At 42.5% G+C, this 123,829-nt stretch overlaps 4 protein-coding genes across 9 annotated transcripts; 2 read left to right on the forward strand and 2 right to left on the reverse strand.

Moving 5' to 3' along the window:
* Positions 1-8,107: 8,107 nt before the first annotated feature.
* On the forward strand, positions 8,108-27,627 carry LOC135528553 (eukaryotic translation initiation factor 4B-like). 2 transcript variants are annotated; one of them, XM_064957710.1, is made up of 13 exons: positions 8,108-8,181; positions 10,411-10,560; positions 17,837-18,042; positions 18,414-18,530; positions 21,138-21,192; positions 21,343-21,495; positions 21,596-21,709; positions 21,808-22,002; positions 22,100-22,331; positions 22,442-22,530; positions 22,738-22,972; positions 26,597-26,631; positions 26,733-27,627. In XM_064957710.1, the coding sequence occupies exons 1-13, from the start codon at positions 8,169-8,171 to the stop codon at positions 26,750-26,752; spliced, it is 1,614 nt and encodes a 537-aa protein (XP_064813782.1). In that variant the 5' UTR covers positions 8,108-8,168; the 3' UTR covers positions 26,753-27,627. The 2 variants fall into 2 exon arrangements, with proteins under 2 accessions (XP_064813782.1, XP_064813783.1); XM_064957711.1 differs by having other exon boundaries at positions 8,126-8,181; positions 10,414-10,560.
* Positions 27,628-30,557: 2,930 nt separating this feature from the next.
* On the forward strand, positions 30,558-82,940 carry LOC135528554 (tensin-2-like). Of its 3 annotated transcripts, none has more exons than XM_064957712.1 (28): positions 30,560-31,556; positions 40,301-40,406; positions 40,713-40,750; positions 54,006-54,041; positions 54,310-54,351; positions 54,467-54,516; positions 54,978-55,161; positions 63,813-63,863; positions 63,974-64,096; positions 64,429-64,493; positions 64,741-64,824; positions 64,939-65,051; positions 65,522-65,582; positions 65,737-65,812; positions 65,971-66,100; positions 66,496-66,561; positions 66,705-66,821; positions 67,915-69,456; positions 69,593-69,755; positions 71,735-72,861; positions 72,965-73,096; positions 73,226-73,318; positions 73,662-73,739; positions 74,063-74,143; positions 78,597-78,765; positions 78,924-78,992; positions 79,428-79,457; positions 81,263-82,940. In XM_064957712.1, exons 1-28 carry the CDS (start codon positions 31,431-31,433, stop codon positions 81,402-81,404), a joined length of 5,094 nt encoding a protein of 1,697 aa, XP_064813784.1. In that variant the 5' UTR covers positions 30,560-31,430; the 3' UTR covers positions 81,405-82,940. The 3 variants fall into 3 exon arrangements, with proteins under 3 accessions (XP_064813785.1, XP_064813784.1, XP_064813786.1); XM_064957714.1 differs by lacking the exon at positions 30,560-31,556 and adding an exon at positions 33,274-35,524; XM_064957713.1 differs by lacking the exon at positions 79,428-79,457 and having other exon boundaries at positions 30,558-31,556.
* On the reverse strand, positions 74,612-78,169 carry LOC135528556 (dihydropteridine reductase-like). Its single transcript, XM_064957718.1, has 7 exons — positions 77,742-78,169; positions 77,103-77,195; positions 76,848-76,944; positions 76,624-76,764; positions 76,406-76,514; positions 76,204-76,287; positions 74,612-75,771 (listed from the first exon to the last, which is right to left on the reverse strand). Exons 1-7 carry the CDS (start codon positions 77,832-77,834, stop codon positions 75,672-75,674), a joined length of 717 nt encoding a protein of 238 aa, XP_064813790.1. The 5' UTR covers positions 77,835-78,169; the 3' UTR covers positions 74,612-75,671.
* A 7,643-nt stretch (positions 82,941-90,583) lies between the features above and the next one.
* On the reverse strand, positions 90,584-103,755 carry renbp (renin binding protein). Of its 3 annotated transcripts, XM_064957717.1 has the most exons (12): positions 103,641-103,755; positions 103,215-103,320; positions 102,958-103,033; positions 101,503-101,578; positions 96,317-96,495; positions 95,381-95,608; positions 95,160-95,241; positions 94,529-94,704; positions 92,743-92,874; positions 92,434-92,521; positions 91,912-92,016; positions 90,584-91,816 (listed from the first exon to the last, which is right to left on the reverse strand). In XM_064957717.1, the coding sequence occupies exons 2-11, from the start codon at positions 103,313-103,315 to the stop codon at positions 91,940-91,942; spliced, it is 1,215 nt and encodes a 404-aa protein (XP_064813789.1). In that variant the 5' UTR covers positions 103,316-103,320; positions 103,641-103,755; the 3' UTR covers positions 90,584-91,816; positions 91,912-91,939. The 3 variants fall into 3 exon arrangements, with proteins under 3 accessions (XP_064813789.1, XP_064813787.1, XP_064813788.1); XM_064957715.1 differs by having other exon boundaries at positions 90,584-92,016; XM_064957716.1 differs by having other exon boundaries at positions 90,584-92,016; positions 103,215-103,335.
* Positions 103,756-123,829: the final 20,074 nt, after the last annotated feature.

Consider the following 123,829-nt stretch of genomic DNA (forward strand, 5'->3'; position numbering starts at 1 on the left):
ATCACCACAAGGACAGAGGAGGAGAAGGATGAGGTTACGGCTAAAGGATAGCAAAACTGGTCGTCTAGTGCGTTGGGTACAGAGAATAAAAGGAGCAGATTTCTGGGCGTGGTAGAATAGATTCAGGGCATAATGTGCAGACAGGGGTATGGTGGGGTGCAGGTACAGTGAAGGTAAGCCCATGCACAGTGATAATAGAGGTTGCATCTCTGGACATGCTGGTTATACTGGGTGAGGTCACCGCATGTGTGGGAGGTGGGACAACGGAGGCATCTAAGGCATATACAGTGGGACTAGGGGCTCCGCAGTAAACTAAAACAATGATAATTATCCTAAACAACAGTATACAAGGCATATTGACATTTGAGAGCGACATAAAGTGAGGCATAAAGCAATCACAGGTGTTGATTGGGAGAGCTAGCTAAGTCAGCAACGGGTAAGACAACAACAGCTAATGAGCTAAGTCAACAACAACAGGTAAAATGGCGATGAATGTGCAGGGAGGGGTTGGTTAACTACACACAGGGCCTGAGTTCGGGGCGAGGGATGACAGATAAACAAAGGTAAACAAAGTAGAGGACCGTGATAAATGAACAGTCCAGCAGGCATCAGCTATGTAGCCAAGTGATCATAGGGTCCAGTGTACAGCAACAGATGAAACAGGGAAACCGCTAGGTAGTCGTTACTACGCTAGCACGCGGGAGACACGGCATTTAAAGTTAACAGGCCGGGGTAAGTAGAAGCGCCTGCTCCGTCGTCCGGCAAAGGCTGATTGAAGGCACAACCGATGGAATTACGTCCGCGGACCAGTCGTGGTGTTACAGCGGGGCGCCGTGTCGATGAAGGGACTGGGCCAGATGGCGAAAGAGGTATTGTAGTTGTGGGAATTTCGTTTGCTAGCCGGGAGATGTGCCTGGCTCAGGGCTAGCTTCGGGGCTTGGTCACTCAGTTGAAGATAGCTAGCTGTAATGATCAATGGTCCAGGGGTTTACGGCAGGAATCTGGCATTGTATTGGAGAAAAACAGTCCAAGGCTGGCAGGTATTATCCAGGCTAAAAAAAACGGCTGGTGCTTGAGCAGAGGGTAAAGGCCGCTAGCAGTGGCTAACAATGACAAAAAGGCTCGTAACTTAGCTAATTAACTGATGAAAGTTTTGGCTATAGGGTCTAAAAAAAAAATACCTGCTCCGTGTCATATTAAGTGAGGCGGGTTACCGGAAGGTATATTTAATTTAAAAATAGAAAAGAGTGATTGAAAAATAAATTGGAATATATACAAAAAAAAGACAAAAATACAGTAAACGAGGACAACAAACCACATCTGCACGGCTACGCCATCTTGGATTGGAATACAGTTGGCATTGCTGTTATGATTTTAGTTGTCCTTGATGTCCTTTGTTTTAAATGTATTATTTTTTGATATTTTTGTTTTTTTCTGGTGGTAGATCGGTCAACATGCCCTTGAATAGGGCATTGACCCTGGATGCTTCTGTGTGTCGCTCTGAATGGAAATCTGTTGGATGACTGGTATGATGTAGTTATTGAGCGGCTTCACTGCAAGTATATTGTATGTTTCGAATATTCAATAACTATTTTTTAAAAAGGCTGACTCACAGAAGACAGGACACACAGACATAACAGCAGGGCTTTCTCACACTCACACATATTATGTGCACGCAGCACAGGACAAACAGTCATAGTGAAGGAATATGAGAATGCTGCTAAGGCTTAAACCTGGACATGACAGAACAGTGTCAACTGACACGGTACGAATTCAACCGATACCATTTCAGTTGCACTTTCACTGCTCACTTAACCCTGGTGTTACGTAAGAGGACTAGACCTCCTCCCAGGGCTTCTCCGGCTAACTTTTCAAACGCCAGCTAAATGCTCTTATGAAAACAGGAAAAAGAGACTTGACAGTTTGGTAGGATCAGGATGTTTAAACCATATCTGGTCTGTTTATACAAAACATGCCCCGTGGGAACAAAACAGGTCATTTTTTTGAGCTGACATCAGGTATTTAATTAAATGCACAACAGTAACATGAACCATTGTTCCATTTTAATTTCCCCACCTATAAGAATCAGAGGATATTTGCCAATCATCAGGGCCCAGTTTTTCATAAGTTATCTGATCGGATTTCAGCAATATAATACAGCATAAACATATGAGATGAGTAAAGCAGTATGTAAACATTATTTAAACATTATTAAAGTGACTAGTGTTCCATTATTAAAATGGCCAGTGATTCCAAGTCCGTATATAGTGCAGCAGCGTCTAAGGTGCAGGGTTGTGTAACCGGCTGGAAGCCGGCTAGTGATGGGTATTTAACAGTCTGATGGCCGTGAGATAAAAGTCTCTCGGGTGCTGTAGGTGTCCTGCAGGGCAGGTAGTTTGCTCCCGGTGATGCGTTGGGCAGACTGCACCACCCTCTGGAGAGCCCTGCGGTTGCGGGTGGTGCAGGTGCCAGGCAGGGATACAGCACGACAGGATGCTCACAATTGTGCATCTGTAAAAGTTTGAGAGGGATTTTGGGGCCAAGCCAAATTTCTTGAGACTCCTCATTCTATGCATTTAATTCTATCCGATAGATGAAATCCAGATCTAATTTTTTTACATTTGGCCCCTGGATAGGGATAAGGATTTGGTCATCCAATCTGACATTTAACAATTGTGGTCAGTTGTTATATATATATATATATATATATATATATATTCAGGCTCTACTATTAATCAAAGTACCTTTATTCATATAGTATGCTCATCACTGTTTCCTTATGACAGTGTAGAAGTAGTACCACTACCTGTCCAGTAGATGAAAAGGTGTAGGCCTGTTCAAACCACTGAAAATCCTGATTCTGTGATCTTGATATTGTGGTATCTGGATCAGAATGATCCTATTAGATTATGTTTTGGGGGAAAAAATGCTAAAAACAAAAAAACAGCCAGATTAATCTGATCTGATCCTGGATCACAAAAAAGAAGAAGATGACAGAATATTCTGATCCAGATTTAATAAATGGAAAAACTGGGCTCCAGATGATGATGATGCATTATATACCATGAGGGTGATATTATGACCTTAAGTGGGCCCTACATTTTGAAGCCTGCTATGTATCTGGCACAACAGGCACATTATCTCCTGACTGTAGACATTACTGCTGAGATAACACATTCATCATCAAGACCCAGACAGGCCAGGCAGACACACCAAGAAATACTAGCTACCTTGAGCTGAGCATTGAGTTGGCTCAATGCTCATTGAGTTGGCTCTGTGCCCATCAACACAGACAGGGATGAATTCTCAAGGATTCAGATAATTAAGAGAATTGACTCAAAGCTGACAAAACTGCTAACAACAAAATAATGAAAACTGGCTGCTGTTTTGAATGGACCCAGATCACTATTCCCTCACATGGTATTGGTGAGGATATCAGCCAACAACACTCTCTCAACAAAACTTCATCATAGTGATGTCATTTTTAAGGTTCACATGTGAACATGTATGGATGGCTCCTACAAGTAGTCTTAAGACTTCAACTACTGTTCAATGTAATAAAACTTTGCTCAAAGACCCTCCTGTGCGGTAGCCTGTTGCTACAGTAGCAGCGAATGGGGAATTTATTTATTCTTTATTTAACTAGGCAAGTCAGTTAAGAACAAATCCTTATTTTCAATGACGGCCTAGGAACAGTGGGTTAACTGCCTGTTCAGGGGCAGAACGACAGATTTGTACCTTGTCAGCTCGAGGGTTTGAACTTGCAACCTACCGGTTACTAGTCCAACGCTCTAACCATTAGGCTACCCTGCCGCTTCTCTTGGGAGAGTTGGAGATAGTCCGTATCAATCATGTGTGAGCGACAAAAACAAACCCAGGACAGTAAATGGAGTCCTGTATCTTAGATTCCCAACCTAGATTCCTCTGTCTCCCCTCATCGGTGTTCATCAGTGAGGATGAGGAGAGTTAAGATTTCCATGAGCCAGGCATCTGTAAAACCTCAAGAGACTAGTTTGCCTGCCAAGAGTGACAGTGGGAGAATGGAGGGTGTCATTAAAACTGAGCTTAAATATTGTGATTAACTGCCACTCCTGCACACGCTTGAACAGTTTCAGATGGAGCGTGATCCACAGCAAACATCCAACTTAGCTCTGTAAAATCATATTCAACTCAATCACCAGGCTTTTACTCAACTCTTGTTTACAGAGCAAGGGGTGTGAAGGAACAGATCTTTACTCAATCATGTGGTTCGTCTGCACACCTTTTGCGATGTTGACAGGCCTGCCTTTTGTGGTGCACGAGCGGTGATGTTAGTGCAAATAGCAGAGTCCAATTCAGTACAGCTGCACATCCGCTGCAGTTATGGCTTTACCGACCTCCCCCAGGTTTAGTGCATCTTTCTGGCCTATCCAATGTCTTTTAACAGGTCACTGACATCTGCGATTGCATATTTTCTCAAGACAACACAAACACAGCTTGACAAGTCATAAGGATAAATTGTTTTTAACTTGACTTATCTCAATTAAATAGTACAATAAACAAATTGTGTGCTCTTCCAAACCTCTAAAAGCACTTAACTAAGTCCAGCGAATCAAGCATGGTCAGTGTGGTTCTTTCTAAAGAGACAGTGTTCAAGTCAATCTTTTGATGATGTAATGAACTTGAGCCACATTCCTTCTGCTTTCTGTGCAAAAACATATGATAAAATGATCCTGTCAATAACCACTGAATTATCTTGAGTGAACCTGGCCACGCTGTTCCCGAGGGAGATCATCTTGGATGCACAATTATGACTTGTTAAGCTTTCAGTGGAATTCATTCGTTTTGGCTATTACATGCCAATTACACATTTAGAGTGAAAGGCTCATTGCTAAAAATATTGATATTACTGATATGGCTTAATATTAAAATAACATCTGGAAACTAATAAGGTGAGACCTATAACAACTGAGCTGGTGGTGTTGCACTGTGAAGCCAATCAGCAGAACCCATGGACCGTAATAAATATCATAATATAATGTCATTGCTAAAGGGCGTCGGAACTGTGCGGAATACACATATATCTGGAGGGCTTTAGAGCAAACTGATGGTGGAGGTGAGAGCAAAATGAGACATCTGTTTTACTACCAAATCTATGGAACTGTGCACTCAATGTCCTTGAACAAGTCCAATTTGTTATTATTAATAGTTTGAGAAGTGTTCAATTGTCCATGGTACTGTATCTGTCTGTACACACAGGCAACACATTGATAGAGTACGACTAATCATAATGAGATGCTGTTGAAACATGCAAACAAAGTACTTACAGTAGTCAATTGGCAGGTGCTGTCTGTTGCTTTTCAGTGGACCAATCCAAAAACAAAAAGGACAAGAACCCACTTGCACTGACAAGAATCTAAATCCCAAAATTATTTTCCAATGAAGAATGTTCTGAAATATTTGTCTATTATCCCATCTAGCCTATTCTTTAGAAATGGTACCCACATCTTGTACACAATACAGTATACTGCTGGTAGTATACAAAAACAAATCTGTCATCAATTATCCCCTCCTCCCCCCGATCTCTCTCACACACACACACACAAAGAAACCACATTGAAAATATTTCCAGGAAGACAGGTCAGCACCATAAAAACTATCTTAAAGTACCAGGCAACACAGAGCAAAGAAGCAATGCTCCACTAGCTTAGCTCAACCAACCACTGACTGACTGGCATCCATGTCCCTGTGCTGGAACAAGGACCCTGTGATAGAAGAGAGAGCATGAGCTCGACTGACTGGTTTTCCACTCTGTCATACACCAGCAGCTTCTAGCTAAGCAACATACAATGGTGCAGTCAAACTAAATCAGCCCAATAATTAGTCGGACCTCACAATGTTGCATTGACTTATGATTTAAAAAGCAACACTCACATAGACACCCATACACAATCAGACCAGGATTTCCTGTCTTGTCATTGAGTAGAAACTCTGACGTTCACCAGTGTTTTCCACAGTAATGAGGATCAAGGCATAAACAAATACAGTACATTTGATATACTGTACACATATGTTTAAAATACTTTGGCCTTGGACAAATATCGATAAACACCCATAAAGACGTCAATAATGCAGTTTTGCAAGTGAGGGTTAAAAATGAGCTTTCCTCATTTTGTCTTCTACTACAACAGCTGTATCTTTTCACTTGACAGAAAGAAAGTACATCATGAGATATTTGTCCAGCACAACCTAATGGCCATATGTCAAACGAGCACATTAAGTCAAACAAAATTAGATAACCTTGGTCATCCATTTCTTTCATTACAAAGTCGTATCACAGTTACATTGTACTCCAAAGTCTAAAGGCTACTGTGTGGAATGCATGTGGGAGCCACTGTTTTCAAAACACTGATTGAAGTGTTTTGGAGATACTAAGTATTTCAGGCCTTGGATGCGGTGACCAAGGAAATGAGAGAGGGAGTTAAGACCGCACCTTGGCCCTAACAACTGGCTTATGTGATACTCTACACCCGCTGTCACTCACCCAACAGGCCCGGCCCTATAGCCTTTTGTGGGCCCTAGGCGAGATTTGATATTGGACATTTTAGTGCCCCCCCTCCCCATTTTGATGGCAAAGAGAAAATGTTTTATGTTAAAGTTAATTTCCTGTAATTCGACACATGTTGCTATGGGGAATAGAGAAGTTTTGCAATTTTGAAACAAATTTCATGCAATTCTACTAAGTTTGCCACGGGGCAGAGAAAACGTTGAAATGAAATTGTGATCCTTAACAAAAACATTTATCACAAAACATGTTTTATAGCCTAACTAGATGATAGGCTATAAAGGCCAGGGGGAAGTTGTGTAATTTAAAAGTAAACTCAGCGATATGATGTAGATGCAAAAAGCAAACAGCATAGTGGGGTCAATCTCCGCAACTAAGAGTGTTGAAGTGCAAGGTTCAACTTGTCCTCTGTTTAGGTGCCTTGGCTACCACGCTGTGATGATAGGCCCTGCTTTACTTAAGTTGCAAGACATTGCAAGCCAAGAAATTGCGAGATACAGCATTCCATTGCGAGATACAGCTTTTGATTGATGATAGATAGGCCTAGTGCACGGTTCTGACTGTCTGCCTAGTGGCCGACCTGCCTATACTGTGCCCCTCCCCAGCGTGTGTTTGTGTTCTCCTAGGTACAGCAACTAATCAGTCTCCTCCGTTCCAAAAATAGTGAATCTTACCAGTCTAATCTTGACACTCAGAAATGGGCGTTGACATCGGGCGGCGAATTGCAAGGATTCGAGGAATCAATTATTTTGGAGTCGACTTCACCACTACGTCATCGTTGTTAACAGAAAAAACTAATGTCAGAGAAAGGCAAGCGACAGCTGTGAAGTCTTGTATGGCAATAGTTTGAGTAGTTAATTGAGAAGGAAATGAGGTACAGTAATGGTAGTACAGGTGCAATGCTTAACCATCTGAAAGGGAAGCACCGTGAGACCAAACCGTTGCTGGCAGCAGCTGCATTGTGAATTCATGTGGGATTTCATGCTGTTTAATAATTAAGAAAAATTTTCAATTTGTCACATCCCTACCCTGGGCACATGCCCTGTGTGCCTGGTCGGTATTCAGCCATGATTACCAGAAGTTTAGATCGCTGGCTAGACTAATTTACCAATCTTAATTGTTAGCTGACATGGCTAATTGAGTGACTGACATAACAAGAGAATGTCTGCTGATGCACAGCCACATTTTTAAATTGCACCTTGTGTGTTCTACTATTCTAACCCTCAACAGCAAATTGCACCTTGTGTGTTCTACTATTCTAACCCTCAACAGTAAGCGGAGACCCCACTGAGTTCCTAAAACAGAGATTTGTAAAAAAGTATTAGAACTTTTTGGTCGGGGGCCAGGGGCCCTAAGCGACCATCATATTAGTGTCATCGTGCAATGGAATTAACACAGTGAACATGCGTACAAAATGTTAAATTGGACAACAGATCCCCTTCTCATGATTTAATTTTGAGAACCTCGCTTCAATTCCGTTATCTAGGCTTACACCTCCCCCCAGTGGTGATAGTGACCTACATCATTGCAATGCAGCCCTGTAGGTGGACACGTTGCGAAACATGCACGCGGAAACTTGCGTGCCCACGTCTCCGGGATCCAGGGCAGGCTGTCGATCTCCAACATGGCGGCGTTAGGTGAGGATTATGTTAGCTAAATTCTGCATGGGCCGGGTGTGGCAAGCATGGAGATATGCATTGAGTAGCATCGACTAAACATTTTAGAAAGGGATGGACTCACCTTTTGAAATACATACTTTCTCCGGGTGTTTCAGAATTGCGTGCTCTGTGTCAGGGCTGTATCACGATCGACGCTGCAGGGTGGGAGTGGGCATGGGACCGAGTAAACATCGCACTTAGTTTTTTTCCCCTCCAGGAAGAGGATCTGGTCATAGACCACAGGAATGACCATGCGTCTTCATATATATTATTTGTTTGAGACAGCGATAGTTGCTACTGTGCCGACAGTGCGTTATCTGCTGGGTTTTGGAGGTAGTTAGTTACCTGTAGACGCTTGACATCTACACTATATATACCGAAGTATGCGGACACACCTTCAAATTAGTGGATTCGGCTATTTTAGCCACACCCGTTGCTGACAGGTGTATAACATCGCGCTCACAGCCATGCATTCTCCATAGACATTGGTAGTAGAATGGTCTTACTGGAGAGCTCAGTGACTTCAAGCATAGCACTGTCATAGAATGCCACCTTGCCAAAAAAGTCAGTTTGTCAAATGTCTGCCCTGCTAGAGCTGCTCCGGTCAACAGTAAGTGTCGTTATGGTGAAGGGGAAACGTCTAGGAGCAACAATGGCTCAACCGCAAAGTGGTAGGCCACAGAAGCTCACAGAACGGGACCGCCGAGTGCTGAAGCACGTAGCGCAATTTCTTTTGTCTGTCCTTCGTTGCAACACTCACAACCAAATTTCAAACTGTCTCTGGAAGCAACGTCAGAACAAGAACTGTTCTTCGGGAGCTTCATGAAATGGGTTTCCATGGCCAAAATTACCATGCGTAATGCCAAGCATCGTCTGGAGTTGCGTAAAGCTCGCCGCCATAGGACTGGAAACGCGTTCTCTGGAGTGATAAATCATGCTGCACCATCTGGCAGAGAACACTACCTGCCCGAATGCATAGTGCCAACTGTAAAGTTTGGTGGATGAGGAGTAATGGTCTGGTGCTGTTTTTCATGGTTCGGGTTAGGCCCCTTAGTTCCAGTGACGTTAAATATTAACGCTACAGCAAACAATGACATTCTAGACGATTCTGTGCTTCCAACTTTGTGGCAACAGTTTGGGGAAGGCCCTTCCTGTTTCAGTATGCCCCTGTGCACAAATCGAGGTCCATACAGAAATTGTTTGTTGAGATTGGTGTGGAAGAAGTTGACTGGCCTGCACAGAGCCCTGACCTGAACCCCACCGAACACCTTTGGGATGAATTGGAAAGCCGACTGCGAGCCAGGCCTAATCTCCCAATATCGGTACCCGACTTCACTGATGCTCTTGTGGCTGAATGGAAGCAAGTCCCAGCAGCAATGTTCCAACATCTAGTGGAAAGCCTTCCCAGAAGAGTGGAGGCTGTTATAGCAACAAGGGGGGGGATCAACTCCATGTTAATGCTCATGATTTTGGAATGAGATGTTCAACGAGTAGGTGTACACATACATTTGGTCATGTAGTATATGTAAACAAGAGAGTTGACAGCTGACCTACGTTGACAGTATCTTGGGCATGCACAGTAGACCAGGGTGAGCATGTTTTGTGGGTTGTGTCAACATCTGATGGAGGAGGGGAAGGGGATGTCGGTATGGTAAATCAAATGGGGACCCTTGTGTATCATGGCCTCATTTCATGCCATTGTGAGCTCTCTGCAAGTCTGTAAAGGGAACATCCACACAGCACTGAAATGGTCTGACTGTGAACCATATGGCCGGCTTGGAATGACCCTTAAAAATCAGGGAAATGTTAGTCTTGCAGGCTTATAATTTTTCCTTCACTGACTCACTACTAAGGGACCGTCATTGACCCAGTGCAACATCCCCAAACACTTTTGCCTGATTCACACTATAGGCATAAAAGCAAGCCGGCTTGGTTACGCAGCCACCGTTGTTGCTGGAATCATATTGGAAAGGACAATGTGACTGTGAAAATAAAATATCCAAGCCAGCACAGTAAGGTTTTGGTTCGGCCCTTTGGTATGAATCAGGCAATTGAACCAGGAGGAGTGTGCATATATGATGCATTAGGTCTATGTTGGTCTGTTAGGCTATGAAGCAGGCACTCTGATAGCAGTAGTACAATTTTCCCATCACAGTCTTGTCAGAGAGCTGTTTGACCATGATGGTAAATGTTTCCCTCTACTCACAGCAGCTAAGAAGAAGGGGAATAAGAAGGTGAAGACCCTATCTCTGACTGACTTCCTTGCTGATGACAAGGGGGGCAATGCTCCCACAAGTTACGCTCCCACCAAGCCCGCTAGCAGCTGGGCAGACGAGACCGATGACCTGGAAACAGAGGGTGAGATACTTCAGAAAAATAAACAATCACCATACATATTTTCTCCTATTTAGGCCTATATGTTGAGTGTTTATTCAACCAGGATAATGTTGGCTACTGTAATTCGTTTAGGCCCAATCCTGTTTTGTGATATTCACTTCTGCTGTCAGTGCACCTGTGTTTGGTATTCATAGTCAACGTGTCAACAGCTGCTGACACATCTTGTTAGGATCCGTACATACAGTACCTAGCAGGGTGACCTTAGAGGCAATTTGCAGTTCAAACAACAACAAAAGGGACACCCTGCACTGTTTTGTTAAATAGCTACGGGATGGGGCTGGATAAATGTAACCACTCTTAAATTCATAGACTGCTATGGATGCAAGGACTCATCATCCATGAGATCAAAATTATAGATCAAATCAAATTGTATGTCACATGCTCTGAATACAACAGTGAAATGATTACTTACATGCCCTTAACCAACAATTGCAGTTTTAAGAAAAAAAAGTGTTAATTGAAAAATAGCAGCAGTTAAAACAACAATAGCGAGGCTATATACAGGGGGTATCAGTACAGAGTCAATGAGCAGGGACACCATTTAATTGAGGTAATAGGTACACTACTGTTCAAAAGTTTGGGGTCTCTTATAAATGCCTTTGTTTTCCATGAAAACATACATGAAATTAGTTGCAAAAGGATAGGAAATATAGTCAAGACAATGACAAGGTCATAAAATGATTTTTAATTTAAATAATAATTGTGTCCTTCAAACTTTGCTTTCGTCAGAGTCCTCCATTTACAGCAATTACAGCCTTGCAGACCTTTGGCATTCTACAGTGGCTTGTGAAAATATTCACCCCCCCCTTGGCATTTTCCTATTTTGTTGCCTTTACAATCTGGAATTAAAATTGATTTTGGGGGGTTTGTATCATTTGATTTACACAGCATGCCTACCACATTGAAGATGCTGCAAGTCCTTTGGGGTATGTCTCTATTAAGCTTGGCACATCTAGCCACTGGGATTTTTGCCCATTATTCAAGGCAAAATTGTTCCAGCTCCTTAAGTTGGACAGGTTCCGCTGGTGTACAGCAATCTTTAAATCATACTACAGATTCTCAATTGGATTGAGGTCTGGGCTTTGACTAGGCCATTCCAAGGCATTTAAATGTCTCTCCTTAAACCACAAGTGTTGTTTTAGCACGATGCTTAGGGTCATTGTCCTGCTGGAAGGCGAACCTCCGGTCCTAGTCTCAAATCTCTGGAAGACTGAAACAGGTTTCCCTCAAGAATTTCCCTGTATTTAGCACCATCCATCATTCCTTCAATTCTGACCAGTTTCCCAGTCCCTGCCGATGGAAAAACATCCCCACAACATGATGCTGCTGGGTTGATGAGAGGTGTTGGGTTTGCACCAGACATAGCGTTTTCCTTGATGGCCAAAACGCTACATTTTTGTCTCATCTGACCAGAGTACCTTCTGCCATATGTTTGGGGAGTCTCCCACATGCCTTTTGGCAAACACCACTCTCCCGCAGGGTAGCCTAGTGGTTAGAGTGTTGGACTAGTAACCGGAAGGTTGCAAGTTCAAATCCCCGAGCTGACAAGGTACAAATCTGTCGTTCTGCCCCTGAACAGGCAGTTAACCCACCGTTCCTAGGCCGTCATTGAAAATAAGAATTTGTTCTTAACGGACTTGCCAAGTAAAATATATATATATATATTTTTAAGCCCAGCTCTGTGGCCTGTACAGTGGTCCTATGGACAGATACTCCAATCTCTGCTGTGGAGCTTTGCAGCTCCTTCAGGGTTATCTTTGGTCTCTTTGTTGCCTCTGATTAATGCCCTCCTTGCCTGGTCCATGAGTTTTGGTGGGTGGCGTTATTCTTTCCATTTTTTTATAATGGATTTAGTGGTCCTCTGTGGGATGTTCACAGGTTTGGATATTTTTTTATAAACCAACACTTGTCTGTACTTATCCACAACTTTGTGCCTGACCTGTTTGGAGAACTCCTTGGTCTTCATGGTGTTGCAGACTCTGGGGCTTTTCAGAACAGGTGTGTATATATACTGAGATCATGTGACACTTAGATTGCACACAGGTGGACTTTATTTAACTAATTATGTGACTTCTGAAGGTAATCGGTTGAACCAGATTTTATTTAGGGGCTTCATAGCAAAGAGGGTGAGTACATATGCATGCACCACTTTTCCATTTAAAAAAATAATTAAACAAATTGAAACATTATTTTTTTAAATTTCACTTCACCAATTTACATGATATCCAAATAAAAATCCATTTCAATTACAGGTCAATTAATTACATTTCAATTGCAACAAAATAGGAAAAATGCCAAGGGGGATGAGTACTTTTGCAAGGCACTGTAGTTGTCAATTTGAGGTAATCTAAAGAGATTTCACCCCATGCTTCCTGAAGCACCACCCACAAGTTGGATTGACTTGATGGGCACTTCTTACATACCATACGATCAAGCTACTCCCACAACAGCTCAATAGGGTTGAGATCCGGTGACTGTGCTGGCCACTACATTATAGACAGAATACCAGCTGATTGCTTCTTCCCTAAATAGTTCTTGCATAGTTTGGAGCTGTGCTTTGGGTCATTGTCATGTTGTAGGAGGAAATTGGCTCCAATTAAGCGCCATCCACAGGGTATGGCATTGCGTTGCAAAATGGAGTGATAGCCTTCCTTTTTCAAGTTCCCTTTTACCCTGTACAAATATCCCACTTTGCCACCACCAAAGCATTTCAGACCATCACATTGCCTCCACCATGCTTGACAGATGGCTAGCTTTGAGTCTAGACAGTGTTTACAATGGAGTAAAATAAACTTGGGGTTCTGGTCGGGTATGATAGTTGAACTAAGCTCATGAGGCATTTATACATTATATTCTTTAATTAAGAATCAATGGGTATATATGTGGACACCACTTCAAATTAGTGTATTTGGCTATTTCAGCCACACCTGTTGCTGACCGGTGTATAAAATCTAGCACACCGCCATGCAATTGCCATAGACAAACATTGACAGTAGAATGGCCCGTACTGAAGAGCTCAGTGACTTTTAACGTGGCACCGTCATAGGATTCTACCTTTCCAACAGTCAGTTTGTAAAAATCTGCCCTGCTAGAGCTGTCCCGGTCAACTGTAAGTGCTGTTTTTGTGAAGTGGAAGTGTATAGGAGCCTTGTCTAGGAGCTGCCACACAAGCTCACAGAACTAGAATGCCGTTTGCTGAAGTGCATAGCACGTACAAATTATCTGTCCTCGGTTGCAACACTCACTACCGAGTTCCAAACTGCCTCTGGAAGCAACGCCAGCACAGAACTGTTCTTCAGGAGCTTCATGAAATGGGTTTCCATGGCCTAGCAGCCGCACCATGCACGATGCCAAATGTCGGCTTGCGTGGTGTAAAACTCACCGCCATGGCAGCCAATCAGTCTGTCCATTTGTCTGATTCTTGAGATCAGGGTTTTTATGTATTAATGACCCTGATCCTGTTTACAGAAGCAAACACTTTTGATGTGAAGGTGGATGCTTGTATATAACTATTTTTAGTTCTGTCTTTTTGACGAAATGTACTTTTTGAGAAGGCTTTTTTTTTTCCTGCCTCTGGCCGCTCGTAAACTGTAGCCTACACCATTTTGGAGTTGGAGCCTGCCGAGTTAGGAGCGTCTGTCTGCACGCTAGGCCTGCTACGCGAGCGCAGGTGCGCACTGAAGGCTAGGATAGGAGAAGCGGTTGCCAGATTGGAAAATCTGATGCACTTTGGGAAAATCTACGTTGTTCTGACAACATCTACTGGTTGTTGCACACCTGTGCTGAAAGAGCTATGAAAACCGGCATTATGTATCTGTTACTGTACTTGCTCTCTACTTAATGACATCCTGGATTAAATAGGATGAATGATCAATGGGTGAGTGACGAGACCATCATGTCAATACCACCAGGTTCTCTCTCTGCTATTGCATTTGTACACGTTTTTTATTTTTTAGAAAGGATTGGATGAGTAAAGGAGGACTGGTTGCAATTTATGTGAAATCCAAGTTTAACACTTGAAATTCTGTCGATTACCAAACCCAAACATTTGGAATTTCTTTGGGTTAAAGTGAACGTTTACAAGGACTCCCACATCTCTGTACTCGGCTGCTACAGACTGCCCTCGGCTTCGGGAGATGCAAGTAACTCTCTTTCTGATGTCCTACACAAGCTAAATGACTCTGAATTCATTCTTTTAGGAGGTTTGAACTTTTGAACTGGGACATGATTACATCTGCATCGGACTCTTTTAAAGAACTGTGTGACTCTCTGAATCTCGATCAATTAATCAATGCGCCTACAAGACCGAGTCCCAGAGCACCTAACAAATTAACGCTATTGGACATTCTTCTAACGAATACCCCTCACAAATACACATCGACTGGGATATTCTGTAATGATGTCAGTGATCACCGTGCAATTGCTAGTGTTAGAAACACAAAAATGACCAAAGCCAAACCCCGTTATATTTTACAAGACATTTTAGACAGTTTGATGAGCAAGCGTTCTTACATGATCTGTACCATAATATTGACAGAGGGATAAGCACACCCCTGTGAAGACATTTAGAATCAGTGATTTTCAGATAACTTAGCAGAATTAATTAGAAAGAGAAATGTATCTTGGGCTCAAGCTAGACATGCGTATGCTCCTGTTGACTGGGCCTCCTTCAGTGCACTAAGAAATAAATGCACAGGATTGATCAGGAAGTCCAAAACAGATTTCTATCTAAATGTTGTCACAGAGAACCTAAACAACCCTACCAAGTTCTGGAAGCTAATCAAATCAGTGTCAGGTTCTAATGTCTCCTCTGGCCTACCTGACCATTTAATTATGGACTCTAATGAAGTAAAGGATAAAGCCAATAGTGTAGGGGTTTTTAACAAGCACTTCATATCTGCTGGTTCTGTTTTTGATAATGGTGGGGCACAGGCCTCTAATGTAAGCTCTGTTACAGTAAACTATGATATAGGCCCTCGTGAACCATTTTAACTTTGAGCCTGTTTCTTATGCTGAGGTCTATAAAGCATTAAAGGCAATAGAGACTAAAAGGTCTGCAGGTCCAAACCACCTGGATCCCTACCTCTTAAAGATAGCAGCTGTGGTTCACATGTTCAACTTGAGTCTCTTGACTAATTCCATACCCAACATTTGTAAATCAGTTTATGTCTTCCCCTTGCTAAAGGGTGGAGATCCCTCAGGTGCTAATATATATTGTCCTATTTCCAAACTCCCTATCTTGGCCAAAGTCTATGAATCCCTTGTGAACATTTTCTTTTTTTTTTTTGTTTTTTTTTTGCATTTTAATTGAAAATAACATACTGAGCAGGGTTCAGTCTGGCTTTAGACCGGGACATAGACCACAGCTGCAGCTATAGCAGTGAAAATTACATCATAAATGCACTTGATAAAAAGCAACATTGTGCTGCTCTGTTTTTGATTTATCAGGCATTTGATTCAGTTGACCATGAATTGTTGGTAGCTAGACTCAGTAACAGTGGTCTCAGTGAAGAGACAGAACTCAATGTGTATATACTGACAATCGAAAGTCTAGCTTTCTTGCCATTAATAGAGGTGTGCCTCAGGGTTTTGCATTAGCTCATGTGTTCTCAATTTTATTAATGATTTGGGAAATGGGATGCAACCAGCAAAGTTACATCTATGTGCAGATGATACAGTCATATATTCATTTGCTGCTTCTCTGGTTCAGGCAGTTGAAGAGCTCCAGACTGCTTTTCAGTCACTGCAGGCCTCCCTTTATGGTCTCAAGTTGGTTGAATGTACAAAAAACTAAATTCATGACCTTTACCAGAGCTCACACTCAGCCAGAGAAGGTTAGTAATTGTCACATCTGGTGGCTTATCCATTGAAAAAGTGTCATCCTACACATACCTAGGTATATAGTTGGATGACAAGTTGTCCTTTAAAGTTCATATGAATGATCTTTGTAATAAGGCCTGCTTCCCACTTATGGCTAGAAAGAACCTTGTTCATGCCACTTTTCTCTCTGTAATTGATTATGGTGACTTGTTTTAAATGCATGCAGCCTCCTCCATTTTACAGAGACTGGACTCTGTTTATCATGCATCCTTGTGCTTTATTACAAATGTCAAGTCACTCATCCACCATTGCACATTGTACCAAATGATAGGTTGGACTTCACTTTATATGTGCAAGAAGCTACATTTGCATGTGTTCATCTACAAAGCCCTTTTTTGTAAACTCCCACTTTACCTCTAGTCTGGTCTCCTTCACCACCGGTCTGCTAGGTGGGTGCTACTTAAAGTCCCCAGGATATATACAGTATTAGGCGAGACTGCCTTCTCGTCTTGAGCAGACTATGGAATAGTCTACAATCCATGCTTCATCTAGATATGTTAGTACCCCTGAATTAATTTAAAATATTGATGGGAGATTCTGTTACAGAGGAGTGTAAAATGCTTTTTTTAGGCTGGATCATGTTTTAATTGTATGTATTGATTGTTGCTGCTGCCTTAGCCAAGTCTCCCTTGAAAAAGAGTCTCTGGGTCTCAATGGGACTTTCCTGGTTAAATAAAGGTAGAAGAGCAGTGCTAACAGGTTCTCTGGAGTTATGAATTTACGCTTCACCATCTGGTAATTCAAATGATGAATCTGGATTTGGCTGATGCCAGGAGAACACTACCTGCCCGAATGCGTAGTGCCAACTGTAAAGTTTGGTGGAGGAGGAATATTTGTCTGGGACTGTTTTTCATGGTTCGGCCTAGGCCCCTTAGTTCCAGTGAAAGGAAATCTTGACTTTACAACATACAATGACGTTGTAGACGATTCTGTGCTTCCAACTTTGTGGCAACAGTTTGGGGAAGGCCTTTTCCTGTTTCAGCATGACAATGCCCCCGTGCACAAAGTGAGGTCTATACAGAAATTGTTTGTCGAGATTGGTGTGGAAGAAGTTGACTGGCCTGCACACCGCCCTTACCTCAACTCCATCGAAAACCTTTGGGATGAATTGAAATGCCGACTGCGAGCCAGGCCTAATCGCCCAACATCGGTGCCCGACCTCACTAATGCGCTTTGTGGCTGAATGGAAGAAAGTCCCCGCAGCAATGTTCCAACATCTAGTGGAAAGCCTTCCCAGTAGAGTGGAGGCTGTTATAGCAACAAGGGGGGGGACCCAACCACATAATTAAAATTCCAAAAATAGATTGACCCTTTAACCGCCAATCTCTCTCAATTCTCTCCTGTCTCCTTCGTCCAGTGTCCACCTCCTGGCATACAGAGGAGGATATGTACAGGGCCCCGGCCATCGACCGCTCCATCCTGCCCACAGCACCCCGTTCAGCACGGGAGCCAAATGTTGACCGCTCCCGTATCCCACGTGGTCCCCCTTACACCGCCTTCCTGGGCAACTTGCCCTACGACGTCACTGAGGACTCAATCAAGGACTTCTTCAGGGGTGTGGGGGTAAGTGCACTACGAATGTAAAAACATGAAACCGTATGTAAAATGTATACACGCGTGACTGTAATTCGCTTTGGACAAAATAATCTGCTAAATGCCACATTGTTTTATATTATTATATTATAATGCCCTCAAATTCAAGTCTGGACCTCGAAACCAGTTCCACTGCTCTTTTTCATTATTTCCCTAGAGTCAGGGACTGATTTAGACCAGGGACACCAGGTGGTAATTAATGATCAGGTAGAACAGAAAACCAACAGTAGTCTGGACCTCGTAGGGTAAGATTTGAATACCCCTTTTATAAAGTATTTGTCAAGTTGCTGCTAGTATTTGTTCATCCAAACCCAGACATATCTCTTTCTCCCTCTGTGTAGATCAGTGCAGTGCGTCTTCCTAGAGAGCCCAGTAACCCAGAGAGGCTGAAGGGTTTTGGCTATGCTGAGTTTGATGATGTGGAATCCCTCCTGAGTGCCTTGAGTCTAAACGAAGAGGTGAGTCAATTTTACAAAGTGAGCTACAAGGGAAAAAGTCAGTGGAAACACCATTCTCACCATTCATAGGTTTAGCCACTAGATGGCATCCATTTGTTTTTTAAAGGCCCAGTGCATTCAAAAAACATTTTTTTTTCTGTGTTTTATATATATTTCCACACTGGGGTTGGAATAATATTGTGAAAATTCTGATAATGCCTTTCTACTGTAAGAGCTGTTTGAAAAGACTGCCGGTAATGTCGGCCTGTTTTGGTGGGATGGAGTTTTGTCCTGCCTGGTGACGCCACCAAGTTGTAAATTAGTTAATAGGCCAATAAGAGAGTTCCAAACCTCTGCCAATAACAGCTAGATTTTAATTTTCCCCTCCCCCTTAGACCATTCCCAGACAGTCCTTGCAAAGAGCAATTTCTCAAGCAAGAATTTTGCTATCTTAAAAAATAACTGATATTGGCCCAAGATGGAAGGAATGTTGAAACATAATTAACTAAATTACAGTTAACGAAAACGAATGCTTAATCCATTATAAACTAATGTATAGAATTTATTATACAAGTGACAAGTCACAAGTTCTACAGCACAACGGCAAAGTCATGTCTTAAGTGTAAAACTAACCTTTTTATGCCTGTAAAGTACATGTTGGATAAAACATTTCACTACAGGCCTGATGGAAACAGAACATTTGTTGATAAACTTTACAAATGTCGATAAAGTATGCTAGACAAGGAGGCATCTTTTCCTTTCTATAAAATGAATTATGCGAGAAATGTCGGTGGATAGCTTTCATGGGCAAATATTGATATATATATATACTGAACAAATATAGAAATGCAACATTTTCAATGATTTTACTGCGTTACAGTTTGTATAAGGAAATCAGTCAATTTAAATAAATGAATTAGGCCCTAATCTATGGATTTCACAATTTGGCAGGGGCAAAGGCATTTGGGACCCAGGCCCACCCACTGGTAAGCCAGGCTCAGCCAATCCGAAGGAGTTTTTCCTCACAAAAGGTCTTTATTACAGACCGAAACACTCCACTTATCCAGCGTGCCAGTGGCCATTGAAAGTGAGCAATTTCCCACTGAAGTCGGTTACGATGCCAAACTGCAGTCAAGTCAAGACCCTGGTGAGGGCAACGAGCATGCAGATGAGCTTCACTGAGATTTATTCTGACAAATTATTGGATTGTGCAAATCCACAGTTTCATCGGCTGTCCAGGTGGCTAGTCTCAGACAATCCTGTAGGTGAAGAAGCCGGATGTGGAAGTCCTGGGCTGGCATGGTTACATGTGATCGGCAGTTGTGAGGCCAGTTGGACGTATTGCTAGCTCTGAAGGACGCTCCTGCAGTCAGCATGCCAATTGCACGTGCCCTCAGCTTGAGACATCTGTGGCATTGTGTTGTATGACACAACTGCACATTTGAGAGTGGCCTTTTATTGTTCCCAGCACCTGTGTAATGATCATGCTGTTTAATCAGCTTCTTGATATGCCACACCTGTCAGGGGGATGGATTATCTGGGAATGAATAAATGCTCACTAACAGGGATGCAAACAAATTTGTGCACAAAATTTGAGAGAAATGTGTTTTTTGTGTGAATGGAACATTTCTGGCATAATTTCTGTTCATGAAACATGGGACCAACACTTTACATGTTGCGTTTTTATATTTTTGTTCAGTATAATAACCATCATATCGACGTAGACTTGTAGTCACGCAATGACCTGTTGTGTGGTACTCCCACTACGATTCATCGGGAAAGCATGGAGTTTTAGGCTACAGATGAATACATTTGTGATGAACTTCACAGGGTGGTGAAAGTGCAAGGTGATGAGCTTGATGCACCTTTCCCATAAATATCGAGGGTCTTCTTCCAGTGACAGGATGACCGATGCTTGACTGCTGTTTGACAACAACAAAAAGATTCTCGCTCTTATCCATAATTATCTCATCATGTAGACTAGACTACCTGCACAGCCTAACTACACTACGTCTATTGTTTGCTAGAGCGCACGTGCCAAGACCAAAGCAGGCCAAACTATCGGTAGAGTGGAAAATGCGAAGGACACACTGATTTTTATTCGGTACATGAAAATGTAACCGAAAAAGTCATTTTTGTGTGCGCTACATCATCACGCACAGCTGTTTTTAATATGCAACCAGTCCGTTTGGGGTGCCAGATGGGTTGGATGATACTTTTCTCATCAATCATCTTGAAAAAACGTATACTTAACTGGAAAATCAACCAATCTTCCATCGTTAACACAATGAAACGGTCAAATGCTTTATTATCTAAATTCTGAAAGTGTGCGGGCGATGGAGAGAAACTAAACAGTGCAGTTTGAGGCCATGTGTCGGAGAGTGATGTGGGCGCAAAGATGGGGGTGTGAGCAGGGGGGATCTGGGCAGGTGTGACGCTATCGTTTGTATGTGTACGTTTTGTCATGTAGGAAATAGATATATATACTTTTTTTATTCTCTTTGCTAAGCTATTTTGTTTTATTTTTAATTGAAAACAAATCACAGTAAGGTACCTACCCAGAAAGGATTTGATATTGAGATAAAACAGCTGCATTAGACCTTTAATGTTTACTCTTTCTCCATGCAGAACTTGGGAAATAGAAGAATCCGTGTGGACATTGCAGACCAGTCTAATGACAAAGGTGTGTATCTTATCTTGAAGCTACAGTACTACCATACACATTTTTGCAGCTGTGCATTCTACATACACTTTCGCAGTTCAGATGAACTTGATTAAGCATTAGAAGAGTTTTGTCTCCACTTCCTTTCTGACTCGTCTGTGTCTCTCTTAGGGAGGGATAATCACTCCATGGGTGGCCGGGACAGGGACCGGGGGGGAGACTTTGGACCAGACAAGACAGACTGTGATGACTGGAGGGCACCTCGGCCCAGTGGAGGAGAAAGTGACGACGGGCCGCCTCGGAGAGACGACGCCTTTGGAGACCGTGAGTACAGTACAGGTCAGAAACCTCATGTCCTCTATGTGGGGTAGATTGACCCCCTAATAAACCCCCCTGCCCCCTCTCTGTCTGCCGTTTGCTGCAGGGTCACGGGACCGCTACGAGTCAGACAGGCCCAGAGGAGATGATCGCTACGGAGGGGGCCAGGACAGGTTCAGGGATCGCTATGATGACCGGGATCGCAGAGATGACAGAGGAGGTCAGTTGGAATGCCTGGTCTTACACCAGTACACCTATACACATTCAGCATTTTAGTGAGAAGGCTTACTAATATAGTATTTCTGCCGCTTCCCTCAGGTGGTTTTGGTGGTGGTGGTCGCAGGGCATTTGGCACTGGTTACAGGCGCGATGAGGGAGGACAGGATAGCTACCGGCAGGATAGCTACCGGTCGGATAGCTACCGACGGGATGACTACAGGGTTAGTGGGGATCGTTATGGTGACCGTGGTAGTGATCGATACGAGAGACGGGAGGAAAGCCGGGATGACAGAGGTGAGAAAGTTTATTAAAATACATTATCTCATTCTTCATGTGCACCGGCCCAGTGAAACCTGTACTGTACCAGGGTGTACTTTTTGGCCATTCTTAGGTGCTGTCGAGAGGCCCAAGTTGATCCTGAAGCCCCGTAGCGTACCCAAAGAGGTGGAGCAGAGCAACACCCCGTTTGCCCCCTCAGGCAGGGCTGCCTCGATCTTCGGCGGGGCTAAGCCAGTGGACACGGCCGCCAAGGAGAGAGAGGTCGAGGAGAGGCTGAAGAGGGAACAGGAGAAACTGCAGCGACAGCTAGAGGACAGGATCCCAGACCGCAAGCCCAGAGAGAGGTATGTTACGAAGGGCAGAAGAGCATAGGCTAAAATGAGGAAATGGAGTAAGGAATAAACTTCATGTATAGGATGTTGTCCTTGACTCATTGATCCTGGTCATCCCTCAGGCACCCCAGCTGGCGCAGTGAGGACCAACCTGCAGAACGCTCTCGGACTGGCAGCGAGTCTTCCCAACCAGGCAGCCAGTCTGGCAGAGGTGAGAATTTGACTGGCTATGATGGGTAATGCAGTCAGCCGTTATATCAGTACTGTAGTCGCTGAGATGTCTTTGGAGGGTAATGTTGTGATTTCAGCTGACTTTTTGGGAGGGTTGGTCTAAAATAATAGAATACACATTTCCTGTTGGACATTTGTGGATGTTGGACAATAAAGTCCTATTTTCTTCTTCCTGTCCCATTGCCAGCCTCCAAGCGCAGGGAGAGTGAGCGCTCGGTGGACAGTGGTCGTGAAGAGGAGCCCTCCTCCCCTGTGACCCTGCCCCCTCCCAGACTGGATGGGCAGCCCCTGAAGGTGGTGTTTGCCCCGCCCCCCAAGGAGAACGCCTGGGCCAAGAGGACCACCCCCTTTGGGGGCTCCAGTGAGGGCTCGGCTGGGCAACCTGTTGCCCCCAGCAGTGACACAGCCCCACAACTCACCAGGTTAGAGGTCATCCCATAGATGGTCACCCCACCCTACAATCCACATGCCCCTAACACCTACAGTGGTTCCTCAATTAAAAGTTTTGAGATTATGCCGCAGGACATTGAGGTAATTTCTGGATTTGTATGTTACCCTGCGTCACTGCTTCATATGCTCCAGACCAGGCAGTGTTAGAGCGCTGATTATGCTTTTGGGTACATTGTAAAATGTTGGTCCCATGGCACTAATGTGTGTCTACCTGAGTGAATGCTGTCAATGAATGGGCAATATGACCAAATAAATTCTTCACAGAGTTCAAGTAACAGACACATCTCAACATCAACTGATCAGAGGAGACTGTGTGAATCAGGCCTTCATGGTTGAATTGCTGCAAAGAAATCACTACCAAAGTACTCCAATAATAAGAAGACTTTCTTTGGCCAAGAACTACGAGCAATGGACATTAGACCGGTAGAAATCTGTCCTTAGTTCTGGGGTACAAATTGAAGATTTTTGTTTCCAACCTCTGTGTCTTTGTGAGATGCAGAGTAGGTGAACGGATGATCTCCGCATGTCTGGTTCCCTCCGAGAAGCATGGAGGAGGAGGTGTGATGGTGTATTAGTGCTTTGCTGGTGACACTGTACGTGATTTATTTAGAATTCATGGCACACTTAACCAGCGTGGCTACCACAGCATTCTGCAACGATACGCCATCCCATCTGGTTGCGCTTAGTGGGACTATCATTTGTTTTTCAACAGGACAATGACCCAAAACACACCTCCAGGCTGTGTAAGGGCTATTTGACCAAGAAGGAGAGTGATGTCGTGCTGCATCAAATGACCTGGCCTCCACAATCACCCGACCTCAACCCAATTGAGATGGTTCGGGATGAGTTGGACCACAGAGTGAAGGAAAAGCAGCCAACAAGTGCTCAACATATGTTGGAACTCCTTCAAGACTGTTGCAAAAGCATTCCTCATGAAGCTGGTAAAAAAGGAAGAACAACCCTTGAATGAGTAGTTGTGTCCAAACTTTTGACTGGTACTGTATATTGAAGTAGTAATTGAGAGAGAGCCCTTTGGAGATTAGGGGGAAATTATCAGACCAAATGTGAGGACACTTCACCTGACACAAGACTAAAGTTATAAATGTGTCAATATCACAGACCTGATTTGCCCGAACGAAAAATGCACCAACACCCAACAAATATGTAAATGTATTATTACCCACATAATAATCCAATCAACCTTATAATTGGCAATGATTTATATATTTCCAAAAGAAAGACTCGTATCCATATACAATATTTGTTCAGCATCTTTGTTTTCATTAAATAAAATTATGATAGACTCAGATGTTTGTTTCAGCTACATTTTAGTCTTCCCCCCCCCCCAGCTCCATGACCACGGGTAAAATGATTAATGTATTTGTTGCGTTGTTGTATCGTCAGTTTCTCAAGCAAATTCGTCTTGATGCCCTTCACCAGTTCATCTTTGCTTGTAGGCTTGACAGAGTTTACAGATTGTTTTCAGTTGATGCCAATCAAGTTTTGATCAGGTTTAAATCAGGAGACCTACATTAACATATGTTTAGATATTCTGTAGGCCTACCATAGGCGAGGTGAGTCTCACTAGTGTTGAGTAATGTGCTGTGAAAAAGTGTTTTAGGTCTACTTACTCTGCTGGCGTCTTGACCCAGATTATTACACAACAAATACAATAATCATTCACAAACAAATGATAATCAATCCCATTATAGTCTGTTCTAACAAAAAAGGTTTTGAAGTCTTTAGTATAGTCAAGATTAAAAACAGTTGAATGAATTCCTGAATTCAGTTGCTTTAGCCGACCAACCATGTTGCGGTTGATTTATTGTTGAATTATTCAAGGCTCCTTTCTCTTCTCTTTGCTGGTTTTTTTAAGAACTTGATGGTAATAGCCTAATAAACTTTACATTAACTTGAATCATCTCTCTTCATTTTACCCACAAGAAAAATCACTAATAGTCTAGTATAGTCCCATGTAAGCTCAGCTGGTAGGGCATAGCGCTTGCAACGCCAGGATTGAGGGTTCGATTCCCATGAGGGACAAGTATGATGAAAAAAAAAGTATGAAAACGTATGCAATCACTACTAGAAGTCATGTCTGGGGCATCAGGTAGCCTAGTGGTTGGAGCATTGGGCTAGTAACTGAAAGGTTGCTAAATCAACTTTGACATGCATCATCCAAACAGCGGCTGAAGGGAAAATGCGATCTAATGCCAAAGTCTCGGCAACTTCTTGCCAATGTAGCCTAGTGGTTAGAGCGTTGGACTAGTAACCCCGAGCTGACAAGGTACAAATCTGTCGTTCTGCCCCTGAACAGGCAGTTAACCCACTGTTCCCAGGCCGTCATTGAAAATAAGAATGTGTTCTTAACTGACTTGCCTGGTTAAATAAAGGTAAAATTTAAAAAAAAAAAAATTAAAATGTTCAAACGCTCTCCATACTACATCGGCCTGATGTATCATGTATACATCATGTATACATCGGGCAGATGTACCAGTCAAAAGTTTGGACACACCTACTTATTCTAGTGTTTTTTTTTTATCTTTACTATTTTTACTATTTTCTACATTGTAGATTAATAGTGAAGACTAAATTAAGACATAACACATATATAGAATCATGTAGTAACCAAAAAGTGTTAAATAAATATATTTTAGATTCTTCGAAGTAGTCACCATTTGCTTTGACAGCTCTTGGCATTCTCTCAACCAGCTTCACCTGAAATACTTTTCCAAAAGTATTGGATTTCCCACATATGCTGAGCAATAGTTGGCCGCTTTTCCTTCACTCTGCGGTCCAACCCATCCCAAATCATCTCAATTGGGCTGAGGTCGGGTGATTGTGGAGGCCAGGTCATCTGACGCTTTACTCATTTCATATGTATATACTGTATTCTATTCTACTGTATTTAGTCTATACCACTGACATTTCTCATCCTAATATTTATATATTCCTTAATTCTGTTCTTTTACTTTTAGGTTGTGTGTACTGTTGTGAATTGTTAGATATTACTGCACTATTGAAACAAGTCCAAATCAATTTAATATACCCAATCACAAAGAAATCCATTAATATTTTGTTTAGGAAGGTCATAAAAAAACATGAAACTAAGACAATTTATTTTAAAAGAACAGAATAGCGTGTTTTAAGATGTGTTTCTCTGTGCTATAGTATGGTTGCTTCATGTCAACAAAATTAATTAACTTGCTATGCTTTTTAAGGTGAAATATAGCAATCAAAACCTCTGGCCTGCGTTGACCTCTGTAGGATTATTTGAGAAAGTAAGCAAGCACCAATGAGCTTCATGAAGACGCCCTTAAAGATGCCCTCTGGTGGTTTCAACAAGCATTAACGGCAACAAAGTCTGACAGTGAAATACTATGACTCATGCACTGTAACATGCTGTACCATACCGCAGCATTCTGCAAGCTGTGCTGCAGTATGATCCAACTTTTAAATGAGGACCCACTGTATGAACAGGGATGCCCTACCCTGTTTGATATTCTAGCAATGCACCTAACTGAGGAGAGTTTAATCAACCAAGCAGTACATTTCTCCATGGACATATTCCATTGACATGTGTATTTTTTTTTCAGCTCCTCAAACTTAGCTGATGAGGCAAATAAAAAAGGTAAAGATTGGTTGCTGACACTGAATTTACTGCTATATTGAGATTTTAGCAATGTTCAGACTTTTCAATTAAACTCATACTTTTTCCGCAATTCTGTTCAGAGGTCGAGTTCAGCGAATAAGTACAGTATGCAGCCTTGCTATAATGAACGCAGATCCACATGACAATATGGAGAACAATGCAGACAGAGGTGGAATGAAAGAAGTGAAGATGTTTGATGCCAAAAGAGTGAGATCTCTGCTCTGCACCACAACCTGGCTGGAGCAGCACTACAGCTCCCTTCCTGCTAACCTGCTTCAATAGAAACCCACCCCACAGTGCTGACTGGCTGCACCATCAGGACTGTACCTAAACATAGAGAAATAATGACTGGTTTTAAGTAAAAGAGACTGGAGGTTGAAGTTTTAATCATTATAACAATTTTGAAAGGTGGGGTTGAGAAAACATGTATTGCTACGGGCGTCGTCGCCACCCACCACCAGTCTAAATGCTGGACTATGTAAGCTGTCTGAGCTCTGTAAGCCTGGTTATGCTAATGATGGAGCGCCTGTGTCCAAGAGGTACAGACAAGAGTTTTAATAAAAGAAAACAGACAGTCTCCTTATTTTAGGGGGCTTTGCTGACATACCTTAACTTCTTTTTGACTATGAGGGAAGCAATGTTTGTGTTCCTCTGATCATCATGTATAGCAGTCATTAGCTGCTTCTTTCCAGGGTCTTTCCCAATACACCGTCAATGGCTTCTTGCTTCCTTCACAGAAAGGAACTGCTTCCTTGTCTCATCCGGACCTGCCTGGAGGTCAATGCCAAGGCAACCATGTCATGGAAAATCATATGAGCTGTGTGATAAATGTTTTGGAGGCATGCTCTTCACTCACTCTTATCCATGTGCCAAGTGTTGACTGGCATTTAATGCAGAGGATGTTTCAGCATTGTCGTATGTAACCCCACTATCACATGTAACTGAAGGAGATCTCATTAAATGTTTCTGGATGTTTCTGTTTCTCTATCTGTTACGTGCATGACTGTAGAACCAGACTCTTACGATTCTTTAAGCCATGGGGAATGTCAAGTCACCCTTAACTCACTATGGGGAGCTTTTAAGAGTGGGAGAGCTTGATATAAGGATTTTTTTATGTAGATATACCCCAAGGGTAATGGTACGCCACTGCTAAATTATGCCGTTTTGATTGTCGAATCTAACCCCTCATTACCCACCTTAAAACAATATTCACCCAGATTTCGGTTTCTAGGTGTATTTTTGTCACATTTTAGGTTCACTTCAAACAGATGAAAATTTGATATTTATCTTGTAATATCCTGTCTATACAAACCACCTCTTTCTTCACATCCCTGACCTGTGTGACCCTCAGGTTGTGACCTCTAACTTTGTGTGACAGGACTCATTAAGCACAGCATATTTTGGGTGGGTTCTCTGCTTCGGAACGCTGATAGTAAACAGGCATTTCTGTGTAATTTTGAGGGGGGGAGAGAGAGCAGGGAACAAGACTCAGTGTGTCTGAGGAGTAATACTGTAGCCTGAAGCTGGTCCAGCTGCATGTGCTCCGAGTCACTGTTAAACTCTTGACATTTTCCCAGCATCTTTTCCTGCTTGTCTCCCATATGGTCTATTCCTGGATACCAAGGCAGGCGCCTCCGCCCCCAGGGGAAGTCTAGATGTCCTATCCTGGGAGGGAGAGACAAAGACCCTGGCTGTGTTCAGTCAAGGTTAAGGGGGGTCAGTAATGGGAAATGTGTGGAACAGTGCCTCAGATCTGAATTCAAGGTTGAATTAAAGGAATTTTACAAGGTAATACCCTCACCACAGTTGAACTTTCTTCCCAAAAGCAGCTTTTATTGGTCACTTTTGAATGTGAATCTATTAAATTTCCTACCTAACCGCCTATTATTTGTCATTCTCATACATTGTTATAAAAATGTTTTTTAAACTACTATTAATAGTATCCTCAATATCATGAAGATGGTTCCTATTTGGCACATTTCCATCACATCGCTTGTTCTGTACCTGTTTCCTCCTCTGTTTTCCATAACTACAACCTTTTGCCACTACTACGTTTCATATCTGGCCTTTGTATCGGGTCAAATAATATATTTTTTTAAATGTCACAAGTTACCTACTGACAACAATTCCCAATCCTAACATGAGGATTGATTGATATTTGGTCCTTTACTTCCTGGCTTGCTAACTCCTAGACACTATAGGGATAGTTCACCCAAATGACGTATTGCTTTCCTTACCCCGTAAGCAGTCCATGCTTTGGTTGTTTTACTTTTTAGGATTTTGTGGCACAAATCCAACATAAGTCAATGGTACCTTTGGTATATTAGCATTTTTGCACGTTATATCCAAATCATCTATTGTATATGTAACGTGAATGACACAATCAATTTTTAGATACTTTAGGATGATTTGGACATGTCATTTTGTCATTTGGGTGAACTATCCCTTTAAATATAGCCAGCTTTCACTTAGCCTTTTTTCCAGGAGCAACATCCCTAAAGGGAAGATGTTGGTATGTACTTGAATATACAGCACTTAATTTTGGTTACTTTCCCTTTTTGTCTTGTGGTCTGTGATATGGCCCATCTTTTGTTCTTTCCTGTTTATGGATTATGCCCACACTTGGCACAAATCTGTCCTTGGTCAAACTGATTTTTTTTTTTAGGTTTACCATATGCAGACAACTATGTTCTATTTGAGTTCATGCTATTGTGTGTTTGGATGTAGAAAGACAAAGTGGTAGGCTAAAGGAGGGTGATCCTTAACACTGATAAATCATTTGAAAAATACTAGCTTTGAGAATGTGGCTCATTCATTTACATCGTTAAAACAATTCACAAAGACAACCGGTGTAAAATATAGTGTTTATTAATATATCATATATGTACATTGTAGTGTAATAAATCTTTATCACAGAAATCTGTGATGTTGATTTGCAACATTTGAAATTTGAAAAGGAGCATAAAAGTAGACATAACGAAACAAATTGACATTAATTTATTGTACAAATGTTGCAATGGCTTTCTCAATCTCCAGCCTCAAACTTCATTGAAAATCTATTGTTTGAATTGAAGAGGGCAAGTCCATAGGCGCAGATATCATGGAAAGTATTTTTTTTTAAATAGGGGTGTCAATAATTTTGACACCTATCTTTTTTAGATTGTTTATTATTACTTGTTAATAAATACAAATATTGAGCAATTGTATTAGTATAAAGTAATAGAATTTCCCCCTTTTTTTGCATACAATATACTATAGCTCAGTATTTGTATTATGTATCTCATATAGTCTTTTTTGCTCATCTTTATGAAGTGTGACAATTTTGGTTGTGACTATCTTTCTCACTCTCCTCGCACTTTCTCAGGGTTTCTCTCATCTCATATTTGGTCTCTATGATCTCTGTCTGTCGTCTCTGTCATATTTTTTCAATGTATAGAAACCCATGGTGAGTGGTTTTTTTAGTATGGTTATATGTCACTGTGTCTGGTATGCTTTGATAACTAGTACTGTCTGGAAGCCCAACTACAGATCCTCAGTTTCATCCAAACCCTCTCCCTGTGATCAGTCTACTTCACACAGGACCTTAGTAAGTTGATTAAAAGGAGTAAATTGTACTGTAGTTAAAGCAGGAGGGGTTCCGTTGTAAACACACAAACGGGGATCTGGAAACAGACACAACTGGAGGGGTGGAAAGAGAGGGTTAGGGAAAGAGAGTTGGGGTGAATACCTGCAAGGGCCGTCTGGAGGGAGCAACACATTTACAACAACAAGACATAGCCTGGCCTGCTGTTTTCAGTCTACCGATGTAGGAGGGGAAAGAGAAAGAGAGGAAAAAGGGGTTGGAGTAAGGGAGTGAGAGACTGGGTTTGGAGGCACATCAAGAATTTGCCTTTTTAAGGGGTACGGTCTCCAAGTCCTGCGAGTTCACATGCAGCAGCCAAAACACTGAACAGGATAAACAAAGAACACCGAAAAGACAGGAAAAAACAAAGCAAGAATAATACTAATGTTATTCTCACTCTAGTATAAAGGGCCTCTTTTGGGAGTAGTAGCAAAGTGTGAGAATGGGTAAGAGTAAGTGAACTTTGTCTACTCTAAGGTCTAGACAATATGATAGAGGTTTAGAGTAGATGGATGGCCATAGCAGCACTTCTGACCACTTCAACTCTGCTGGAGGTATTTGGAATTAATGTTGCAAGTTCCACGTTTGTAAGTAGCATAGGGAGAGGAGTCTGCCTCCACGCTAAGAGGTCTGTGTCTTTTAGAGCATCTAAACTGCAACTATTGTGGTTTTGTTGCTTTGTGAACCCATTTCTAGACAATACATGCAATGTCTGGCAAAATGACTGTGTATGTGTGAGCAGGAAACAGAGACGATTTCAGAGAGAGTGAGGGAGAAACAGAGCGGTATTGTATATGCGTATGAGAGAAGAGAGTTAGAGGGAAAGAGAGGGTAACCATTTGTGCCTGGGAGAGAGGGAACGAAGGAGAGAGACCATATATGTACTGTATGTCTATATGTGAGTATTTGAAATGGGGGGATGCATATGTCTGTGTGAGACAGAAGGAGAGGAGGGAGAGAACGTATATCCTCTGGCCCTTGGCGAGTGTGCGTGAGGCTGAATGGGAGCCAGGAAAAGGGGAAGGGCCTCGTGTCCGCTGACAAAAACAACTGCCTGAGAGTACGCAGGAAAACAGTGTCTGGTAGAGTATAGGGAGCAGGGGACAGAGAAAGAGAGGACAGGAGAGAAAGAGAGCACCAGGGCCCACATCTCTATATGGGTTGCGCCCTGAGTGCGGAGCCTTGCTGTGGGGAGGAAGTGGAGCCTGTGCCCTTAGTGAGAGGGTCACTGAAGCGCCGAGGTCCAGAGAGATCCTACAGCGTCAAGATGAAGCTGACCAAGGTGAGTGTCTGGGTGGGCTTGTCTAGGGGTCACAGCTGGTCCAATACAAAAGAGCTGTATTTTAGGAAACCTTGCACATCATGCATGATATACTCATACATTTGAGTGCATGGTTTTGGTCTGTGTATATTAGTGTGCTTGTTTCTTTGAGTTGTGTCTGGTGTCTGTGCCCATGTTTGAGTGCAGGGTTTGAATTACTCGGGGCTATAGAGGGATGGCTACCCCCATAAAAAATCATGGCCCCCTCATCAGAATGGAAATTGTCAAAGAAAGAGACGTCGGGCACCCCCAAGAGTCTGTATAATTGGAACCCTGTTTGGGTACATGAGTGTTATTGTAAGTCTCCATGGTTACAGCACATGCTGTGGTGCGTGGGAATGCTTAGCCCCCCGGGACAACGTCAGTCTATTGCATCTAACTGACCCGTCAGTATGGGTGTGGTCAAAAGAGATCATCCTCTTTTCATGCTCTCAAGCTATTCATTTAAATTATTATTTAACTATCACAGAGCTGATGTACAGCATTGGTGGCCTATGTGGAATTTATTTCATTTTGACTGGTTTGGCTGCAGCTGTGAATGTCAAAAATGCTCCATGAACAGATAAGTATGGAAGAGATATCATTGACTTCTTAATAAATACACTTCACAACAGTGTCCTTCTGGCCTATGCCTGTTTTCCTGTTGCTAGAATGGCAATGCTTTTTATTGGGTGCCAAAGGCAAGGTGGTGGTTATACTGGTGATTGTTTTTAAGCCTCACAAGTTATGTGCTATGAGTCATGATGCGTCACAGCTTTGTTATACTGCTGGCTACAGTACATCCTATGAGTGGGCTGGCTGTGTTATCTTAGAGAAGCTCCATTAATGGCTTATAGTATTAAATTACTTGGCAACCAAAAGAAAAACACAATTTGCTGTCGCCGAATGCACAACAGGGATCAAAGCCAGAGGTGTAATTTCTGCGATTGAATCTATCGTGATATGATACTCACTCTTTCAAAGCCTATCTTGATCACCAGAGAACATTGTGATATTGGCTTATGATCCCCTCACCCTAAGCCAGAGCCGGGCAGCTCTCCATCTCTTGAATGTGAAGATAGAGTACAACAACACTGTAGTGACTTGATTGGAATAGATGACTAGATATTCCTCTTGTTCCACCTGTTACAGCTGTAACACACAACGGTTCTGCAGGCTCAGATTACTCATCCCTTCAAAGGTCAAAAGAAAATGGTTTGAAGTCCTTAAAGAACCAACAACGCTTTAAACTGGCACTGCCTTGCAGCGACCATATTCCACAGGCATTTTCTACACACCCAACACAGAAAAGAGCATTGGAGGATCAAGGGTAAAAATAGCCTCTACGAACCATAATGCCCACTCGGACACAGACACAAATACACACCGTTCCACTGGCACACATAACCACAAACTCACTCACATGGAAACTCACTCACTTCCTGTTATCTGTGGTCAAACTTTAGTCAAACCCCAGGGAATCTTGGACTAGACATGACTCCTCTGGTTTAGAACAAAACTGTTACCAGTACTTGAGGAATGTTTATGTGTGTGGGGCAGCGTATGAGATGAAAGTAGAGAAATGGGAAAAGGAAATGTCTTTCCTTTCTCCAAAACCTGCCACCCCAATAAATCCCAGACCCACCCATTTAAATAACAGAACCTCTGAAGATAATATTGTATGCAAAAGAGTGTTTTGAAAGAGTAGGAAATGTTTTGGGAATGAGCTGGAATTTGGCAGGGAGAGTAGGGAGGGCACATAAAGTAAGTGGGATATGATTCAGCATTGTATTACTCTCATGGAAAATGAATGTAAATATTCCCAAGATAAATACAACCCCAAAGAGACCCTAGCTTTGTTTACTCTCGTGCGTATGTATTCATAGTCTCTCTTTCTCTTTCTGTCTGTACAGCTGTACCTTATCAACATTTGGCTTAGCGCTGTCTTACACAATCAAGCAATACAGCTCCCCCCTTCACTCCCTTTCCCCCCACCCCATTTCCTCTTGGCCAATGTTCCCACTCTCAAAACCTTTTTCATTTACCTCCATGTTGCTCCATGCATTTCCCCTATTCCCCAAAGTGTGATATCCTTTGTATTTAGAGAACTTAAGCTAAAAGCAGTATTTAATTTTAGAGGTATCATTCTATATGTTCAGTACTGATGAGGATCAGTGAGGCTCATTCGGACTTAGTTTCTCAGTATCTCTGCACAGTTAAAGTTGTAATGATGGGAGGCAGTTCTGCCTGATTTGCTCCGACACAGGCTTATTCGACCCCCTATTTGAGGTTCAAAAGCTGTTGCTCCCCCCTCTCTATTGTAGTTGTCTCTGTCCATATATCCTTCTTTGTAAATAACTACACATGTCCATCCGCAGGTTAGCGTTTTTCATCGTGAATCTTCCTCGGGAGGCAGCTCTGCAGAGTGGTCACTTGCTGGCACATTTTGAAAGTCATAAAATCTGATTTGAAACCTAACCTTAACCACGGTGCTGACCCAAATGCCTATCCCTAACATATTTTTGTTTTCATGAATGTTTACAATTTTGCAGCTGCTATCTAAGGGGAAATCTCTCAGTTCTGCCTCCAGGACAAGACATCAACCTGTTGTCCATCCATGTCTATGTGTATTTGAGGATGTGACAATAAAATTTGTTCTAGGGCCAATTCAACAGCTGTAATCAAATCCCCAACCCTACCCTCCTCTCCAAGTCCCAGACTCCAAGCATCTTGTCAGCTTGAGGAAGTACCCCTGTATTTTGTTAAACTCTCCTGTGGCCTTCCTGCCCCTCCCTCCCCCTCTCCTCCACTCCTCTCCAATAGAATAAAGCTACAGACAAATAAACGTCCCTGGTCCCTCCGTTTTCACATGAGCCGGAAATTCCATGGCGCTTAGGCCTTTTTTACGGCTGGACTGAATTACCCTATGTGTTGTTCTGGGATTCCTGTGAGTTACACTCAAATGATGTAGTAGTTAGATAAACGTAGGTCCCGAATGCAGATATACTCAGTCATTATAGTCATGTTTCTAATAATGTATTTACTCTCCTATTTAGGAATAGTCCTAAATCCTGTCAAGGTCACAGATTATTGGTATTTATCACTATTTTCTTGAGCATTATGGCATTTAATAGTTTCATCTTGGCTTCTAGTTGGCTGGGTAGAAATATCTACATAATGCTTCCATATATCCCATCCTCTCAGATCAACAGAGGTGTCTGGGGAATACGGGCTAGGAGTTGATTTGGAACTCACCAGACCACCTCTGGATTGTGTGAAAATGTGCTACGCCACAGAACTGACGCACTTGCACACTACCTGTTGCACCTCTCTCTTCCCCCCACGTGGTGTAGCTCTTGTGCTATTGGTAACATGACACAAGTTTAGCCCACCATTATTATGTCAATGTCTAATCTTGCAACCTGTGTGCATGCGTTAAAACGTGTGTGTGTGTGCGTGCCTGTGTGCGAGAGAGAGAAAGAGAGAGAGTCAGAGAGGGCTACAAAACCACACAAAGTGCCTTTTGGTGGGATTGTGTCTGGAGAGTCTTTACAAGTTTGGATATATAATTGTCTACCACAATTATACATAAACAACCATAACAGTTTAGAAAATTCGTGATGGTTAACATGCAATGTTAGGACCATTTTGACTTGCCCCCAGAAAATACATATCTAATTCCCAATCCTGGGGAAATTTCTTCACTCTCCCCTCCCAGATCTGACCAATCACAGAGTGGAATTCCAGTCATTCAATTCCACAATAGCCTTTCCTTTAATGGCTCCACCCACAGCGACAGAGCAGAGGGGGACTAAAAGAAACAAGGCAACCTTTAGTTGCAAACTATGTTTTGAGGACTTTTTGGAGATGTAAGAGAACTTTTGAACTAAAAAGTCTAACTCGGATCTATGCCTGGAGGCGTAGATTTAAAGGAAAAAGAAATGAATAAGGTAAGAAAATAATGGGAAATTATTATTGAAATGCATTTTTATTGCAGGACTAGTATTACATCGTACTACTTATGGTCAATCAAATAATGCAAATTCGTGAGGGAATCAAAGTGTTACATTGAGGTGTGGGGGACTGTGCAAGCATCCTCTTTGACAGTTTTCATCCCATTAATTTGCGCACGCTGCGCTTGCCATCTCCCTCGAAATGTTGTCATGTTGTCATGTTGACATCAATAGCTCTCTTGTCCAATGTTCCAGTGCTGTTAGTTTTTTTTTATAAACAATTATCTGTTTCTGTAAATGTTTTTGCGCGGTTAGATTAGTGGATTAAGTCATCTTTCCAAACTCGCTTGTTCTTTGACAGTACACCATAGTCGAAAGTTACACAGCAGCACATCGGACAGGGTTATTTGTCCGACTGAATGAGATATTCGAGACTCTTCCACAGGGTAATCATCCTCTGGTAAACTATACTCAATTGAAATGATAAAGTACTAATATTGTCGTTTTACTATGTGATTAATATCCTCGCCTTAGTGGAGTCTATTTGCCCAATTACAGTATAATCCGATGTCATAGCAGGCTAATTGTGAAGTATTCTTGCAGGTCTGATACAGAAAGCCTAAAAGGAAAGTGGTTAAAGGATCATATGACTCCATGCGCACCCCTCCCCTCCCGTCACACTCCTCCCCTCCCATCCCCAATGTGTTCTGTGTTCATTACTGCGTCATAGCAATTTCCCAATCCTTTACCATTATTATGATTTTGTGAAAGTGTATTTTGATCTCCTTAGGTGTGTGTGTTTGCGGGTGTGTGAACTTAATGACGAATGTCAATTTGAATAACCAGGTGGTGATGGTAAACCAGGCAGTTTGTGTGTGTGTGTGTGTGTGTGTGTGTGTGTGTGTGTGTGTGTGTGTGTGTGTGTGTGTGTGTGTGTGTGTGTGTGTGTGTGTGCTTTCTTGCATGTGTTGTGTACAGTGTGTGTGTGTGTGAGGGGGAGATGTGGATGTGTGCTTTAATCTCCTCCAATATCATATTCCCATGTCAAAAGTTTCTTCCCTAGGGTCTGAACATAATAACATGAGGGAAACCACAGTGGATAGGTAACACGATAACATTGTCCAATCTTTCCTTTGCCAGTGATAACCGTGTTACTGCTAATAGACTGGCGCTGCTGTGTACTGCAGTGACCCGAGCATGTCATTTATCAGTTGATAGATAGGGCCCACTCCAGCAGCAGTGTTGTGGTTCAGACTCTGAGGGAGAAAGGAGCAGAGACACAGTAGAACCAGCCCAAGTCTCATCATAGGATTACCTATCTAGGATCAGTTTTGCATTTTAGATCAAAATGAATAAGAATACAACGGAAAGGGGGGACCTGATCCTATATCAGCAGTCCTACTCTGAGAGATATGAATACGGCCCCTGAACAACAGGATCAGGATTGGGAATGTGAGAGGAGAGGACCCTAGCCAGCGACAGCAGCATTGTGGCTGACCACCAGAGGTTAAAACAGTGAGGAGGGCTACACAGGAAGTGTGTCATGGCGCAGCGCTGACCTCACCACTGGAACAAGCTGTCTCTGTTCCCTCCGCTGCCTGTCCCACCCTTTTGAGACACACTGGCCTTCTGTGGAGGAAAGGACGGAGGCTGCACAGAGAACACACACACACACACGTGTACACACACAAACACGTACACACGCGTGCACATAAACACATGCACACACATTCAAACACACACACACACACATCCACATCTTTAGACTTTCTATTAAGGGAAGGGGAATACAAAGAGAACACACACACAATTATGCACACACACACACTTGATCTCCATCTGTGACACACTGGCTTTAAATCGAGGGAGGGGGACTGTACTGCAGACCCACACATATACACAAACAACCCCTGTAACAATATGAGTCACAAAGACTCATAGTGGAGAGAAGATGGCATATTACAAATGTTATTATGCTACCGTAATAATTTTACCAGATGGCACATAAAGTATGATGCTCTTGCACTGAACAGTGAACACTCTAAGCTGCTCTGCAGCTCTTCTCCTTCAACTCTTCTCCCTCAAGCTGCTGGTGACCCTCATCTAGCCAGTGCGCCACAACATCAGAGGAGTTGACATTCAGGTCCAAATACAGCTTCAGTTGTTTAGATATTGGAGTCTAAAGGGAAACCCAAGAGAAGACCTACCCTTATAGAGTATCTCTATAGTCCAGCTGCCTCGGGCCCCTGGCCTCGCTTTAGCCTGGGGTCAGTGGGTCCAGTCCGGTAGAGAGAGTGCCACACAATAACCATCATTGTGTAAACTAAATATCAAGCTATTTTTGGAGGGGAAGAGGGAGTCAGAGCATCCAGGGGGTCTGTAGGGATGGATGTGTGTAGCATCTGTGTGTATGGGTTGGCTCCTCCCTTCAATCACGCTTCTGTTCTGGGGGCTTCTGGTAGACAGGGAGAAGGAAAGGGAGGGATTTATTTTCAAAAAGCAGTTCTTTGACTAAGGAACTTCTGGTTTTCTGAGCTGGACGACATAAAAACAAGAGAACAGAACCCTTTTGTGTGCTGAACTGCTGTTGATGCCTGGGGGATGATGGGGGGTGGGGGAAGGGGGGCTGTCCCAGAGCAGACGGGAGACACAGGGACTTGGCGATAAAGGTTGTCCCATTACACTGACTGACTACACAAACAGTCAGGTTTGTGAGGTAGCAACTCACTGGTGTGCACTTGAAGGGTGTTTTTAAGAGAGGAGGGGTTGTAACAGAGAACTGTCTGCAATTTTTTTTAACCCAGAGTCTGAAGTTCTATTTGGGCGGCTAACGAGGTAAGATGTTATGCATGCCCATTTTAGACATACTTTGCCATGAAGGTGAATGGGATATATAGCCTGTTGGTGAACATTGCGAACTTGTAATAATAAATAATGTTTGTGTAAATAAAGTACAGTATGAGGAGAATGTTAGCATGTTTTTAAACAAATATGTAAACCAATGGCTGGAGAGCGAAAGATCATGAAAACCACAGACAAACTTTGTAAAGACGGAGGGAAAACCAAGATATTTGGTTTGAATCAACTCAACCAGTCTACGTTTTCAAGTTGCTGTGTACACTTTGAAAAAGGGGGTTTCGGCTGGCCCCATAGGATAACCCTTGGTTATAGATACAACCCTTTTTAGTTACAGGTAAAAAAAACTTTTGGGTAGAACCCTCTGTGGAAAAAGTTCTGCATGGAACCCACAAGGGTTCTACCTGGAACCAAAAAGCAAATAGGTTCTACATAGCACCTTTTTTACTAAGAGTGTAGCAGTTTCACTCGATACCTTTATCTTTTCTCCCCATCTCTCTTTCCATCCATCCTGTCCTCACAGCTCTCATTTGGCAGCTGATTATCCAAAGAGAGCCAATCATTCCTTTTATGTCATACAGAAATATCCATGAGACACATGTCTCACATGGGGGACATTTTCATTTGTTACACCTAATTGTTATTGTAAAGCCCCAAGTGTTTACCAACTGTGGCCGGCTGCTTGTGCTTATGTCAGTATCGAGGTCCGTGTTCAGTATTGCACAATGTTGTGAAGTGTTCTCAATGACTGGAAATGCCTCTCTGACAAGTAAAGTAAGGAGTCATGTCAGCTCTTTATCTCTGCAACATTCAGTCCATTGCACCTTTTCTGAACGCATCCCAGGGTATGCAGGCGCTGCAGTCCGTCCGTCTGTTTCTCTGTCTGTCTGCCAGAGTGATCGGTCTGTAATGCAGAGTGATCGTGTCTTTAGCAAAGATGTTGTGAAACCATGCCCAGTATGTGTGAAACTGCTTACAATATTTTACTCACACACAACAGTAGTCTTGCGGTGAAGTTCATTTTAATTTTAATTTAAAGTCTCTATTTAAACTTTGTTCCCGGTCCACTCCATGGCTGCAGACAGGTAGAAAGTTTCAGAGACAGTTGTTTAGTGTCATGCCTGGTATGCTTGGGGTCAGTGGTGAGGTGGGGCCATGGGTGGGCAGGGAAAGGGGGAGGGGGGGTGCCAGCCCTGGGTGTCCACACAGTTGCGTAGTGAACATGGTAAGCACAGTCTCCTGCCAGCTGTCCAAATAGTGCCCAGTCGTAGCGGGAGAGGAGAATGGAAGAGTGTGCAAACAGCCCCTTTACTGAAGAGGAAAAGCACACACTGCCGTAACAAAGGTTCATTATATGTTTCAGTTTGATTTCCGGACCAATGAAAACAGACAGGCTTTGAGGCAGTAGATAGATTGTACTGTACACACACGAACATGGACACATGGCCATGCATGGACACTTCTGAGGGCTTACATTAACTGGTGGATTTGCCCTCTATATCTGAGTGGGTGTTTCTATGCCTTCATTTTTTCCACAAACATTCTCCATCCTTTCTTTCCTTTGTTCACGACATAGGGAGAGAGAGTGTGTAAATGTGTGTCTGTGTGTAAGAGCAGAGCAACCATTTGTTTACATTGGCTTAGTTACCATGCCATGAAACGTGTAACTCCCATCCGCCTGCAGTCTCATGTTCAACGCCAATTTCATGTTGTGAAACAAAGTAGGATCATGGGCGTGTTACTAGAAGATTACCTCCGTTATAGGATCAACCATCCAGAGGTTCTGGAGCAGAAATAAGGATCAGCAACACCTGACTGCAAAACTCCTTTCACTCAAACATGCCAACAACCTGCTAGTGTGTGTGCTACTCCCTAAGTACTGATTTTCTGAATGTGTGTATATCTGTGTGTTGACAGACGGGCAAGGAAGAGCCCCATGTCTTCAAGGAGAAGACCTTTAGGAAGAGGCGTCAGTGTGGGGTGTGTCGTCAGAGTGTGGACAGCACAGGGTCCTTCTGTCGAGGTGAGTGTCTCTCTCTTTCTCTGTCTTTCTCAGACTCTCTCTCTCCCACTTCTCTCCCTCTCTCACCACCCTCTTCCATGGAGGATCCTGTTCAGCTGGCACTCCTGTCAGCTCTAGCTAGCTGTCTCTCTCAGAGCCAACATCCTCCAGACTGTAAGCTGATTATTGTCTAGGGAGCTAGGCTCAGTTAGATCATGTGTTTAACAATGCTACATCAAATACACAAAATTAACCTGGATGATGGAAGCTGACTAATTGCTCCATTCTCTGTCTCCCTTTGTTCCATTCTCATCCTTCTCTCTCCAGTGTGTAAAACAGCCACTCACAAGAAATGCGAGGCAAAGGTAAGACTCCAAACTGATTCACTCCTGCGTAACTTGCCCAACTCTGGAATTGTCCTCCCTGTCCCTACCCTATGAGCTAGATGCCACCTCTGAGTTGAGCTGCAGCGGGTTAAGGAAGGCTACAGTTTCTTTCCACTGATGTGAAGGCTTCACTGTTCCATTCCCAGAACGGGGACCGGCCGCACCCAAGCCCCACGCTGCTCCATGTGAAAGGGTCATTGATGGAGGAGTGAATGCCAACTTTGGCCTGGGGCAGGGAGAGACTTGGTAGACTGTGGCGGCGGGCGCCATGCATTATGGAAGAAAGCATGTGGCAGAGATTGCCTTCCAATCTTCGTAGCATCTTTTCCATCTGATGAGAGAGCATTAGAAGATAAAAGTAGAAAATAGAAGATAAAAGTGGAAAGTAGCAAATCAATAAAAGTCCAAAGCCGGTTGTTTTTTCAATATAATTTTCATATTTGATGATTTCTATCTAGGAATGGGCACAAACTCGTCTGCAGTAGACCTGGAATAGTCTTGTCATGTGGATTGTAAAGGTCTGGCTGTTTCCTCAAATTAATGCTTTTCGTCAGAGGGATATTATTTCCACATTGTTGTGTTGTTTGTGGCCCGGATGTGTTTGGGTTTGGAGATGATAGCTGCTTAGCTGAGGCTGACCTGTTGACTGGGGGTGGTCGGTGCCCAGGCAGCGATAGACATCGGTCCTGCCCAGGAAGGGAGAGGCCAGGCCAGCCTCCGGGGGCATGGCCATCTCAACTGTTATCTGGCCTTAAGAGCCAGCGCTGAGGGCTAAAGGGGCTCGCCCATGAAAGCTTGGGATTCAGGAAGCTCTGATCGAAGGAAGCTGCCTGGGGTTTTATTGAAACCACATACAGAAGAGCAAACACAAACCCCAAATACACATGGTACAACATCCGTCTGGCCCTGAGGGTTTTATAAGTTATTGTCCACGAGAATCTGTCTGATTTCAATAAAAAAGACCAGCCTCTGTGTTATGCTAGTGTAATAACCTTAGCTTTATCACAGTCATTGAGAATGAAAGAGAGTGCGAGAGATTGACAGATGGTCAGGTCAGTGTCAGGCAAGGGCCAATTTCCACAAAGCATGTCCCAACCTGTCCATATACAGATGTACGATCTTAAATTAAGCCAGTTTGCTACAGCAGGAAAACAATCCTGCAGCAAGGAAATGTGAATTATTATGGGTATTATAATTCATGGAAATAGTTTGAGGTGTTGATACATTTTTTGTTAGGGCAAATCAAGTCTGACATTTTAAAGTGGAAATTACAAACTTTAGAAGCCTTTTTTAAATCTTGAATACACTACAAGTTTGCATTTCCTGCTGTGCAGAAAATTCTCAGCAACGAGTGATCAAATTAAGATCCTACATCTTTACTCTTCTTCATTATGATCTAAAAGGTCAAACTGATCCTATATCAGCACTCCTACTCTGAGAGGCTTTGTGGATAAGGCCCAGATCTGTATTATCACTTGTCACTTTGCATGATGACGAGTTTCTCACGCGACTGGCCTATCTGAGTGATGTTTTTTCTCGCCTGAATCTAGGAGTACAGGGACTCTGCGCAACTATATTCTATGTGCGGGACAAAGTTGAGGCTATGATTAAGAAGTTAGAGCTCTTCTCTATCTGCATTAACAAGGGCAACACACAGGTCTTTCCATCATTGTATGATTTGTTTTGTGTGCAAATGAAGCTTACGGACAATGTTAAATGTGATATAGCGAAGCACCGAAGTGAGTCTGGTGCACAATTACGCAGGTACTTTCCAGACACGGATGACACAAACAACTGGATTCGTTATCCCTTTCATGCCCTGCCTCCAGTCCACTTACCGATATCTGAACAAGAGAGCCTCATCAAAATTGCAACAAGCAGTTCTGTGAAAATTTGCGTGGCAAATCGCGCTGTTAAGACACTTGATGCCCTTTGCAACCATGTACCTATGTGAGAGTGGATTCTCGGCCCTCACTAGCATGAAAACTAAATACAGGCACAGACTGTGTGTGGGTAATGTTTTAAGACTGAGACTCTTTCCAATACAACCCAACACTGCAGAGTTATGAGCATCCTTTCAAGCACACCCTTCTCATTAACCTGTTTTTTTCCGATGAACAATAAGGTTTTATATGTAAGATGGTTAAATAAAGAGCACAATTAGTTATAATTATTATATTATTATTTGTGCCCTGGTCCTATAAGAGCTCTGTCACTTCCCACGAGCCGGGTTGTGACAAAAACTCACACCACTCATTCTTATGTTTAATAAATGTATCGTATAGTGTGTGTGTGGCAGGGTTACAATAATGGCAACAACAAAAAAACATTTGAGAGTGAGCTGACCCTGGTGCTAGAGGGGGTACACAGCTGGAGGTTGAATGTTTGAAAGGGTACGGGACTATAAAAAGTTTGGGAACCATTGACATAGACTGACCAAATGAATCCAGGTGAAAACAATGATCCCTTATTGATGTCACTTGTTAAATCCACTTCAATCAGTGTAGATGAAGGGGAGGAGCCAGGTTAAAGAAGGATTTTTAAGCCTTGAGACAACTGAGACATGGATTGTGTAAGTTTGCCATTCAGAGGGTAACTGGGCAAGACAAAAGATTGAAGGTCCTTTGAACAGGGTATGGTAGTAGGTGCCAGGTGCACCGGTTTGTGTCAAGAACTGCAACGCTGCTGGGTTTTTACTCGCTCAAGAGTTTCCTGTGTATCAAGAATGGTCCACCACCCAATGGACATCCAGCCAACTTGACACAACTGTTTGAAGCATTGGAGTCAAAATGGGCCACCATCCTTGTGGAACGCTTTCGACACCTTGTAGAGTCCATGCCCTGACGAATTGGGGCTTTTCTGAGGGCAAAAGGGGGGTGCAACTCAATATTAGGAAGGTGTTCCTAATGTTTGGTATACTCAGTGTGTATCTTATCACCATAGGAACACGTTTAAGGTTAACAAATAATGTGACAAATATTAGAGTGATGAAATCTTACCTGCTTCGACTGCTTTGTCAGTCCAAGAGATTTTTAACTTTGGCAGAAGGATTGCAGCAGCAATAAGTTAGGGATCTTCCTTCATTCCTCCAAAGCGCTTTCAGAGACCAGAGTGGTAGGGACATCTTGCACGATGCTTCCAGCCTCTTAAGTTTTGATGGTGTTCAAAGCCTCCACCTGCCGTCACCACAGGCCTCATCACGGTTAAGAAGGCTATTTCTGTAGGACTCAGTCTGTAAGACATAAGCACATTTTAACACCTGTTAGAATAGTCATAGTTCATGGACAATATTTTTTTAATAAATAAATTACATACATTTATATGTTATCATGGCAGATATATCTTTGCTTGTTTGATGGATCCTTGGTCCGCCTGTTTTTGCGTGCTGAGGTGAGGTTATTGTAGACCGTCATCTTTGATGGAGGATCCCTCTGAACAAAAATATTTCATCTAAGTATGCAAAATGAATGTCGCATGACCTCATGAAACACACAGAGATTGGTTTTATACAAATTAATGTAAACAAACCCATCTGCTGTTCTCTCTCACTTCACATACACACTCAATAAAATTATAATGATGTGTAGACAAAACATTACTTGTGAGAGACACTGATGAAAGAATACATCAATCATGAAGGTTAATGTAATACATTATAGGCCTACTGAAACACTCATTAAGGTGTCATGAATGGCTTCATAAAGGTGTTTTGAATGCTTATGTAAAGTTTAAGCCCCAGTCATAGTAAATATTTAATTCTGTGATATTTGGCTATTCTATGCTTTCATCATCTGAGTGATGTGGCATATCAAGAAGCTGATTAAACAGCATGTACATTACACAGGTTCAACTTGTGCTGGGCACAATAAAAGGCCTCTTTTAAATGTGCTGTTTTGTCATAGAACACAATGCCACAGATGTCTTAAGTTTTGAGGGAACATGCAATTGGCATGCTGACAGCATGAATGTCCACCAGAGCTGTTGCCAGAGAATTGAATGTTAATTTTTCTACCATAAGTCGCCTCCAACGTCGTTTTAGACAATTTGGCAACCGGCCTCACAACCGCAGACCATGTGTAACCATGCCAGCCCAGGACCTCCACATCCGACTTCTTCACCTGCGGGATCGTCTGAGACCAGCCACCTGGACAGCTGATGAAGTTGTGGATTTCCTCAACCAAAGAATGTCTGCACAAAAAAAATGTCTGCACAAAAAAAGTTTCAGTGCAGCTCATATGTGTGCTCGTCGTCCTCACCAGGGTCTTGACTTGACTGCAGTTCGCCATCGTAGCCAACTTCAGGTGGCATATACTCATCTTTGATAGCCACTGGCACGCTGGAGAAGTGTGCTCTTCACAGATGAATCGCGGTTTCAACTGTACCAGGCATATGGCAGACAGTGTGCATGGCGTCGTGTGGGTGAGCGGTTTGCTGATGTCAACGTTGTGAACATCAGCAAACATCAGAGTGCCCCACTGTGGCGGTGGGGTTATGGTATGGTCAGGAATAAGCTACGGACAACGATCACAATTGCATTTTATCGATGGCAATTTGAATGCACAGAGATACCGTGACGAGATCCTGAGGCCCATTGTCGTGCCATTTATCCACCGCCATCACCTCATGATAATGCATGGCCCCATGTCTCAAGCATCTGTACACAATTCCTGGAATCTCCCAGTTCTTCCATGGCCTGCATACTCAGCAGACATGTCACCCATAGGGCATGTTCTGGATTGACGTGTACGACAGTGTGTTCCAGTTCCCGCCAATATCCAGCAACTTGCAGAGCCATTGAAGAGGAGTGGGACAACAGGTGTCCACAGGACCCAGTCAACAACTCTATACGAAGGAGATGTGTTGTGCTGCATGAGGCAAATGGTGGTCACACCAGATACTGACTGGGTTTCTGATCCACTCCCCTACCTTTTTTTTAAGTATCTGTGACCAACAACAGATGCATATCTGTTTTCTCAGTCATGTGAAATCCATAGATTAGGACCTAATTTATTTATTTAATTTGACTGATTTCCTGAACTGTAACTCAGTAAAATCTTTGAAATTGTCGCATGTTGCGTTTATATTTTTGTTTAGTATATTAAGCCTCACAACTACGTTTTTTTTTTACAATTTTCTTGGTAGTGTACAGTAAGTAGCTAGCTAAAAGAAGAATGCAATTTGACCCATTCTATGAGACTTAGCTACAGAGTCTGGCTTTTATGTTATCCAAATTTACACAAAGTATATACAGTGGGGAGAACAAGTATTTGATACACTGCCGATTTTGCCGGTTTTCCTACTTACAAAGCATGTAGAGGTCTGTAATTTTTTATCATAGGTACACTTCAACTGTGAGAGACGGAATCTAAAACAAAAATCCAGAAAATCACATTGTATGATTTTTAAGTCATTCATTTGCATTTTATTGCATGACATAAGTATTTGATACATCAGAAAAACATAACTTAATATTTGGTACAGAAACCTTTGTTTGCAATTACAGAGATCATACGTTTTCTAATAATTGCGCCAACAGTTGTTGCCTTCTCACCAAGTCGTATGCCTATTGTCCTGTAGCCCATCCCAGCCTTGTGCAGGTCTACAATTTTATCCCTGATGTCCTTACACAGCTCTCTCGTCTTGGCCATTGTGGAGAGGTTGGAGTCTGTTTGATTGAGTGTGTGGACCGGTGTCTTTTATACAGGTAACGAGTTCAAACAGGTGCATTTAATACAGGTAATGAGTGGAGAACAGGTGGGCTTCTTAAAGAAATACTAACAGAGCTGGAATTCTTACTGGTTGGTAGGTGATCAAATACTTATGTCATGCAATAAAATGCAAATTAATTACTTAAAAATCATACAATGTGATTTTCTGGATTTTTGTTTTAGATTCCGTCTCTCACCATTGAAGTGTACCTATGATAAAACATTACAGACCTATCCATGCTTTGTAAGTAGGAAAACCTGCAAAATCGGCAGTGTATCAAATACTTGTTCTCCCCACTGTATCTAAAATTCCTAGGTCCCACTGGGCACAGCCACCACCATACGTAGTGACAATGACGTGCTAGGCACAATAACGGCTATCATCATTGGATGGTGGTTAGCCATGTAGCTAACTAGCTAAATTAGCAGCCACTTCCATCATCCTGGGTAAGCAAAGCTTGCATTGCATGATTACACTCTCCCCTCTCCTGTGCTTAAAGGAGAACTGGTCACTGAGATTAGGCCAGGGATTTTCCTCCTCTCCTTTAACACTGGGTCTGTCTGTGTCTGGATTGTCTCATCTCCTCAGTCTCCTCTGTCTTCATTGTTTTTTCACACACACCTCTTTGATAAAAAAATATATTTTCCTCTGGGGACCCATGCCAAATCAGCTTGGTTTGGCATGGGTCCCCAGATCCTCAAAAAGTTCTACAGATGCACCATCGAGAGCATCTTGACCGGTAGCATCACCGCCTGGTATGGCAACTGCTCAGCATCTGACTATAAGGCTCTACAGAGGGTAGTGCGTACGGCCCAGTACATCACTGGGGCCAAAGTTCCTGCCATCCAGGATCTATATACCAGGCGTTGTCAGAGGAAGGCCCAGAAAATTGTAAGAGACTCCAGTCACCCAGGTCAAAGACAGTTTTTTTTGCTATTGCACGGCAAGCGGTACCGGAGCACCAAGTCTAGGACCAAAAGGCTCTGTAACAGCTTCTACCTCCAAGCCATAAGACTGCTGAACAGTTAATCAAATGGCCATCGGACTATTTACATTGACACCCCTCCCCCCCTCCATTTGTTTTGTACACTGCTGTTACTCGCTGTTTATTATCTATGCATAGTCACTTCACCCCTACCTCCATGTACAAATTACCTCGACTAACCTGTACCCCCACTCATTGACTCGGTACTGGTACCCCCTGTATATAGCCTCATTATTGTTATTCTATTCTGTTACTTTTTATTATTTTTCACATGGTTTTTTGGTAAATATTTTCTTAACTCTTTCTTGAACTGCACTGTTGGTTAAGGGCTTGTAAAGTAAGCATTTCACGGTAAGGTCTACACTTGTTGTATTCGACACATGTGACAAATAATGTTTGACTTGATTTGATTGGCCTGTTTTGGCGTGATGTGTGAAATTTGATTTGATTGGTCACTTGATTGGTCACAACAACATGCGCAGTTTTATGGCTCCGCAAACTCTCCGTGCCATTATGATCTACTAGCCTATAAAATTGTGCTCTGTAACAGATTTTAAAAAGGTAGCAGAGTACAATACTTGAAAACATACTTACAGTGTAAGTAAAAGTACAGTTACTGACTTTGAAAAATACAAAAAAAGTAACTACTTGGAAAAGCAACTCAATTACAGTAACAAGAGTATTTGTAATTTGTTACTTCCACCTCTGAACAAGACCTTTGGCTGATCTTCACGTTAACCCGAAATGTCTGAGTAACCCAGCTTTAAGTCAGCTTTAAGTCACGTAGTTTCTACCATGCCTCTGGAGACATCCTAATTCACTAGCCATCTGTGAACCATTGTGCTCTCATTATGACTGAATTTACAACCTTTTACAGACAAGTGTTGCCATGAGCCTGGTGACAAACTGTCCCGTAAGTTACTGTCAATGCTCCCTTGGGAAAAACCCCTGGTCTCCTCTTCCCAGAATAAAGCATTTCCTGGAAAAGAGGGGGACTAGAAAAAAGAATCGTCTGTGTGCTTCTCCCTATGGCTTCGACTCTTGTACTTGTCTTGTGGAGTTGCGGTCATCCAACCACGACGTCAACAACCTACAGCTGGCTCATCTCTTGTCTTTCATGAGCGATCCCACATCAAAAATACATCAATAGGCCAAAACAGTGTTTAATTTCTGCTTGTTCTCTGTAGAGAGAACAGTTTCTCCTTATCTGTGAGCTGGAGTGGAACATGTGGTCCACAGGGAGCGAAGGGGGACCAGGGTTCGGGGAGGGGGTCCAGAATTAAGGGTCAGGGAATGTTGCCCATGATGAGCTACCCAATAAGGCAGGAAGAGACATTTCCGCTATTTCGGGAGGAATAGCAACCCCGCCCAGCTGGATATTGGTTGTAATTTACGGGAAATCAGTTGAAGGTGTGTGTGTGGGGGGTGGGGGGGGGGCACAGTACTGTAGATAGGAAGTGGTGGAGGGACAGCAGACAACTGTAAGAGGAAGGCCTGTAGATCCGGTTAACCTCTACTGTTTTTCTAACCCTGTCAACAACACAGAGCTGACCCAGCATCCTCTCTGCTCATCTTCTATTTCCTGTCAGACCCGAGCTCATGATAACGGAAAAAATCTTCCTGGTAATCATTACTAGGGATGTGTCACTGGTAAATAATCTTATTAAAGTCCAGTTGTTATATATTTATCTCTTAATTAGTTTATATAGAAATGTACTACAGGAAGTGTAGAATAGAAATAGAATGAATGTGTCTCATCATCGTTAGGGACGCCAACCCGTCACAGAGTCATGGTAATTGCCGGGGTAGATAGCGTGGCTTGTTGTGAATGTGGGCAGACTAGTGAGTGAGTCAGTGTGATGCTGATCAGCGTTAAAACCATAAGCGTGACAGTTGGCTTAACAGGTCTGGGACGCTGCCAGATGACCTTTGGTAGAGGGGAAATAAGCCAGGCTAATTGGCCACTGTTTTGCTCTATTCTGACTGCACAACGCTGAAGGCTGCAAAGTCTCCCTATCATCCCAAGAATGTCTTTCCACTTTCTCCTCTACAGGGCAGACCATGGTAATGTGTCTGGTGTCGTATTCAGTAGTCATTACATCCAGGTTATTTCCATTTGTAGATACATACATGCATTGATTTGTACACAGTTTATTGCTGTGTACATGGGGCAATGACTCCTTACCACAAAACATTTCTCTTAGAACTAGAGAAAGAGACATCGCCATCTGAGGAATGTATCTGTTCAGATTTCAGCAATATTAGTGTGACAGCAAAGAGACTAGCTCTAGCTAGAATGGTCAGGACAAACCCATTTTAAACAACAGAGAGAACAGGAAGGAAGAGGAAACCATTTAGACACGATATAAAAATGGCTCATGTTGGTTGGTTCACAGGGGATTTTTCCAGTGTTGATCTCTCACAATCTCGCCTTGCTGATTTTTTCGAATCTGTTTATTTACCACTGTTTATTTTTGTCCAGCATTGCTCTTTGAATACTTCTTGCACTTGGAGGAGGCGGGGGGGAGGAGGAGAGGAGGGGGGTTGTTGTGGTCACTGTTGACTCTGGCTCTATGACTGGGAGTCCCACACAGTAATTACAGATACCAAAGGGACACATGTGACCTTTGTCCTATCTGTTCTGTTCTGTACCCACCCTCAGCTGTTTGGTGAGAGAGATGGAGCGAGAGAGAGAGAGTGATAGGGAGAGAGAGATACAGAGAGATGAAGAGAAAGAGATGAGAAAAGAGGGGGGAAATGAAGGAAAAAGTAAAGAGAGGGAGAAAGAGACAAAGTAAGAGAGCGAGGAAGAGAGAACGAGAAAGAGATTAGGAAAGGAGAGAGACTGGAAGAGAGAGGAAGAAAGATAGAGAGGGAGACAAATATAATGGACAGAGTTTAAGCCAGATGGATAAAGAGATCATTCCCTACAGCAGTGTATCCCAGTCCTGGCTTTCGAGGCCCCCAACGTAAGCTGGTTTTCTCGCATGATTCAGCACACCTTGCAATGATTAAGGGGCAATAGGTCTGCTTCAGACTCCTCATACCAGCGTAGTAAAAATGATTGAATGGGGGTTGGGGATGGGGTGTTTGAATAATGAAACCTAGCTCAGAGATATACAGTCAGGTACCTCCACTGGGACTTGAACCTTTGACCTTAGTCACACCCCACTATCTTCTATATCAGGAGGGTCTATGAGAATGGACAGCTGCCTGAGGGTTTCAATCAGCTTTCAATTCTGATTGGCTTCCCTTTCATCACTGCCCTCTGATTGGCTGTCCCACAGGGGAAGCAGTTGGCTAATAAGCATCAAATATAATTGTCTTGGACAAATGCTATGTCAAGACAACAATTGGTTACAGTAAGACAAAGGACAAATACACTGAGTGTGCTTTTTCCATGACATAGATTAGACAGGTGAATCCAGGTGAACGGTATGATCCCTTATTGATGTCACTTGTTAAATCCACTTCAATCAGTGTAGATGAAGGGAAGGAGACAGGTTAAGGAGGATGTTTATGCTTTAAGACAATTGAGACATGGATTGTGTATGTTTGCCATTCAGAGGCGGAATGGGCAAGACAAAAAAATGTAACTCCCTTTGAACGGGGTATGGTAGTAGATGCCAGTGAGTGTGACAGGAACTGCAACACTGCTGTTTTTCACACGCAACAGCCAACCAACTTGACACAACTGTGGGAAACATTGGAGTCAACATGGGGGAGCATCCCAGTGGAACGCTTTCGACACCATTCCCGATGAATTGAGGCTTTTCTGAGGTGTTCCTAATGTTTTGTACACTCTTTGTGCATACCATGTCAGTGAAGTCATAGAAATGCCATTTCTGTGTGTGATATTCTCCTATGCTAATTGAAAGCTGAGAAGAACCAGATGGTTGGGGCTGGTGATTAGACAACCAGAATATTGTTGTGAAATTCCTGCCATGTGGGTTTCAATCACCACTCTATTAGACCGCAGTCTGTTTTGATATGTCATGAGGTTTTGTGACTCAATGTGGAACAGGGTTACCACAGAGTTATGGCTGATAAAAAGTGTACAAATCCAGTGAAGTTTCCATGAGTCTTAGCATGCTCATTTTCAGTTTTCAAAAACTGTTTTTGAATTCTGTTTAGTGATAGGCTTGATGGAATAAAAGAGACTGTTGAGAGACTCAACTCTTGAACAAAACATGAATCGGACTTGACAGAGAAAGGCTGAATGAATTATCATTGGGGTGGGGCAGAATCAAAGTTGATGAAGTCCAATTAGCCTCAGTTCTGCTCACTAATGATATTGTTTACATGATGTCCATTACTCCTCCCTGCCATCTCCCCTGTTATCCAGTCTATTTACCCCGTACTACACTTACAAAAACACCTTTCGGTGTCAGTGGACATGAAGCAGACCCCTTTGTTCTCTTATGCACCCTAAGATTTCCCCTATACCCACACACTCACTTACTCATACGTATAACATACCAGTAAGGCTACCTCATCATCAGTTCTCTCTCCCATAGCTAGTCTTGCATAGCACTGAAGAGATGCATTCACAGTGAGTGCATTAGCTATGGTCCCTGGCTTTAATGGATCAAGGACATTGGTTGAACCAGTGGCCCATCTAGAAGAGGCAGAGAGGGGTTAGCACCATGAGCCTTACCAGCTGGGCCTGTTTGGAGAGTGATATAGTGGGAGAGGTACATGGAGGGAGAGCGGGAGTGAGGGAGAGGGGAGGGGGAGAGCACTTGCAGGAAGCGCGTGCGTAAGTGTTGGCCCAGGAGATGGAATCTGGTGTGTTTGTTCTGGCGTAATGCTCCCCTGCTGCAGGCCCCATCGCTCGCTCTGAGAGGGGAGGACAGCAGGCCGGGGAGAGAGAGAGAGAGAGGGTGAATGCTGCTGGAGAGAGGGAAAGTTTGACAGGGAGTGAGAGGGGAAAAGAGAGGAGGGAGAGAGAACGCTGGATAGAGGGATTATTGGAGAAAGAAAATGTTACAGGGAGAGAGTCAGTTTGGAAGAGAACGAGGGAAAGAGAGGATGTGGCCGGAGAGAATTGATTAGAGGCAGAGGAGAGGGACAGTTGGACAGAAAGAGAGTGGACAGTGTGCTGTCTGGTTCACCTTCTGGCCATCAATCAATCAATCAAATGTATTTATAAAGCCCTTTTTTTACATCAGCAGATGTCACAACGTGCTGTACAGAAACCCAGCCTAAAACCCCAAACAGCAAACAATGCAATGCCATGTTGTTCTTGTGTTAGCAGTATCCTAATGCATCTTTTTAACATGGTTCTTGTTATTGTTTTCATAGTTATGTGGTCGCAGTTTCACAAGCCCAACTGGCAGTCAGGACAGAAGATAAGATCTGCTATGATTCTTAAAGAACAGAAGTATTATCCGTCATGGGGACGAATTGTTCCACTGCTTGGCAGAATAAAGCAGTGGTGGTTCCATGAACTTTAGTGTAATCAATCAGAAACAAGCTCTGTGATGTAGTCATGTGTCTCATTACAGCACATTGTCTGTTGACACCACACTGCTTAGCCTATAGCCACCTACTGTATGAGGAGGAGACGTTTGAGGCCCACACATTTTCTTAGAAATGCACACAAGCACACTAGCTATATCTGGCTCACACACACTCAAACACAAACATACTCCCACCCAAGGGGTCTGTAACTTCCCTCTGTACACAATGAGATATACAAGCCTTTGCCCTTTCCTGTGTCCAAACAAACAGGCGTAACAGGGTTAGGGAGTGGAAATGCAAGGACATACTCTTGCCCGCAGTGTGCTTGGCCTTTACGTAAGCATGACTGTGATCCTCAACCCTACCTCAAATCTACCAGTGCTTCCTTCCACTTGCTCCAGAACATAGGTCTGGGTTCACGATCTACAGAACATTGCACATGGGAAATTACATTGTGTGTGTGTGTGCCTGAGTGCGTACGAGACAGCAAATGCTGTAGTGTTGTCAAAGCAAATGTTTCTAATAAACGCTTTTCACCAGCATATTAGTTGTACTTTGTAGTGCTTTGTGTTTATATGAATCAGTGTGAATATGACCAACATGATTATGTGCACATGCTCCCTGGCTACCAACTGTGCCATTGTGTGAGTGACACCAAAATGGAGTGGGTTAGCAAGATAAATTATGCAACCTCTGGTTTTTCTCAGACCGTCCCACCAAGCACCCCCAGAGAATGTTGAGACTTGCATACCATACTTCCCTTGTCCTGGTATTTTTACTGTAATCATGTCTACATGGGATGACAGGTCTCTCGTATCTGGCTTAGATGTGTTTTTCTCTCTTTCTTTATCTGTCCGTCTGTCTGAGGGAGCATTTCCTCTGGCCCATCTTCCCCGGCCTCGCCAGCCTCACCACTCCCTTCCCTCTTTCCTGGAGAAAAATACAAGAAGAAAAAAAACAGACAGCGGAAAGCGAGACTAAGCGGATAGCCTCGGAACGTGTAATGTGTATGTTTGACTGTATGTTTTGGTTCGATCATGTTTCTCGTTGGAAAAATGGTCTGTTGTTCTGTTTCAGGTGACCACAGCATGCATCCCAGCTCCATCTGAGCTGGTAAGTTGACCCCTCTGTCTCTCACTCTTTAAATAGTCCTTCATTCCTTCACTTTATGATATAAACAACAAGCTGTAGCCATCCATAAATCTGCAGTGCAGAAAATGGCAGATGCCCCTCTTTTCCTTGGCTAGTAGAGTGGGCTTGGTTTGTTCTTGGATGAGAGTGTTGTCTAGAAGTCAGGTTGCTACAATAAGTAGTATAGGTGGGCCTTCAGGAAGGAAGCCTGTTTGTTGAATCACCATATATCTCCCCTTGTTGCCTACAGCAGCGCAGAGGGACAGCTCCATCCCGACACGTCCAACACCTGGTGAGAAGACTTTTCCAGACACATTTTTCTCACTTCCCCTCCACAAGTGAATGTTCATGCTGTTCTTCTCATGAGTGTGAGAAATGGTTCTAATTTAATTTCTCTCTGTCTTCAGGGTTCCACAAAGTCTCTGACTTACACCAAACAGAGGACCACCCTCCCCAGGTAACACAGCTCCCTATGATAACCTAATTAAATTCATTATTTAACATGACTCTCTCCGGAGGAAGAGGAGGAGAAGAAGGAAGAGGAGGATGATGAAAAGGAGGAGGTACTGTATGATTAAGAGGAGGATTTCACACTGACTCCTCCGATCTCCACCTCTTCATTCTCTTCTTCTCTTTCCCAGTCTCTTTTTATTACTCCTCCTTCATTCCCTCTTTTTATTTGTCATTCTACACCTCCTCTCATTATCCAACTACACTTCCTCCTGTTTTTCTCTCAACCCCATTTTCAAATCAGGCAACACCACATGTGGTCGCAACCCCTAGTTTGGGAAACGCTGAGTAATGTAAGGGAGGCTGCAAATGAAAGGTTTCAGTGTTTCTGTTTTAGAGCTCAATGGAGTAACACAACATCCATCTGTAAGACCACCTCATAACCCCTTGCGTTTTCCCTCTGGTCAGGAGTTTCAGTGTGGACCGTGTGATGGAAAGAGTCATGGAGGGCCACTATGACTTTGACCTGACCTACATCACTGAGAGGATCATCTCTGTGTTCTTCCCCCCTCTGCTGGATGAGCAGCGCTACCGTCTCAACCTCAAGGAGGTGACTGCCATGCTCAGGTCCAAGCACCAGGACAAGTTCCTGGTGAGTACATTATATCCTGCCGCTGTCGACATGGGCTGGGTTCAAATATCTACTCTACTATCATACCACTCCAAATTAAGGATTGTGTTGGGCATGTATTATAAGTGGTAGGCTGGTATGGATTTTGGAATGTAGCCATACACTCAGTGATGCTTTCATATGTGCTTTCATAGCCACACAGGAAAGCAACCCAGAAAAAGGTTCAAAATAGCCCACATGAACATATGTAGCCTGAGAAACAAGGTTCATGAAATCGATAACTTACTAACATCAGATAACATTCATATACTGACTATCTCAGAAACTCACTTAGACAATTCCTTTGATGATACTCTATAAAAGAGATAGGAATGCCAATGGGGGAGGTGTCCTTTATGTATTCAGAATCATATTCCTGTAAAAAAGTGGTCAAACCTTTCCTGAGCCGAGATCACTTTCTAAATCAAAATGGAGGCAGATTCTTTTTTTTAACATGACTTAAAAGCTGTAAGCCTATGCAACATTAACCTACTAAAAACAGTACTGTAGCAGTGAGGTTTGTGCAGTAGGCTCAATACATTATCACTGCATATTGGTTATTCTTGAATTGCCCTGCCATTGTTGTTCTTCTCAGACCATTTAAAAATGATATATAATCAGAATGTTAATACAGGGCATTCGGAAAGTATTCAGACCCCTTGACTTTTTCCACATTTTGTTACTTTACAGCCATAATTCTAAAATGGATTAAAATCAATTTTTTTCACTCATCAATCTACACACAATACCCCATAATGGCAAAGCAAAAACAGGTTTTTAGACATTTTTGCAAATTAACATACACTTAGGTTGGAGTCATTAAAACTTGTTTTTCAACCACTCCACAAATTTCTTGTTAACAAACTATAGTTCTGGCAAGTCGGTGAGGACATCTACTTTGTGCATGATACAAGTCATTTTTCCAACAATTGTTTAGACAAATTATTTCACTGTATCACAAATCCTGGGGGTCAGAAGTTTACATACACTAAGTTGACTGTGCCTTTAAACAGCTTGGACAATTCCTGAAAATTATGGCTTTAGAAGCTTCTGATAGGCTAATTGATGTAATTTTAGTCAATTGGAGGTGTACCTGTGGATGTATTTCAAGGCCTACCTTCAAACTCAGTGCCTCTTTGCTTGACATCATGCGAAAATCAAAAGAAATCAGCCAAGACCTCAGAAAAAAATTGTAGACCTCCATAAGTCTGGTTCATCCTTGGGAGCAATTTCCAAAGGCCTGAAGGTACTACATTCATCTGTACAAACAATAGTACGCAAGTATAAACACCATGGGACCACGCAGCTGTCTTACCACTCAGGAAGGAGACACATTCTGTCAACAAGAGATGAACGTACTTTGGTGCGAAAAGTGAAAATCAATCCCAGAACAACAACAAATGACCTTGTGAAGCTGCTGGACCTATATTGACATAACCTGAAAAGGGAAGAAGCCACTGCTCCAAAACCGCCATAAAAAAGCCAGACTATGGTTTGCAACTCCACATGGGGACAAAGATTGTACTTTTTGGAGAAATGTCCTCTGGTCTGATGAAACATAAATAGAACTGTTTGGCCATAATGACCATTGTTATGTTTGGAAGAAAAAGGGGGAGGCTTGCAAGCTGAAGAACATCATCCCAACCGTGAAGCACGGGGGTGGCAGCATCATGCTGTGTGGTTGCTTTGCTGCAGGAGGGACTGGTACACTTCACAAAATAGATGGCATCATGCATGAGGAAAGAAAATGATGTGGCTATATCGAAGCAACATCCAAGACATCCGTCAGGAAGTTAAAGCTTGATAGCAATTGGGTCTTCCAAATGGACAATGACCCCAAGCATACTTCCAAAGTTGTAGCAAAATGGCTTAAGGACAACAAAATCAAGGTATTGGAGTGGCCATCACAAGCCTTAACCTCAATCCTATAGAAAATGTGTTGGCAGAACTGAAAAAGTGTGTGCGAGCAAGAGGGCCTACAAACCTGACTCAGTTACACCAGCTCTGTCAGGAGGAATGGGCCAAAATTCACCCAACTTATTGTGGGACGCTTGTGGAAGGCTACCTGAAATGTTTCACCCAAGTTAAACAATTTAAAGGCAATGCTACCAAATACTAATTGAGTGTATGTAAACTTCTGACCCACTGGGAATGTGATGAAAGAAATAAAAACTGAAATAAAAAAATTCTCTCTAATCTTATTCTGACATTTCACATTCTTAAAATACAGTGGTGATCCTAACTGAATTCTTACTAGGATTAAATGTCAGGAATTGTGAAAAACTGAGTTTAAATGTAGTTGGCTAAGGTGTATGTAAACTTCCAACTTCAACTGTATATATAACAGAAACTTTAAAAAATGTAGAAAAATATTTACATAAGTATTCAGACCCTATACTCAGTATTTTATTGAAGCACCTTTGGCTGCGATTACAGACTTGAGTCTTCTTGGGTATGATGCTACAAGCTTGGCAAACCTGTATTTGGAGAGTTTCTCCCATTCTTCTCTGCAGATCCTCTCAAGCTCTTTCAGGTTATAGGGGAGCATCGCTGCACAGCTATTTTCAGGTCTCTCCAGAGATGTTCGATCGGGTTCAAGTCTGGGCTCTGGCTGGGACACTCAAGGACATTCAGAGACTTGTCCCGAAGCCACCTCTGCGTTGTCTTGGCTGTGTGCTTAGGGTCGTTGTCCTGTTGGAAGGTGAACCGTTACCCCAGTCTGAGGTCCATAGCACTCTGGAGCAGGTTTTCATCAAGGCTCTCTGTACTTTGCTCCGTTCATCTTTCCCTCTATCCTGATTAGTCTCCCATTCCCTGCCGCTGAAAAACATCCCATAGCATGATGCTGCCACCACCATGCTTTATCGTAGGGATAGTGTCAGGTTTCCTCCAGATGTGATGCTTGGCATTCAGGACAAAGGGTTCAATCTTGGTTTCATCAGACCAGAGAATCTTATTTCTCATGGTCTGAGAGTCCTTCAGGTGCCTTTTGGCAAATGGGCTGTCATGTGTATTTTACTGAGGAGCGGCCCTTCTCCCCCAATTGCTCAATTTGGCCGGGCGGCCAGCTCTAGGAAGAGTCTTGGCGGTTCCAAACTTCTTTCATTTAAGAATGATGGAGGCCACTGTGTTCTTGGGGACCTGCAATGCTGCAGAAATGTTTTGGTACCCTTCCCCAGATCTGTGCCTCGACAAAATACTGTCTCTGAGCTTTACGGACAATTCCTTCAACCTCATGGCTTGATTTTTTGCTCTGACATGAACTGTTTAACTGTGGGACCTCATATATACAGATCATGTCCAATCAATTGAATTTACCAGATGTGGACTCCAATAAAGTTGTAGAAACATCTCAAGCATGATCAATAGAAATAGGATACACATGAGCTCAGTTTTGAGTATCATAGCAAAGGGTCTGAATGCTTATGTAAATAAAGTATTTTCTGTTTGTTTTTTAAAATAAATTTGATAAAATGTCTAAAAACCTGTTTTCACTTTGTCATTATGGGGTATTGTATCTAGATTGATGAGTGCACTGAATACTTCCCGAATGCACTGTATTTCAGACCAGTTTATTGTTAATTAGCCATTCTGACACTGTGACTCCTTGCTAAGAGTTTCAGAGAGCTCACTAGCTATAGGTGCTGATGTGTAGAGTGTGCAATCATCAACATACATAGTCATTTTAGCTGGTGGCTTATCATTATTGATGGATGGCAATTGTTTTTCCACCTCTTCCACACAAACTTGACCAAATTCAAAACAGCAGTTCTTCTCTTTCAATATTGTATATTCAATACACACAGAGATGGGCAGTATTTCTGTTACTTTTTAGTGTTTGTCATTTGTATTTTACTGGCCTAAACTAAACTAATGTATTTTCAAAATACTAAATACTTTTCAACAGTCCTGATACAAAATTATTTAGGACCTTTTCGAAAATAAATTGAAACAACTTTCCTTTTTACATTTACATTGCATTTTAGTAATTTATCACGGGGCTCTAACAGTTTTCACAGATAGTTTCTTAACAGGTGAATGTTTGTCAACAATTTGCAAGAATAATTGTGCAAAAAACTCAAAGTGCTGCATCTGGATTCACCTCCTTATACACATCAGACCAACATCTTCGACAAACGTTCTGAGAAAACATTTTGTATGATTTCTTATGAATAACTTTAGGCCCTGCCTTTGGTACTTTGGCTTTCCTTGTTATTGCCACAATCTTATGATCACCTACAGCCAATGGGAACTGATATTGCTTTGGAGCAAAGTACTGCAGCATTAGTAAAGATATGATCAATACAAGAGGATGTCACAGATCCAACACTATTGGAATACACTAGTTGGCTGAGTGATAACATGGTTCATGTTACAGGCATTAGTCACAGTAAGAAGCTTCCTCTTGAGAGGACAACTAGATGATAACCAGTCAATGTTCAAGTCACCTAGAAAATACATTTATCTCTTAGCATCAGAGACCTTGTCTAACATCACACACATATTCTCCTAGAGAGAGAGAGAGACTCGTGCACCAATTCATGTTGTTGGATATATATTGGAACACAGCTTAGCCTTTTGTTAATCACCCTGTCATCTCAGATTTTCAAAATATGCTTTACAGCCAATGCTAGACAAGCATTTGTGTAAGGTTATCATAGCCTAGCATAGCAGTATGCCTCGCTAGCAGCAGGCAACCTTGTCACGGAAATCAGAAAAGCAATCAAATTAAATCGTTTACCTTTGATGAACTTCGGATGTTTTCACTCACGAGACTCCCAGGTCGACAGCCAAAGTTCATTTTTTCCCAAAATATTATTTTTGTAGGCGAAACAGCTCCGTTTGCTCTTCACGTTTGGCTGAGAAATCGCCCGGAAATTGCGGTCACCACAACGCCGAAAAATATTCCAAATTAGCTCCATAATATCGACAGAAACATGGCAAACGTTGTTTAGAATCCATCCTCAAGGTGTTTTTCTAATATCTATTCGATAATATATCCAGAGGGACAATTCGTTTTTCACTAGGACCGATTGGAGTAATGGCTACCTCTGTATTTTACGCGAGAATCTCTCGGAGCCACCACGTGACCACTTACGCAATGTGGCCGCCTACGGCTATTCTTCAACAGAAATGCGTAAAACTACGTCACAATGCTGTAGACACCTTGGGGAATACGTAGAAAGCGTAAACTCGTTGATGGTACATTCACAGCTGAATAGGGAGTCATTGGAACGCAGCGCTTTCAAAACCTGGGGCACTTCTGGATTGGATTTTTCTCAAGCTTTCGCCTGCCACATCAGTTCTGTTATACTCACAGACAATATCTTTACAGTTTTGGAGACGTTAGAGTGTTTTCTATCCAAAGCTGTGAATTATATGCATATTCTTGCATCTTTTCCTGACAAAATATCCCATTTAAAACGGGAACGTTTATTTTCCAAAAATGATAATACTGCCCCCCAAGAGGTTTTAATAACGACGCAAGTCTATCGATACATTAACTCACTCATAAAAACAGCAGCTCTTTGCTGTATTCATTGACAGCCTCTCTCTTGTCATGGTTTAATTTTTTTATCTCACACAGTAGTTGACTATCAACTTTACTGTGGGCTCATGGAAGCTGCAGACACAGTGATCTGAGCTATCTGATTGGCCAGCAGTAGGGCCTATAGGTGCACTTGATTTGCTGTCTTTGCCTGCTGGGTAGGGGGAGTTTGTTCATTCAGACACATCGAATGGTTCAAAATGGGAGCAATTCGACTACCCGGAGTGCAGGGCAGCTGAATCAAGTGGCCAAAAGGCAAACTCATCTCCATCCACTGAATCAGATGGCTCATTTATCACAAAACCCTCTGATACTGCCAACAACTTTAATTACATTTACATTTTACATTTAAGTCATTTAGCAGACGCTCTTATCCAGAGCGACTTACAAATTGGTGAATTCACCTTCTGACATCCAGTGGAAACAGCCACTTTACAATAGTGCATCTAAATCATTTAATGTAGTGCCCAAAGCTGCAAATATGTGACATAGTAAATAAATTAACGATCATAACCGTGGAAGGGGGGGGGGACGGGACAAACAGCTGACTGAAGACAGGACGCCTGGGCATTCTTTCCGTTTCTGCAGGAAAAAGGTGCTGAAATACATGCTAACACGTGCCACTACAACGTGCTGAAACCACAGATAGGAGCCAGATGTCTCTCAGGATGTATAAAATCAGAAGCATCCATTTAGATAATTTGTTGTATATTACTTCTGAGGCACAGCTGGGAACATAATAATTTTTTTGTTTTTACTGGACTGATTGACTGACCATCAGATGCAGTCTGAGGGGAGGGAGATTGCCGCAATCAGGCTGCCTCTCACCCTAATCAGTGTCCCGCCGCCCTCCATCGTTCCGCTGAGAAAAAGGGAAAGTATTCCAGCTCACAGCGAAACTCAAGTCGCACTGCATTATTTGCCTCATGCGTCAATTCATGTCGTTACTCCTATTACCAAAAAAAATGTGAATTATTCCTTGATATTAAAAAAAGACAAGCGGCTAAATAAAAAAAGCTTATCGGAAACACTTTGCGATACTCATTCATTGCAGCTATCATGCTGGTTGTAGGGAGAAGTACAGTACCAGTCAAAGCAGAAACGGGTTTAGATGTGCAAATGTATCAAAAATGTAAAAAAACGGAAATATCACATTTCCATAAGTTACTTTTTCATTGGCGAGATTAGAACACTTAAGCATGACATGCCAACAAAAAACTCTGACCATTCATATCCAATCATAACTGACCAAATAATGAAAGACAAGCAATGTAATTTTGAATTCTGTAGTGAGTGTGGAAAACGTGAAAAAATTATTGCTGTCTATCAATAATGACAAACCACCTGGTACTGACGAGCATGGAAAATTACTGAGGATAGTAGCGGACTATATCTCCACTCCTATTTGCAATCTCTTCAATCTAAGCCTACAGTAAATTGTGTGCCCTCAGGCCTGGAGTGAAGCAAAAGTCATTCCACTATCCAAGAATAGCAAAGCACCCTTTACTGAATCAAACAGCTGACCAATCAGCCTGCTACCAACTCTTAGTGAACTTTTGGAAAAAATGGTGTTTGACCAGATACAATGCTATTTCACAGTAAACAAATTAACAACAGACTTCCAGCCTGCTTATAGGGAAGGGCACTCAACATGTACAGCACTGACATAAATGACTGATGATTGGTTGGTTGAAAGAAATTGATGATAAAAAGATTGTGGGAGCTGTTTTGTTAGACTTCCGTGCAGCTTTTGACATTATCAATCATAGTCTGATGCTGAAAATACGTATGTGTTATGGCTTTACATCCTCTGTCATATCTTGAACACAGAGGGTTTTCTTCAATGGAATCCTTTCTAACTTAAACCAGGTAGTGTGGTATACCTCAAGGCAGCTGTCTTGATCCTTTATTGTTTTCTAGCCTTGAGCAAAGCCTGTGTGTCTACTGTATGAATGCTGATGACTCAATGTTATACACATCAGCTACCACAGCAAGTGAAACCACTGCAACCCTTAACAAAGAGCTGCAGTCAGTTTTAGAATGAGTGGCTGGTAATAAGTTAGTCCTAAATATATAAAAAACTAAAAGCTTTGTATTTGGGACAAATCACTCGCTAAACCGTAAACTTCATCTAAATACTGTTATTAAAAATGTGGCAATTGAACATGTTGAGGAGACTAAACTGCTTGGTTTAACCCTATACTGTAAACTGACATGGTCAAAACATATTGATGCAACGGTTGCTAAAATGGGGAGAGGTCTGTCAGTGATATAGCGCTGCTTTGCTTTCTTGGCATCACAATCAACCAAACAAGTTTTATCCTAGTTTTATCATACCTGGACTACTGCCCAGTTATATGGTCAAGTGCTGCAAAGAAGGACATAGGCTAATTAGAGTTGGCCCAGAACAGAGCAGCACAGCTGGCCCTTAAATGTACACGGAGGGCTAATATCATGAACATGCATGTCAATCTCTCCTGGCTCAAAGTAGAGGAGAGATTGACTGCATCACTTCTTGTCTTCGTGAGAGCTATTGACGTATTGAAAGCACCGAACTGTCTGTTCAAACAGCTAACACAGCTCAGACACCCATACGTACCCCACAAGACATAACATCAGGGTTCTCTTCACAGTCCAGAACTGAGGCTGGGAAACGCACAGTATTACATAGAGCCATGACTACATGGAACTCTCTTCCACATCAGGTAACTCAAGCTAACAGTAAATTCAGATAAATAAAACAGATAAAACAATACCTCATGGCACAACACAGACTGTGAAGAGACACACACACACACACACAAATTGTAATATTGAATTGTTGAAATATTGTACATTTTATATTGTGGATGTGTAATGGTGGACCAGTGTAAACTTGTATAGTGCACAATGTCTTGTGTGATGTATTGTTTTATTTATGATTTAGACTATTGTTTTGTTGTTTTGTTCCTGTTTGGACCCCATGAAGAGGAGCGGATGCTTTGGCAGCAGCTAATGGGGATCTTAATAAAATACTAATATGTGCTTTTATATGTGTAGCGTGAGTACACACATCATTCATCTCAAATATGAATTTTGCTTTCAGCTCTTCAATCTCTCTGAACGACGCCATGACATCACCCGCATGAATCCAAAGGTGTACATGTTTTTATTTTCTGTATCAATTCTGTATCAGTTCTACTTTCTGTGACTTATTATATTAACATACTTTTCCTATCTTCCTCACTATTTTCCTATGACATTCAGGTCCATGACTTCGGCTGGCCTGACCTCCATGCCCCTCCCCTGGACAAGATCTGTGCCATGTGTAAGGCCATGGAGACTTGGCTGACCTCTGACCCTCAGCATGTGGTTGTCTTGCACTGCAAGGTCAGGGTTCGGCCTGCTTTTGACTGGGTTTTAAATGCCCGTTTTGTTGTTTTAGGGGCTTTTAAAGAAAACACAAAAAAACAGAATGCTGGGTTTACCCAGATGACTTGCATTCACTTTACAGAAGCTCTTTGATATATTTAAGGGCAATATGTAATCTCATCTTTGTATCTTTTCACTGTGAAGTTTTGAAATCGCTGTGAAGTTGGTGTTCTTATAAGGGTAGTGACGTCCATATTTTTACAGCAGTAATAATCAGTTTAATGCCTCAAGCCTTAGGCTAAAAACAGTTGGTACTTTATGTCCTGATGGCACGGATCTTCCTCTTCCAGGGCAACAAGGGCAAGACAGGAGTGATTATTGCAGCCTACATGCACTACAGCAAGATCTCTGCAGGGTAAGTGTCCTGTCCTGCATCCAAAGCCACAGTTTCCATGCTGAGCATGGTTTAAGGCTGTAGTAATGGAAACTGGCTTGTTCATTGGCTCAAGCCTGCTGCATTCATGTACTTCTGGCTCTTAAGAGAGCCTGGTCTTAAGCCCATAACGGGAATGTTATGTAAATGTTGTATAATTCTCTCTATGAAGTATGTATTCTTCTTGTGCAGTGTGTCGGTTTAATTCTGTGTTTCTGTGTTTGAGCAGGGCAGACCAGGCCCTTAGCACACTGGCCATGAGGAAGTTCTGTGAGGATAAAGTCTCGTCCTCCCTCCAACCGTCCCAAAACAGGTAAGGACTATCTACAAACATTTTGTCTGTATCACTAACCAACAAGCAAGCCCCATCTTTTTATTTTTTGTCTGAAGTGATGTGGTGAAGTGACCCCCCCCCCCCCCCTCTCAGGTATATCTACTACTTTGGGGGGCTCCTCTCTGGGGCGATCAAGATGAACAGCAACCCACTGTTCCTCCACCAGGTCCTCATCCCCACACTCCCTAACTTCCAGAGTGAAGGAGGTGAGGCCATGCGATGGGCACTACGCATTTGTTCACCCTGACTGACATCCTCAGATAAGACCACTCATTCTCCTACCTCAGGGAGCTGAGTCGGTTTTGAGTCTATGTTTACAGTAGACTGTTGTGTGTGTGTGTGTGTGTGTGTGTGTGTGTGTGTGTGTGTGTGTGTGTGTGTGTGTGTGTGTGTGTGTGTGTGTGTGTGTGTGTGTGTGTGTGTGTGTGTGTGTGTGTGTGTGTGTGTGTGTGTGTGTGTGTGTGTGTGTGTGTGTGTGTGTATGAGTCCATGTCTCTGCACAAGGCTCTGAGATATGGCCCTGTGAATGACAACAGTGTTTTCACATGGTCAAGTTCACCCTCCACCCACACACTGGCCTGTTTATCCTTAATCATATGACAAAGGACAGGGGGAGAGACAGTCAGCACATTCCACTGTGTAACACTGAACACCGCCTCTCTTTATCGTTGCCCAGGTTACTTTCCCTTCCTGAAGATCTACCAGTCCATGCAGCTGGTCTACACCTCAGGGATATAGTGAGTCTGCATCACTTTATGTCCTACAGTATTATTAACCAACACAAGTGACAGAAAATACATAGATCTAACATACTGGACAGGATGTGCCTTTACTTTTCCTTGTCTGTGTGCGCCTATCTGTTTGTATTCATATGTTGTCTGTTGTTCACAGTGACTTGCAGGGTTCCGGGGGCCGAAGACTGTGTGTGACCATTGAGCCTGCATTGCTGCTGAAGGGAGACATCATGGTAAGTCTGAGTCAGACAGACAGTCTGACAGATTATTCCACTGTTTCTCAAGTTAAGTCACTGCCTTGCCAATGCCTGTTCAGAAAGTAGATTGATTCTCCTCTCCTGCATCTCATCTGTTCTTCTGCTCCTTCCCACATCTCTGTCTCCCCTTGCAGGTGAAGTGTTACCACAGACGGGCCCAGAGTGCAGAGAGGGACACAGTGTTCAGACTGCAGTTCCACACCTGCACCATCCACGGGGCACAGCTGTGGTTCGGCAAGGGGGAGCTGGATGAGGCCTGTACTGGTATGGAGGGGGAGGGTCTGGGAAGAGGGCTTCTTGAGACATGTATGGAAAGGGTTTATTATCAATACAAGGCCTTCTTGGCAGTAACGGTTAAGCCAGTGTGGAACAATAAAACTTGTTGGTTCATTGTGGTGGTTAAGAGAAGTGGAAATTACTATATAGAACCGATGTGTCAAAATGAATCCCTCCGGGTTCATTGCTTAATTGTATAATGAACACACTAATTTCCTAATTCCCCTGTTTTTACTTTCTGTTAAATTACTTCCAGCTGAAATGTTGTGGCCTGTAAGCACCAGGGGATTATGTGGAAGTAATTAGCCCAATTGAACCAACCAAGCCACTCTAAAGGAAAACATTAAAACGCACCCGATAGATGTGGTAATTTCTTTTCTCAGATGAACGATTTCCCTCGGATGCAACTGTAGAGTTTGTCTTTTCCTCTGGACCAGAGAAGATCAAAGGTTTGTTCTTACTATGTGACTCATCTTCAGCTCTCTCATTTCAGGAGAATTTACAATGTAACAGTACCAGTGAACACAATAGCAGTTTGTATTAATGTGCTTGTGCTTAATCATATGTCTAATCATACACACTATCCCCTCAGGGCGTGAGTACCAGAGGAATGACCCTGCTGTCACAGTGGACTACAACACAGCTGACCCAGTGGTGCGCTGGGACTCCTATGAGAACTTCAACCAGCGCTACCAGGACAGTCTAGAAGGTACAGAAAGCCTCCCTGAATTTCTGGTGGGCTCTATCTCAATCATACAGCTTAAAGTAACTGCCCATTGAAAATGTCACTTTTAAAAGTTAATATTTGATTAACTCATATCCAAATAATTTTGTTGACTCGTCCTATACACTTCAAAGTCCCTGCCTCAAACTTGTATCTCAAGCCAGAGAGGGATAACTAGGCCCAAAATCTGTCTTTCACCACCAATTTTTTTGCCCACCAAGCGAAAGGTGTGTCAAATTTGGTCCAAAAAATGTTTAATGGCTTATTTGTTAAGTAAGGTTTATTTGATTGAATAGAAGTTTTGTAATGCTTAGGTAAGGCGAGTGTACTGATGAGTGTACTGATATAAGTAGGGCACGTGACATCCCGGCACCTTTAATAATAAAAAAAAATCTTTATATCAGTGTTGTGCTTGTTAATGCTATGAAGTATGCTTGGGACGTCCCAATCCCTAACCCCTAACCTTAACTGGTACCTTAACCATTTTAAACATCAACTTCAATGGGGGGGTAGGGATATACCAAGGATCCCGGATAGAAAGGACTGTTGTAGTTGGTCACACATGTATCTGCCCTCTCATTGTCTAGAATGGTCCCAACTTAACATTGCCTCCTCCTGACTGCCTTCCATTTTTTAAGACATTTATTTTTATTGTTAGAGCGGCCAATGGAGTATCTGTATAATATAATGGAACATCTGTACGCAAACAGACCGTTTAAAAAATACTTGCTATTTCCTCATGGAGATGGCGTCATGTTCTATGAGGAGGATGAGTTGGCCAATTAGCGGTCTAGAGGATGAGCTGGCCAATCAGCGGCCTACTTCTGTGAATATGTTTTATGACTGAGATACAGCCACACCATTTTGTTGTTGGGGTACACCCACCATTCCAACACAGCTGATCTTTAAGATACATAATAATTTAAACCATTTGGAAATAAAACCATTTCACTCATATTGTAAATAATTATAGGTCATATTTCATAGAAATATGGAAACACTGGGCAATTACTTTATGGCTATACTGCCGCTACTGTACTCTGAAGGTACAGTATGTTAAATCTCTACTCTCTCTCAGACATAGCCCACACCAGGGGTCCAGTGGATGGCAGTCTGTACGCCCAGATAAAGAAACGTCGTTCAGGCCCAGGTTCAGGCTCCCTGACCTCCACCAATGGGAGTCCAGCAGGCACCAGTGAGGAGAGGCCGAGTCAGAACCAGCTCCTCTCCCCTAGCTCTGACTCTCTCAATCACTCCGGCCTCACTAGCCACTCCGGCCACTCTTCCCACTCTGCGGCCCACCCAGAGCATCCAGAAGAGCCCAGAAGGCCCCCGCCCCCCACTCGGCAGGAGAGGGAGGAGCTGGAGCGCATGCTGGGGGGCATTGAGGGGGAAAGGGACGGCCAAGACAGGGAGAGGGAGACTGCCATCCTGGATGACGGGGACTCGTCCTCTCCCTCTGAGCGTACAGGTACTCTGAGGCTGGGCCGCTCCTGTTCCTGCCGGGTGGGCTACCGCTCCCAGCACTGTGCCGAGCCCGGTTGTGACCGACTCCACCTCATGCCCAACAGCTACTGCCTGGACAGAGCCCCGTGCACCAATGGTCATCCTGGGGCACCGCCCTCGGCTAACCCTGCCACCGCCCCCTCACACATGGACCTGTGCCAGCACTACAGTCCGCACCCTCACCCGGCCCTGCCTCCCCCTGACCTGGTGTGGGACCGCCAGCAGGGCCCGCCACATTACCTGCACCGCTCCTGCTCTGAGGGACCCTCTCATCACCCCTCTCTGTGCCCCTATCCATCCCAGGAGCTGACCCCTCACCCCCACTCCCTTCCTCCCGGGCGCCTGCTCTGTAGAAGTGATGACTATGGTCCGTACCATCACCCTCCCTCACACACCCATCACCACCCTCACCACATCAAGTCCTCCGGCCCCTACCACGACATGCTGCTGCTGGACGGTCTGCCACCCCCTGGCTGCCCCTGCCGGGACTGCCTCATCAGGAGGGAGGACTCAGCCTTCCGTGGTCTGCGGCTGGAGCGAGGAGAGAGCTTCCACTGGGACAGAGAGACAGAGCTGCAGCATCGTGAAGCAGGGCTGAGGAGGGGGAGGGAGTCTGAGCTGCCCAGGGGGGTAGAGATGCACTGGGAGAGGGAGGCAGTGGGACTGAGAAGAGGCAGGGAGATGTCACTGCATTGGGACAGGGAGGCAGAGCTCCAATGGGAGAGAGAGAGAGAAGCAGACTATTGGCACAGGAGGGCCACAGTGTCTTCCTATGGGCCCCAGGGACACGAGCTCCCTGCCTTCACTTTTGACCCCCTGCCGTCAGGCCACCCTGCGTACCCAGAGCCGTCTCGCTCCCACGCCCACTCCCACCTGGATCTGAAGTACAGCAGCAGCAGTAGTGGCTACCAGACCCCCCACCAGGCCTACCCCTGCTCCCCCTACCAGCCTTCCCCCTCTGAAAGTAGGGGCTATGCCTCAGGCTACCAGTCTGAGTCTACCTCCCCTCTGCCCCCTCCTTCCACCCTGTCAAGCCCCTGCAGCCACACCACAGGGCCAGCAGACCACCACCCTGAAGCCCACCCTCAGCAGTACCTCTCCGACAGCCAGACAGGTGAGACAACCTCGACTGACAACAATTTAGAAAATAATTTCAGGAAATTACATTTAAACCAATGTAGGAAATAATTGATCAATTGTCAGTTCGGTGTCACATAAAATAATTCCCTATTTTCTCTGTCTTCCATAAGATGGAAGGGGGATGAGTGAGAATGTGGGTTGGAGAGACCACATCTCCCAGGGTTCCTTCAAGAGGATGCATCGAGATGTCCATGTCCCGTGTTCCACGCCTTATGACCGCTCTGGGCCACCCACTCCTGTTCATACCAGCAGCCCTCTGCGCACACAAGAAAGGTATTGTCTTCTTTTTAACATCTGCATGTCACATATCAGTCGTGTGTGTCGATTGAAGACATGCTCCACAGAACTTTGGCAACTACTAAGTATTTTTTTTATTTCCCACTGTGTCAATGTGCAGTTCAATACATGCATAATCTGTAATTACTGTTTTACCTCAATTAGACACGAAATCCCTAATTTGAAAGCAACTGTTTTTCTCAAAGCTCTGCTGCCCCATTTTCCCTACATTTTCCCCCACGTGGGCCAGCCCCCTAGCAATTTGAGTTCTAGCCAATAAGCTTTAGCCCCTCGCCATTTGAGTGACAGTTTGCAAGATGCACATACAGAAGAGCGAGTAATGACGTGGTGCACATATCTGCACATATGTGATGTAGTAGCAATTTTCGGGGACCACTTTTGGCTTATAAGCGCTACTTTCAGAACTACTGGCTAAATAAACTCAGCAAAAAAAAAAGTCCTCTCACTGTCAACTGCGTTTATTTTAAGCAAACTTAACATGTGTAAATGTTTGTATGATTCAACAACTGCGACATAAACCGAACAAGTTCCACAGACATGTGACTAACAGAAATTGAATAATGTGTCCCTGAACAAAGGGGGGGGGTCCAAATCAAAATTAACAGTCAGTATCTGGTGTGGCCACCAACTGCATTAAGTACTGCAGTGCATCTCCTCCTCGTGGATTTGCCAGTTCTTGCTGTGTTATCCCACTCTTCCACCAAGGCACCTGCAAGTTCCCAGACATTTCTGGGGGGAAATCGCCATAGCCCTCACTCTCCGATCCAACAGGTCCCAGACGTGCTCAATGGGATTGAGATCTGGGCTCTCTGCTGGCCATGGCAGAACACTGACATTCCTGTCTTCCCGGAAATCACGAACAGAATGAGCAGTATGGCTGGTGGCTGTCATGCTGGAGGGTCATGTCAGGATAAGCCTGCAGGAAGGGTGCCACATGAGGGAGGAGGATGTCTTCCCTGTAAAGCACAGTGTTGAGATTGCCTGCAATGACAACAAGCTCAGTCCGATGATGCTGTGACACACCGCCCCAAACCATGACGGACCCTCCACCTCCAAATCGATCCCGCTCTAGAGTACAGGCCTCTGTGTAACGCTCATTCCTTCGATGATAAACGCGAATCCGACCATCACCCCTGGTGATACAAAACTGTGACTTGTCAGTGAAGAGCACTTTTTTCCAGTCCTGCCTGGTCCAGCGACAGTGGGTTTGTGCCCATAGGTGACGTTGTTGCCGGTGATGTCTGGTGAGGACCTGCCTTACAACAGGCCTACAAGCACTCAGTCCTGCCTCTCTCAGCCTATTGCGGACAGTCTGAGCCCTGATGGAGGGATTGTGCCTTCCTGGTGTAACTCGGGCAGTTGTTGCTGCCATCCTGCACCTGTCCCGCAGGTGTGATGTTCGGATGTACCGATCCTGTGCAGGTGTTGTTAAATATGGTTCTCCCATTGCGAGGACAATCAGCTGTCCATCCTGTCTCCCTGTAGCTCTGTCTTAGGCGTCTCACAGTACAGACATGGCAATTTATTGCCCTAGCCACATCTGCAGTCCTCATGCCTCCTTGCAGCATGCCTAAGGCACATTCACACAGATGAGCAGGGACCCTGGACATCTTACTTTTGGTGTTTTTAGTTAGTGTCCTAAGTTTTCATAACTGTGACCTTAATTGCCTACTGTCTGTAAGCTGTTAGTGTCTTAACGACCGTTCCACAGGTGCATGTTCATTAATTGTTTATTGTTCATTGAACAAGCATGGGAAACGGTGTTTAAACCCTTTACAATGAGGATCTGTGAAGTTATTTATCTTTGAAGGACAGGGTCCTGAAAAAGGGACGTTTCTTTTTTTGCTGAGTTTATAGTATGCAGAAGTACCAGACAATTTCCTTAAATAAACGTTTCAAAATGTCATTTAAGAATATATTGCATATCTCTTTTAATGACTTTCTATTTTTTTTAGGCCCAGTCTAGGTGTACAAGGGAATGAAGTTCGATCGACTGACATAGTCAACAGTGACTTTGAATCTGCCCAGTCCCAGGTTAGGCCCGATAGTACTGCTGCTCAAGTATCTCAGCTCAACCAGCAAAACATCCCTGACCCCTCACAGTCTTCATCCGTGACACCCACACCTTCCCCCACCCAACTCAACAGCCACTGCACCACACCGACACATCCACCCTCACCCAACCAGCCCCAGAACCACTGTACCACACTCTCACCTACAACCAGCCAACCCAGCAACCACTGTCTCCCCGTATCACCCACTCAGACCCCCCCTGAGAAAGTTAGCCCACCTGGTCCAGAGACAACCCTTCCTACAGAGACTGCTGCACTGCCTCCTCTTACCCAGCACCAGCCACCCCTTGCCCAGCACCAGCCACCCAACCTCAACTCTGCAGCTGGCACAACGGAACTTGCCCAGCACCAGCCACCCAACCCCAACTCTGCAGCTGGCACAACAGGACCCTGCCCAGCTCAGGGCCAGCTGAATGGAGCATGTCCACCCAGGGAGCTGAACCCAGAGGTCCCTAAATCCATCTCCACCCCCACTAAGGCCCCTTCCTCTCCCCAGCCTCTCATCAGCAGTCTGGAGGGCTCCCCCTCCTCAGAACCTCCTGTGCCTGGCTTCGCCACCCTGGGCCGGAGGCTTATGCTGGGCACAGAGTCCCCAGGACCCCTGCAGCATTACCCTGGCATGGAGGGCAGTGCCAGTGGGCACTCTTCAGCCCCTGAGGGACATGACACCCCCACCTTCCCCACCTCTGCCACTGGCTGCTGTGCCCAATCTGCCCCCCATATGCCATACTCGGGCTACACTGCTGTCACCATCCCCCAGCCCCCACTCCCAGAGAAACGGCGGCAGTCTGCCCGGCCAGGATCACCTAATGGCGGGGTGGGTACACTGAGGCCCTCCCTCTCACAGCACCATGTCACCTTCTCTCCAATGGTGGGGGAGATGGCACCCCCTGCAAGCCAAGGAGAAGGAATTATATCTCTGGAAGGAGAGATGGCAGGCAGAGTCAGTGTTAAGTTTGTCCAGGACAGCTCACGCTTCTGGTACAAGCCTGGCATCTCCAGGGACCAAGGTAACTTAAGTTACTTTTTAACTCGTCATAAAGAAAGCCATTTGACTGTTATGCAATCAAATTGCATGAAACTTTTTTATGTCTATTTTCTGTTTGCCTGAAGCCATAGCTGCGCTGAAGGAGAGAGAACCAGGGGCGTTTCTTATCCGGGACAGCAACTCCTTCCAGGGTGCCTATGGCCTGGCACTGAAGGTGGCCATCCCGCCCGCTAACGTCAACAACCACAGCAGCAAAGGTATGACTCAACAACTGCCCAAGCCTTTTGCCTTCATCTCAACACCCTACATTTCCTCCACACAAAGCACTTCTATTTCGGCTAGCTAATAGTGTTCTTCATGTTCTCTCCATAACACACACATGGTAGCCAATCCATTAGAGCAGCTGGTGCGACACTTCCTGATTGAGACGGGCCCCCGTGGAGTGAAGATTAAAGGATGTCAGAATGAGCCCCATTTTGGTGAGATGTTCACATTAAGAATAGTATACTCTCAGTTTTGGGCTATATTGTTTTAGTTTTTTCAGTATTCAGCTATTTAGGCATTCAGTCATTATGTTCCATAGTTGTTGTTCCCAATGGATCATTTAGTCTAAGGGCTCTATTCAGTCCGTATCGCGGGAAGTTCAGCATTACAGCGAGATTACCTTTAAATTTCAATGTTCCCACGTTAGTGGACACAGCATTCACAGTAAACGCTGCATATGTCGGCTCAATCAAAAATTACCTTTACATTTCTATCGTGCAATCGGTAACAATTCAACGGTACAGATTGAATAGAGCCCTAAATGTCTGTGTTCCACAGGGAGTTTGTCTGCATTGGTGTACCAGCACTCCATCACCCCCATTTCTCTACCCTGTTCCCTACGGATCCCAGAAAAAGGTCTGCAGTCACTCACATTATGGGCTATTATTAGCTAGCCGGCTGGAGTCATTTTAATGGGAACCAGTCCCCACCGAAGTAAACATAGGCTGTTTTATAACCATTGATGCTAAGTACCCTCTCACAATCTAATCCCTAGACAATTTGTGTAATAATAGTCCATAGACATTTTATGTTTGTAGCACTTTTCACTGATACATAATGCATAGAATTATAATCTTCTGGCGAGGTTGAAATATTTCCAGCAATTTCCTCCAGATGGAGACAGAGTATAGATATTGATTCAAATACCTTTATCTAATTTGTACATCCCTGTGTTGCAGATCCCATTGGAGAAATGCAGGCACTGCAGTCGACTGCCAGTAACATGAGCACTGCTGCCGACCTGCTGAAACAGGGTGCAGGTGAGTTCCCTAGCCTAGTCAGGTATCACAATGTTCAACTACAAATGGCTGCATTCCTGCTGTTGTGTGTGACATATATGAACACTGTGGTGCTTTATAATGTAATACATCTTATTTTCCAGTATATAGGGCGTAAAATATGTTGTAGTCCATGCAACTGATAATAATGGAGCAAGTCACATGTTTTATACATTTGTATAATTATACCAGTTTTTCTCATATTCATTATTATGAGAAATCATATTCATTCATTCAATAGTGACCTGCCAATTGCTAATGAAAATGTTTTTAAGCCTACCTCCACTTGTAAATTAAATCCATTCGTCTATCCTTCTGGATGAATGGAAAAATGTTTGCGTGCATAATATGCATTTTGTCAGGTTATTATTTTTGCTAGGTTAGTTAGCTTCGTTGATGTTAGCTGACACTCAGGGGATGCCAGCACCAACCATGTAGACGCCCCAAATAAGCAGTTTATCCATTTATTTCAAAGACAATACGCATGTGCAAACAATGAAATCCGCTCAATTAAATGAATGAAGATGGAGAAGGCAGCAAAGCCCTATGCCTGAAACGTCCATCAACAGTGACTGGAGTGCCTTTCAGTTACCGGGAAGGAAGGCACTGCATAAGACGATCGCGATGCATATCCTGGCGACTCAAGGTTTTGATGCAGTTTTAGTACATTTTGGGATTTGAGAGAATATATTTATTTTTTGAGAAAAAAAATACTTAAATATAATTATTTTCAATTTGACTTTCATAATAGCTATTTTGATTAGATTGTCATTAGAGTAAGCACTGCCTACCCTGACTGCACATCACTGACACACAGATGTGTTTGAGCATTAATGCTAACAAAGCCCACAGTAAATTTAGTCGGTGAGTGAAGGCGGGGGAGGTGCATTTGCGACAGTCAAAAGTTAGGACACTGTGGGGGTTTTCCAGCAGTAAGGCTCAGGTCAATATGGCAGTGTCAACATAGCTGCTATTGTTTATAAAAGGTTTTCTTTACAAATTGTTGAAATAAACTTATGTACCCCCATATCACACTCACAAACTGAAAACATGTGTACAATTAATGTGTTAGATCTTAAATATCACTTAATTTTATTCCCTGTAGCTTTAGATTCATGGCAAAGGTGGTTCCTGTTTCAGTCACGTGGGTCAAGCAAAAACACCCTAATTGATTGCTTAACTCAAATCAAATTTATAAAGCCCTTTTTACATCAGTAGATGTCACAAAGTGGTTATACAGAAACCCAGGCTAAAACCCTAGACAGCAAGCAATGCTGATTTAGAAGCACACATGAATAAGCATTTTTTTTTTTTTACATTTGTAGAGTTCATGCAATCGATATGTAGGCACATGTCGAACTATTTTTATCCCCATAATGCAACACACTTTGAAAGGCGGTGACCGACGAGACAAAATGTATCTGCTTGAACGCGCCCAGCAATTAAGTAGTGTTGTGGTAATTTCAGTTCTTGAGGACAGTGAGCAGATGATTGCGGAAGAGTGCGGCCTCTACATCGGTGTGGCCTGTGTCTGGCCCTGGGATGTCACCAGCTGCAGCAGAGTTCCGGAGGCCGGTCGGTTCTCTCCTGTCGACCAGCCGTAGAACATTCTGGAACAACACAATTGAAGGTTCCATAGATCACAGCATGGTAGAATACAACCAAGTATAACATTCTAAAACATCACATCAGACAGCACTGAATTACAGTACTGTGTTAAAGCAGTGCTTCTTAATCCTGGTGCTAGGGATCCAATGGGGTGCACATTTTAGTTTTTGCCCTAGCACTGCACACATCTGATTCCATTATTCAAAGGTTTGATGATAAATTGATTAGTGTAATCAGGTGTGTAGTGCTAGGTCTCCTGGACCAGGATAGAGAAACTGTTACAGCATGGCTCTTGCAGCATCAGGGTTTTGGGTTCGATTCCTGCTGAGACCACCCATATGGAAATATAAGCCGGCATAGCTAAATACGGTAGATTACATCATTTTAGTATATTTTGTGTGGTGTGTGTATGGACAGCACTGTCGCACACTCACTCTGCCACATATTCCAGTGGTGTCCAGGAAGTGACATCAGCGTCAGGCATGAACTTCCTGTTCATAGGCGTATCCAAGGTAATGCTGTCAGAGAGTGCAAAAGATGATTACAGACTGGTGTGAATGTGTGTCTGTTCGTCTGTGTGTGTGTGTGTGTCTGTTCGTCTGTGTGTGTTTGTGTTCGTCTGTCTGTCTGTCTTACGGTAGTATAGTGACAGCAGCAGCTTGTGGAGGGAGGCCACTGTTGGTTCCCGCTAGAGACTGACACAGCTGGTGGACCGCTGCCTTCGCCATACCATAACCCAACATACCTACACACACATGCAGAGGAGGGAGAGAACAATATATGGAATCTACTGCTCACATTCTTAATGGATGCCAATCATAAAAGCCAGGCAGTGTGTGTCTGTGTGTGTGTACCTGGGGTTCCGGTCAGGGCAGCCTGAGCTCCAGACAGTGTGAGCAGCCCCCCTTCTATCAGGTGTCTGGTTGCTAGGTGACTGGAAATGGTAGACGTCCACACACTCTGCTTCCACATCAGATCACTGTTCTTATAGAGAGCTACACACACACAATCATTGTTTTATACAGGGCTAAAGAGAGATCAGTTGTTGTGTGGGTGTCTGTCTGTGTCGAGCCCTGACCTTTAGCCTTGGCGCTGCCTCCGGCCCATCCTCCCGCCACACACAGGATGGCATCCACCTTCTGGTCGCCTAGCAACGACAACACATCCGCTGTCACCTAGGCAACACACACACACTCTCCATGATCAACATGGGCATACATACAGCATATAAAACACACACAGCCTGGCTTAATGTCCTCTTCTTCCCTCATCTCCTTCCCTGAAGGAAATAGCTGAGGGAAAGAGACAAGACGAGGAGCGGGGAGGGTCTCACCTGTTCTGCCTGGTCAGTAAAGGAGTCGGTTGGTTTGACTAGGATGTTGGCACTTGCATCCTCATTGGCATTGATGTCAATACAAGCCACCCACTGGAGAAACACACACAGTACTGTAGGCAGGGCTGCAATTTGAGTATTCAGCTCGTCATATTCTATTTATTTATTTTAAGATCCTTGAGGTTAGAGTGCTCTTCAGCGAGGGGTACCTGGTCAGTTAAGACAGTTCCTAATTCTGCTCCTACTGGCACCAACGTTACACCTTAAACCTGGGGGTATATTAATTCCGCCGATTTTGTTTCAAAACGTTTTTTAAACGGAAGCAAACATAACAAAACGATGAGCGACTTACCGGAATTTGTCCAATAGAAACTCGTTTTAAGGGTATATCATTAGTGCACACAAAGTAGCAAACCATTTCAATTAGACAAATTCCGTTCCCGTTTGCTTTTGTTTGGTTCCGTTTGTTCCTAGTGAATACACCTTACAAGAGCAACCATAATAACAACACTAGAAATCTGACAGTCGGCCTCAGTTCTATTTCTATACTGTTCAAATAGGGGTACCTCGTTGTTGAAGCTAATATCGTTCATTGTAGCTTTACAAAGAACAACAGTTTGTCTGTCTTTCCATTCTCACCCAGTTTTTAGACTTGAAGTATTGGACACAAGTGGCTCCTAGTGCTCCTTTCCCGCCGTAGATGATGACTTTTCGTGCCTCTCCCGCCGCCATACCTATAGCTTCGTCTGGTACGTCCAGTAGTCTGTCCGCGGACAGAAGGGGCTGTTGTAAGTTCTAGAACTGGACTATAAACTCCTCCGTTCAGACTTTGCTCTTCCACCTGATCGTGACTAGTTACCGCAGCCACAAAGTCATAATTATGGGTAAACCCCTCCTATTTCTACAATTGATCTTCTGAAAATCTGATTTTTAACCTTACTCTCACACTGATAACATTATGCGTTACCGTAAATTAAGAAGAAGAAAAAAGTTGTTTCATGAACGTTTACGATAATAGGCATTTTTGACTGTCTGGCTGTGGTAACTAGTGGCCACCCTTCCACCTCAATGATCAGTTCACCCGGAACTAGTTACTAACCAAATACCGCCCGGAGGACCAATGGAAATTCTCCAAAGTGAAATCTGGCCAATCACTAAAAGAGTGTGAGCTCGTTTGCCCAGCAGGGGGAGTTGGGACGTCAGAGTACTAACTTTCCGTGTTGACTAAGCTGTTCTGATACCGTACAAAAAAAAGAGAACAGAATGAATTAATCACTGTGATGTGAGCTGATATAATTCCTATGTGATGCATAATGCATTAGCTGCTATTGATACGCTATTGATACAGTACTATGTAATGCCGAATTTGAAAAACTTGCCCAGTTAAATAAAGGTTAAATATATACATATGTCGAATTTGAAACTAAATCATTCTCTCACAGTTCCCTTCCTGAATGTTCTGATTTTTTCCTGTCCCACCCCTCTCCCGTCCAGCCTGCAACGTGCTCTACCTGAATTCTGTGGAGACTGAGTCACTGACTGGACCACAGGCCATCTCCAAGGCAACCGGAGCCACGCTGGCACAAAACCCCCAGCCAGCGGCCACAGTGGTCCACTTTAAAGTGTCTTCACAGGGTATCACACTGACTGACAGCCAGCGCAGGTAACATTACCACTGACGAAATCATATGGTCTAAATGTCACCCACATAAGTCATTAGTGATTAGGAAAGAAAACAGGAAGAAAGGTTGTATTGTGATAGATTAGTACATTTGATATCAATGGTCACACTAAATGGTCTTTCTGTTCGTCTGTCTATAGGGTGTTCTTCAGGAGACACTACCCAGTCAACAGTGTGACTTTCAGCAGTATCGACCCCCAGGACAGGAGGTGGGAACAGGAGTAGCACACTAACACAAACCATTCACAAACAATTTAAATTTCAGTCAGCCATGACATATAACATGAATTACATGAAGACTGTGCCCTTATGAAATCTAATACACCTCGACCACACTGTTTATAAACCATCTCAGCTAACCATCTAAACAAGAGCATATCAACAAGAGCATTGAGGCATATCCATTCTGTCTTCACCATATTTCATTCATCCTTTGCTGTAAACCTGCGCATGGATCTGTGTGTGTAAGCATGAAATATGTGTTTCTGAGTGTGTGTGTTTGTGGGAGAGTGAATGTGATGTGTTTATGCCTGGGCAATGCAGGCCGTGGCTGTGACTGCACCTGTGCCCATGCCTGTGCTTGTTTGAGAGCTCTGTCTGTCAGTGTAGGTCTTGAGTCCGGTCTGTCTTTCTCTTTGCTTCAGGTGGACTAATTCAGACAGAACAACATCTAAGTAAGTGGTCTATGTGTGTTTGTGCATATGTTTGTTTGGGAGTGTGATGTGTTTGTATGTGTATTGATGACACGATGTTTGATTACCTGCATGGCATCATATTGCTTTTGTGCCTTTGCCATCATCCCAGTAAATACAGTATCTGTTGATCACGGTCACAAATTCATGTTCACCAATATTCATGCTCACAGCTTCTGTTTTATGCCAGTTCATAGGCTTTATGTACATTTGTGTAGTTCGATTATTATTTATTTTTATCGTATATTAGCTTAGGATAGCCTGATCCACCATCCTGACCGCTACGCGCTTCACTGAATCCGAGTAGCGGAACATAATGTACTATAAGCTCGCGAGATCAGGATAATCAGATATTATCCTTCCAGGTTCTACCTTCTACTACGGTAACTTTGTTTGGTTACCTGGCCCATATGTTCGTCTCAGCCTGTTCCTGTTTAACGAGTTAGGCCTAGATTCGATTCAATCAGATCAAGTATTAACCTGCGATAGCAGACACAGATGCAGCAGTTTTCAGAGGTGGAACTGCTTTGGAGCAACTGCTCCGCTTGACTCGTGTTAGAAGTTCAGAATCAGAAAGTGTAGGCTATAATAAAAATAATTATGCTCAAAATGAAAAATCATTTCTACGAAATAATGAGGATTGCTATCATTATAATCGAGGTGTAGATTGCATCTCACATTCCAGTGTTCATACTTGTATACAAGGCTGCATAGAATTTCTCTTAATATGATTCCGTTCAGCCAATGGCAATGTCCGCTTTAGGTATAATGCCGGGTAGAGGTCGACCGATTATGATTTTTCAACGCCGATACCGATTATTGGAGGACGAAAAAAGCCGATGCCGATTAAGAAAATTATATGATTCTGTAAAATTCTGGCAAATTAGTTCGCAATGAGCCAGGCAGCCCAAACTGTTGAATATACCCTGACTCTGCGTGCAATGAACGCAAGAGAAATGACACAATTTCACCTGGTTAATATTGCCTGCTAAACTGGATCAGTAGTTATAACTAGTGATTATGATTGCTTGTTTTTTATAAGATAATTTTAATGCAAGCTAGCAATTTACCTACTGCATTTGTGTAACAGGCAGGCTACTCGTGGAGTTAGTGTTGGACTAGTTAACTGTAAGATTGGATCCCCTGAGCTGACAAGGTGAAAATCTGTCGTTCTGCCCCTGAACAAGGCAGTTAACCCACAGCTCCTAGGCAGTCATTGAAAATAAGAATGTGTTCTTAACTGACTTGCCTAGCTAAATAAAAGTTTTTTTTATTTTTATTATTATTATTCTTTTTTATAATCGGAAATCGGCGTCCAAAAATACCGATTTCCGATCGTTATGAAAACTTGAAATCGGCCCTAATTAATCGGCCATTCCGATTAATCGGTCGACCTCTAATGCCGGGAGCCACTTAAGAATTTGACATCTCTGACACTGCCAAAACGGATCTGATTGAATTGAGCGTTTAGTAACAGAAGTCTCACTCATAGTATTAAACCAGTAAGAATGGGTATCAATATGTCTAAATAGGGGCTGGATTCAATCCGGAACGCAGAATAATTGCAATATAGTGCAATTTATATTTAAAGGTAATTTCCGATTGAGCCGACATATGCAATGTTGACCATGAATGCAGTTTCCGCAAACGCAAGAAACCTTGTTTTTAAATGTCAATTGCGTTATAATGCGGATCTTTCGCAGTCAGGTTCGAATCTAGCCCTAGGTGTGTATTTCTAACCCTCTAATATCTATTTCCTCTCTCCCCCTCCTCCTTCTGTTCAATAGGGTGTTTGGGTTTGTAGCCAAGAAGCCAGGCAGCATGGCAGAAAATGTGTGTCATCTGTTTGCTGAGCTCGACCCGGAGCAGCCAGCCTCTGCCATTGTCAACTTCATCAACAAGGTGATGTTAGGGCCGCAGCGCAGGTAGAGAACCAAGCCAAAGACCCGTCACCGGTGTTACACTGTCAACAGTGTTACAACTCCCAAAGAGGAGGCTTCAAAACAAATGCTTTTACAGACCCACAAAGCACCATTGGCGGTGGTCTCTACTTAGTTTTGGAACCAAAAGGCTCAACATTTCAAACATGACTGGCATTTTGAATTATAGTCCAAATGCATTAGTTGTTTAAATGTCTAATGTCTAAAAATGCCTTAAAGGTCCAATGCAGCCATTTGTTTTATCTCAATATCAAATCATTTCTGGGTATCAATTAAGTACCTTATTGTAATTGTTTTCAATTAAAATTGTAAAAAAAAAATGTTTCTCAGCAAAGAGCGATTTTTCAAGCAACAATTTTGCTAGAACTGTCTGTGAGTGGTCTAAGCTGAAAACTGAAAAACTAGCTGTTATTGGCAGAGAAGTTTGTAACTCTCTTATTTGTCAATTAACAAATGAATCGCCTTGTGATGTCACCAGGCAGGCCAAAACTTGATTCCACCATTATAGGCGGATATTTCAGGCGGTCCTTTCAAACAGCTCTTAAACTAAAAAGGCATTTATCATTTTCACAGTATTATTCCAACCTCAGTGTGGAAATACATATAAAACACAGGAAACCTAGTTTTTAACAGCACTGGGCCTTTAATTTCCTATTACCTTAAAGTTACCAAAGCCTTGTCGTCACTTGCTAGTAGGCTACAGTAGAAAGTAAAAGTGAATGTGAGAAATGTCTTGTAATGTGCAAGGGAGTATGTGGTTAGGGTATCAGTGTGTGTAGAGGCTAGGGCACAAATATGGTCAGTACTAGAGATAATGGGGTATTGTTATGTTGTGTTCACATGTACGTTCGTATGAATTGTACTCTAGAAAGAAAAGTTTGTAGTAACCAAGGAATAATGGTGTGCCGCACCAATGCCGTCTCTAATGTATTGTATTTATACCTATGGCTTTTCCTGTTAAGAGCAATACACAATATTGCCGCAAATAGTCATTTTGTTCTATTCCACAATTTTTTTGTGGGTCAATTATCTAGAATATGGGGCAAATACTAGTCCTTATTATACTGTATAACATTGAGAAATGTATTCAAATGTTAAAAACAAGACAAGAATAAGTCACAATATCAATGTAACTCCCATATATATTTTTACCTGTATGACTTTATGTACAAAGTTAACACACAAAGCAGACAGTTGTCTAAGGTCCTATGTACTTAACAAAGACGGAGCACTCCTGTATTAAGATTTAATCTTTCATATTTTTAAGCTTCATGTATTTGTATTCTTAGTGTTTTGCATTGTTTTTGTAAGAAATAGAAAGACACTACTTTGTATGACAGCGGTAATATATTGTGGTCTGTTTTCTTATTGATCTTTATATGTAGTAATATATTTTCTCACATGCAGCTAGGAAAGGGAGGACAAAAGGAAACATTTGTAAGAAAATCTATGTTATATGCTATTTTTTAAGAAAGCTTTGTATGCACAAATGAAGAATATAATAAAACATTTTAAAAAGTTAAAATTCTGGTACCAAGTCTTCTGCTCATTGGATTTATTATCACTAGGTTTCTAAACTGTACTCCAGAATTTAAAGCCTCGTGTGTTTTGCTTAATTTTTTCAAGAGGAAGAATCAGGCCTGAAACAAAGATGTCACAAACAGAGGAGACATACAGACAGGTCCCAAAAAATAACCATCTTTATTAGTTTAATTATTTTTCGCCATTTTAGAATTCTGCATTTGAAAAATATACATTTATTCAAAAATATCTAAAAAGCAAGATCCATTGCACATCATCTGTTTTAATTTCACCTTTCTCCATTGTAGCCTCGTCCCATGATCTTTGTGCTCTTGTCAACTCATTGCTGTCATTTTCATGCCAACTCCCTGTCAGTCATTGTCAAACAGACAGGCACTCAGGCCATCTCTATTGCCATTTAGTGCAATAATACTCTTCAAATTAAACAGCCAATCCACAAACTTGGAAATACCACACAAACTGAACTTTTTAACTTTCTCGAAAAACAACTCTGAAACTAAATTTCAAGCCATTTCATTAGCTTATTCTATGACAACAAGAGGGTGTGCTTTGGAATGTAAACAACATATGTTCAACATAATAGGACAGTGAGTGAGTTAATGTAATTAAAGTTATCCTGACCTGGTTAATACCACAGCAGTTGCCATTACAAAGATCCCTTTTACAAGCCACTACAGAGTTATGTCCAAGCTGGGCCTCCAGACAGACGTCCATACATCACACTGTGCTAGTGCTGTGTACTTGGCAAGATAGTAGTATTACAATCTTGTCAACAACTTGGATTTACTAGCTAATTGTGCTCAACTAAAACATTTGCAGTTTCCCCCATAATCTAGGGCAGTAAAATGAACAATCCCAACAACATAAAACTGCCTTATGAACATTGCATTTACCCTCTTATCTTACTTTTAAGTTTAATCTTCAACTGTTGCACATAGTGCCTTCAGAAATAATTCATACCCATTGACGTTTTGTTGCGTTACAGCCTGAATTCAAAATTGATTAAATTGAATTAAATTTCCCCCTCACACAACTACACACAATACCCCATAATGACAAAGTGAAAATATGTTTACATTTTAATTTTTGCAAATGTATTGAAAATGAAATACAGAAATCAAATGTATATAAGTATTCACACCATGAGTCAATACTTTGTTGAAGCACGTTTGAGACAATTACAGCTTTGAGTAATTTAGGGTTTTCTGCATCAGCTTTGCACATCTAGGGTTGGGGATTTTCTCTCATTCTTCCTTGCAGATTTTCCCAAGCTTTGCTACGTTAGATGGGGTACGGCGGTGAACAGCAATCTTGAAGTCTTTCCACAGATTTTCAAAGGGACTCAAGTCTGGGCTTTGGCTGGGTAACTCAAGGACTTTAACATTCTTGTTCCTGAAGCCATTCTTGTGTTGCTTTGGCTGTATCTTTGGGGTCATTATCCTGTTGGAATGTAAATCTTCACCCTAGTCTAAGGTTGTTTGCACTCTGAAGTAGGTTTTCATCAAGGATTTGCCTGTATTTGGCTCCATTCATTGTTCCCTCTATCCTTATCAGTCTCCCAGTCCCTGCCACCGAAAAGCATCCCAATAGCATGATGCTACCACCATCATCCTTCACGGTAGGGATGATGTTAGATGGTTGATGAGCTGTGCCTGGTTTTCTCCAGACATAGTGCTTTGCATTCAGGCCAAAAAGTTCCATTTTTGTCTCATCAGACCACATAATCGTTTGCCTTATGATCTCAGTGTGCTGTTACGTGGCTTCTTCTCAGGAGTGGCTTTATGTGACCACTCTCCCATAAACCCCCATTGGTGAAACTCTGTAGAGACAGTTGTCCTTCTGGCAGGCTCTCCCATCTCAGTTAAGGCACTCTGTAATTCTGTCAGAATGGTCATCACCTCCCTGACCAAGATCCTTTTTGCCCGGTTGCTCAGTTTGGTTCAAACAGCCAGCTCTAGGTAGTTCCATATTTGTTTTACATTTTTCCAATTATGGAGACCAAACTTTCTACATTCTAGAAATTGTTTCAACTGTGGGACCTTATATAGAGAGGTGTGTTTCTTTCTAAATCATGTCCAAACAATTGAATTGGCCACAGGTGGACTCCAATGAAGTAGTAGTGGCATCTCAAGGATGATCAAAGGAAATTGGATGACCTGAGCTCATAGCAAAGGGGTGAGAATACTTACGTAAATTAGATATTTATGTATTTGATAAAACCTTTTTTTTTCTTCACTTTGTCAATATGGAGTATTGTGTGTAGATTGGTGAGAAAATTTAGGCTGTAACAACAAAATATGGAATAAGTAAAGGGGTATGAATAGTTTCTGAAGGCCCTGTAGCTGCTTTGTTGCTTGCATGCTGTGGTCTTGGGGGTGGCATACAGCCTGGGAGACAGGCTCAAATGCCACACGATGGCTTAGATGCCCCAAGAGAGCCCTTAGCTCAAGGTAAAGGACATTTAGCTTGCTAACATTCTAACTTATAAAATGATAATGTGCTCCAAATACAAATGAAAGCATGATGTTAGCATGAAATGTACCATCCATTAGTGTAACAATCAATAAAAACATATGCGCTGATCCACCATGGGCTCTGCCGCCTCAGCCATACTGTCCACTCCTATTTATCTCGTGATCTCAACAAAACAACTTTTTTTCATGTTGTGATCATGAGATAAATACGTTGTGATTATTTATTCATTCGTATGTCCTCTCTGGACCTCAGCATTTGTGGGTTCGATTACACGCTCAAAATGGCCAGAAAAAAATTACTTTCTTACGAAACTCACCAGATGAAGTGCCAGATGAGGTTCCAGATGAACTTGCTGTTGACAATGAAATTGTACAATACAAATGATCAGCATGCACCATTAGGCCTAGATATCCACAGCATAAAATATGTAGCTATAAACTTTCGTTCAAACTGCAGAGGAGTATATTGCTAAGTTACTCATGCTTATGTCTTAACTTGACCGCACCATTTCAGCGATATCTGGCAATATACCTAGGGAAATCTTCTAATATTCTCTTTGTGGACTGCTAGACAATTCACCATGCTTGCTAGCTAACTAATGCTACAACATTTGAGTGAAAAGCAAATGATTAGAGCTAGCTTTGGCCAGTCTGCACTCTTCCCTTTGGTGAACATGTGTTCCTTTGGCCAGTCTTCTTGCTAAGTTAACGTTAGCAGTCTGAACATGTGGTTTCTATGTGTGCAAAAAGTACACATCAAATAATGTTCAACTGATGCCCAGCAAAAATCTAATTTATACTTTCAGAGTGTGTCATCATACTTACAGTGCTCTATATCTTCAAGACGATCAGCCTCCTCTCGAAGAAGCTCAGACACCGACACTCATCGTGTAGACATGCTCACAGTGACAGAAATACATAAATAAATAAAAGTTGGCAAAAATAAATAAATAGGGAAATAAATAAATACAGGAATAAATGGTCAAGGAAATAAATAGGGAAATAAATAAATACAGAAATTAATCATTAGGAAAATAGATATTTTGTGTGTTGGGCCCACTTCAGATGGCCTGGTCTTTCGTCCTCAGGTGTAAGTCTCTGATTGTCCACATGATGTCACAATGTCCTTTCTCTTAGTTGTCTGTTTCCTTGCACTCGTTCTATGTCGTGGTCTATGTCGACACCGTTTCAAATGAGAGGATTTGGCTATTTCAACCATGTATGTATAAAATCGAGCACACCGCCATGCAATCTCCATAGACAAACATTGGCAGTAAAATGGCCCATACTGAAGAGCTCAGTGACTTTCAACGTGGTAGTCATAGGATGCAACCTTTCCAACAAGTTAGTTTGTCAAATTTCTGCCCTGCTAGAGCTGCACTACATAACATATTTTTAGTTATGTAGTGTACTTACACCAATTGGTGCGCCCTTCGTGGTAAGGTATTACCTCGAAATATAAACAAAAAAAACAAAACGTGTAACATCAATTACATAAGTGTTCACACCCCTGAGTCAATGGATGTTAGAATCACCTTTGGAAGTGATTACAGCTGTGTCTTTCTGAGTAAGTCTAAGAGCTTGGTACACCTGGATTGTACAATATTTGCACATTATTATTTTAAAAAAAATCTTCATGCTCTGTCAAGTTGGTTGATCATTGATCAAGCCATTTAAGTCTTGCCATATATTTTAATTCCAATTTAGGTCAAAATTAGGCCACATTCAATGTTGTCTTGGTAAGCAACCAGTGTATATTTGGCCTTATGTTTTAGATTTTTTCCTGCTGAAAGATGAATGTGTCTCCCAGTGTATGTTTAAAAGGAGACTGAATCAAGTTTTCCTCTAAGATTTTGCCTGCTCTTAGCTCTATTCCGTTTATTTTTATCTTAAAAAACCTGTCTAGTCCTTGCCGATGACAAGCACACTAATAACATGATACAGCCACCACCATGTTTGAAAATATCAGTGATCTGTTGATTTGCCCCAAACATAACACTTTGTATTAGTGCCTTATTGGAAACAGGATACATGTTTTGGAATATTTTTTTTCTGTGCAAGCTTCCTTTTCACTCAGTAATTTAGGTTAATATTATGGAGTAACTACAATGTCAGTTTTCTCCTATCACAGCCTCCTTTCTCCTATCACTCTGTTTTGAAGTCACCTTTGGCCTCAGTGAAATCACTGAGCAGTTTCCTTACTTTCCGGCAACTGAGTTAGGAAGGCCGCCTGTATCTTTGTAGTGATTGGGTGTATTGATACATCATCAAAATTATTAATTAATAACCTCACCTTGCTCAAAGAGATATTCAATACCTGCTTTTTTACCCATCTACCAATAGGTGCCATTCTTTGCGAGGCATTGGGATAAATTAAAACAAACAAATTACTAAATATATGTCTCTGGTTATTGGTATTGCCAATAGCCGGCGAGCGACCTATCTAGCTAGCATGCTAATTGGCATCAAATCATCAATCTAGCCTACTAACCTGTAAGCCTAGCTAGCTTCTTAGGGATAGGGGGCAGTATTCAGAAGTTTGGATGACTGAGGTGCCCAAAGTAAACTGCCTGTTACTCAGGCCCAGAAGCTAGAATATGCATATAATTGGTAGAATTGGATAGAAACACTATAAAGTTTCCAAAACTGTTAAAATAATGTCTGTGAGTATAACAGAACTTATATAGCAGGCAAAAACCCGAGGAGAATCCATACAGATTTTTGTTTTTGGAGCTCACCACTCATTGGAATACCTTCCAGATTGCAGTTCCTAGGGCTTCCAGTAGATGTCAACAGTTTTTAGAAAGAGTTTCAAGCTAGTTTTTCTAGGTGGCTCCGATTTTGGCTGTAGTATTGTGGCGCGCACTTCGTTATTTATTTATCTCCGGTAATGAACATACTATTCTCCATCTTAAATTTGATCATTTATTTACATAATTACGGAACCTGAGGAATGATTAGAAACATTGTTTGACTTGTTTGGACAAAGTTTATTGGTAACTTTTGGAATTCATTTGTATGCATTTTGAACTAGGGAAACCGGTGGATTACTGAATCAAGTGCGTAACTAAACTGACTTTTTTGGGATATAAAGGACTTTTTCGAACAAAAGGACCATTTGTTATGTAGCTGGGACCCTTGGCATTTCAAACAGAGGAAGATCTTCAAAGGTAAGTGATTTATTTTAATCGCTATTTCTGACTTGTGATGCCTTTGCACGCGGGGCGCTGTCCTCAGTTAATCGCATGAAATGCTTTCGCCGTAAAGCCTTTTTGAAATCTGACAAAGCGGCTGGATAACCAAGAAGTTAAGCTTTTAAATGATGTATGACACTTGTATTTTCATGAATGATTTATATTACGAATGTTGTATTTTGAATTTCGCTCTCTGCAAATTCACCGGATGTCGTCGAGGTGGGGCGCTAGCGGCACGCCTAGCCCAACTAACTAATATATTTAAAGATTGGTTAGTTTCTTACCATAAATCGCACTAATCCAATTTAAATTCAGGCTGTAACAAGACAAAATGTGGAAAAAGTAAATGGGTGTGGCTACTACTGAAGGCACTGTATTTATGTAATTAGCAGTCTCATTAAAGTTTGGTTACATTTTCTAGCGCCTCCCTCATGTCAGCATCGGTGTGGACATGAGAGGCTGTAGCCATATCACCTAGATTACACTTAGACATGTAGGCTGATTATTTATCTACATTTTTACTAAATGAACTCAGCAAAAAAAGAAACATCCCCTCACTGTCAACTGCATTTATTTTCAGCAAACTTAACATGTGTAAATATTTGAATGAACATAACAAGATTCAACAACTGAGATATAAACTGAACAAGTTCCATAGACATGTGACTAACAGAAATGGAATAATATGTCCCTAAACAAAGGGGGGGCTCAAAATCAAAAGTAACAGTCAGTATCTGGTGTGGCCACCAGCAGCATTAAGTACTGCAGTGCATCTCCTCATGGGCTGCACCAGATTTGCATTCCTTCAACGATAAACGCGAATCCGACCATCACCCCTGATGAGACAAAACCGCAACTCGTAAGTGAAGAGCACTTTTTTCTTTTTACCTTTATTTAACCAGGCAAGTCAGTTAAGAACACATTCTTATTTTCAATGACGGCCTGGGAACAGTGGGTTAACTGCCTGTTCAGGGGCAGAACGACAGATTTGTACCTTGTCAGCTCGGGGGTTTGAACTCGCAACCTTCCGGTTACTAGTCCAACGCTCTAACCACTAGGCTACCCTGCCGCTACCCTTGCCAGTCCTGTCTGGTCCAGCGATGGTGGTTTTGTGACCATAGGCGACGTTGTTGCCGGTTATGTCTGGTGAGGACCTGCCTTACAACAGGCCTACAAGCTCTCAGTCCAGCCTCGCTCAGCCTATTGCGGACAGTCGGAGCACTGATGGATTGTGCATTCCTGGTGTAACTCAGGCAGTTGTTGTTGCCACTTGTACCTGTCCCACAGGTGTGATTTTTGGATGTACCGATCCTGTGCAGGTGTTGTTACACGTGGTCTGATCTGCGAAGACGATCAGCTCCCTGTAGCGCTGTCTTTGGCGTTTCACAGTACGGACATTGCAATTTATTGCCCTGGCCACATCTGCAGTCCTCATACCACCTTGCAGCATGCCTAAGGCACGTTCACGCAGATGAGCAGGGACCCTGGGCAGGGACCCTTCTTTTGGTGTTTTTCCAGGGTCAGTAGGAAGGCCTCTTTAGTTTCCTAAGTTTTCATAACTGTGACCTTAATTGCCGACCGTCTGTAAGCTGTTAGTGTCTTAACGACCGTTCCAGGGGTGCATGTTTATTAATTGTTTATTGAACAAGCATGGGAAACAGTGTTTAAGACCTTTATAATGAAGATCTGTGAAGTTATTTGTATTTTTACAAATTATCTTTGAAAGACAGGGTCCTGAAAAAGGGATGTTCCTTTTTTTGCTGAGTTTATATTTTAAAACATTATTCATTACAGTATAAACCTAGTATTTACTTGAAATGAGCCGCAATGTTTTTGCCTTGTGTCCCAGTCTGTTTTACATCGTCCTATGTTGTGATGAAAATACAAGTATCACAGATAGAAAGGACATAACACAGAATTGAATTACAATATCCAATGACTGTCATAGAACATTTGGCTGCATGTAGGTTAATTTAATCATTGACTAGACATGAGTTACTGTAAATTGTTATTTCCTTATTACTATACAGATGCTAGACTTTTAAAAAGCACTTACAAATGATGAAATGAACATACCACATACCAAATGAAAAATTAGAAAGAAAATAATATAACTACAGTATACAATTGTAAAATATTAATTAGGTTATGGATCATAAAAGCTCAATTTACATGTGATATATTTATCATAGAACAGCTACAACAAGTTGTTCTGGGGCATTTGTGGTGCCGCTTGCTGCGCTCAAAGTTCAAATGATTTTAAGTTTCAAACACTAATTCAAATTAAGCAAGAGCCTTGTTGCCATTCATTGTGAAATTAGTCTAAGCTTCTCTTGGTGAGAGATGCAGAGCTGCACACCGGTACATGACCTCCTGACAATAATGTTATAGATGGTCATGTTCTGTCTTTCCGGCCTACAGGCTTTGACACACAATAACTTTCTGCAATATTCTCTATGGTAAATAACCAAGTGATTTTGGGTCACCTTTATATTGACCTTACACGATAACAATATTTCCTTTATTTGCCTATGATTTAATTAATTTATTAAATTGTGTTTCATATTTCAAGATGCCAAACATAGTTTACAACACAGTTAACACAACAAACAGTTGAGCTGATGTAATCATCTTAGTGCAAAACTTTGCAGTGTTTGTCCCCTATTTCTATAGCCATTTTCTTTCCCCTTCACTGTTACTAACAAAATGTAGGCGATCTTCACTTTAAGAACATATGCAGTAATCTGCAATTTTGCTTTCAAAACTGTCTCCAGAATCTCAGAAAATTGACAACATTGTCCAATATTGTCTACACTGAGTGTATAAAACATTTCCATGAGACTGACCAGGTGAACGCAATGCTTCCTTTATGATGGCACTTGGTAAATCCACTTCAGTGTAGATGAAGGGGAGGAGGTTAAAGAAGAATGTTTAAGCATTGAAAAAAGGATTGTGTATGTGTGCTAATCAAAGGGTGAGTGTCTTTGAACGGGATATTGTGTGTGTCAAGAACTTTAACGCTGCTGGGTTTTTCACGCTCAACCGTTTCCCGTGTGTGTCAAGAATGGTCCACCACCCAAAGGACATCCAGCCAACATGACAACTGTGGTACGCATTGGAGTCAACATTGGTCAGAATCCCTGTGGAACGCTTTCGACACCTTGTTGAGTCCATGCCCTGACGAATTGAGGCTGTTATGAGGGCAAAAGGGGGACATTAAACTCAATATTAGGAAGGTGTTCTTAATGTTTTGTATACTCAGTGTAAATAATGATTATAAAATTACATTGTCCAGGTCATGCTAGTTGGTGACCTCAGGTTTCCTGTTTGTTCAGTATAGAGTCCAGGATTTTCTCGCACATATAAAGGCACCGAGGAACATGGAAGAAACCTGAAATAAAACAAAAGGAAGATTAATAGTCAGTGTAATCACAGACGTACACAAAGTCAAAACAATGATGCATTTATTTTGGGCAAAGAAACCAGTCTGATGAAGGTCCACCATGAACGAAACGTCTGTTTTTAATTCATTCATAATAAAATAGAAGTGTCGCGCCTCCACCACATTTTGGTTGGGGGAAAGGAAGCCTTGCAATCACTAATCAAATACAACCACATTGTATTTACTATATCCACTAGAGTGGGTGATATGGACATATAGAAACAAGGGCAAAACATCAAATATTACAGATTGAGCATATATCAAACCAATGTATACATTACTGTATTGTCTCAAACAGGAGGTACAATTATTTGTGCCCGTCATGGTTTCTGACTAACCCCTTCTCTGGCCTGTTAACATTCTCACCTTTGAAAGGCCCTCCTTTAAAATCCAGTGTCACTTTCCCTTGCTGGGTCAAATATCCAAACCACTCGCCATTCTCAGCATCAGAAAACTGCATAAACAGGAAGACAAACAGCACACCATAATTGCAAAAGGTTAGCTCCTCAAAGCAGTTTAGCTTAATTTGAGCTGCAGTACCAAATATTTGTGTTACTTATTCTCTACATATAAAATGACACCCATATTTCATGCCATTTCCATGTATTGTATTTTTAGCAGAACGATAGCAAAAAATAATAAAATTAACACACAATTAGACTGGAGTTCACTCACATGGCTGAAGGTGTAGTCGTACACTTGCGAGAATCGCTCCAGCAGGGCTGGCTCTTTGGTATGGCTGTAGGCCATCAGGTATGCGATGAGAGCCTCACAGTGCGGCCACCATAGTTTCATACTCCACTCCAACTGTGAAAAGAACACATTGGCCCTGGTTCACATTTCTATAGTACTTTGTTCCCTTAGTCAATTAATAAAAAGGCCATGAAAGGGTTGGACAAGCAAAAGCAATAGGTTTGGTCCCCTCAGTTGCCATTTCATCCATATTACTTTCACCCATTCAACTCTTTGTGATGAGTGTGGGTTTGAGCTGCCAAATGACTCCTACACTGACTTTTATGCTTGGTTGAACGACTCGTGCATTTGCAGCAAGCGCAGTGTTGTATTGATGGGTTCGGACTTTAAACTTAAAAATATGAAATATACTTATTCATGTTACTGAGGGAGAGAGGGAAATGTAGAACGTTTACATTCTGTCAGGATATGTTAATGTTAGCCATCAGGGATCCTATGTGGAAAAGTGAGGAGTTGGGGCCGAGGTCAAGTATTTGTATTTATTATGAACCTCCGTTAGCTGCTGCCAAAGCAGCAACATTAGGGCAGTTTATACAATTTTAAAAACATTACAATACATTCACAGATTTCACAACACACTGTGTGCTCTCAGGCCCCTACTCCACCACTAACACATATCTACAGTACTAAATCCATGTGTATGTATAGTGCGTATATTATTGTGTTATAGTGCGTATGTTACCATGACTACGTGGAACTCTATTCCACATCAAGTAACTGACGCAAAGCAGTAAATTTAGATTTCAAAAACAGATAAAAAAAATCTTATGGAACAGCGGGGACTGTGAAGCAACACAAACGTGTGTGTGTGTTTTTATGTGCAGGTGTGTATTGTGTGTCTGTCTGTGCCAATGTTTATGTTGCTTCACAGTCCCCGCTGTTCCATAAGTTTTAAAAAAATCTATTTTTGAAATCTAAATTTACTGCTTTCGTCAGTTACTTGATGTGGAATAGAGTTCCATGAAGTCGTGGCTCTATGTAATACTGTCAGATGAAGTGAGGAAGAACAGAAATCACTAAGGTTCTGTCTAGCAACAGACGTAAAAGGGAAAGGGGATACCTTGTCAGTTGTACAACTGAATGCTGAGTGTCTTCAGCATTTAAACCCAACCTAACCCCTCTGAATCAGAGAGGTGCGGGGGGCTGCCTTAAATCGACATCCACGTCTTCGGCACCCGGGGAACAGTGGGTTAACTGCCTTGCTCAGGGGCAGATTTTTACCTTGTCAGCTCAGGGATTCAAATCCAGCAATTTGCTGTCCAGACGTGTAAGGAGGGGCTCAGCATTGGAGAAAGGGTTACATACCAGTGCTTGTGTGAATATGTTTTTTGTCTTATGCAGCTGTATGACCCAGTGGGTGAATCAACTTGCGTTTTTTAACTCTATTTTACTCTATTTAGAAAACTAGTATGCAGGGGTGAAAGGCGTTATGGTCCGGTACTGCATCCCAGCAAAATAAATAGTGGGGGTACGCAGTATCGGTAAAACATTGACAATCAAATAAAAATACATGACTGGTTGTGTTTATGCCAAAAGGAAAAATAATAAAAGTTAAATGACAAATCTTTTAAGACTTAGGCCCACAGACAACATACTCAATTAATAGGGATTCTAAATGTATTTCTACGATTAGGCCCATAAAATGTTTTGGTGCACACATAGGAGGCCCATACCGGAAATAAATTAAGTCTACTTTCACAGGATGTACCTGTGTGGGGCAGTAACCGTCCACATCCAGGAAGTAGAGGAGCCCGCCGTGCTCCTTGTCCCAGCCTGTCAGAAAGGGGATCTCCATGAACTTGTCCACTGCTGTCCTTTGGAGCTCCTGGTCCCCATTCTCCAAACCGTACTGAAGCAGGAACCAGCCTGCTTCCAGTGCATGGCCTATGGCAAATGTATATATAAAAGAAATAAGGAAGCCAGAAAGGAAAGAAACAGGCAGGCAATACAATGGTAACAACACAGTCATCTTAGATATCACTACATATCCAGTCTAACTAAGTAACTAGTGTTATTACACAAAACAGAAAACAGTGTTAGGGATAATAAGATAATACACTAATATATACCACTATGTTAGATGACTTGACAAGTAATATGGAGCTTATCAAACATTATCTACAGCAGGGCTGTCAATGTCGTTCCTGGAGGGCCAAAACACTTCTGGTTTTCATCCTCTCCTTCTAATAAGGGACTAATTCAGACCTGGGACACTAGGTGAGTGCAATTAAAAACCAGGGAGAAAAAAATAAAAAAATAAGTGTTTTGGCCCTCCAGGACTGGAATTGAACAGCCCTGATCTAGAGAAATCTCATTTAGTTGAGTACAAAGGGTATCACCTGGGTTTTGCAGTCGCCCCTCGCAACCAGGAAGTTCCTTTCCTTCTGATGAGACACTTTCCAAAATGGCCGTACCACCTCTCTGTACAAAGACAGTCATAGACAATTCAATGGAACCAATGGAAATGCCCCGAAAAGTGCAAACGCCTTCCATCTGACACTCCAAACGGGCTCAGACACACACCTGGTTGTTTCATATTTGTAGGCCTACAGTTCTTTACCTGAAGGTGTTGGAGGATCTGCTTTACGCACCAGCCTCCAACCTCTCTGTACTTGTCTACCTCCTCCCCGCTGCGGGCCTCCGTGAGCTGCTGCACCAGACACAGCAGCATCATGGGGACAGCCATGCTGCAGACCGGGGTGTCTCCAGAAAGCTGGGGCTTGCCCAGGCCTGATGGGTCCACCCTGACCCAGTGGACCAGCTGGTCCATCATTTGTGCTGCTTCCACCTAGTAACAACGAGGGCATATGAGAAATAAAATAGGCCATAATACAGGCAAAACCCACTAAGGGTTCTGTGTTCTGATTGGCTAGCAGATATTAGCCCCCATTCTGCTCAAATTTGATTGGGTCTTTGATGCATGGCCCTTTTCAACAAACCGGAAGTGTGTCCCCCCCCCACAGAAAGTAAAGAATAGTTTAACTTTAGGTTAAAGGGGTAATCTGCATTTCAAACAGTAAAGTGGGGACCCCGCCACTGTTGGTAAACAGCGAAACAATGGGGCTGGAGAAATGTTCCGTCTATAATTCAGAGACAGCACTGTGGATGGAAGGTTCATTCCATGATTTCAAAATTATAGTTTTAACCATGTAAAAAAAGCTTAAATTTTGGGTTCTCATGTGCTCAACAGTTAAACTAATTATTAATAATGAATTAAAAACATGGCTGTATTGATCACAGATTGCCAGTTTAACAACAAAGAACAGGGTAGCCTAGTGGTTAGAGCATTGGACTAGTAACCGAAAGGTTACAAGTTCAAATCCCCGAGCTGACAAGGTACAAATCTGTCGTTCTGCCCCTGAACAGGCAGTTAACCCACTGTTCCTAGGCCGTCATTGAAAATAAGAATTTGTTCTTAACTGACTTGCCTGGTAAAATAAAGGTAAAATAAAAAAATAAATATTGTGGAAGTGTTTAGTGCCCCGGGCTGTTTTACCTGCATGTCTTTGTCTCCTGTGACCCTAGCCAGCTCATCCATGGCCATGACATAGAAACACTCGCTGAAGATGGTCCTCTGCACTTTCAGGGCTTTACCGTCCCTGGTCAAACAAAAGGCACACTTCCATGGGCTGCCACTATTGGTAATGCGAGCGAAGCGTCGCAAGAATGCACCTCCTAAGAAAACAGAAAAAAAACATTAACAAAGTTTGCTCATCACAAGTAGAATTGTGTACCAAAATCCCTATAGAGACCACCCTCCTGTTTGTTTTTCTGCAGAAAATTAAAAATGTGGTATAGATTTTTAAGTTCCGATGACACATTGAATAGCAAACCGGAAAAACAAAGAGGAGGATCACTCAATGTTTACCATCTTTGGCGAGTGTTGGGCTGGATCGAATCTCCGAGCTGACAAGGTACAAAATCTGTTGTTCTGCCCCTGAACCCACTGTTCCCCGGTAGGCAGTCATTGTAAATATGAATTTGTTCTTAACTGACTTGCCTAGTTGTAGCGCGTGCAGCCCATTACTGCCACGCAGAAGAAATATCAGCCAGCGCAGAGAAGCACAAGATTTAATTGAAGTTCACTTTCTAGAGTTCCTGAAACTAACATTGGAGTAAATCCTATTGGTTTCATTACATCTGTGTGTCTTCTACTGGAAATGTGTGTATCTTCATGCTGTCGATAACATTGGGTGCGCTTCTTTCTGCTTTTAGTCTTCATGACACCTGTAATTTGTATTTGCTCATATCTTGTATGCAGCCTACACCATACTAAGTGGTTCAAAACAGCTGTTTTCTCTGTTGCTTAACTACCGTCTTCGCTCAGGTTGTCAAAGACTGACTCATTTTTTAAATTTTATTTCACCTTTATTTAACCAGGTAGGCCAAGTTGAGAACAAGTTCTCATTTATAAACTGCGACCTGGCCAAGATAATGCAAAAGCAGTGCAACAAACAGAGTTACACAAACGTAGAGTCAATAACATAAAAAGTCTATATGCAGTGTGTGCAAAAGGCGTGAGGTGGTAAGGCAATAAATAGGCCATAGTAGCGAAGTGATTACAATTTAGCACTGGAATGACAGATGTGCAGATGATGTGCAAGTAGAAATTCTGGGGAGCAAAAAAATATATATAAATGTGGATGAGGTAGGTAGATTGGATGGGCTATTTACAGATGGGCTGTATACAACTGCAGCAATCAGTTAGCTGATGTTTAAAGTTAGTGAGGGAGATATAAGTCTCCTACTTCAGCGATTTTTGCAATTCGTTCCAGTAATTGGTAGTAGAGAACTGGAAGGAAATGCGGCCAAAGGAGGTGTTGGCTTTGGGGATGACCAGTAAGATACACCTACTGGAGCGCATGCTACAGGTGGGTGTTGTTCTCGTGACCAGTGAGATAAGGCAGAGCTTTACCTAGCAAAGACTTAGATGATCTGGAGCCAGTGGGTCTGGCAACGAATATGTAGCGAGGGCCAGCCGACGAGAGCATACAGGTCGCAGTGGTGGGTGGTAAATGGGGTTTTGGCTACAAAACGGATGCATCCAGTTTGCTGAGTAGAGTGTTGGAGGCTATTTTGTAAATGACAGCGAAATCGAGGATCGGTAGGAAATGTATGTTTGAAAAACCTAGCCTTTGCTTCTCCTGACTGACTGCGTGTATTGGTTACTGACTTCCCTGAAAAGTTGCATACCGCAGGGACTACTCAATGCTAGTGCAGTGCGCCATAGGATGTTTTTGTGCTGGTCGAGGGCAGTCAGGTCTGGAGTGAACCAAGGGCTATATCTGTTCTTAGTTCTACATTTTTTGAAAGGGGCATGCTTATTTAAGATGGTGAGGAAATTACTTTTAAAGAACGACCAGGCATCCTCTACTCACGGGATGAGGTCAATATCCTTCCAGGATACCCGGGCCAGGTCGATTAGAAAGGCCTGCTCGCAGAAGTGTTTCAGGGAGCATTTGACAGTGAGGTGGTTGTTTGACCGTGGACCCATAGCAGATGCAGGCAATGAGACAGTGATCGCTGAGATCCTGATTGAAAACAGCGGAGGTGTATTTGGAGGGCAAGTTGGTCAGGATAATATCTATGAGGGTGCCCATGTTTACAGATTTAAAAGTATGACAGAACTTTGCAGGTTCTCTCTGCAGTAGATTGCAACTCCTCCACCTTTGGCAGTTCCATCTTGTCGGAAAATGTTGTAGTTGAGTATGGAAATCTCAGAATTTTTGGTGGCCTTCCTAAGCCAAGATTCAGTCACTGCAAGAACTTCAGAGGTTGGCGGAGTGTGCTAAAGCAGTGAGTAAAATAAATTTAGGGAGAAGGCTTCTGATGTTAACATGCATGAAACCAAGGCTTGTACGGTTACAGAAGTCAACAAATGAGAGCGCCTGGGGACACGCAGGACCTGGGTTACCCTCTTAGTGTTAGGTGGCAGTATTTTCATTTTTGGAAAAAAAACGTTCCCGTTTTATACGGGATATTTTGTCAGGAAAAGATGCTAGAATATGCATATCATTCACAGCTTTGGATAGAAAACACGAACTAATGTTTCCAAAACTGTAAAGATATTGTCTGGGAGTATAACAGAACTGATGTTGCAGGCGAAAGCCTGAGAAAAATCCAATCCGGAAGTGCCCCAGGTTTTGAAAGCGCTTGCGTTCCAATGACTCCCTATTCAGCTGTGAATGTACCATCAACGAGCTTACGCTTTCTACGTATTCCCCAAGGTGTCTACAGCATTGTGACGTAGTTTTATGCATTTCTGTTGAAGAATAGCCGTAGGCTACATTGCGTAAGTGGTCACATGGTGGTTCCGAGAGAGATTCTCGCGTAAAATAGAGGTAGCCATTACTCCAATCGGTCCTAGTGAAAAACAAATTGTCCCGACGGATATATTATCAAATAGATATTAGAAAAACACCTTGAGGATGGATTCTAAACAACGTTTGCCATGTTTGTCGATATTATGGAGCAAGTTTTGAATATTTTTCGGCGATTTCTCAGCCAAACGTGAAGAACAAACGGAGCTGTTTCGCCTACAAAAATAATATTTTGGGAAAAAATGAACTTTGGCTGTCTACCTGGGAGTCTCGTGAGTGAAAACATCAGAAGTTCATCCAAGGTAAACAATTTAATTTGATTGCTTTTCTGATTTCCGCGACAAGGTGCTGCTAGCAAGGCATAATGCTATGCTAGGCTATGATAAACTTACACAAATGCTTGTCTAGCGTTGGCTGTAAAGCATAGTTTGAAAATCTGAGACGACAGGGTGATTAACAAAAGGCTAAACTGTGTTCCAATATAGTTCACTTGTGATTTTCATGAATAGGAAGATTTATGTCCGTTGCGTTATGCTAATTAATGTCAGATGACAACGGTCCCGTTCACGGGATGGGGTGTCACTACAGGTTAACCTCCACATCACCCGAGGAACAGAGCAGGAGTAGGATAAGGGTACAGCTAAAGGCTATCAAAACTGGTAATCTAGTGCGACAGAGAATAAAAGGAGCAACATTTCTGGGCATGGTAGGATAGAGTCAGGGCATAACGTACAGACAGGGGTATGGTAGGTTGTGGGTACAGTGGAGGTAAACCTAGGCATTGAGTGATGATACGAGAGGTTGCATCTCTGGACGCACTAGTTAAGCTGGGTGAGGTCACAGCATTTGGGACAAAAGAGGTATCTGAAGCATGTTGAGTGGGACTAGGGGCTCCACAGTAAACTAAAACAATGATAACTATTCTAAACAACAGTATACAAGGCATATTGACATTGAGACATAAAGCGAGGCATAAAGCAATCACAGGTGTTGATTGGGAGAGCTAGCTAAGACATCAAACGGGTAAGACAACAGCTAATCAGCGAAGACAACAGGTAAAATGGCGATGAATGGGCAGAGAGGGTTAGCCTCTCTGGCCCACCTGGGACGCAACCGCACCCCCTGCCAACAATAAATGCAAATGCGCTACGCCAAATGCTAATAGCACTCGTTAAAACTCAAACATTCATTAAAATTCACATGCAGGGTAGTCAATTCAAGCTACACTCGTTGTGAATCAAGCCAACGAGTCAGATTTGTAAAATGCTTTTCGGCGAAAGCATGAGTAGCTATTATCTGATAGCAGGCAACACGCCGAAATACCAGAAGGGACGTATAACAAAGGAATTAGCGTAGCCGGCGCTACACAAAACGCATAAATAAAATATAAAGCATTCATTACCTTTGACGAGATTCTTTGTTGGCACTCCTATATGTCCCATAAACATCACAATTGGGTCTTTTTTTTCGATTAAAATCGGTCCTCGTGTACCCAAAATTTATGAACACCGTCAGATCCAGTAAAAACACATTTTTTTAAACGCGACGTTATTTTTTTAAATTAAAAAAGTTGCCTATAAACTTTGACAAAACACTTCAAACTACTTCTGTAATCCAACTAGGTATTACTAAACGTTAATAAACCATCAAATTAATCACGGAGCGATCTGTATTCAATAAGCACGAGTTTGGGAAACATAACTAACTTTTCCGGTTCCATTGTTTACAGCTGTGGACTTGACAACCGGATGTGGCTATTACTCAGATGACCAACGATTTAGTTCAATCGAAATCACAACACTGGCGACATCGTGTAGAAGTTATAGGAACTGTATTCTCAGCCTTAACTATTTTTCCTTCCAATAGACAATACATGGGCTGGCGGATTGATTTTTTCTTCGTCGATTTAGTGACCAGGTTTTCTGGCGATTTTGACCACGGAACTCGTTCTGTTACAGTCACAGACACCATTGAACCAGTTCTAGAAACTTCAGAGTGTTTTCTATGCACACATACGCATATGCATATACTATATTCCTGGCATGAGTAGCAGGAAGTTGAAATGTTGCGCGATTTTTAACAGAATGTTGAAAAAAGTAGCCCGATCTCTAAGAGGTTTTAAAGGACTTGCATTAATTAACTAAATCACTAACAGAAAACATTTCACCATCTACCACATTTGGAAAAAACTTTAAGCTAAATGCTTACGTGGGAAATTCCTTGCAAAGCTGACAGGACACAACAACGAAACAACCTGATAAGTGTTTGGAAATCCACTCAAATGCTTTAGCAGTCTGAATAGGTATGTATTTTCACTCCCAATAACTGACAAAGATGCTGTGCAACCACCAAACCCACATACCAGATTTGGCGGCTTCCAGGATCTCAGGCTTGTTGAAGCGCTCCATTGTCCTGTATAGGCGGCAATACATCCACACCTGCAAAGATACATTGATCCAAGTGAAAATGTGAAATTATATTTTGAGCAATGTTCCCTCTAAGCTGCGCAAGTGCGGGGGCGTGTAGCCCATTACTGCCACGCAGAAGAAATATCAGCCAGCGCAGAGAAGCACACGATTTAATTGAAGTTCACTTTCTATAGTTTTTCCTGTTAGTTAACACTATCAAAGTTCCCCTTTATTGTTAGAAATGTGATCGTATCCATGCAATATTAGCCACTTTCAATGCAACATACTGAAACAAAACAAACTATGCAAGAGATGTTGTAGGCAGAACGCAGAGTAGGATTCTATTGCATTGACAGGCCTGACTCAGGCCCGTACTCTACACAGACCTAAGCTCCATAACCAGTCAGAGCTGCAGTAAGCCTATTTGCAAATCGATCATTGTCATATATGGATCTGTGCCATTCACTTTGAACTAGATTGTGTTTACAGCATGAACGTTCATGAGTTGATGCACTTGTTTTGAGTTCAAAGCAAGAGCTACATGTAACCACGTGTGCACATTTGTTTATATCCTTTGCTAGTTAGTGAGTTATTAGCCCAGTTATAGATACTTTGTAGTCTGAAATGGGTGAGTGACTGCTTCCTACAAAAGCACAAAACATGTGCATTTCTGGCCATCTTTCAAAAGTGAGTAAATTAAAGAGCTTTTTTCTTGTCTTAAAAAGGGGCAGTGTTCTATTTTGAGACAGGCTTTAATAAGCTAAGTAGCCAATAGGCAGAGGGCAGCATAATTTTTCTGATTCTCTGTAATAATGGTATGGGAATAATGATGCATTTTATTTTGAAATGTGGTTTCTTGCATCAAACACCACAACATTTTCAGTCACCTCTTTGTCTGAAGGACAAGTGGATAGACCGGTTAAAATGTCATGCCTACACTGAAGACCACACATTGACTGCAACTGTAGCCACACATTGGCTGCAACTGTAGGCTGAATGATAGAACATCTATTTCCATGTTCAAATGTTATGGGATGCATTTTCTTCACTCTGGTAGGCCTACATTATGATCAAATAGCCACAGCAGCCTACTTGACCACTGTTACAAGGGTAACTTAAAGCAGGTACAGCATCAGTGTTCACAGTAAATGCGTGCTGGAAGTTGCACTGAATTTTCACAATGTTCAAGTTTGCGCTCAGCAGACCTGAAATTTGCTCAAGGCCAAAAAAAAACAACTTTCTTTTTAAAAAGTACATTTATAGGAAAGCCCACCCAATAATCAAATCAAGGTGCACGGCAACAGTCAGCAGAATATGCACATCAATGTTATTAGCAGGCCTTTGCATTGGTCTGGCTGTTTGGTGTTGAGCGGTAAAGGCAATCACTGAACATTTATGGATGAGTTTACCTGTCTCCCCTGCAACCAGACATATTTCAGCTCATCGTAGATTTTTCCATCTTTCCCTATACAAGTGAAAAATCCACTGGAAAAATACATTGTTAAACATGGTCAATTGATCTCATCTCACAGACATGGCATACATACTATCCTACAGCTAGACAAGGCTACACTTTAAATGTTTGTAAAAATTCATTATGATAAAGAAAATGTTCAAATAAAACATTTCGACAAATATTTGTGAATATGTGATCAAATGGTTTTACCCATATTGTGTGTCATGAGAGTATTTCTGCCAGAAGTCCACCACTTTGTCCAGCTCTGTGCGCATCTGCTCTCGATAACGCTGCAGCTTCTCGACAGACATCGCACCTTCCAAAAGCAAGACTGAATCGATCATCAAAAGCCAGATGAAAATTGGTAGGTCTTAGGTCTACACGTTTGTAGAACACTGTACCGTGAATGCCGTTATTCAGATATCCTAAATACTATTCTTGCAGGACCCGTTCAGGAAAGCATAATGATTGTTTACGGCTATGGTGTGAATCATATTTCTGAACAAGTGACAAGTTAGACATATCAATGTACTATGTACTTTCTAATAGATACTTTACGATGGACTCGTCTATACACTTCAGACCACTTCTGCTCTATAGAGAAGTCGATTATTTTAAAGCGCAACGCTTAGTTACCTTTTTCCCAAACGTAGTTTTAGATTTTCACTCTTGTAACGGAGCTTCATTCGATAAATGCAGACGTATGCCGTCTAAGACGCGAACGCAACCGTAGTCAACAGACAAAAAAAAAAAACGGGTTACTTCAAGAGTCTTATCACATGACTGCTTGTCATGTGGGGTCATGTGCTTCCCGAGATCGGTCATGTGAGGAGCAGGGAGAATGACAAAATAAAAGCAAACCCCTTTTATTCAATGGTAGAATGTAGTAGGAGGCTAAACCAATGAACCGCTCAACATAAAGCATACATCTCCGCTGTTACCTATGAAAAAATACACAATTCATATAGGATCACGAAACTTAGTTATGGGCTACATTTCAATGACAATTGATTTCTAACTTCTAATACAAAGAACTTATATTTCATATTTGTTATTTAGCGTGTAATGTATTTCTATTGTCTATGGTGTTAACATTTAATGTCAACATACTGTATACTGTGCAATGCTTTAGAAACATCCTCAGATGTATAATTATTTTTAAATACAGTACCGTTCATAAGCATGAAAAATACAGTTAACACTTAAATGTTTTTAATATTATACATGGAAATAAAGAAACACAAAATATAGCATTATTTAGAGAAGATGTGTTAGGAATATATAGTTTGTATATCCAAGCATTTTGCTACACCTGCAAAATGTATCTGCTAAATATGTGTATGTGACCAATTACATTTGACTGAATACTGTCCAGAGTCCTAACACTGAAACCATAGATCCACACCCCTTTGACTGACCCATTGAACAGGAATATAGTATTTCATTCCCCCACAAGCTAGTTCAATGTGAATATTTGTCGATGTTTGTCCTTGGTTTAAAATATTTCTAAGTTCACGATATCCTTATGCCTTCAAATCGTATCAGTGATGTTGTATGAGTTTCTGACTAGTCTCTGCACACAAGCACAGTATTGTCATGTGTGTGGGACTGTGGAAGTGGAAGGAAGCCATTTTGGAAAAGTTGGGAGAAAGCCAATGCTGATTCATGGCCTTTCCCAGGCATCATACAGTACGTCTAAGCGTCTATTCTGTGTCAGTCTATTCTGAGCCTGTCCACACAACTAACTCAAGAGTTTGTAGCCTTGTGGAATGCCTGGATCTTCTTCAGGTTCTGTCGGACTCTGACAAACTCCAACAGATGGGGGAAGCCCTTGCTTAATAAACATGACCCAGGTGTGGGCTGTGTGAGATGGGATAGGCTACTGTAGCGTTCCCCACTCACCTCTGTGTTTTTCTGTTGGCGCGTCAGAAGCACCTCCTCCAGGGAGTCCTGGCCTAGTCTCTTTCCTCTCTGGGTTTGCTCCTTCTTATGCATTTCAAGCACCTGCTGCAGCTCAAGCTTACTGCACAGGCCCTTACCCCTAGGTCCATAGACGGAGAGAGGAGGAGTGGGATAGTGGGAAGGGGGAGAGCGTGAAAGGAGCGGTAGGGAGAAAGGGGAGAGGGAGGGGAAAGGAGGAGGAGACAGGGAAAAGGAGAGCATGAAGGACACTGCCTTTTCAGTTAAAACAGGTAACCTAGGAAGAAATATGTGGATGTACACATCATGAACAAATTAACAAAAGTATGTGGACACTGCTCGTTGAACATCTCATTCCAAAATCATGGGCATTAATATGTAGTTTGTCCCCCCTTTGCCACTATAACAGTCTCCACTCTTCTGGGAAGGATTTTCAATAGAATTTGGAACATTTCTGCAGGAACTTGCTTCCATTTAAGCCATAAGAGCATTGGTGAGGTCGTGCACTGATGCTGCAGGGACTTGCTTCCATTTAGCCACAAGAGCATTAGTGAGATTGAGCACTGATGTTGGGCGATTAGGCCTGGCTCAAAGTCGGTGTGCCAATTCATCCCAAAGGTGTTTGATTAGGTTGAGGTCAAGGGCTCTGTGCAGGCCAGTTAAGTTCTTCCACACCAATCTCGACAAACCATTTCTGTTTGCAACTCGTTTTGTGCATGGGGCATTATCATGCTGAAACCGGAAAGGGCCTTCCCCCAACTTGTTGCCCCAATGTTGGAAGCACAGAATAATTTAGAATGTCATTGTATTGCTGTAGAGTTAAGATTTCCATTCACTAGAACCAAGGGGTCTATAGCCCGAACCATGAAAAACCACCAGGGACCATTATTCCTCCTCCACCAAACTTTACAGTTGGAACTGCATTTGGGCAGGTAAGTGTTCTCCTGGCATCTGCCAAACCCATGTTCGTCCGTCGGACAGCCAGATGGTGCAGCTTGTTTCATCACGCCAGAGGATGCGTTTCCATTGCACAAGAGTCCAATGGCGGCAAGCTTTACACCACTCCAGTTGACGCTTAGCATTGCGTATGGTGATCTTAGGCTTGTGTGCGGCTGTTCAGCCATGTCATGAAGCTCCCAACGAACAGTTCTTGTGCTGACGTTGCTTCCAAAAGCAGTTTGGAACTCGGTAGCTAGTATTGCAAATGTTTGTCTATGGAGATTGAAATTTTATACACCTGTCAGCAACATGTGTGGCTGAAATAGCCAAATCCACTAATTTGGAGTTGTGTCCACACAGTTTTGGCCATGTAGTGTGGCTCTGGGTGTAATGGGTTCATTTTGGGTTGTTAAATACAGTAGTTATGGCTTGGTACATCGCAACATGCTTGCCATGAGGATTCATTATTGGTGATGGAAAAACATTGGAGAGGTTTGAGGTACACTAAGAAATAGGAACACATGTTTTCATGACCAAATTATCTAAACTTTTGTTGCTTCAAATGTATAACATGTGAACTAAGTCCTCCTCACATATCATATTCAAACCCAGGAATTCGATGTCACTTACACAGTTTTCAAAAATTAGTTATTGTAATAGGCATGATTTTCAGGCAATGTCCTTCAACTTCTGCATAGTTTGCCAAACTCTTAAAATTATGTGATCTAGGGCACTGCATCGCGGCGCTAGCTGTGCCACCAGAGACTCTGGGTTCGCGCCCAGGCTCTGTCACAGCCTGCCGTGACTGGGAGGTCCGTGGGGAGATGCACAATTGGCCTAGTGTCGTCCGGGTTTAGGGAGGGTTTGGACGGTAGTGATATCCTTGTCTCATCGCGCACCAGCGACTCCTGTGGCGAGCCGGGCGCAGTGCAAGCTAACCAAGGTCGCCAGGTGCACGGTGTTTCCTCTGACACATTGGTGCCAACCTGGAGGTTGGATGCGCGCTGTGTTAAGAAGCAGTGCGGCTGGGTTGGGTTGTGTATTGGAGGACGCATGACTTTCGACCTTCCTCTCTCACGAGCCTGTACGGGAGTTGTAGCTATGAGACAAGATAGTAACTACTAATAATTGGATACCTTGAAAAAGGGGGTAAAATTAAAATATAAAAAAATTTAATTAAATAAATAAAAAAAACTCTTAAATACAAAAAAAATTAGAATGGCGTCCAGATGCTCAACATGGAACTTAAGAATGCTCCTTGAACGTTGGGCGCTTAAGCTCCAAATTGGACTAGGAACACTTGTTTGGGTCTTTCCAGATGATCAGACTCTTCTTTGGAATCCTGATGTCCTGATAAAAGCAGAGTTAGTGTGTACGGTGTAAAGAGCTTATGCTTATACTCATCTTTGTGGTGCCTACCTTTTGTGGGCTAGCAGCAAACAGTTCCTTGTGCAGCTCCTGCTGAGTCCTGGATGCCTTGATAGGGTTGGACTATGGCCCTGAGGGGTCCTCGCTTCTGTCATTGAACTCTGCTTTGACACCATTACCTGGGAAATGCATGTCTACATATATACTAAGTTTACAAAATATTAGGAAACTGTTCCTAATGTTTCGTACACTTAGTATATATGTAGATATTGAACCCCCTTTGGCCCTCAAAACAGCCTCAATTCGGCATGGACTCTAAACAAGGTGTCAAAAGCTTTCCACAGGGATGCTAGCCCATGTTGACTCCAATGCTTCCCAAAGTTGTATCAAGTTGGCTGGATGTCCTTTGGATGGTGGACCATTCTTGGTAAACACGGGAACCTGTTAAGCGTGAAAAACTGAGCAACGTTGCAGTTCTTGACACACTCAAACCAGTGCATCTGGCACCTATTACCATACCCATTGCAAAGGCATTTAAAACTTTTGTCTTGACCATTCACCCTCTGAATGGCACATATACACGATCCATGTCTTAATTGTTTCAGGGCTTAAAAGTACTTCTTTCATCCGTCTCCTCCCCTTCTTCTACAATGATTGAAGTGGATTTACCAAATGACATCAATAAGGGATCACAGCTTTACCTGGATTCACATGGTCAGTCTGTATCATGAAAAGAGCAGGAGCTCCAAATGTATAGGTAGGTAGAGTATTCCTAAAGTGGAAATCTATTATTCATTCAATCTTGTGAGCAACTGCAGTACCCACATGGATGGTTAGGAGGGAAGGAAAACAGTTGCAGTGAGATGACTGATGACGGAGATATGATGGCAATATTGGCATCTTACTGATTAGAAAAGTAGAAGAGCACGAAAGGGAGAGATTGATATCTGAGGTAGAAATCAAATAGTTTGAGTGAAGATTTAGATACACATTTACATAATAATGTTAAATAAATTGTAAGTATTTTGGTTAACAATCCACACCACAGAGCAATATGTCACGCGGTTCTTCCTGGGAAGTAGGAAAGGCGGACCAAAACGCGGCGTGGTTTGTGTTCATCTTGATATTTAATTAAAGAAAGTACTGAACACTGAATACAAGAACAATGAACAAATATCGACCATGAAGCTAAATGAGAACTGTGATGACACAAACAATCAACATAGACAATCACCCACAAACAAACAGTGCAACCCAGGCTACCTAAGTATGATTCTCAATCAGAGACAACTAATGACACCTGCCTCTGATTGAGAACCATACGAGGCCGGAACAAATCATAGAAAAACAAACATAGACTGCCCACCCAACTCACGACCTGACCATACGAAATAAATACAAAACAAAGGAAATAAAGGTCAAAACATGACACAATCACCCAGTATGTACATTTGTTTTGGTATACAAAAAGTATGTAATGACAAAACACACCACACAACAAAAGTGCCTCTTTTAGCCTAATGTAGGACTTATGATGTAAGACTTATGGACCTATGCTCCAATACTTCCTAGTTCTAACAGTTTCTTGCATCGCAAGCTTTTTTAACATTTGCTTGATGATAACCATGATGACAACACCACCACACAGGGTTTGCGTTCAATTATATTTCAATTCAGTCAATTCAGGTAGTAAACTGAAATTCCCATCCAACTTCTCAATGCTTTTCAATGAAGGGAAAAAAGGAATTTGAATTTCAATATACTTCCTGAATCGACATGGACTTGACCCCCAACTCTGCAACAACAATCACGGATGTTCCATAACCTGTGCACAAGAACCTAGAAAGAGGCTAAAGTGTTCATTCCCACCAACCTGAACAGTGATACTATCGAGCATGCTGTCACCTGAGAGCAGTAAACGTGCCACTCATTTACCAAGCTGTCCTTTATCTGCACATCCTCATTGTTGTCACAGAAGGACACGGTTTCACTTATGTTGGGATCAAGCTTTATTTAGAGCTGTGTAATAAAACAGAAAATGTAACATTTGGAAGGGTGAAGGATATGATACTACGGCAGGTGTTTTTAGGTATACAAGTAGGCCACTAAAATCCACTAACAGAGAGGATATTGGCTTTTGGCAGACATGATGAATAAAATGGCCAATTCAAAACATCAGTTCACAATCTCACTGGATTGGAGTATAGCAAAACTCACAGTAAGCATACACTGACAAAGGGAAACAATGTAAAAATAATAAAATTAACCACGCTTCGAATTGAAATGTTTTTTTATTGCCACAAGAATAATACATTTTAGTAAGAAAATGTAAAAAAAAAAGGTGTATTATAGAGTAGCCACACATTTGATCATGTCAAAAAGAATTTGAAAAAGAATTTGAACTTTGAAAAAGTATGAACAATTTAAGCAAAAACTAAATTTGACAATTTTTCAAACTGCAGTGTTTCAATTACAGACCAAAAGAAGGGAGCTTAAGTAAGGTACATTGTAACTTTTACCCCAGTACCCCGAACATCACACCAGTTCACCATGCTAAATCTAAATCTAAATCTAAATCTCCTATTCAATAGAATGATTTCCTCGAATGTTATGAAGACAACTTTTACAAAATGCTAAATCTAAATCTAAATCTAAAGTTTCCAGAGTGACTATTAAACTACTAAAATAGTTTTTAAAAATGTGGTTAGTCATGTTAGTGAATTTTAGTTTGCCCTCTCATAGAATGATTTCCTCGAATGTTATGAAGACAACTTTTACAATCCCTCTGACTTTACAGTGGAGTGAGAGTAGTGGAATGGTAAGTAAGACAAAAACATTTGGCACAATTTCCCTGGACCCATGGGAATGACGAACAACACAACACAGAAGAAATCAAGTCATGGGAGAAAATAAAAATATAGAGGAATGACAGAAACAAGCGTGGTCGCCACTATGTGCTTTGTGCCAGGGACTGTTCCCTCTCATTGAAGCAACAATGCACTATTGAGCTCAAAGCCGACTACAGTACTGCAGGCATTGTTTACAGAATACAAGATCCCCCGTTACATTGAATGGAAATCTTTGTGGTCAATCTTCAAGTACATTTTTTACAAAAAAATCTAAGACAATCAATAATTGCTTCTAATACACCAGATGTATGTACTTGCTCTGAACATTTTAACATCAAACACAGAATAAGTTTCTAATGGTAACCTGCAGTACCCTGGTTGGCCTTCAACTGGAGTTACTCACTGAGGGGGCAGCCCTGAGCTCATATTATGTCTCCATGAAACGCCATTCTTAACAGACTTCAATTTGGCTTCAATTGCACTATTGAGTCTTCACATAGGAATGTATGGTGTCACGTAATGGATGCCTTTGTCCCTTCACATACAGTCATTGGTTTGTGTGCACTCGACACCCTCTCTGTTCTCTCACAATGCACCCTGGACTGGTCCAAGATCTGTTTGAAGTGTATTAGCCCACTGTCTCCCAACATTGGTCCTCGAGTTCCCCAACAGTACAGTTTCGTTGTATCCCTGACACCTCATTAGTGGTTAGAGCGTTGGACTAGTAACCGGAAGGTTGCAAGTTCAAATCCCTGAGCTGACAAGGTACAAATCTGTCGTTCTGCCCCTGAACAGGCAGTTAAACTAGGCCGTCATTGAAAATAAGATTTTTGCCTACTTAAATGAAGGTTAAAAAAAGAAAAAAATTCAACTCATTGAGGGCTTGATATATTATTCTTCTTGAAATGCCCTGTTGGTTAAGGGCTTGTAAGTAAGCATTTCACGATAAAGTCTACACTTGTTGTAATTCAGCGCATTGTGGCAAATAAAGTTTGATTTGATCAGTTGACAAGTTCAATCAGGTGTGCTTTGACCAGGGTTACAATAAAATCTGTACTGTTTGGGGTACTGAGGATCAGAGTTGTGAAACACTGTATTAGTCAACTCCGACTGTGATGGTAATACATACAACTAATACTGATCTGGGACCAGGCTCATTTGCACCCCGTTCTTTCCCTCAGTCAGAACAGGGTAAAGGTACATCGAAAGAGAGGAGTGACATAGTTTGAGAATGCATCATGGAATCACATCTGTAGTCTAGATTTCACTGTATAGAATAGAACACTGGACAGTGGAAGAAACCTACAGGGGTCCACTACTGACAGCATCTGAAGACATTTGACACAGAATCACTGTTAACAAACTAGTCTCTGCATTGCAAAAGAAACCCTTTATTTATGTCAGAATTGCAACTGGCCATCACCAGGAAGTGGGGTACCAGTGGATATTTTTAGACTATTTTTCCAGGAGACCCATTTGTGGGGAACACCCACATATGCATAACATTTCACAGAAACCCTCACCATACAAAACTAAAAACATTTATATATATATTATCATGAAACATTATTCTAATCTTTATACACAACCTCTCAGTTGTACCGTTGATACTCGTTTATTAACACTACATTGGAAGCCCGCAAAATATAATGAAAACATTCAAAACAACAATTTCCCTCATTTTTTTATAGTCCAATTCAGCTCATTTTAAATGTAGATAGGTTGAGTTAAAATGCGTAACATTTTCTGGATAGTGGCTCACATGAATGGTATTACAAATATTGTACTTTCAACCCCTGTCAATAAATGTATTAATAAATTACTGGGATTTAGTCTTTACATTTAATAAAGCTACAGCTGTATTTGCATTAAACAAGCTTAAATTGAAGCATATCAAAGCTCTGTTTTGATAAATTCTTTAAAAAGGCCAAATTAGTGCAAGTGTTCAAAACAATGATAGATTGTAAATGAACTGTACTCGCTTCGTGTAAAACAGATTCAAACTAACAGACATTATTCAATCACAATCTAGAAGTCCAATTGAAACTTGTAGGGAGGATTAAAATTAGCACATTAGTCAGTAGTTGGACTGGTTAAGCCAGGGAGCCATTTTAGGAGGTTAATAACTTAAACTTAAAAGTACCCATGCAAAACACACTGCTCAAAATGACCACCACCACACATGCGACTTCGACTGTGATGGTAATACATACAACTAATACTGATCATCCCTCCCCAAAACCAAACCTTTCTCGACATCTACCCCCCAAAAAATGTCTTAAATCAGGTTTGATGAACGCTGTAAGATTTTTTTTGCAGTACTGTTTATACTAGATGATATGAACACTGTGGACAATTTTCAGCAGTTTGCAACCATGAAATACAGAAATATACACATTTCCATAATCAAGGTCTAAATCTTGTTTGATGCACTCTTGATGCACAAGTTTTGCTGTGCTGTTTATTTGAGATGATATGCACACTGTGGACAATTTTCATCAAGTTGCAACATACAGAAATAAACACTTTTCCATAAACAAAGGTCTAAATCATGTTAGATTCACTCTGGATGTACAAATTTTGTAGTGCTGTTTTATTTGAGATGATATGTAAAAAACTGTGGACAATTTTCAGCAAGTTGCAATATTAAAATACAGAAATAAACACTTTTCCATAATCAAGGTGTAAATCTTGTTTGATGCACTCAGGATGTACAAGTTTTGCTGTGCTGTTTTATTGAGATGATAGGAACCCTGTGGACACTTTTCAACAAGTTGCAACCATTAAATACAGAGATAAACACATTTCCATAAATAAGGTCTAAATCATGTTTGATGCACTATGTAAGTAAACATTTTTGCAGTACTGTTTAAACTAGATGATAGGAACACTGTGGACAATTTTCAGCAAGTTGCAACATACAGAAATAAGCACTTTTCCATAAACAAAGGTCTCAATCATGTTTGATGCACTCTGGATGTACAAGTTTTGCTGTGCTGTTTATTTGAGATGATATGCACACTGTGGACAATTTTCATCAAGTTGCAACATACAGAAATAAACACTTTTTTCCATAAACTAAGGTCTAAAATCATGTTTGATTCACTCTGGATGTACAAGTTTTGCTGTGCTGTTTTATTTGAGATGATATAACCTTTGAAATTTGATGTTTGGAGAGAGAAAAAATACAGAGCAGCAGGAGCAACAAAAACACATCGAAAGTAGCTATAGATATATTAAAACAGGTGAGGATACAAACTAGGCTTGAGAAAGGAAGGTATATAAATTCTATTCAAACAAGATACTTAAATAAAGTCCAAAAAAAGGAGGGGAGGGAAGCCTAATATAGCGGATTTAGATACGAGATATTAACTATAAAAATCCTAAACCACAACAGAAAATAGGTTGTTTAAACTTCTTGACGCACCCATCCCGTTAGCGGGATCATTTTCATCAACACCCGCTGAATTGCAGCACTCCAAATTCAAATTAAATTACTAAACATATTTAATTTTCATGAAATCACAAGTGCAATATAGCAAAACATTAACAAGCTTGTTGTTAATCCACCTGGCGTGTCAGATTTCAATACAACTTTTCAGCGAAAGCATAAAACAAGCGTTTATGTAAGAACATCTCTCTCTGGAGATAAAATATTACAAACACTTAGCAGCCAAGTAGATTGGTCACGAAAGTCAGAAAAGCAATAGATTAAATCGCTTACTTTTGATGATCTTTCGGATGTTTGCACTCCCAGTTACACAATAAATGTTCCTTTTGTTCCATAAAGATTATTTTAATAGGGTTTGTTTGTGGTGAGGCTCCGTCATTCCAATAGTGATGGTGGTCATGGGGTGGAACTGTTGCCTTCAACACGAGAGACTCGGGCCTATAGAAAGTAGACAAAAATTTGGGTTTCGGATTGTAAAACAACTATTGATATGTTTTGCCTGGAAGATTATGGTTGTTAAGTGTTTGTTTTACGGTATAAACTGTTTTATATCTTGTTTAGGTTAAATTGGAAGATTCATTAATTCTGCATCGAGTCGATTTCGATGGAATTACTTTGTCTTGCCTAAATAGCCCGCTGGAATAACGTATTGGGAATGGAGTCGTATTTAAAATGCTGAATCATAGTTACCTAAATCTAATGAATTCTAAATAATAACGGAGAGATAATTACGATAGAGTTGTGCCAATCAAAATGTTTTTATTCTCATGGATTGACTGACATACGTTATAAATTTAGCAAAGTACAGGGCACTTTTTTTTACCCCCTTTTTCACCCCAATTTCAAGGTATCCAATTATTAGTAGGTACTATCTTGTCTCATCGCTACAACTCCCGTACGGGTTCGGGAGAGACGAAGGTCGAAAGTCATGCATCCACCGAAACACAAACCAACCAAGCCACACTGCTTCTTAAACACAGCGCACATCCTATCCGGAAGCCAGCTGCACCAATGTGTCAGAGGAAACACCGTGACCCTGGCGACCTTGGTTAGCGTGCACTGCGCCCGCCACTGGTGCACGACAAGGATATCCCTACTGGCCTAACCCGGACAGTGCTGAGCCAATTGTGCGTCGCCCCACAGACCTATCAGTTCCGGCAGGCTGTGACAGAGCCTGGCCGCGAACCCAGAGTCTCTGTTGGCACAGCTGGAACTGCGATAAACCGCCTGGGAGGCCGTCATGGTACTTTTAAATATTGTGCTATAGAAAGTTGGAAAGTTTGGTTTTACTCTTATGACAGAATTAAAGCAATACTCGGTTTGAGTAGGGGGTATATTTTTGCCTAGAGGCAAGAATAAGAGAGTTGGTTGCAGTGTTGCCAATTAATTTTCAGGGTAAATTGCTGGAGGTAAATGCTAAATGACGTTGTGATATCATTGTGTATACATTGTGTATATCATACTAGTCCAATAACGTGAAGCTGCGTCATTACGTAGAATACACAATAACGTTACACAAATTGATTTGAAATTGTTCAGGTACAGACTCCCACTCTTTTCTATACTTCTGGCTGTACAATTTTGATTGAGAGATGTTGATTGATGTTGTAGTTCTGTTCAAGATCAAACATTTGTAACCAACTATATTCATTGGGTTTGGCTCGTCGAACCAGTACTACTGCTGCTGCAGTCAGCCAACAATGATTTGCAATTCGCTGAAATTGTTGCTGCCTGGTCATGGGCTGAGCGCCTGGTTGCCGACGTCACGTACAAGGCACTTTTGCAACTAGGCTATGATGTTGTGACTGAGGGTGTGCAGAGAAAATTGTTTGTCATTTAGAGGGAAAATTTGTGCGTTACAGCTTTGAATCACTTTTCAAAAGTTGCTAAAAGTCCCAAATACATTTTTAAAAGTAGCTGAATTTGTCAGGGTAGTCTGAAAAGATGCTATCAAGCATTTTGGGAGACTATTTGGAGGAATTTTAAAATGAATGATTTGAGGGAGTACAATAGAATTAGCATTATTATTAGGTTCTGTTTGTTTGAGGAGATTTCCAAGTTTCCCAGAAACACGATATCTTATGGTTTTTGTTTCACCACTTTCACCTTTTGGTTCCTAAGTAATAGCATAAGACTTAGAAATCAATAAAAAGACACAAAAAACACAACAGTATTAGCAATGTGGTAAGCGATGCATAATTACATATGCATGAAGTCTGAGATGATGACAATTCCCACTCTCTCTATTCCTCCAGGATACTTTTCTGCTGGGTTCCAAAAAAATGAATGTCATTCCATTTTCACTTTGTACCCCATTTCCTCCATTTCAGTTGATAGGGACGTCACCTGATATGCAAGTGCCTCTCCCTTAATCAACGTTACATCCTCTTGAGGTAACTCAGCACTTCACGTCAATGCCTTCAACATGTTGTTCAGAGTGCAATATCCCTATACCTCTTTCATATGATGCATTAACCAAAAAAGCAGCTAACCCCAACCCAACTATGATGTTTAAAGTAGCTCCCAGACTGCATGTCTTACAGTGGAATCTAGTCTCTCTCTCTCGCTACAATTCCTCTGTCATATGGTGTCTTCAAGCTCACCCATTATGCAGCTGGACCTCACTTCATGTGAGAACTACGCACCCCCCAAGGAGAGACATGACAGAGGAAGTGGAGCGAGAGATTTAACGCTGCAGGTGCTGTAAAGGTGTGTGTGTGGCCAAAACCAATGCTGTCCCAACATCCCCGCCTGGTGACTCTTGATGTACAACTCAATCTCCAGAATTCAACCCGTGCCCTTGGTTATCTCTGCTTTCACCTGAGGATATACACACGGGGTCATTTCCTAACAACATAGACTCTCCTCTTCTGGCAAGATCACTAATTTGTGACATTTGAATAACAGCATAAAATGATGGGAGCATCGATCTCCCAGTTACCAGTTACCAATCTATGTGGCACGAGTCCCTCATAAACTGATATCCCAACAATGCTACTGAAGTAAAGCCCTGCCTTTACTACCAACATGGCCCATGACCATAGTCTCAAAATTATGTCATAGTGTTGTCTTCACTGATATTCCACAACTAAAGAAAAGGCCTTGAATGTTTTAGGTGTCCTAAAACGTTTGACTGGTAGTATATATATATTCTTATTCCATCCCTTTACTTAGATTTGCGTGTATTAGGTAGTTGTGTAATTGTTAGATTTTGCTGCACTGTTGGAAATAGTAGCACTTTACACTCGCAATAAACCATGTGTATGTGACCAATAAAATTTGATGTTTCAAACACAACCCCATATTAAAAGCATCTGTACACAATTCCTGGAAGTTGAACATTTCACACAGCCATTGAAGAGGAGTGGGGGACAATGTTCCACAATCAACAGCCCAAATACACTTTTCCAGTCCTATGCGAAGGAGATGTGTCACACTGCATGAGGCAAATGGCAGTCAAACTAGCTTCTGACTGGTTTTCTATCCACGCCCCTATTTTTTTTAAGGTATGTTTTTTATTTTATTTATTTTTATTTTAACTTTATTTTACTAGGTAAGTCAGTTAAGAACAAATTCTTATTTTCAATGACGGCCTCGGAACAGTGGGTTAACTGCCTGGGCAGAACGACAGATTTGTACCTTGTCAGCTCGGGGATTCGAACTTGCAACCTTTCGGTAACTAGTCCAACACTCTAAGGCTACCCTAGTATATCTGTACATATCTCATGTATTCCCATTCATGAGAAATCCATAGATTTAGGGCTTAGTGAATTTATTTCAATTGACTGCTTTTCTTAAATGAACTGTAACTCGGTAAAATCTTTGAAATTGCTGCATGTTTGCAATCATATTTTCGTTCAGTTTCGTTCTACAGCTACAGATGCCAATCGTCACCAACTAACAATAACTGTAACAAATTTACAACATGTAGGATCATTCTTATTGTACAGACGCCTGAACAAAGCTCAAATGCAATATAACAACAGGTAGCCTACTGAGTTGTGGGTCATGCCAGTGCACAGGCAGTGGACTGTATTGATTACACAATGAATGTACACAGTAGTTTTATTTGTGTGGATACTTTTCAACAAGTTTGCAACCAAGAAATACAGAAATAAACACTTTTCTATAATCAAGGTCTAAATCTTGTTTGATGCACACTCTGGATGTACAAGTTTTGCTGGGCTGTTTATTTGAGATGATAGGAACACTGTGGACACTTTTCCAGCAAGTTGCAACATTAAAATAAAGAAATAAACACTTTTCCATAATCAAGGTCTAAATCTTGTTTGATGCACTCTGGATGTACATTTTTCTGTGCTGATTTATTTGAGATGACAGAAACACTGTGGACACTTTTCCACAAGTTGCAACCAATAAACACATTTCCATAATCAAGTTCTAAATCATGTTTGATGCACCTTGATGTACAAGTTTTGATGTGCTGATTATTTGAGAGTTTATGAACAATGTGGACAAACATTTTTTACTTTTCACAAGCTTCCCACAATAAGGGAATTTTGGCCCAGTCCTTCCTCCTTGCTCACATACCTTCCTCCTTTGCTTTCAGTTCTGCCAACACATTTTCTATGGGATTGAGGTCAGGGCTTTGTGATGTCCACTCCAACACCTTGACTTTGTTGGCCTGCCACAACTTTGGAAGTATGCTTAGGGTCATTGTCCATTTAGAAGACCCATTCGCAACCAAGCTTAGAAATTTTCCGACTGAAGTCTTGAGATGTTGCTTCAATATATCCACATAATTTTCCTCCCTCATTGAAGCCATCTATTTTGTGAAGTGCAACAAGTCCCTCCTGCAGCAAAGAACCCCCACAACATGATGCTGCCACCGCCGTGCTTCACAGTTGGGATGGTGTGTTTGGCTTGCAAGCGCCCCCCCTCTTACCTCCAAACATAACAATGGTCATTATGGCGAAAAACAGTTGTATTTTTGTTTCATTCAGACCAGAGGACATTTCTCCAAGAAGCATGATCTATCTCCCCATGTGCAGCTGCAAACCGTAGTCTGAAATTATTATTGCTGTTTTGGAACAGTGGCTTCTTCCTTGCTGAGCGGCCTATGTAAACATATGTTAACATAAGGTCTCGTTTTACTTTGGATACTTTTGTACCTTGTTTCCTGGCAGCATCTGCACAAGGTCCTTCATTTTTGTTCTGGGATTGATTTGCACTTTTCGCACCAAAAGTACGGTCATCCTCTAGTAGACAAAACCCGTCTCCTTCTTGACTTGTATGACGACTGAGTGGTCCCATGTTCTTTATACTTGCGTACTATTGTTTGTACAGATGATAGTGGTACCTTCAGGCGTTTGTAAATTGCTCCCAAGGATGAACCAGACTTGTGGTGGTCTACAATTTGGTTTCTGACTTTTCCCACATAAGCATACTTATGAAAATTGATAAAACATCTAATTTATCAATGTTACCTAACTAATTCTGATTCTGCTACGACAGTTTACAAACCCGGAGACTTTTATGTTCTCTGATCTCACCATACACAATTTTATTTCCATCTCTCATCACACAACAAAATGACATTCCAGCTAAATCTGATTTCTTGTTCTGTGTTAGCTAGAACGGTTTTTGTTTCACCACTTTCACCTTTTGGTTCCTAAGTAAATAGCATAAGACTTAGAAATCAATAAAAAGACACACAAAACACAACAGTATTAGCAATGTGGTAAGCGATGCATAATTACATATGCATGAAAACCAAAGTCTGAGATGATGACAATTCCCACTCTATGCCTCCAGGATACTTTTCTGCTGGGTTCCACAAAAATGAATGTCATTCCATTTTCACTTTGTATCCCACTTCCTCCATTTCAGTGTATAGGGACGTCACCTGATATGCAAGTGCCTCTACCTTAATCAACGTTACATCCTCTTGAGGTAACTCAGCACTTCACGTCAATGCCTTCAACATGTTGTTCAGAGTGCAATATCCTTATATTTATCCTCTTTCTTTCACTTATTAACCAAAAAAGCAGCTAACCCAAACCCAACTATGATGTTTAAAGTAGCTCCCAGACTGCATGTCCTTACAGTGGAATCTAGTCTCTCTCTCTCTCTCTCTCGCTACAATTCCTCTGTCATATGGTGTCTTCAAGCTCACCCATTATGCAGCTGGACCTCACTTCATGTGAGAACTATGCACCCCCCAAGGAGAGACATGACAGAGGAAGTGGAGCGAGAGATTTAACGCTGCAGGTGCTGTAAAGGTGTGTGTGTGGCCAAAACCAATGCTGTCCCAACATCCCCGCCTGGTGACTCTTGATGTACAACTCAATCTCCAGAATTCAACCCGTGCCCTTGGTTATCTCTGCTTTCACCTGAGGATATACACACGGGGTCATTTCCTAACAACATAGACTCTCCTCTTCTGGCAAGATCACTAATTTGTGACATTTGAATAACAGCATAAACTGTACTCCCATCGATCTCCCAGTTACCAGTTACCAATCTATGTGGCACGAGTCCCTCATAAACTGATATCCCAACAATGCTACTGATGTTATGTACTTGAGTGAAGCCCCAAAAGCGGTTTTAACAGAAACAGAGTTCTTTTAATGAAAAAACAGGAATGGCATAGATCCTCTTCCGACGTTGTCAATGGCACAATAGAATACCCGCAGAGAGGGTGACAAATGAAACATAAAGTCCCTCTGATGAATAGCTGGGTAGCGGCGACAGGCTGCAGGTCGCTCTGGGTCGGTGCGGGTCACAGAGGAACGGTGGTAGCTGATCACACGTAGCATATGATGAACTGGACACGGTGCAAACAAAAGATAGTTAGTAGAGTGCAGGATGCACCTGCCAGGCAGACTCCGACAGGATAGGACTAGGTGGAAGCAAACGAGACGATAGCTTGCTTCTGGCATGAGAAACACAAACGAGAATCTGACACCGAAAGTAGCAGGAACAGAGAGAGAAATAGAGACCTAATCAGAGGGAAAAAAGGGAACAGGTGGGAAAAGGGTGAATGAGCTAGTTAGGGGAGATGAGGAACAGCTGGAGAAGGAGAGAAAGAGAAGGTAACCTAATAAGACCAGCAGAGAGAGACAGAGTGAAGAGAAAGGACAGGAACAGACATAATAAGACATGACAGTACCCCCCACTCACCGAGCGCCTCCTGGCGCACTCGAGGAGGAAACCTGGCGGCAACGGAGGAAATCATCGATCAGCGAACGGTCCAGCACGTCCCGAGAGGGAACCCAACTCCTCTCCTCAGGACCGTACCCCTCCCAATCCACTAGGTACTGATGACCACGGCCCCGAGGACGCATGTCCAAAATCTTACGAACCCTGTAGATAGGTGCGCCCTCGACAAGGATGGGGGGAGGGACGAGCGGGGGCGCGAAGAACGGGCTTAACACAGGAGACATGGAAGACCGGGTGAACGCGACGAAGATAGCGCTGGAGAAGAAGTCGCACTGCGACAGGATTAATGACTTGAGAAATACGGAACGGACCAATGAACCGCGGGGTCAACTTGCGAGAAGCTGTCTTAAGGGGAAGGTTCTGAGTGGAGAGCCATACTCTCTGACCGCAACAATATCTAGGACTCTTGGTCCTACGCTTATTAGCGGCCCTCACAGTCTGCGCCCTATTACGGCAAAGTGCCGACCTGACCCCCTTCCAGGTGCGCTCGCAACGCTGGACAAAAGCCTGAGCGGAGGGGACGCAGGACTCGGCGAGCTGAGATGAGAACAGCGGAGGCTGGTACCCGAGGCTACTCTGAAAAGGAGATAGACCGGTAGCAGACGAAGGAAGCGAGTTGTGGGCGTACTCTGCCCAGGGGAGCTGTTCTGACCAAGACGCAGGGTTACGAAAAGAAAGACTGCGTAAGATGCGACCAACAGTCTGATTGGCCCGTTCGGCTTGACCGTTAGACTGGGGATGAAAGCCGGACGAGAGACTGACGGAAGCCCCAATCAAACGGCAAAACTCCCTCCAAAATTGAGACGTGAACTGCGGGCCTCTGTCCGAAACGACGTCTGACGGAAGGCCATGAATTCGGAAAACATTCTCGATAATGATCTGAGCCGTCTCCTTAGCAAGAAGGGAGCTTAGCGAGAGGAATGAAATGAGCCGCCTTAGAGAATCTATCGACAACCGTAAGAATAACTGTCTTCCCCGCTGATGAAGGCAGTCCGGTGATAAAATCTAAAGCGATGTGAGACCACGGTCGAGAGGGAATGGGAAGCGGTCTGAGACGGCCGGCAGGAGGAGAGTTCCCAGATTTAGTCTGCGCGCAGACCGAACAAGCAGCGACAAAACGCCGCGCGTCACGTTCCCGAGTGGGCCACCAGAAACGCTGGCGAATGGAAGCGAGCGTACCCCGAACGCCGGGGTGGCCGGCTAACTTGGCAGAGTGGGCCCACTGAAGAACGGCCGGACGAGTAGGAACGGGAACGAACAGAAGGTTCCTAGGACAAGCTCGCGGCGACGGAGTGTGAGCGAGTGCTTGCTTTACCTGCCTCTCAATTCCCCAGACAGTCAACCCGACAACACGCCCCTCAGGGAGAATCCCCTCGGGGTCGGTGGAGACCTCAGAAGAACTGAAGAGACGAGATAAAGCATCAGGCTTGGTGTTTTTGAGCCCGGACGATAAGAAATAACAAACTCGAAACGAGCGAAAAACAGAGCCCAACGAGCCTGACGCGCATTAAGTCGTTTGGCTGAACGGATGTACTCAAGGTTCCTATGGTCAGTCCAAACGACAAAAGGAACGGTCGCCCCCTCCAACCACTGTCGCCATTCGCCTAGGGCTAAGCGGATGGCGAGCAGTTCGCGATTACCAACATCATAATTACGTTCTGACGGCGATAAGCGATGAGAGAAAACGCGCAAGGATGGACCTTGCCATCAGAGAGGGAGCGCTGAGAAAGAATGGCTCCCACGCCCACCTCTGACGCGTCAACCTCAACAACAAACTGTCTAGAGATGTCAGGTGTAACAAGAATAGGTGCGGATGTAAAACGATTCTTGAGAAGATCAAAAGCTCCCTGGGCGGAAACGGACCACTTAAAGCACGTCTTAACAGAAGTAAGGGCTGTGAGGGGAGCTGCCACCTGACCGAAATTACGGATGAAACGACGATAGAAATTCGCGAAGCCAAGAAAGCGCTGCAGCTCGACGCGTGACTTAGGAACGGGCCAATCAATGACAGCCTGGACCTTAGCGGGATCCATCTTAATGCCCTCAGCGGAAATAACGGAACCGAGAAAAGGGACAGAGGAGGCATGAAAAGTGCACTTCTCAGCCTTCACATAAAGACAGTTCTCCAAAAGGCGCTGGAGGACGCGTCGCACGTGCTGAACATGAATCGGGAGAGACGGTGAAAAAATCAGGATATCGTCCATGTAAACGAAAACAAAAATGTTCAGCATGTCTCTCAGGACGTCGTTAACTAGTGCCTGAAAGACAGCTGGAGCGTTAACGAGGCCGAAAGGAAGAACCCGGTATTCAAAGTGCCCTAACGGAGTGTTAAACGCCGTCTTCCACTCGTCCCCCTCCCTGATGCGCACGAGATGGTAGGCGTTACGAAGGTCCAATTTGGTGAAAAACCTGGCTCCCTGCAGGATCTCGAAGGCTGAAGACATAAGAGGAAGCGGATAACGATTCTTAACTGTTATGTCATTCAGCCCTCGATAATCCACGCATGGGCGCAGGGACCCGTCCTTCTTCTGAACAAAAAACCCCGCTCCGGCGGGAGAGGAGGAGGAGACTATGGTACCGGCGTCGAGCGATACAGACAAATAATCCTCGAGAGCCTTACGTTCGGGAGCCGACAGAGAGTATAATCTACCCCGGGGGAGTAGTTCCCGGAAGGAGATCAATACTACAGTCATACAACCGGTGTGGAGGGAGAGAAGTGGCCTTGGAACGACTGAACACCGTGCGCAGATCGTGATACTCCTCCGGCACCCCTGTCAAATCACCAGGCTCCTCCTGTGAAGAAGAGACAGAGGAAACAGGAGGGATAGCAGACATTAAACAGGTCACATGACAAGAAACATTCCAGGATAGGATAGTATTACTAGACCAATTAATAGAAGGGTTATGGCGCACTAGCCAGGGATGACCCAAAACAACAGGTGTAAAAGGTGAACGAAAAATTAAAAAAGAAATGGTTTCGCTATGATTACCAGAGACAGTGAGGGTTAAAGGCAGCATCTCACGCTGAATCTTGGGGAGAGAACTACCATCTAAAGCGAACAAGGCCGTGGGATCCCTTAACTGTCTGAGAGGAATGTCATGTTCCCGAGCCCAGG

The sequence above is a fragment of the Oncorhynchus masou genome, chromosome 33 (assembly GCF_036934945.1).
Source record: "Oncorhynchus masou masou isolate Uvic2021 chromosome 33, UVic_Omas_1.1, whole genome shotgun sequence".
In the NCBI taxonomy this organism is placed as follows: domain Eukaryota; kingdom Metazoa; phylum Chordata; class Actinopteri; order Salmoniformes; family Salmonidae; genus Oncorhynchus; species Oncorhynchus masou.

What these genes read in the sequence shown, in the direction of transcription:
- LOC135528553 (XM_064957710.1), top strand. An exon ending in AGACCAGTCTAATGACAAAG is followed by an intron (nt 21,193 to 21,342) that starts GTGTGTATCTTA and finishes TGTCTCTCTTAG; the next exon opens with GGAGGGATAATCACTCCATG. An exon ending in AGGCAGCCAGTCTGGCAGAG is followed by an intron (nt 22,531 to 22,737) that starts GTGAGAATTTGA and finishes TCCCATTGCCAG; the next exon opens with CCTCCAAGCGCAGGGAGAGT.
- LOC135528554 (XM_064957712.1), top strand. Translation starts at nt 31,431, where the DNA reads ATGGGTTGCGCCCTGAGTGCGGAGCCTTGCTGTGGGGAGGAAGTGGAG. An exon ending in CCTCTGCGCACACAAGAAAG is followed by an intron (nt 69,756 to 71,734) that starts GTATTGTCTTCT and finishes TATTTTTTTTAG; the next exon opens with GCCCAGTCTAGGTGTACAAG. An exon ending in CCTACGGATCCCAGAAAAAG is followed by an intron (nt 73,740 to 74,062) that starts GTCTGCAGTCAC and finishes CCTGTGTTGCAG; the next exon opens with ATCCCATTGGAGAAATGCAG.
- LOC135528556 (XM_064957718.1), bottom strand. Translation starts at nt 77,834, where the DNA reads ATGGCGGCGGGAGAGGCACGAAAAGTCATCATCTACGGCGGGAAAGGA. An exon ending in TTACTGACCAGGCAGAACAG is followed by an intron (nt 76,945 to 77,102) that starts GTGAGACCCTCC and finishes TGTGTTGCCTAG; the next exon opens with GTGACAGCGGATGTGTTGTC. An exon ending in CCACTGGAATATGTGGCAGA is followed by an intron (nt 75,772 to 76,203) that starts GTGAGTGTGCGA and finishes GTGTTGTTCCAG; the next exon opens with AATGTTCTACGGCTGGTCGA.
- renbp (XM_064957717.1), bottom strand. Translation starts at nt 103,315, where the DNA reads ATGTCTGTCGAGAAGCTGCAGCGTTATCGAGAGCAGATGCGCACAGAG. An exon ending in TCTCATGACACACAATATGG is followed by an intron (nt 103,034 to 103,214) that starts GTAAAACCATTT and finishes GTATTTTTCCAG; the next exon opens with TGGATTTTTCACTTGTATAG. An exon ending in GGGGCGACTGCAAAACCCAG is followed by an intron (nt 94,705 to 95,159) that starts GTGATACCCTTT and finishes CATTTGCCATAG; the next exon opens with GCCATGCACTGGAAGCAGGC.